We start from the raw sequence: 144179 nt of genomic DNA, 5'->3' as shown, positions 1-144179 counted from the left end.
TTTGACCATTGAGTATGATGTTGGCTTTAGGTTAGTCATATATGGCCTTTATTATGTTCAGGTATGATCCTTCTATCCCCACCTTGCTGAGAGTTTTTATCAAAAATGAGTGTTGAATTTTGTTGAATGCTTTTTCTGTGTCTATTGGTAGAATCGTATGATTTTTGTCTTTCGATTTGTTTATGTGATGTATCACACTTATTGATTTGCAAATATTGAACCAGTCTTGCATCCCTGGTATAAATTTCACTTGTTCAGGATGTATGATCTTTTTAATGTATTGCTGAATCCGATTTGCTACTATTTTGTTGAGGATTTTAGGATCTATTTTCATCAAGTATTTTGGCCTCTAATTCTCTCTCTAGTGTCATTATCTGGGTTTGGAATTAGGCTAATGCTGGCCTCATAAAAAAGCTTGTAAGTGTTCCTTCCTCTTGGATTTTTTGGAATAGTTTGAGGAGGATAGGTGTTAGTTCTTCTTTGAATAATTGTTATAACTCCCCTGTGAAGCTGTCTGGTCTGGCCCAGGGCATTTGTTTGTCTGGTTTTTTTCTGTTACTACTTTAATTTTATTAGCTGTTATTGTGCCATTCAGGTTCTCTGATTCTTCCCAACTCAACTTTGGAAGATTATATTTTCCTAAGAATTTGTCATTTTTATTCAGGCTGTCCAGGTGTTTGCAAATAATTGTTCACGGCATTTTCCTACAATTTTTGTATTTCTGTTTTATCAGTTACTGCACCTCTTTTGTTTCTGACTTTATTTATTTGTGTCCTCTCTGTTTCTTAATGAGTCTGGCTAAAGTTGCATCAATCTTGTTTATCTTTTCAAAGTACCAGCTCTTGGTTTCATTGATCTTTTGTATTTTATTGAATCTCTATGTCATTTATTTCCACTCTAATCTTTATTTTATTCTTCCTTCTACTTATCTGGGTTTTTATTGTTCTCTTTCTAAGTCTTAAGATGTAGGGTTAGATAGTTTATTAAAAGTTTTTCTTGTTTTTTCATATAGGCCTGTAGTGTTATAAACTTCCCTCTCAGGATTGCTTTCTCTGTATATCATAGATTTGGGGTTGTTATGTGTTTATTTTCATTTGTTTCCAGGACTTTTTAATTTCTTCTTTGATCTCATTGGTAACCAATTCATTGTTTAGTGTCAATAGTGAAAAAAAATGGACATCAGTAACATTTTGAACAATAAAAAATAAATAAATAAATAATAAATAAATAAAAACATGCTATTTAATTACCATGTGTTTGAATGATTTGGGGTGTTTTTATTGTAGTTGATTTCTAGTTTCATGCCATTATGATCTGAGAAGATGCTTGATATGATTTCAATCTTCTTGAATGTGTAGTCACTTAGTTTGTATCCTAACATGTGGTCTAGCTTTGAGAATCTCTCATGTGCATTTGAGAAGAATGTATATTCTGCAGCTTTGATGTGAAAAGTTCTGTAAATGTCAATTAAATACATCTGAACTACTGTGTCATTTAGGGTCGCTGTTTCCATGTTGATTTTTTTTTTTAAATCTAAAAGCTCTATCTTGTGATGTCAGTGGGTGTTAAAGTCCCCTACTATGATTATATTGCTGCCAATCTCTCCCTTAAAGTCCTCCAGATGTATTTTTATATACTTGGGTGCTCCTATATTGGGTTCATATATGTTTACCAGGGTTATACACTCTTGTTGGATTGATCCTTTTAGTATTCTGTAGTTACCTTTATTGTCTCTTGCTATGGCCTTCAGTGTGAAGTCTACTTTGTCAGATATGAGTATTGCTACCATAGCTTTTTTTTTTCATTTCCATTTTCATGAAAAATTATTTTCCATCCCTTCAGTCTCATGCTGTGTGAGTCTTCTGAGATAGGTCTCTTGGAGACAGTCTACATTTGCGCCATGCTTTCTTATCCATTTAGCTACCCCCCATGCCTTTTGATTGGAGCATTTGATCCATTTAAGGTTATTATTGACAGCTGCTTTATGTATTGCCGTTTTAATTCTTTATGCCTATGTTTCTCTCTCTATATATATATTTCTACTTCTTATTACTGCAGCCCCTTTAACATTTTTTGCCAAGCTGGTTCTGTGGTGATAAACTCCTTTAGCCTTTCGTTGTCTGGAAACCTCTTTATTTCACCATCTGTTTTGAATGATAGCCTTGCTGGATTGAGTAGTCTTGGTTTCAGATAGTTGTTTTGCATTACCTTGAATACTTCATGCCATTCCCTTCTGGCCTGTAGAGTTTCTGATGAGCAATCAGCTGACAGCCTTATGGGAGCTCCTTTGTAGGTAACAGATTGCTTTTCTCTTGCTGCCTTTAAAATTTTCTGTCTCGAATTTTTGGCATTTTAATTATGATGTGTCTGAGCATGGGCCTCTTTGGATTCTTCTTGGGAATCTCTGTGTCTCCTGAGTTTGTGTGAATTTTTTCTTCACCAGGTTAGGGAAGTTTTCTGCCATTATTTCTTCAAACATGTTCTCTATCCTTTGCTTACTTTCTACAACTTCTGGGACTCCTATATGGTGAATACTGTTACATTTCATGTTGTCCCACAGCTCCCTTAGACTGTCCTCATGTTTTTAAATTGGTTTTTCTTTTTGTATTTCTGATTGATTTTTTTCTACCCTGTCTTCTAATTCACTGATCTGATCCTCAGCTTCCATTAATCTGCTGTTTATCCTTTCCAATGTATTATTTCTGCTATGTAATTCTTTTAAATATATATATATGTATATATGTGTGTGTATATATATATATATGCACACATATATATATATATATATATATTGATTTCAGAGAGAGAGAGAGAAATATCAATGACTAGAGAGTTGTCATTGATTGGCTGCCTCCTGCACATCCCACTGGGGATTGAGACCTCAACCCAGGCATGTACCCTGACCAGGAATCGAACCACAATCTCCTGGATCCTAGGTTGATGCTCACCTGCTGATCCCTGCCCTGCCAGGGGTGCTATGTCATTCTTAATTTCCTTCATAGTTTCCACATCTTTTTTCATACACTGGAGCAACCTTACAGTCAGTATTCAGAACTATAGATCTGAGAGAATGCTCATCTCCATTTCATTTAGCTCTTCTTTTGGGTAATTCTTTTTATTTATTTACTTGGGGCTTGTTTTTTTCTTTTCCTATTTTGGCTGCCTATTTGGGCTTGTTTCTATATAGTAAATGGATCTGCTGGGACTCTCAGTCTTTTTGGAGGATCTCTGGTGCAGGCCAATATCAGATGCTCTGTCTGACTGGCCTTGAGTACTCTGTTTGGACCTTCTGACAATCCACATCTTGTGGCTCCCTCTGCTGAGGTTGGTTGTGTTTGGAAAGGACCAAGATGCACACCAAAGTCTGCTTTTCCATGCCCCAGTTCCAGGAGCAGATTAGGCAAAGACTCAAAGCACACAGTTATCCACCTATGCTTGCAGGCTAGTTAATCTGAGTCTCTTAATGAGCCTCAGGCTGTAGACCACAGCAAGCCACAAACTCCACAGGGTGGGGTGAGAGGTTTTCCAAAGGATGGGCAACTGCTTTCACCGAAGGCAAAAGCTGCCTGACTGACAAAGGTCTGCCTGAGAAAGATGTTCTTTGTAGTATGGGGGAATGATTCAGCACAGGAATCCAGTTGCTGCCCTCTGAGCTCTAATCTGAAAGCCAGCACACCCTTGCATTCTCCTCATACAGCTCTAGTCCCCTTTGCCTCCCTCTGCTGGAGCCCAATGTGAGTGGCTACACATGAAAATTTCTGCCTAGGCTCTTTAAGAGTTTGCCTTCATTTCCAGTCACCTCTTCCTGGCTGACAGAAACCCTGCTGCTTTTCACAGCCAGACATTAATGTGGGCATCTTTCTCAGTTCTGATGCTCTGGGCTGGGGAGCTCAGATTGGGGTTTAGACCCCAGAGTTCTCAGTGGAAACCCCCACAGCTGAGATATCCCTCAGGAACTTCAGCCGCTGCCTGTTGGAGACCAGCCAGACTTCTTGTGTCTCTGTACTTCCTACCAGTCTCTATGAGGTCTCCACTTTTTGTCCTTGGTTATGAGGGTGCTTTCCAACTAGTCTTCAGTTGATATTCAGTATGGTTTTTCTATATTATAGTTATAATTCCAGTTGTTCCTGAGTGTCAGTATAGCTTCCACTTAATCTGCCATCATATCACAGTAATTATTTAATGAGTTGAAATGTTATTACTAGAAAGTTTCCCAAAACATTAGAAAATATTGGCACTAACTGAACATTAAGAACAGTTCTCTCCCAGCCGGGTGTGGCTCAGCAGTTGAGCATCGACTTAGGATCCAGATCACGGTTCGATTCCCGGTCAGGGCATATGCCCGGGCTGCAGGCAGACGATCAGTGACGACTCTCTCATCATTGATGTTTCTATCTCTCTATCCCTCTCCTTTCGTCTCTCTGAAATCAATAAAGATATATTAAAAAAACAAAAGAACAGTTCTCTTGTTAGATCTCCGAATGTGAAAGCAAAGACAAAACCACATAATGAGGGATAAACTTGTCTAGCAAGCACTGATGCTCTTACATAAAGCTCCTAAGGTTTTGTTCCAGTTTCAGAATTCCAAATTGGATCCATTTCTGAAGATGGCATTATTCTGATTGATTAAGTCTTAGAGATAATGTATTTTTCAGAAGAGGATGTGCAAGTTATTGACAGCAAGGCTAGAACCTAGCTACCTTCTGCTCTATCTGTCAGCAGAGAGGTGAAGGGCAGATTAGGGATAGAGAGGGAAAAGATTCATGTAACAGTAGACACAAACTTCAAACTGAAAATAAGATAATTAAAGTGTTAGAAAGATTCCAAGAAGGAAGAAAATTCATGGAAACAATTATGAAAGATCAGTTGAGAATAAAATGGTGAATAATACTGTCTTATTGAGATAAGTCCAGAGATGGTGTGTCTCCTGAAAATGTCCTTATTTTATTTACTCCTGCCAAAAAATGTTATACAGTAATAAAAATGTTCATTTTGTTTAGAATTTTCATATGATTATATAACCTTACAGGTAGAGAAATATAATAGAGCATTGCTCAAATGTTTTAGAATTAGTGTTTCTAATAACTAACAAATGTGTCATATAAATCCAGTATAATATTTTTATTGGCACTTGAAATAAATGCATTACTCACTAGTAGATGTGCCAAAAGGAAAATCCCCACCCTATTTCCACCCCATAAAGCTACAAATGATTATTTATTAAGTAGTGACAGAATGACTTGTACTGCAAAACAGAAGTCATCATGGTTATCTGTGTTCTAAATTATTAACTTTTGCTGTGTTAAGATTAAAAAAAGGTTGGCAATATAAAATAATACCATAAAAAAACCTCAGTTTTGATCTGGTGCTTAAAATTGTAGCTGGGTTAATTTTTGAATGATATCTTTTTATACTTATAAATATCCTATTTTCCATATTTAATAAATAGAAATAATTAAAATTAAGTGTCAGCTGAAACACCTTCCACATAAAAGCTTTCAAAATTAAGGGTGTAGCCTTGCTTTACCCATCATTTATTTAGTCCTAATATATCCTGGTCTAACCTAGGTGGTTTTTGCCTTTTGTTTCTAATAGACATTAGTTAATCTTAGAATTTCAACATCCTATGATATTAAGCTTGAGCTAGGTAATGCTTACATGAAAAGTATTTACCTAATGATTCTAGTTTTAAAAAAGTCTTGCACTGTTCTGGACCAAGCACTACACTAAGCACATAGCATCTACCCTAGACATATTGGTTAAGGAGTTTCACTGCCAGAATGAAAGTGTGAGGAACTCCATGAATTACTATCTAGAGAAACAAGCAAAGTTAGAGACTCCTATAAAAATAAAACTTTTGAGGAGTGATGTCAGAAGAATGGCAGTGGGAGAGATCCCCTTGGCCTCTCCTCCCGAAATTTCAACAACTTAACCAACTATAATTCAATAAAGAATTCCATGGTGAGAGACAAGAGCACTGAAACATCTAAAGGTTAATAAGCAGGAAGACAAGAAGGAAAGAAAGCTCGGACAGCCCTCAGACTCAGCCCTGAAGCTGAGAGCTTGGGAAGCAGCTGGAAGGGGGGGGGGGGCACTTCCTTCAGCCAGTCAGAAGGAACAGAGAGATGCAGGGGGCAGTTCACCAGGGTGAACAGAGCCAGCAGTGACTGAGCCAGCAGACACCTAACTGAGTGCAGGATTCAGCCATATGAATATCCACTGTCAGGCAGTGATGTTTCTGACAAAGAAATGGAACCACAGAGCCCTGTTCTTACCCCTGGACTCCCAAACTCACCTCTCATTGCCCTCAGTGTTGGGACAAGGAGCATATTATCTGTAAACCAAGAGCTACTGCAGTAGAACCACTGCTACCCTCTGTGACTGATCCCTAGGATTAGTGCTTGAGGTGGGACCCCATGGAGCTCAGGGTTACCATTACAGTGAGGGCAAGACAAACCCCACCCACAAGCCTCGAGGTTATACAGTCTTTCAGAAGCCATGGAGGTCAAGTCTGGGAGATCAAACAGGTAAAAAAATCCTGTGATTCAGTGCCATCTACTGGAAAATAGTAGAAAGATCTCTTCAGAGAATGCTGCTATAGAACTATTAATGCCTAGACAAAGAAGAGTAGCAAATACCATAAACAACCATGATAATGAGGATGATCAAAAAGAAAATGAAAAATTCCCAGAAAGCAAGCTGGAACATATGGAAATATGTGATATAAATGAGAGAGATTTCAAGATTGCAGTTCTGAAAATACTCAATGAGATGCGAGGAAATAAAGAAGTCAATTCAGTGCACACTGAAAACAAATCAATGAACAAAACAAGTACGTTACCAAAGAGATTGAAATTTTAAAAAAGAGGCAGTCAGAAATTCTGGAAATGAAGCATGCAATTAAGGAAATTAGGAATGAGCTACTGAGCATAGAAAACAAACCCAACCAGATGGAGGAAAGAATTAGTGATATCAAAGATAGGAATCCAGAAATGACACAGAGAGAAAAGGACACCTAAGCATAAAGAAAAGTGAAAGAGCTCTACAAGAAATATCTTACTCCATCAGAAAAAGCAATATTAAAATAATAGTATTTCTGGAAGAAGAAGAGAGGGAGAATGGAACAGAGAGTTTATTCAAACAAATAGTGGATGGGAACTTCCCAACCTTATAGAAAGAACTAGATCCTCAAATACAAGAAGCAAACAGAACACCTAGTTACCTCAATCCAAAGAGGCCTTCTCCAGGGCACATTGTATTAAAATTGTCAAAAATTAATGACAAAGAAAAAAATTCTCAAAGCAGCCAAGGAAAAGAAAGAAGTGACCTACAAAGGAAAACCCATCAGAATTTTATCTGACTTCTCAGCAGAAACTCTACAAGCCAGAAGAGAGTGGAACCAAATATTCAAATGAATGAAAGAGAGAAACTACCAGCCATGAATAATATATCCAGAAAAATTATCCTTTAAATATGAAGAAGAAATAAAGATGTTCCAAGACATACAGAAGCTGAGATATTTTATCACCAGAAAACCTTCACTGCAGAAAATATTCAAGGGAGTTATTCTACCTGAAACAAGGAACAAAAGGTAACAACATTCAAGGAAAGTCACCAAAAAATGTATAGCATAAGTGGATAATTTGTGACAGCAAAAACATAAAGGGGAGGGGGTAAAGTTCTGAACTGGCAAAGGAGGATGAACATCAGGTGCATGCAAAAGAAAAACAACTATTGTATATATACAACTTTATTTTTAAAAAATCTAGTGGTAACCATACACAAAAATCCCCAAACTGGACACATAGCTTAAAAAAGAGGGCACAGAGGAGAGAAGTGTGGGATACCACCAAACAAAAATAGCAGGCAGAAGGTCAAAGGAAAATAATCACAGAGCCACCAGAAAGCAGAAGATAAAATGCCTATAGGAAATCCTCATACATCAATAATTATCCTAAATGTAAGTGGTCTGAATTCACCAATAAAGAAGCACAGCATAGCAGAGTGGATCAAAAAACAAAATCCAACCATATGCTACAGTACTACAAGAGACACATCTAAGTTGCAAAGACAAAGTAAAAGGATGGAAAATTATTCTCCAAGCAAATAACATCCACTGAAAACCAGGTGTAGCCATACTTATATCTGAAAAAATAGATTTCAAGATAACAAAGATAACAAGAAACAAAGATAGACACTTTATAATGATAAAAGGGACACTACATCAAGAAAACATAACACTTCTCAATATATATGCATCCAACCAGGGAGCACCAAAATATATAAAGCAATTACAGAACTAAAGGGAGAAACAGATCAAAACACAATCATAGTTGGAGACCTGAATACTCTATTGACAGCTCTGGACAGATCAACCAAACAGAAAATCAATAAAGAAATATCAGCTTAAATGAAATGCTAGACCAAATGGACATAATTGACATTTACAGAGCCTTTCATCCCAGAACATCAAATTATACATTCTTCTCTAGTGCACATGGAACATTCTCAAGGATAGACCATATGTTGAGGCACAGAACTAGCATCAACAAATTAAAAAATATTGAAATTACACCGAGCATGTTCTCTGACAACGATGCCTTGAAATTAGAAATCAACTGCAAAAAGGAAGTGAAGAAACCCACAAACATGGAGATTAAACAATATACTACTAAAAAATGACTGGGTCAAAAAAGAAATACATAAAAGATGTGATCAAAAGATATATAGAAACATGACATGAGAATGACACTAAAACATGTTAAAACTTTGGGGATGCAGCAAAAGCAATAATAAGAGGGAAGTTTATATCATTATAGATATATCTCAAGAAGTATGAGAAATCCCAAGTAAATAACCTAACATCACATCTTAAAGAATTAGAAAAAGAAGAACAAAAGCAACCTAAAATCAGCAGAAGAAAGGAAATCATGAAAATTAGAGCAGAATTGAAGGAAATAGAGAACAAAAAGACTATACAAAATTTTAATAAAATAGCAGGTTCTTTGAAAAGATTAATAAAATTGACAAACCCCTGGCTAGACTCAATAGGGATAAAGGGAAAAGACCCATATAAACAAAATCAGGAATGAGAGAGAAGAAGTCACCACAGACATCACAGATATACAAAGGATCATATTAGAACATTATGAAAGTCCATATGCCACCAAATTCAATAATTAAGAAGAAATGGATAAGTTTCTAGAAATATATAACCTTCCCTAGACTAAATCATTAAGAATTAGAAAACCTAAATAGACTGATCAGCTGCGAGGAAATTGAAACAACCATCAAAAATAAAAGTCCAGGACCAGATGGCTTCACCAGTGAATTTTACCAAATGTTCAAAGAAATTTAAAATCTATTCTTCTCTAACTCTTCCAAAAAACTGAAGAAGAGGCAATACTTCCTAACACATTTTATGAGGTCAATATAACACTGTATCAAATCCTGTCAGGGACAACACAAAAAAAGAAAACTACAGACCAGTATCTCTGATGAATGCAGATGCAAAAATCCTAAACAAAATACTAGCAAATCGAATACAGCATTATATCAAGAAAACAATACATTATGACCAAGTGGGGTTCATTCCAGGGGCACAAAGATGGTTCAATGTATGTAAATCAATCAATGTAATACACCACATTAACAAAAGAAATGATAAAAATAGTATGATCTTATCAATAGATGCAGAAAAAGCATTTGATAAAATACCCATTTATGATTAAGACATTCAATAAAATAGGAATGGAAGGAAAGTATCTCAACATAATAAAGGTCATATATGATAAACCCTGAGGTAATATTATACTCAATGGTAAAAAACTGAAACATTTTCCTTTAAGGAACAAGACAAAGATGTCCACTCTCACCGCTCTTATTCAACATAGTTCTGGAAGTCCTAGTAAGACACTAAGGCATGAGAAAGAAATAAAAGGCATCAAAATAAGAAAACTTGGTGGCAGACTAAGTGGAAGCTACATTGACACTCTCCCAGTACCAAACTGGAATTACAACTAAAATACAGAAAAACCATCCTGAATAATCAGCTGCAACTGAAGACGAGCTGGAGAGCACCCTCATAGCCAAGGAGGAAAAGTGGAGACCACATAGAGACTGGTAGGAAGTGTGGAGGCATGAGAGGGCTGGCTGGGGTTCCACAGGCAGCAGCTGAAGGTCTGGAGGGATATCTCAGCTGTGGGAGGTTCCCAAAGAGAACTCTGGGGCCTAACCCTCAAGCTGGGCTTCCCAGCCAAGAGCACCAGAACTGAGAAAGTTATCCACATAACATCTGGCTGTGAAAAGCAGCAGGGTTTCTGTCTGCCATGAAGAGATGGCTGGAAATACAGACACCCTCTTAAAGAGCCAACACACAAAGTTTCATGTGCAGCTAATCGCCTTGGGCTCCAGCAGTGGGGGGGCATGGTGCACTGGAGCTGTGTGAGGAGAATCAAGTGTGGTAGGCTCTGGAGATAGAGCTCAGAGGGCACCCCTCTGGATTCCTGTGCTGAGTCTTCCTCCATACTGCAGAAACAGACAATTACCTTCCAAGCAGCTTTTGCCTGAGGGGGAAGCAAATGTCCTACCCTGCTGGAAAACATCTAACCTTACCCTGTGGAGTTTCTATAGCCTGAGGCTCATTAAGAGAATCAGATTAATCTGCCTGTAGGCAGAGGCAGACTTCAGAGTGCTTTGAGTCTTTGCCTGAACTGCTTCTGACCTCGGAAAATCATGCTTTAGTGTGCATCTTGGTCCTGTCCAAGTGCACCCAGCCCCAACAGAGGGGACCTCAAGCCATGGGTTGTTGGTAGCTCCAAACAGGGTACTCAAGGGCAATTACAAAAAGTGTCTGATATTGGCCTGCACCAGAGACCATCCAAAAAGACTGGGAGTTCTAGCAAGCCTACCTTATACATAGAAACAAACCCAAACAGGCAGCCAAAATGAGGAGACAAAAAATAAGCCCCAAATGAAAGAACAAGGGAAGTTTCTAGAAAAAGAGCTAAATGAAATGGAGATAATCTATCAGATATAGCATTCAGAATACTGATTGTAAGGGTGCTCAACAGCATGAAAAAAGATATGGAAACTATGAAGGATGACATAGCAGAAATAAAGAATACATTGGAAGGAACAAACAGCAGATTAGAGGAATCTGAGGATTGGATCAGTGAATTAGAAGACAGAGTAGAAAAAAATCACTCAATCATAGATCCAAAGAGAAAAAACAATTAAAAAACATGAGAACAGTCTAAGGGAACTGTGAGACAACATGAAATGTAACAATATTCACATCACAGGAGTGCCAGAGGAGGTTGAAAGTACACAAAGGTTAGAGAACCTGTTTGAAAAAATAATGGCAGAAAATCTCCTTAACCTAGTGAAGGAAAAAGTCACACAAGGTCAGGAGGCACAGAGAGTCCAAAACAAGAAGAATCCAAAGAAGCCCACGCCTAGACACATCATAATTAAAATCCCAAAAATTCAAGACAGAGAATTTTAAAGGCAGCAAGAGAAAAGCAATCTGTTACCAACAAAGGAGCTCTCATAAGGCTGTCATTCTACTGCACATTAGAAACTCTACAGGCCACTCGAGAATGGCATTAAGTATTCAAGGTAATGCAAAACAACTATCTGAAACCAAGACTACTCTATCCAGCAAGGCTATCATTCAAAATAGACAGTGAAATAAAAAGGTTTCCAGACAACAAAAGGCTAAAGGAATTTATCACCACCAAACCAGTATTGCATAAAATGTTAAAGGGACAGCTGTAATAATAAGAAGAAATAGAGAGAGAAACATAGGAATGAAGAATTAAAATGGCAATAAATAAAGACCTATCAATAATAACCTTAAAGACTTTAAAGGAGAGATCAACAGCTATGCAGTTGTTGTCGTGGAACTGAACAGCCCACTGAATTCACTGGACAGATTTTCCACACAAAAAGTCAACACAGAAACAGTGACTCTAAATGGCACAGTAGGTCAGATGGATTTAACTGATATTTATAGAACATTTTATCCCAAAGCTGCAGAGTATATGTTCCTCTCACGTGCACATGGGTCATTCTCAAAGATAGACAACATGTTAGGACACAAAACAAGTCCCTACAGGTTCAAGAAGATTGAAATCATATCAAGCATCTCAGATCACAAGGATATGAAATCAGAAATCAACTACAGTAAAAACACTCAAGAACATTCAAACACATGGAGGCTAAATACCATGTTATTAACCAATGAATGGGTTACCAATAAGATCAAGAAATAAATAAAAAGCTTCCTGGAAATAAATGAAAATGAACATACAACAACCCAAAATCTATGGAACACAGTGAAAGTAGTCCTAAGAGAGAAGTTCATAGCACTGCAGGCCTATCTCAAAAACCAAGAAAAATTTTTAGCAAACTATCTCACCCGACAACCTAAAGAATTAAAAAGCTCCCCAGTGAAGCTGTCCAGATCAGGGTTTTTGTTTGCTGGGAGTTTTTTATTACTCCTTCAATTCCATCAGTTGTTATTAGCCTATTCAGGTTTTCTGATTCTTCCTGGTTCAGTTATACATGATCTCACTCATATGTGGAATCTAGTAAACAAAATAAAATGATAAACAAATAGATCCAGAGACATAGAAGCATGGAACAAACTGATGAATCTCAGTGGGAAGGTGGGGGTGGGGAATGGGTAGGGAGAAATTAAGCAAAGAAATTATATACATATATACATAACCCATGGACACAGTAGTGTGGTGAAGGTCTTGGGTGGGGGAGGGTTGGATGTGGGGTGGAGGGGATATCTGTAATACTTTCAGCAATAAAGATAAATTAGAAATAAAATAAGATAAAATAATAAAATAAAATAAAAGGCATCCAAATAAGGAACCAAGAAATAAAACTGTCACTTTTTGCAGATGACATGATTCTGTATATAGAAAACTCTGAATACTCCAAAATCCACTAGAAACAATAAAAAAAAAATACATTAAATTTGTAGGATACAAAAATCTATTGACTTTCTGTATACTAACAACAAAACTTAAGAAAAAGAAATGAAAAAATAATTCCTTTTGCAATTGCAACCAAAAGAATAAAATACTTAGGAATAAATTTAACAAAGACTGAAAGATCTACAATTCTAAAAATTGTAAAGCATTATTAAAGAGATTGAAAAAAAACCACAACAAGATGAAATAATGTCCTGTGTTCATGGATTGGAAGAATCAACATAGTTAAAATATTACCCAAAGCAATGTACAATTTAATGCAATCCCCATCAAAATCCCAATATCATTTTTAAAAGAAATAGTACAAGAAATCTTCAGATTTGTATAGAATCACAAAAAAAACTCAAACAGCCAAAGCAATCCTGAGAAAAAGAATAAAGCTAGTGGTATTATGCTCTCTGACTCCAAATTATACTACAAAGCTACTACAATCAAAACAGCATGGTACTGACACAGAATCAGAGACACAGATCAGTGGAACAGAATAGAAAACCCAGCTATAAAACCACAAGTATATGGGAAGATAATTTTCGATAAAGTAGCCAGAAACACACAATGGAGTAAAAACAGTCTCTTCAATAAATGGTGCTGGGAAAACTGTAAAGTAACATGCAAAAGAATGAAACTGGATTACAGTTTGTCCCCAGGTACAAAAATTAACTCAAAATGGATCAAAGATCTTAACATAAAACCTGAAACAATAAGTTACATTGAGGAAAACATGGGTACCACACTTGTGGATCTTGTTCTAGAGAGCATTTTATTAACTTGACCCCAAAGTCAAGGGAAGTAAAGGTACAAATAAATGAATGGGACCATGTCAAACTAAAAAGCTTCTACACAGTAAAAGAAACTGGCAACAAAGCAAAGAGGAAGCCAACCAGATGGGAGATGATATTTTCAAACAGTAACTTCAACAAATGTTTAATTTCCAAAATTTATAAAGAACTCATAAAACTCAACACCAAACAAAAAACCTAATCAAATAGCGGGCAGAGAACCTGAGTAGACGCCTGTCCCAAGAAGACATACTGACAGCCAACAGATATATAAAAAGATGTTCAACCTCACTAACAATTAGGGATATGCAAATCAAAACTACAATGAGGTACAACCTCACAGCTGTTAAAGTGGCTAATATCAACAAGACAGGCAATAACAAGTGTTGGAGAGGTTGTGGTGAAAAGGGAACCCTCATTCACTGCTGATGGGAATGTAGACTAGTACAACCACTATGGTAAACAGTCTGGTGATTTCTCAAAAAATTAAGAACAGATCTACCATACGACCCAGAAATTCCTCTCCTGGCTATATCCCCAAAAACATGTATTTGCAAAGATATATGCACCCCTATGTTCACTGAAGCATTATTTATGGTGGCCAAGACATGGAAACAACCAAAGTGTCCTGTGACAGAGGACTGGATAAAGAAGATGTGGTATATGTACACAATGGAATACTACTCAGCCATAAGAAAGGATGAAACACTAGCATTTGAACAACATGGACAGACCTTGAAAATATTTTGCTAAGTGAAATAACTCAGTCAGAAAAAGCTAAGGACCATATTATTTCACTCATGTGTGGGATATAAAACTGAAACTTGTGGACACAAACAGCAGTGTGATGGTTGCCAGAGGGAAGGGGGTGGTGGGTGAAGGGGGTCTTAATATATGGTGATGGGAGAAGATATGACTTTGGGTGGTGGGTACACAGTACAATATACAGATCTTGTAACATAGAAACCCACACCTGAAATCTATATATTCATATTAGCCATTGTTACTCCAATAAATTTAATAATTAAAAAAAAAATTAAAGGCAAAACCAAAAAAAAATACAACTTTCACTTAAAGTGTCTGGAAAGACTCCTAATGGCTCAGAAACACACACACACACACACACACACACACACACACACACACACACACAGTTATTCAAGAACATTTACTAATACTGAGCCATGATCCATTTCCTCCCTCACTGCCAGACAGCCCTCCACCTCCAATCCAAACCTGGCTCAGCTTCGCAGAAGCTCCATTCTGGACATAATATGGTCAATAATATGGTGTTCCCTCTCCCCTCAAGTCCCAAACAAGGGTTATCATAGCTCATCTGAAGGGCAAGCAGAGAGCACTTCATATCTCTTCCAAGCTTACATGGCTGAATTTTGGTGACTGTGTCTGAGAGGTAGAGGTCTCCTTCCACTGAGCCCATTAGGATGAGGGCTACCCAGGAATGGCAGGCCAGGATACTGGACCCTGACCTCCTTCATCCCAGTCCACTCAGTGAGAAGCAAACCCAGGGCACAGCAGTGACAAACAAATGCAGAAGATCAGAGGCTACTGCCCTACCTAGAACCCAGAGTAGTGGTTCAGAGATTTTTCCCATAGTGAGAAGCAGCTCATGAAAAAGGAGAGCATGTAAGTTCTCCCCAAAGGAACTGACTGTTTTTGAAAAAGAATGTGAAGAAAATTAAACCTAAGGGCTCACTTGGAGACAAATCTTTTAATTAGGAGCAACAAGCTAAACTATAGGTCAACTAGTTTGCCAGAGAAAATCAGGAAAAGAGACAGCTAAGAAGGATCCTCCCCTGGTCAGAATAAACCTCAAAAAGTAGCCTCACACAGCCAGTATAGTATAGTATTTGAGAGTCAACCCATGCATCAAGAGGCCGCTGGTTGGGTGGTTGGATTCTCAGTCAGGGCACATGCCAGGGTTATTGGCTCAATCCCCAGCAGGGGATGTGCTAGACAGCCAATCGATGTTTCTCTCTCATTGATGTTTCTCTCTCTTTCTCTCTCTCTCTCTAAAATCAATAAAACATTTTTTTAAAGGTCACCTTAAAAATAACCCCTACCAAAATTTAATTCTATCAGACTGCTGAGCAATTCATGCCAAAAACAATGTCAAAAACAATAAAGCAAGTAATCAGTAATTAGTGGAACTAGAGGGTGGGGTGTAATACCAAATGAGGCAAACAGCCTTCCAAAGAGATCAGGGAAAATATAGTTTAAAATAGTCCTATTAAAATCACTATCACCCAGCCCAGTGTGGCTCAGTGGTTAAGCATCGACCTAGGATCCAGTAGATCACAGTTTGATTCCTGGTCAGGGCACATGCCTGGGTTGCAGGCTCCTCGATCCCTGGTCCAGGGCTGTGCGGGAGGCAGCTAATCAATGGCTCTCTCATCAATGACTCTCTCCTCCTTTCCTTTTTGAAACCAATAAAGATATATTTAATAAATAAATAAATAATAAAAAATAAAATCACTATCATCCCAGTATGACTGTGTGCTTACCCAAGAGTACACCCTCTGAGAAATGACATCAGGCTCTTTATATTTTAGGGGAAACAGACTTTACTATAATAGTCCAGCCACGTCATTCAACAAATAAATGTGCAAACAACAATAAACATGCCTTGGGGGGAGGGACAGAGAAGTCACTTTCCTATCCCTTTGACTAGAAGTCACTTTGCTATATTATCTAAAATATCTAGTTTTTAACAAAAAGTTATAAGATATGCAAAGAAACAGGAAAGTGTGATCCATACAAAAGGAAAAGAGCAGGTAACAGAAACTAACTGTAAGAACACCAGATATCATATTTAATGAATTCTTCAAAGAAGCCATAATAAATATGTTCAAAGGCCAGAAGTAAACCATGCTTAAAGAAGGAGGTACGAAGAAAATGTCTCATCATAGAGAATATCTATAGATAGAAATTATGAAAAAAGAACTAAAAGGAAATTCTGTAGTTGAAAATTACAATAACTAAAATTTAAAAATCCATTACAGTGGCTCAGTAGGTTTGCATTGGCAGAAAAAAGAGTCAATGAATTTGAAGGTTTTTTTAAAAAAAGGAATAGAAAACACATGCAAAGAAATAATGGCTGAAAATTTCCCACATTTGATGAAAAATCTTAATGTACATATATCTAAGAAGTTATATGAAATTCAAGTAAGATAAGGACAGAGATCCACATCCAGACAGAGGATGGTAAGAATGCTGAGAGACAAAAGACAAAGAGGAGATCTTTAGAGCAGCAAAATAACTTGTCATGTACAAGGGAACCCCAATGAAGTCAGCAGCTGAATTCTCATAAAAACATGGAGACTAGAAAGCAGTAGGATGGCATATTTAAAGTACTGAGAGAATAAAAAACTGTTAACTTAGTATTTTATATTTAACAAAATTTTCTTTAAAAACGAAGGCTAAATGAAAAAGAAATTTTCAGATAAAAATATACAAAACTGCTAGCAGATGCACCTTACAAGAAATACAAAATAAAGTTCTTTAGACAGAAAGGAAGTAAACCTAGATGGAAATCTAAATACACACATACACACAGCAGTGATAAATGTAATTAGGTAATTATGAAAGAATATGAATGTATCATCTCCTGCTTATATATATGATTGTATTGTAGGGCTTATGACTGATAGAAATGTATTATATTTTAGAATAACAGCAGGGGATTCCAAGATGACAGAAGTTTAGGTGGAAGCTACACTGACCTACTCCCAGGACCAAAGCTTTACCATCCAGGCAGCATTAGCCTGGGGGGAAGCAATAGCTCCAGACATTGGAATCCCTTTCACTCCCCATTATGGAGCTTATACCCTGCTGAGGACTACAGCTGGAGGCTTATTAAGTGACTGAGACTAACAGGCAGCCTGCAGGTAAAGGCAGATTTCTGGGTGCTTTCAGTCTTTGTCTGACCAGCTCCTGGGCTCAGGTCTAGTAAAAGCAAACCTTGGTGCACAGGTTGGTCATTTCTATACAAACCCAGGCCCAGCAGAGGAAGCCACAGCTGTGGATTGCTGATAGCTCCAAACACGTTGCTCAGGACCAGTCACAGACAGTGTCTGACACTGGCCACACCAGAGTCCCTATGAAGAGGCACAGCATCAATACATCTAGTGGCCAGCTTCAAACAACAATAAAGAAGGAGCTATGAAGCTTTACAAGTAGCATATCCACCGGGAGATATTGGCAGGCACCAAATCCTGCTGAGTCAAATTCTACTATGTGTGATCAATACCAACAAGCAGCCTGCATGCTGTGTCGGGGGTTAAGTCTCACTGTCAGCCAGTCTGAGGATCGATCCCACTTATGACTGGGCCAATAGCAATCAAGAATCAATTACAAGAGGCCCACACAATGCCCACAGGGTACATTCTCAGAGAACCCAGTTCTAGTGATTAGGGAGATTGCACCACTGGGTCCCACAGGCCACCTACTACATAAGGCCACCCTACCAAGTCTGAGAGCCATAGCAGATCTACCTAATATGTAGAATCAAACAAAAACAGGCAGCCAAAATGTGGAGACAAAGAAACAGGCCCCAAACAAAGGAACGAGAATTCTCCAGAAAAAGAGTGAAATGAAATGGAAGTAAGCAATTTATCTGGTATTGAGTTCAGAGTAACAATTATAAGGATGCTCAACAGCATTAAAAATATATAGAAATCATTAAAAAGGACCAGTCAAAAATGAAGAATGCAGTATCTTCATTGCAATATCACTGAAAGGAATAAACAGCAGGCTCAAAGAAGCAGTGATTTCAAGACAAGATAGATAAAAACACCCAATCAGAAAAAGATGAAAGACTTTAAAAAATGAGGATAGTTTAAGGGACCTTTGGGGCAACATGAAGCATAACAACATCTCTGTGATAGAGGTATCAGAAGGAGAAGAGAGAGAGCAAGGGGCTAGAACTTTTTTCAAGGCATAATGTCTGAAAACTTCATAACCAGGTAAAGAAAAAAAGACAATCAAGTCCAGGAATCACAGAGAGTCCCAAAGAAGATGGACCCAAAGAGGCCCACACCAAGATACATCATAAAAAAAAAAAAAAAAAAGCAAAAAACAGTTAAAGACAAAGAGAGAATCTTACAAGCAACAAGAAAAAAAGCAGTTAGTTCCAAGGGAGTTCCCATAAGACTATCAGCTGATTTCTTAACAAAAACATTTCATGCCAGAAGGCATTGGCATGAAATATTCAAAATGATGAAAAACAAAGATCTACAACCAACATTATTGTAACCAGCAAGGAGGCTATCATTTAAAATTGAAGGAGAAATAAAGAGCTTCCCAGAAAGAAAAAGCTAAAGGTGTTTCTGACCACCAAACCAATATTACAAAACCAGCTGAAGGGCTTGCTTTAAGAAATGGAAGAAGAAAAAGAAAAAAAACAAAACAAATGAACATAGTTTAAAAAATAAAATGGCGCCTAGCCGGGCGTGGCTCGGCAGGTGAGCGTCGACCTAGGATCCAGGCGATTGGGACTCAATTCCTAGTCAGGACACATGCCCAGTTGTGGGTTTGATCCGTGACTTTCTCATCATTGATGTTTCTCTCTCTTTCCCTCTTCTTTCCTCTCTCTGAAATCAATAAAGATATATTTTAAAAAATTAAAATAAAAAAATAAAATAAAATGGCAATAAATATGTACCTATCAATAATCACTTTAAATGTAAATGGTTTAAATGCTCCAATCAAAAGACATAAGATAGCTGAATGGATAAGAAAATAAGACCCATGTATATGCTGTCTTCAATAGACCCATCTCATAATGAAAGATACACACAGACTAAAAGTCCAAGGATGAAAAAAGATATTTCATGCAAATGCAAAGGAAAAAAAGCTGGGTAGCAATACTTATACCTGACAAAAAGACTTTAAAACCAATGCTATTGTAAGAAGGGTACTACGTAATGATAAAGGGATCAATCCAACAAAATGGTATAACCCCTGTAAATATTGATGCACCCAACATAGGAGCACCTAAATATGTAAAGCAAACTTAGACATACAGGGAGATATGAACAGTAATACATTTAAAGTAGGGGATTTGGACACTCCATTGACATCAATGGATAGATATTCTGGACAGAAAATCCAAAAGGAGACAGTGGCCATAAATGACATACTGGATCAAATGGATTTAATTGATATCTTCAGAGCATTCCACCCAAAAGCAGCAGAATACATATTCTTTGTAAATGCACTTGGAACGTTTTTCAGGAAAGATCACATGGTAGAACACAAAAGAGTCCCAATAAATTTAAGAATATTGAAATCATACCAAGCATCTTCTCTGACTATAATGCAATAAAACTTGAAATCAATCAAAAGAAAAAACTGAAAAATACACAAAGACATAGACATTAAATAACATGATATCAAACAATGAATGGATTAACAATGAGATCAAGGAAGAAATCAAAAGATACCTTGAAATGAATAAAAATGAGGACACAACAACCCCAAATCTGTAGGACACAGGGAAAGCAGTCCTAAGATGGAAACTTATACCATTACAGGCATATGTCAAGAAGCAAAAAACAGTTCTTTAAACAATCAAATTTTACACTTAAAGAAACTTGAAAAACAACAACAGAGCCCAGAGTGAGTAGAAGGAAGGAAATAATAAAGATCAGACCAGAAATAAATGAAATAGAGTTGAAAAATTTATATAAAAGATTAATGAAACCAGGAGCTGGTTGTTTGAAAAGTTAAACAAGACTGACAAAATTTTAACCAGATTCATCAAGAAAAAAGAGAGATGACCCAAATAAATAAAATCAAAAAGAAGAGAAGTAACAACAGACACCAAAGAAACACAAAGGATTGTAAGAAAATATTATGAACAACTATAAGCCAACAAATTGGACAATTTGAAAGAAATGGATAAATTCCTATAAACATACAACCTTACAAAATTAAATCCAAAAAAATCAGAAAATCTGAATAGACAGATTACAACTAGTGAAATTGAAGCAATAATAAAAAACACACAACTCTTAACAAACAAAAGCCCTGTATGGGATGGCTTTTCAGGTGAATTTAACCAAACATTCAAACAAGAACAAACACCTATCCTTCTAAAACTATTACAACAAATTTAAGAGGGAGACAGACTCCCAAGCTCATTTCAGGAGACCAGCATTGTCCAAATTCCAAAACCAGAAAAAGACACGACAAAGAAAGAAAATTGTAGACCAATATCTTTGATGAACATACATGCTAAAATCCTAAACAAAATATTAGCAAACCATACCCAGCAATACATTAAAAAGATCATACACCATGATCAAGTGGGATTTATTCCAGGGATTCAAAGTTGGTACCATATTCACAGAATAATAAATGAGATACACCACATAAACAAATTGAAGGATAAGAACCACATGATCATATCAGTAGATGCAGAAAAAGCATTTGATAAAATTTACCACCCATTTATGATAAAAACTCTCAGCAAAGTGGGAATAGAGGGAACATATCTCAATGTAATAAAGGCCATATATGACAAATCTACAGCCAACATCACACTCAATGAGCAAACACTACAAGCATCTCCCTTTTCATGGGAAACAAGACAGGTATGTCCACTTTCTCTGCTCTTATTCAACACAGTAATGGAAGGCCTAGCCACAGCAATCAGACAAGAAGAATAAATAAAAGGCATCCAAATTGGAAATGAGGAAGTAAAACTCATTATTTGGAGAACACATAATATTGTATATATAGAACCATAGAGATTCTACCAAAAAATTACTCGAAATGATAAATTCAGTATATTAGGATACAAAATAAATATCCAGAAATAAGTTGCATAGAGAGTCCCAAACACGGGGAACCCAAAGAGGCCCACACCAAAACCCATCATAATTAAAATGCCAAAGGTTAAAGACAAAGAGAGAATCTTAAAAGCAGCAAGAGAAAAGCAATTAGTTACCTACAAGGGAGCACCCATACGACTGTCAGATGATTTACTAACAGAAACTTTGCAGGCCAGAAGGGAGTGGCAAGAAATATTCAAAGTGATGAAAAACAATAATCTACAACCAAGACTGCTCTACCCAGCAAAGCTATCATTTAGAATTGAAGGTCAGATAAAGAGTTTCACAGATACAAAAAAGCTAAAGAAGTTCATCACCACTAGACCAGTACTACATGAAATGTGGAAGGGTCTTCTATAAGAAGCTGCTAATGAACAAAAGAATCTGATGAACTAAACAGATCCGGAAACATTGATGCATGCAACAGACGGTAATATTTCAGAGGGAAGAGGAAAGGAGGGTGGAGGGTGGGAAAAAATTAACCAAAGAAGTTATATGCATATATGCATAACCCATGGACACAGTCAATAATGGGGTGAAGGCCTGGGGAGGAGGTGGGAGGGAGTCTCAAGTTATACTACAAAGCCACTGTAATCAAAACAGCCTGATACTGGAACAAGAACAGGCTTATAGATCAATGGAACAGAACAGAGAACCCAGAATCTGACCCAAGCCATCTTTTTTACAACCATGTAGTATTCCACTGTATAAGTGCATTAACAGTTTTTTACCCACTCATCTACTGATGGGCACTTGGGCTGTTTCCAGATCTTAGTTATTGTAAATAATGCTGCTATGAACATAGGGGTGCATATCTTCTTTCTGATTGGTGTTTCAGGATTATTAGGATATATTCCCAGGAGTGGGATTGTTGAGTCAAAAGGCAGTTCAACATAGTACTGGAAGTTCTAGCCACAGGGATAAGACAAGAAGAAAAAATAAAAGGCATCCAAATTGGAAAGGAGGAAGTAAAACTGTCATTATTTGCAGAAGAGATGGAATTGTATACAGAAAATTCTAAAGACACCACAAAAAACTACTAGATCTAATACATGAATTTAGAAAAGTTGCAGGATACAAAATCAACATCCAGAAATTGATGGCATTTTTATACACCAATAATGAACTATGAAAAATAGAAACTAAGAAAACAACCGCATTTATTATTATAACAAACAATAAGTTACCTAGTAATAATTTTAACCACGGAGGTAAAAGACCTATAAGCAGAAAACTCTATGACACTGAAGAAAGAAACTGAGGAAAATATAAATTAGTGGAAGAGTATACCATCTTGATGGTTCGGAAGAGTTAATATCATTAAATGTCCATATTACCCAAAGGCAACTATAAATTCAATGCAATTTCTATTAAAATACCAATGGCATCTCTCACAGATCTAGCAAAAATATTCCAAAACTTTATATGGAACCAAAATATACCACTAACAGCCACACTGTGCAGGGGTTGCCCACTGAGTTGGGGTTGTTCTAACAGGGTCTGGAGCCTTCCAGGGCCCACCTTTAGATTGTGCCTTTTGTGTATCTAGTTGAGTTGAGCTCTCGTGTGGTCTGAAGCTCTCTCTCCTGGCTATATATCCTAATTACTTTATGTTGTTTTTTAGCCTTGTGATTCCTGTTAGCAATTACTCTGTACTGGTTCTGTGTACTTTGAGGTGGGTTTCAGATGCAGATTGCTATTAGATATTGTGTGTAACTGGCCTTGGGCTACCTGTGTGTAGCTACCACCCTGTTCATTGTTTATTTCTGCATCTACTAGACCTGTATGCATGTGGGAAGGACCAATGTGTGTACATGGGTTGTCTTTATTCACTTAGAGTAGGGGGCAGATCTGTGGTCAGACCAGTCTCCCTGAGGTCCACCTCCACCTGTCAGCTATTCTACTTCCTCCATGAGGTTGCCTGGTCTTTCAGAGCCTTCCAAAGAGAGTCAGTAGCATGGACCAAGGTTAGCCTAGGTTGGGATAGTTAGCCTGCTTGGACATTACAGAGTTAGGCACTCAATGAGGGAAAATTAGTCTCTGCTTCAAAGCCAAACTCCTCAGTCTCTACCAGTGACTCCAAATCTAGTTTCCCCTAGGGGGACTTGCTATAGGATCAGGTTAGGTACAGTTGAAGTCTTCTCTGCAGAAGCAGTTTCAGTAGCCCTGGGCTCAGGGGGATTATCTCAAGAGTTTCTAGTTGGGATGCTGCCAGCCCAGCTCACAGGAGGGGGCTAAACACTTCTTCCTGGTCCCAGACAGTAGCCACTGAGGGTCTCACACTTTGAATGTCCTGCTCTGAGCTGCTCTCCTGTCCCCCAAAGAAGCCTCTCCAGGGGATGCAGTCCAACAATCCCAGCTCCGTGTGGCACTGGCACCCTTGCACCACCAGACCAAGCAGGAATGGGTAGAAAACTCAGTCCCGTGTAGGACTCTGGCCTCTCTTCATGGTCGGTCTCAGCAAAGCAGGGGCAAAATTTCCCAGCTTCGATTGGGCTCCCAAAGCTGTAGTGCGGGCCAAAAATCCCAGACCTGTGCCACTGCCCATGCTGCCAATTCAGCAGTACGGAGCAACCCAGGAGGCTCCCTGGGCAGGGGAAAGGGTTCTATTTGCTTGAGGTGGGAGAGAGCTTTCCCATTTCCCCAAGCCAAACAATTTAGTCACTGATGGGACTCCCCGTGATGCCTTTCAAGAAAGTAGAGGGTCCCTCAAAGTTACTTTTGGGTACAGCCCATAACACTGGACCCAAACACAGCAGCATAGACTCTCCAACAGTTAGAGCCAGAAGCAAGCTTCTCAGGTGGAACTGCTAACAATAGAAGCACTTACTCACTGGGAAGGTGCATCCAAGTCTCCCAGGTAGAGTCCACCTTGCTATGCAGGCTCTTCTTCCTGTCTTTGCTGCTCTGGTTTGGAATCCCTGCATGGAGTTGAAACCTCACACTCCCATGGGGAGAGAGTTTTGCATCCAATATCCCTTGGGTCTCTCAGCCACCACACCTGCTTGAGGGGGGCTCCCATCTGCGACACCTCTCCTCTTACCAGTCTCTACGCGACTTCTTTAGTGCTTCTTAGATATATTTCCCATCAGCTATATTTCATTTGGTTTTTCAAGTTGACTGCACAATATTTTAGCTTTAAATCCAGTCTCTGGCTGGGAGCAAGGGCACACAACTTTCAGCTACTCTGCAGCCATCTTGATTCCTCTCGATTTCTTTTGACATCGTATTGATATGTATTAAGAAACCTTGAGAAAGTAAATGGAAACTCAGACTATTAGACTTGCCCCTTCAATTGTCCCCTTACCTTCAGTAGCATTTAAATACCTGCTAACCTACAATTTCTGGAATTCCCATACATGGTTAGTTCCTTTCTAAACAACAATTAAGAAGCTCCTAATTGTGAGAACCTATCAAATTTTGATGCCTCCCTCTCTTAATTTCATAGTGCTGTAAGAATTTTTTCTCTAGTTTTCTCTTCATTGGGTGTTCACAGATTCAGTCCAGCCTCCTGGCTATATGTCCTAATTACTTTGGGTTGTCTTTTAGCCTTGTGATTCCCACTGAGCAATTATTCTCTTCACTAAACTCAGAAATTCTCCTGGTATTTCCTCCTAATGAGAATACTGTCAAGTCATAAAAAATTTCTTGCAAAATTTTCTATATAATAAAGAAAAGTGGCAAGTAAGTATGCTTCTCTTTCAAAGATACCTGCATCCCAACAGGGGCTTATAATGGATTGAGTTCCCAAGTTCATTCCAAAGCTATAAGAACACTTCTGACCCCAAGTAATTAAAATTAAATACCAATTAAAAAAAATGTTTTACTACCTTCAAGTGCATAGAATTAAAACTTCGTTTACAGTATTTTTGTCTGTGGTTTTAGAGAGATCTCCATGGAACTTGTTTTAAGACAAGAATAAAAATAATTCACATTGAACTATCTTGTAAAAGAATGAATATTCCAGGAGTGATAACCCCCTCTTAAGTAAAGCATTGTAACCAAGTCAAATAATCAAAATAGAAAGAGACTTATATGCTAGATAAAATAACCAATACCAAACCATTTGGATAGTCTTATTTATTCTATTGATACTTTGCCAATGAAGATACAATTTAATCACAGTAAATGTTGCCCTACTTATTCTCAGTCTATAATCTGAAAATTATACTGTGTGTCAAGGGAATAAAAATATACACAGAATACGCAGATGCAATGGACTTTACAGTATTTCTTTCCCCCTGAGTAACTAATTATAGTTGAAGTTCATTATTTTAAGGAATTCAATGATAAATCCTTTCAGAAAGCAAATACTTTGTTGATTTGCATTTTAACAGTTTGTCCTAGTATTTGAGAGATGCATATGTTTACTTTGGCTAGAGAAAAAAAATAGTGACCCACCAGACAATAGAAGAAAAATGATCACCTTTAAGAAGAACTGAGGTGAAAGAATATTGTAAGCAGACAATCAGTAGTATGTCACTTTCCTACAGTTTTTAAAAATCAGTCATCCTATCCTTTCCTAGTTTTTTTTTTAAGGAACCTAAAATTAACATTTATTAAACACCTTCTATTTATTTAAGTACTGTGCTAGTAGTGAAATGTGTTAAAAGAAGTAACTATTCTATTCATATTCCAGTTTAGTTTTAAATCTTGACCCTATTTAAATGAGGGATATCAGAAAAAAATATGTCTTGCTATGACACTTAGGTTAAAATTTCAGACACTGGTTCTTTATAACGATATATGATTGAGTATATTCTTAGAAAAAGATTGATGATTCAAGTCTTATTGCTTTGGTATAACTAAAGCAGAAATTGCTACTAATTATTGTTCCTTACACTGTTTGTTCTTCCTTTCCACAATTTTTTCCCTTTGCTCGATGTCTACCTTTCAAAAGTTGTAGATCAAGTGCAACTTTTCTAAATCAAACAAGATTTAACTACTATATTCCCTGTTAATTTTGGCCTGCCCTTTGATTAACATCACTACTAATATCTGAATATGCCCTGGCCAGTGTTGCTCAGTTGGTTGAGCATAGTATGATGCACCAAGAGGCCACCAGTTCAGTTCCTCATCAGGGCACATGCCTGGGTTGTGGGCTTGATCCCCAGTATGGGACATGCCAGAGTCAGCAATCTATGTTTCTCTTTCCCTCTCTCTCTAAAAATCAATAAAAACATTTAAAAAAAATCTGAATGTTTTTGAAAAAAGGAAAACTGTATTACTTATTTAAATTGATACGAGAAATTATATGCCAAATGCGTTAACATCCTCAAGAATGTTACACGCAGTACATGTCACATGTTCCCATTAAGTACATTACATAAATTTTTTTTTTTACTTTACATTTAAAATATTTTCCCTAAATTTTTAATCTATAATTCAAAACTATTACATTTTCTTTTATCCTTTAAGTTCTCTGGAATACTTTCAAAATTAATAATTTCCTAATAATGTTACATAACTACAAAATTAAATATGAAATTCGTTATTACATAATAAGGTGAAAAATAAGGACTAAAAGAAAGCTACTGATTAATGTACACTACAGATTTTTTAAGATTCACTGTGACAAATAAACACACTTTTTAAATGTCAAAGAATATAAGACAAAACTTTTATTTTGAATGTGATTTAGAGTCACAGGATCAAACTTAAGAATCACTTATAACTTACTGCTTGATCAAAATTAACATAAAATGTAACAAATTATATTTTAACTCAAACTGACAAACCACTTCCTAAAGAAAAACTTCCTGTTCTATGCTATCATAATTTTTCCTGTGGAATACTGGCAAAGAATATAGTTATATTGGGCCACAAATGGTTATAAATAACATTTTAAGGTAACTTAAATAAAATATACATACATTACTCAAAATAAATATTTGGATTATTTTCTTTGGAAAGTTAGCTTGCAAATGAAAAGAAGCAATCCAAATCCGCATACTGTAATAGCTGTCCTCTTCAAAATTCTACTATTCCATGTAGATTCTTCTTCTATTAATGGAATATGAGTTGGATCATTTTCTCTTTCATTTTGCAACTAATATTTGGCATGGGAAAAAAAGAGTTAATGTACATACAGTACTTTGAAAATAGAAATATATTTGATTTAAAAAATATTAAAATTATATCCATGTCAGTACATAATTTAGATGTAGCCAGTACAAGATTCTTATGTAAGATTTAAAGTGACCACATGTCTTTCAACAGTCTTTCTTTCACCAGGATTCCATTACAGTAAATCATTAGTTTCACATTAAAAATAAACGCTCTTATAGTTATTATATTTTAACATCATGTTTTTATGTCACAAGATAAAGTTCCTTTAATGTTAAAGTTCCTATTTCTACCTAAGAAATGACAATTATAACTTTTTTCCTTCTGTATTAAATATCAATTGACTTCTTACAAAAAAGTTAACCATTCTTATACCTACAATATGTAAAATTTAACAAAAGCTGTAAGATCTTATGCTAATGCTAGAAGTTTAATTCTTTACTTAAATACAATTAAGGAATAAATGTCAATAAAACCTAAGTGGTTCTCCCAGTACTTTTCTGCAAGAAACTACACTACATGACCCAGTCAGTTTCTCAGGTACTATACACAGAACTTTCTAGCTAAAGGTCCCTCAAATCGTGTGTGTGCACGCGCGCGCGTGCGTGTGCGTGTGTGTGTGTGTGTGTGTGTGTGTGTGAGAGGAGGTGGGAGAGGGGAAAAGGGAGGGGGAGTGAGAGGGGGACTAAAAAGGGGAGAGAGAAAGGGAGGGAGAGGGGGAGAAAGACGGACAGTTGTTGGGCAAGGAGTAGGAGAGAGAGAATGACCAGAAACCGAAAGACCTTTGAAAGATAAAAACAATCAGGCACGTTTATAGTGAGTGACATTTACTAGAAGCATCCTGTGCTGGAGTGGTGACAAATACTTTCATCATTAGCAAGAGTAACTACTTCTAAAATCTACAATGTAAATATTTAATTTAAAGAGCCTGCAAAAGTAATTTTAAATTTATAGTAGAAATGGACTTTAGTGTCAATCTCATTAATACTGTATTCTTGGTCTAACTTCCAAATGGCTTCATTCAGCAACAGATTCCTTTTTGACACTGATGCTCCATTTACTGAATCCTGAGACAGTCATTCCTTTTATTAACCAATTATTTAGAATGACCCTTTCTGACAAGAGCCTGTCAGTGTGTTGGTTTGAGAGAGAGTGATGTGGTGCTAAAGTCCAGCCTTGACCTCTCCTACCCTCTCTCTTTATCTCCATACACTTATGATAACTCATACGGTTCTTTAAAAAAATTCCCTTCACTTATTATTGGTAAACTTTGAAATATCATCAAACAGGCATGATAGCATATTTCCAAATTTGGAACCCCTTAAGTTCTTAAAATAAAATTTCACTATGGTGATTGCTACTTGTTTAAGACTAATCCAGAAAAACCAATGCACTAGCTTGGTCTAAAACTAATACTTTCCTGTCCAAAGAACTGTATCTGCAATTATTATAAATCAATAAATGTGTTTTCAAGACTAGTCCTCATATAGAAATGTAAAGACTTAAGGTAAAGAGGGTCACAGAAAAAAGGTCTTTCATTTAGCTAAAGAAAGTTGAAATTTCTGTTTATAGTACACATTATTAAAATAAATATAATATCTGATTTGATTATTTATGTTTTAGAGTCAGAGTCAACCCTAGAGCAGTGTTGCTTAATTTTATTCCTTTAAGAAAAATCTGGTCTCTCTCTAATTTCATCTCAATCCTCCATCCCCACATTCAAAATGTTTTTATTTTAAAGAAACCAAATAATTATCAATCTGAGGCAATAATATCTTAGGGAATTTCCCACACTAAACAGTAAAGGTTGATGCTTTATAGGACTATTTTTACATAAATCCTTCCCAATGTCCCTTGGATTCCCAAGAGATACACCATACTAGGTAAAATCAATACCATTTTCCTTCAATTTTCCTAGATGATGCAGGTAGTGAAGATAAATAGTGCTATAATTTTCATGTTTTTAGCAAGTCAGTCTCTCTCCAGCCTGTGTAGCACAATTTGCCTGACATACAGAAGGCATTCTTATGTTTGTTGAATGAATAAATGTGAGCAATAATACAACTTCTATGGTGCGTCTTTCCCTGGTGACTTAGCTTCTTCAAGAATTTTGAAATAAATTGCTTATTCGCACCATTTTGAAATATCTTTATTTTCCTACTTTTTTGTAGAATTTGCTTCTCAATTTTCTGCTCACTTTTTAAAAAGACTCCTTTTCACTGAACATATATATGTTAATAGCTAGATTGACAAATTACTTGGAACATGTATAAAATTTATTTTGAGGATAAAATTATTTTTTTCATTTAAAAAACTTTTAAAAAACTTTAAAAATGAAAATATTAAATAATTTATGACTTGATGCTATAAAAATTTAATGCATAATCTAATGTTCACATCATATATTTAAAAAAACTTTATAGATATAAAATGTATTTATTATACAGACATGAAGAACTCAGAAGTAAGTTCTTTAGTCAGATAAAAGTGTTTTCCTTTATTAACTAGCTTCAAAGGAGTTCCCAATTTTAGCAGCTTAGGTTTTGTCACAGACTATTTTCTGAAAGGGGGAAAATCACCTGTCTTTGAATCCAGATATATACTTCTATGTGAGTACAGAAACAAGGACAACAACACAAAAGCCCACACTTTTTTAAAAAAATAGTTAAATTATAAAAGATATTATAGAAAGTCTAAAAAACAGAATGAATATTTTATCCACAATCCTACTTCATTATCACAGCTAATAAACTTTCATTTTAGTAATTTTTTATCTGCATATTTACATATAAGTAAAACTTACAAATACTAACTTCATATCTTTAATAAGTTGATATTTGATTTTCATTAATTTTTCAACTGGCTGCATATTATTATAATAAATAAGTGTACCATAATTTATTTAATCATCCTGCTAGTATAGGACAGTCACAGTACATACAATTTTGGAATCTTTAAACTATTATTGAAAGATACAAATATTTTTATGATTCTTAGCACATCTTGCCAAACTATTTCTGAAAAAGGTTATGATACTTGTATCACATGAGACTATCAGTTTGGTAAACTCTAACCAGAAATGGGTAGAGCAATACACTTATCCATGCTAATTTAAAAGATGAAAATGATGTATCATTTTTCTTTTAGTATGCATTTCTTTAATGAGTGACAAAGTTTCCTATGTATACTTCTTTCTTTGGAAACTGTTCTCTTTCCAATTGTTTAGTGGGAGCTTATGTAGCTCTTGTCAGAATTACTTCACTGTCTAACATACTATGCTGCAAATTATTTCCTCCATTTTTATGTTAAATATATACCTTCTGAATTAAGTCTTTTAGTTTGCAGACCTCTTCATTCAAGTCTTCGACATTGCTAACCAGTTCTTCACAAACTGAAGTAAAATTCCGAGGAGAAGCCCATTCAAGTACTATCTGTTAATGTTTTCAAAAGTTGCATGTTAAAGAACAGAAAACAACTTTCACAACTTCATATCCACAAAAATTATACAACATTAAATTAACTGAAAAGCATTTTTGTACAGGATAAATCCTCACACCAAAAAAAAGTCAGTAATATTATACAGTCAAATCAAGTTTCTTGAATGAATTTACTAAATATATACAGTATATATAACTTTATGGAGACTAATATTAGTAATAATATTTATGGTACAAAATAAATTCATAAAAGTTTAAAGAATGACGATTCCCATATTAGTGTTATAAAAAAATCACATGAAAACAATCAGGTTAAAATTATAAACAAACAGCTAAAGCCAAATCACATGAAAAACAAAATGAGTTTGCTTTTATAGATCACTTAAATTTCCTCTAAAATTTCCAGCCTCCTTTTGCAACCATATCAAAATTACAACTAAACTATAGAACCACCAACATTTAGAACTCCCTGATATCTGGCTGAATGGAATCTCTACAACTAGGGAATTAAAGAAGCCACATGGAGACTGGTACGAGAGGGGGAGACGTGGAATGGAATGGTCCCACACTCATGTGTAGCAGACAAAAATCAGGAGTGATATCTTGGCTGCAGAGGTCCCCTGAGGAGCGAGGGGTCTTAGCCCCACACCAGGGCCCCCAGCCCAGGGTTCCAGTGTCAGGAAGAGAAGTCTCCATAACTTCTGACTGTAAAAACCAGCAGGGGCCCTGTTGGGGTAGCTGAGTTGGTCAGAGCATCATCCCGACATGCCAAAGTTGCAGATTCAATCCCCGGTCAGGGCACATACACGGATCAACCAGTGACTGCATAAAATAAGTAGAACAATAAATTGATTTTTTTTTCTCTCTCTCTTCTCAAATCAACAAGTAAAAAATAAAAAATAAAAATTTAAAAGCTGGGTTGAGGCTGAGGGAGACAGAGGTTTGCTGCAGTCCCAGGTAGTTTCTCTTAAAGGGCCCACACACAGACTTACTCAGACTCACTCTGAGCTCCAGCACTGGGGCAGCAGTTCAGAGGGCACCAGAGACATACAAGAAGGAACTGAATTGTCCAACATCAGGGTGAGAGCTAGTGGGGCAGCTTTATCTCAAAGAGAAGTGCTGGCAGAGGCCATTGTTCCATTGATGAGCCCACCCTTTTCAGAGCTGGTAGGTAGGTGCCATATTTGAGACTCTATCAACCTGCCTTACCAGTTTACCCAACCCTCGTGATTCTGAGACCCCGCCCCACTCAACTTTGGGGCTCACCCAGTCTGTTTCCAGTGGCTTTTCCAAATGAATGACCTATTCTGGCTAATGCTTTAGATTTTCCTAAAATCTCTCAAACAAGCAGCATCTGATCTCAGCAAGCCCCTAACCTCTCGATAAGTGGCCCTAGGCCCAACACTAGCCACAGCTTGCCTTGGCTCACAGTTTGGCCTCCCCTGGGCACCTCTAAGCTCAGCAGAAGCAGCAGCCATCTGTAGATTGTTTTGTAGCTTGTGCTGGTTGGAACCAGGCAGAAAAGAGGCAGTGGCTAACCTTGGCCTGCACCTCCAGGAAGGCCTCAGAGCCACCACCCAGTGGACAGCTTCAGACAGCATTGAAGCACCTCCACTCAAACACCCCAAGTGACACACTCAAGGGGTAGACTCAGCAGGCACCAGAGCCAGGCTGAAGTCAGTCCTGGTGGGTGGGGTGGGCCCCTGCACAGCTGACCCTCCATGGTGGGGTGATCGGAGGTCAGTGGCTAGAGTTCGTGGTTAGTTCATGCAGCTGACTGGCCTGGGGGTACATCCCTCCCACTGATGTGTCAACAGCAATCAAGGTTCAACTACAAAAGGAGGCTATATACAGCCCACACAGGAGATGCACCTCGAGTGTCCTACTTGGGTGATTGGGAGGCTGTGTGCCATTGGGCCCTACAGAATACCTACTACATTAGGCCACTCTACCAAGCCTGGGAGACATAGCAGCTCTGCCTAATAAGTAAAAACAAACACAGGGAGGCTGCCACAATGAGGAGACAAAGAAACATGTCCCAAATGAAAGAACAAAACAAAATTACAGAAAAACAAGTAAACAGAATGGAGACAAGCAATCTATATAAATGCTGAGTTCAAAACACTGGTTATAAGGATGCTTAATGAACTTAGTGAGAGCTTCAACAGTATAAAAATGGACTAGTCAGAAATAAATGCTACACTAAATGAAATGAAGAATAATTTATAGGGAATCAACAATACAGTAATAGATGAAGCCAAGAATCAAATGAGCAATTTGGAATATTAGGAAACAAAAAACACCCAATCAGAAGAGAGAAAAAAAAGAATCCAAAAATATGAAGATAGTGTAAGGAGCCTCTGAGACAACTTTAAGCATACAGTAAAACCTTGATATAAGCGACTAATTCAAACAAGGAGGTGCCCGTTAAAGCTGAAAGTCTGTTGTATAATAAAGTAGGTTTTCCAAATGTGTATCTTAAAAAATTGATAAATTAGTTTACCTGTTTTTACTTACGTAGACACATATGTGTAATTAAAATTATGTATGAAAAGTTTAATTTCACAGAAAAGCTTTCTATATGTATTATGATTATTTTACATTTATACTGAATAGGCCTAGTAAATGTATGCATTCACCAAGCACCCTAAGTAAACACATGCACACGGCTGGGGTGTAGCTTAGCACACATCAGAACATTAGCCAGCACATGTTAAAACTGCTGCAGAAAGTTGACACACACAACAACAGCATCAATTACGTTCTGCAAGCGATGTGGTGTGATCACGTGCTAATCATTCACCAAACATTGTTTATGAGTGGTGACTCTTGGATTTAAAGACTGTAATTGTAGACATGTAATATTTATGTTGGCAAAATTACTACAGTGTTTTTCTAACATATGGTGTATTCACTAAAATTTGTTAAAAATAACAGTGAATTAACAAAAAATTAACTGCTGTTTTAATTATAAGCAAATTTTGGTTAAAAGGATTTTAAAATTAACAAGGTGTTAATTTTCACATGACATATGGACTGGAAATTTTGTCCATTAAATAAGAAGTCCATTAAATTGAGGTCCACAAAATTGAGGGTTTATTGTACTAACATTTGCATCATGAAGTTGCTGGAAGGAGAAGGAGAGCAAGAAATTGAAAATCTATTTCAAAAAATGACTAAAAACTTCCCTTACCAGGTGAAGGATATAAACACACAAGTCCAGAAAGCACAGAGTGCCAAACAAGATGAACCCAAAGAGGTCCACAACAAGATACATCATAATTAAAATGCAAAAGATTAAAGAAAAAGAGACACTCTTAAAAGTAGCAAGAGAAAGACAGTTAGTTACCTACAAGGGAGCTCCCATAAGGATGTCAGCTGCTTTCTCAACAGAAACTTTGCAGGCCAGAAGGGAGTGGCAAGAAATATTAAAAATGATGAAAAGCAAGAACCTATAACCAAGATTACTCTACCCAGCAAGGCTACCATTTAAAATCAAAGGATAGATAAAGAGCTTCCCAGACCAAAAAAAAAAACACACAAGGAATTCATCACCACCAAACCAGTATTACACGAAATGTTAAAGGGTCTTCTTTAAGAAGAAGAAAAGATGAAAAACATGAACAATAGGCACTAAGAGAAGATTGGAAGATTGGGGCAGAGTAGGTGGATCTTCCTCTTACCTCCTCCCAGAATCTAACTGGAATTAAAACTAAATTGGGGACTAGTCACCCTGAAATACCAGCTGACGACTGGCTGAAGCAGAGACATTTAAACAAGGAAGCACAGAAACCACCTTAGATTGGCAGGAAGGGCAGGGATGCAAGAGGCACTGGCCCAGATCCCTGGAGTGGTGGGCCAAGGATGAGAAAGGTTCCCCCAGAGAGGAGAGAGGCCTGGACCCCAGGCAGGGCTCCCCAGCCCAAATGGCGAGAGCCAGGAACAGCCATCCATGCAGCAACCAGCAAAGGGGCTTCTATCAGCCAGGGAGTTGAGCTGCCCAGAGACAAAGCTGATATGGGCTGGCGAACAGAACTTTCATACTGCAGGTTTAAGTGGAGGGAGGAAAATGCAGAATAGAGTCACCTAAGAAGAGACAGGGTTGGGAAGAGTTGCGGGGATGGAGGATGCTAAGATACCTGTGTTGAGTCATCCCTCCCACCGATATAGCAGTAGCCATTTTTCTCCAGAGGCACAAGCTCCTCCCAACAGCAAAAACCAGGGAAAAGGCAAACAGCCTGACCCCTGGTATACAGCTCACTCCACCCTAAGGAATTCCATTCTCCCAACCCTGTGGAATCCAGCATGCCCCGCCCTGCATCTTGACCCCTGTAGAGGAGGCAGTAGTCTTAGGGAACAGGAGTCTCAGGGAACATCAGTGGCTGGCTTTGGGGTGGGGAAATTCTCCCCATATTCTAGGGAACCTGGCTGGTACTTCCCTCTCAGGGGAGAGTTGACAGAAACCTCTGGCTTCCAGCACACCCCAAGGCCTGACTAAGAGGGACTCCACCCAGTCAAGGATGGGAAATAGTCTGGGTACACACCCACCATCTTTCCCAGAAGTCTGAACGTTTTCTGGCACACCAATGGGCCCTCTGCTGCAAAGAAAACAGCCTAGGAGCTCAGCTTGGCCCCTCCCATGGGCAGCCAAGCCCAGTGGAGGTAGCTACAAGCTGTGGTTGCTTTGAAGCTTTGAACAGGGCACTGAAATCCAAACTTGGACAACTTCTGACATTGTTTAGCAAAAAAGTACCTCCAGGGAGGCCCAAAATCAGCATACAAAAAGTTAGCCCCAGACAACATAACAGCAGGATCCAAAGGAAAATCCTCGCAGACATTAAAATCTCCCAAGATGAACTTCCAACTACCCCTAACTGTTTTTTTTGGTGTTTTTTCTCCATTATTTTCTTTTTTATTGCTTTAGTATTATTACTGTTATTTTTCTCTTTTCTCTCGTTTCTTTTATATCTCTTATTTGCTTCTTTCCTTTTCTTACTCTTTTTTTTCTTTCTTTCATCTTTCTCTTCTTTTTACCTTTTCATACATTTTTTTCTTCCTACTTTTTTTACCTTTTTCCTTTTCCCATTCTATTTTCTCTCCTTTCTTTCCTTTCAGAATCTTTTTTCTTCCTCTTTCCTCTTCTAGTATTCTTTTTACTTTTATTATTATTTTCTTTCCTTCTTTTTCATTTATTCTTCTTACTCTCTTCTCTCTTTACTAATTCTCTTTTCTCCTGTGTTTGTGTGTTTTTTAAAAATATGTTTTCCTGACTGTCGAGATAGAGGAAGGGAGGGGGAGAGAAACAAAGATATGAGAGAGAAATACAGATCACCTGCCTGCTGCACACTCCCTACTAGGGACTGAGCCCACCACCGGGGCATGTGCCCTGACCAAGAATCAAACCGGCAATAACCAAGAATCAAATGGTGAACGGAATTATGCTTAACCAATTGAGCCATACTAGGCAAGGGCTCTTTTGTAGTTCTATTTGTTATTATTGCTGGGTTCTTTTATATGTTTTTGGTTGTTTGCAGTTTTGTTATGTCCTGTAAGCACATGTACAACAGCTTGCACAAGTTGGTTGGGGATGACCCTCAGAGTTAGCCAGCCTGAAAGGAAATTCCACCCATGCACAGGACAACAATCAAGACCCAATTACAACAGGAGAGTCCAAATAACCCACAAAAGGGTCACTCCTAGAGCATCCAGCTCAGGAGTTAAAGGAGACGGCCCCACTGTGTCCCACAAGACATTTACTACATAAGGCCATCCCACAAATACTGGGACTAATAGCAGGTATATCTAATATACAGAAACAAATAAAAAGAAAACTAAAATGAGGAGACAATGAAATAACCCCCAAATGAACAAAAAGGAGGAATCTCCAGGGAAAACCCCCAAAATGACATGGAGGTTAGCCATGTATCAGACACAGAGCTGAGAATCATGGTTATAAGGGTACTCAAGAAACTTAGTGAGAACTACAAGGAAAGTAATGGGGTCTTACAAGGAACTTAGAGCTAACTACATTGGCATGAAAAAGGGCATAGAAACCATAAATAAGAAACAGTCAGAAATGAATATTACATCTGAAATCAAGAATACACTGGAAGGAATTAAAAGCAGGCTTGACGAAGCAGAGGACTGAATCAGCGATTTGGAAGACAAGGGACAAAAAACAATTACAGATGAAAAAGAAAAAACACTTAAAAACCATAAGGAGAATTTGTTCAGGGCAGTGAGAGGGAGACAGTAACCTACAAGGGAGCTACAATAAGACTTTCAGCTGATTTCTCAAGAGAACCACTACAGGCCAGAAGGAATGAAGTATTCAAAGTTATAAAAAGCAAGAATCTAATATCAAGACCACTCTATCCAGCAAGGATATAATTCAAAATTGAAGGTTAAATAAAGAGCTTCATGTTCGAAAACTGAAGCATTTACTTCTGGGTTTACAGCATTTGTAAACTGAAATGTTCGTCAACAGAGACGTTCAAACCGAGATACCACTGTAAATAAGTACCTACCAATGTACTTAATTAAATGCTCTAATAGGGTATTTGAATAGATAGGGTAGTTCAATGGATACAAAACATGATCCACATATATGCTGTCTACAATAGACCAACCTCAGAACAGAATACTCACACAGGATGAATGTGAAGGGGTGAAAAAAAGTATTTCATGCAAATAGAAATGAAAAATAAGCTAGGGTAGCAATGTTTATATCTGACAAAACAGACTTCAAAACAAAGTCCATAAAATGAGACAAAGGTCACTATGTAATAATAAAGGGATTGTTCAAAAAGGTGATATAACCGTGGTATAAATATATGCACCCAATATGGGAGCACCTAAGTATATAAAAAAAAAAATCTCTTTAAGGATTTTAAGAGAGAGATACAGTCATAGTAGGGGACTTAAACTCCCAACTGATATCACTGGATAGGTCTTCCAGACAAAAAACAAACAAGGAAACAGTGACCAAAACAACACATGTGATCAGATGGATTTAACTCATATTTATAGAACATTTCACTCCAAAACTGCAGAATATACATTATTCTTAAGTACACATGGGACATTCTCAAAGACAGACCACATGTTAGGACACAAATATCTCTATAAGTTTATAAACTTAAAAATCGTAACAAGCATCTTCTTGAATCAGAGCACATGAAATGAGAAATCAACTACAAAAAAAAAAACCATTGCAAAAACATTCAAACACATGAATGCCAAATAGTATGTCATTAAAAAATAAGTGGGTTATTGTCCAGCCAGTGTGACTCAGTAGATGAGCATTGGTATATGAACCAGGAGGTCATGGTTTGATTCCTAGTTGGGGCACATGCCTGGGCTCAATCCCCAGTAGGGGCATGCAGGAGGCAGCCAATCGATGACTCTCTCTCATCACTGATGTTCTATTTCTCCCTCTCCCTTCTTCTCTCTAAAATCAATTAAAAAAAAACAAATTAAAAAAAAAAAAGGGTTATAAATGAGGTTAAGAAAGGAATAAAAAACATCCTGGAAAAAAATGAATATGAACACACAACAACCCCCAAATCTATGGTATACAGCAAAACCAGTTCTAAGAGGGAAGTTCATTGCATTACAGATCTACCTCAAGAAACAAGAAAAATCTCAAATAAATGATCTAAACCTACAACTAAAAGAAATAAAAAGAGAACAAGAAAAGCTCACTGGAAGCAGAAGGAAGGAAATAATAAAGATCAGAGCAGAATTAACTGACGGAGAGACTAATAAAACAGTACAAAATATCAATGAAACCAAGACTAGTTCTTTGAAAAGATAAACAAGATTGATAAACCTTTAGCCACACTCACCTAAAAACAAAGAGAGAGGACCCAAATAAACAAAAGCAGAAATGACGTGGTGAAGTACCAACTGACCCCACAGAAATAAAAGGATTTTAAGAAAATACTATGAACATCTATATGCCAACAAACTAGACAACTTGGGCGAAATGGACAAATTCCTAGAAATACACAATCATCCAAAACCCAATCAAGGAGGAATCAGAAAACAGGAATAGGCCAATAAAAACTAATGAAATTGAAGCAGTATTAAAAAAAAAAAAGGCCCAGAAAACAAAAGTCCTGGACCAGACAGATTTACAGGTGAGTTTTACCAAATATTCAAAGAAGAACGGGAACCAACATTGCAGAGGGCAAGTCCTGAGTAAGGGTGAGAGTGTGAGTGGGTCAGTGTGTGTGAGACAGAATCTAGGTGAGTGTGAGTGTCGGTGGGCATCTGTCTGTTGTGCAGGAAATCCCAGCGGGCAGTTCACGCTCTCCTAGTAGAGGAGCTGTCAGCCTCCACCATGCGCTGCTCGGCTGGGCACTTCTCTTTGCTCCATTTTGGAGGATCTGCAGGGTCCTCCTTATGAGGAGGCGGCATGGTGCAGCTGTGTTCCAGCCCGCCTAGGACATGTGTGCATGGCCCCAGTACTGAGACCCAATGCCCTAGGACACATGAACCTGATGGGGTGACCCGGCACACCTGAACTGTGGCCCCTGGAAGACAGGGCCCACCACTTTGACGTGCGCACCTCTTCTATACCACGGCTTTGATGCACAGTGTGCCCTGATGCACAGACCAGCAACCTTGACCCAGAGCATCCAACCTGGCACCCCTGGATGACTGGCCCCACCACCTGATTTAGCACCCCTGGCCCTGACACCGTGACCCACTACCCCCAGACTCGTAGATCTGCTTCTGCAACCAGGCGCCTGACCCACTGCCCATGGAAGACGGGACCCCACTCTGCTGTGATGTTCCAGTATGCATGGACCTTTCATCATGACCGAGAGTACCTAACCCCAAGCCACAAGAAGATCAGACCCACTGCTGCAAACCAGCAGGACCTACTGCTCTGGACGTACAGACCTACCCTTGCAACCAGGCAATACTAGCCTGGTGCCCAGACTACAGAAACACTAGAATGGGGAGACAGAGAAACAACCCCCAAATGAACAAATAGGAGGATGAGCCCCAAAAAGAACTAAGTGAAACGGAGGCAAGCAATATGTCAGATAAAGAATTCAAAGTAATGACTATAGGGGTACTCAAAAACTTAGTGGAACTACAAGCAGCTTAACAACAACTGTAAGAAACTTAATGAGAACTACAGCGGCATGAAAAAAAAGGTAGAAACCATGAATAAGAACCCATTGGAAATGAATAATGACATAATTGAAATAAAGAATACCCTGGAAGGAATCACAAATAGACTTAAAGAAGCTGAGTACCAAATCAGTGAATAAGTACACACGGTAGGAAAAAACACCCAATCAGAGCAGCAATTGGAAAAAAATTAAAGAGCACGAGGAGAGTTTAAGGTAGTTTGGGACAACATGAAATGTAACAACATCCACATCACAGGGATGCCAGAAGGAGAAGAATCTGAGCAAGAAATACAGGACCTGTTTGAAGAAATAAAGACAGATAACTTCCCTGACCTGGTGAATGATAAAGTCACATAAGTCCAGGAAACACGGAGTCCCAATCAAGATGATCCGGAAAAGACCCACATCAATACATATCATAATTAAATGGCAAATGTTAAAGACAAAGGAAGAATCTTAAAGGCAGCGAGAGAGAGAGAGAAAATTACCCGCAAGAAAGCTTCCATTAGACTGTCAGCTTATTTCATAATAGAATCACTTCAGGCCAGAAGGGAGTGGCATGAAGTATCCAAGGTAATGAAAAGCAAGGATCTAAAACCAAAACTACTATATCCATCAAGGCTACCATTCAAAATTGAAGACTAAATAAAGAGCTTCCCTGATCAACAAACAAGAACTGCAAGAAATGCTAAAGGGACTGTTATAAGAAGAAGAAAGAGAGAGGAGAACACAGATACAAAGAATAAAAATGACAAGTAAATACCTATGAATAACCTTAGATGTAAATAGATTAAACACTCCAATCAAAAGACATAGGGTGCAAAATGGATAAGAAAACATGACCCAAATATATGCTTTCACCAAGGGACCCAGCTCAGAACAAGACGCACACAGGATGAAAGTGAAGGGATAGAATATACTTTCCATGCAAATGGAAAAAAAAAAAAGCTGGGGTAGCAATACTGATATCTGACAAAGTAGACTTCAAAATGAAGGCCATAATGAGAGACAATGAAGGCTAATTCATAATACTAAAGAGATCGACACTACAAGAGGATATGATCCTGGTAAACATGCACCCAATACAGGAGTACCCAAATATATAAAAATACATCTGGAGGACTTTAAGGGAGAGACTGTCAGCAATACAATCATAGTAGGGGACCTTAACACCCACTGACATCACAAGATAGATCTTTAAGATAAAAAAAAATCAACATGGAAACAGTGACCCTAACCAACACACTAGTTCAAATGTATTTAATTGACATTTACAGAACATTTCCCAACAAAGTTGCAGAATATACATTCTTCTAAAGGACACATGAGACATTCTCAAAGACAGACCACATGTTAGGACACAAACTAAGTGTCTATAAATTCAAGAAGATTGAAATCATATCAAGCATCTACTCAGATCACAATGGCATGAAACTAGAAATCACCTACAATAAAAACACCCCAAATCATTCAAACACATGGGAGCTAAATAGCATGTTATTAAACAATGAATTGGTTACTAATGAGATCAAGGAAGAAATAAAAAATTCCTGGAAACAAATGAAAATGAACACATAATGACCCCCAATCTATGATACACAGAGAAAGCAGTCCTGAGGGGGAAGTTCACAGCACTACAGGCCTACCTCAAGAAGTAAGAAAAACTTCTGATAAACTATCTAAATCTTCAACTTAAAGAATTAGAAAGGGAACAAGAAAAGAACAGAGTAAGTAGAAGGAACAAAATAATAAAGATCAGAGCAGAAATAAATGACATAGAGACTAAAATAAATAAATAAATAAATAAAAAAGATCAATGAAACCAATAGCTGGTTCTCTGAAAAGATAAACAAGATTGATGAACTTTTAGCCAGACTCATCAAGAAACAAAGGGAGAGGAATCAAATAAATGAAATTAGAAATGAAAGAGGTGAATTAACAACTGACACCACAGAAATACAAAGAACTATAAGAAAATACTATGAACAACTATATGCCAACAAGCTAACAATGTGGATGAAATGGAAAAATTCCTAGAAAAATAAAATCTTCAAAAACTGAATCAGGAAGAGTCAGAAACAAGTGATGAAATTGAAGCAGTAATCAAAAAACTCCCAGCCAACAAAAACCCTGGCCTGGATGGCTTCACACGGGAGTTTTAACAAATATTCAAAGAAGAACTAACACCTGTCCTCCTCAAACTATTCCAAAAAATCCAAGAGGAAGGAACACTTCCAAGCTCTTTTTATGAGGCCAGTATTATACTAATTCCAAAATGTGATAAAGACACTACAAAGAAAGAGAATTACAAGCCAATATCTCTGATGAACAGGGATGCTAAAATCCTCAATAAAACAAAGGCAAACTGGATCCAGCAATATATTAAAAAGATCATGTACCATGACCAAGTGGGAGTTATTACAGGGATGCAAGGCTGGTATAACATTCACAAATCAATAAATGTGATACTACACATAAACAAACTGAAAGACAAAACTCACATGATCATATCAATAGATGCAGAAAACGCATGAGATAAAATTCAACACTCAGCTTTGATAAATTCACACTCAAAGCAAAGTGTGAATAGAGACATCATACCTCAAGATAATAAAGCCATATATGACAAAACTACAGCCAAAATCATATGCAATGGACAAAACTAACAGCTTTACCCCTAAGAACTGGAACAAGAGAGGGGTGTCCGCTTTCACCACTCTTATTCAACATAGTACTGGAAGTCCTAGCCGCAGCGACCAGACAAGAAGAAAACATAAAAGGCATTCAAGTTGGAAAGGAGAAAGTAAAACTGTTATTTTTCTCAGATGACAACATATTGTACATAGATAACCCTAAAGACTCCATTAAAAAACTAGATTTACTAAATCAATTTGGCAAAGTAGCAGGATACAAAATTAGTTCCCAGAAATTGATGGCATTTTTATACAGCATTAATGAACTCTCACAAAGAGAAAGTAAAAAAACAATCCCATTTACCATTGCAACAACAAAATTAAGATACTTAGGAATAAACTTAAACAAAGATGTAAAAACTGGTACTCAGAAAACTACAGGATGTTGAAAAAAGAGAGGAAGATAGAAATAAGTGGAAGAATATACCTTGTTCATGGATTGGTAGACTTAACATAATTAAAGTGTTCATACTATTCAAAGCAATCTACAGATCCAACTCAATCCCTATTAAAATACCAATGGCATATTTCACAGATCTAGAACAAATACTCCAAAACTTTATATGGAACCTAAAAACACCCCAAATAGCCTCAGCAATCTTGAGAAAGAAGAACAAAGTTGGAAGGGTCACAATACCAGATATCAAGTTATACTATAAAGCCACTGTAATTAAAACAGTATGATACTGGCACAAGAACAGGCATATAAATCAATGGAACAGAACAGAGAATCCAGAGATTGACCCATGCCATTATCGTCAGATAATATTTGACAAAGGAGGCAAGAACATACAATATAGTAAACACAGTCTCTTTAATAAATGGTGTTGTGAAAATTGGACAGGTACATGCAAAAAAATGAAACTAGACCACCAACTTACACCATACACAAGATTAAACTCAAAATGGATAAAAGACATAAATGTAAGTCATGAAACCATAAAAATCCTCGAAGAAAACTTAGGTAGCAAAATATCAGACATTTTAAGGAACAGAATTTTAACTGAAACATCTCCTAGGGTAAGAGAAACAAAGGAAAAAATAAACAAATGGGACTATATCAAACTAAAAAGATTCTACACACAGGAAAAGAAACCTTCCTCAAATGAAAAGAGAACCCATTGTATCCAATAAGGCGGTATTTTCTAAAATATATAACGAACTTATACAACTCAACAAATGGAAAGCAAACAATCCAATGAAAAAATGGGCAAAGGACCTGAATAGACATTCTCTAAAGAGGACATACAGATGGCCAAAAGACATGAAAAAATGCTCAAAGTCACACCAATCATCAGGGAGATGCAAATTAAAACTACAATGAGGTATCACCTCACACCTGCCAAAATTACTACCACCAATAAATCAACAGACAAGTGGTAGTGAGGATGTGGAGAAAAGGGAACCGTAGTGCACTGCTGGTGGAAAAACAGTATGGAGTTTCCTCAAAAAGTTAAAAATGTAAGTGATGTTTGACCCAGCAATCCTACTTAGGAGAATATATTCTGAGAATGTCAAAACACCAATGAGAAAGAACATATGCACCCCTATGTTCATAGCAGAATTATTTACAATAGCTAGGATCTCAAAACAGCCCAAGTCCTCATCAGTAGATGAGTGGATAAAAAAGCTGTGATACATTTACACATTGGAATACTATGCAGCTGTAAAAAATAATATCTTACCCTTTGAGACAGTGTGGATAGACCTGGAGATTACTATGATAGGCAAAATAAGTCAGCCAGAGAAAGACAAGATCGCATGATATCACTTATATGTAGAACCTAATGAACAAAATAAACTGAGGAACAAAATAGATTCAGAAATATGGAAGCATGGAACAGAGTGACAGATCTCACAGGGAATACGGGCAGGGGTTGGGGGGAGGGACAAGATTAAACAAAGAACTTATATGCATACATGAATGGCATACAGACACAGACAACAGTGCAGTGAAGGTCTGGATTAGGGAGGGAGCTGGATGGAGGGTGGCAAAGGGGAGAAGATGGTGGAGATCTGTAATACTCTCAACAACAAAAATAGATTTTAAAAAATAAGACTGCACTAAAAATAAAATAAATAAGAACAATAAAATGGCAATAAATACATATCTATCAACAATTGAATCTAAAAATCAGAATAAACGAACAAGCAGAAGAGAAACAGACACACAGATATAGAGAACATTTTGATGGTTGCCAGATGGGAGTGGGGCTTGGGGGGGCTGGGTGAAAAAGGTGAAGGTATTAAGGAGTATGAATTGGTTGTTACAGAATAGTGATGGGGATGTAAATTACAGCATAAAGAATATAGTCAATAATATTCTAGTAACTTTGCATGGTGTCAGATGGGTGCAAGATTTATCAGGATGGTCACTTAGTAAGTTATATAATTCCTAATCACTGGGGTAGTACACCTGAAACCAATATAATAATATATGTCTTTCTTTGAGAAATAAAAAATGATTTAAAAAATAAAATTTCCTTCATTAAAAAACCTTAAATTGATATGGTTTTTAATAACACTCAACACACTGTTTTGTTTCAACTTCCACTTTGGTCTCCTATCACTTTATATTTTAAACAATTAAATTTCCTTAAGAACAAATGGTAAGTTCAGACTCATTTTCCTTTTCTTGAGAGCTAGAAGACAAAGTTTTCCAATTAATTAGTATGTAAAGGAGTAATATTAAACATATTTACTTATTTAGATCTGATATGATTTTGTAGAATAAAAATACAATTTTACCATAGCACCACTGTTTACTGAATTATCATTGACTTATCTGAAATGTTCTTCAGCATTCATACTTTTTTTCACTTGACAACTTTTGTAGAATACCTTGTGAGAATGTACAGGCAACTCAGTGATGATATTCTGTACAGCTGTTATTAAATGGCCACATTGTTTGTTTAATTTCAGAAGAAAGTTGAGGAACTCATCACCACTAAAGAGAGGAAACAAACAGGAATCACTCATATAAGCCATTTACTTCATTCTACTGGGCTACTTAGTGTCTAGTCATAACATTTATTAGATTCTCTAATATGTATTTATAGAATAGCCAATATGTATCAGCAACTGAAATAGACATTGAGTATACAAAGTAAACCAAATCTCTAATCTTGAGGATTTCCAAGCTCAGAATGAGAGGCAAATATACAATTATAACATCATTACTCACAGTCATATGAAGAAGGAATAAAAAAGTACTTACTTGGGGTATCTACTATCTAAAGGCACCACACTAATTATTTTACAGTTATTCTTTTAATTGCTCCTAACTACTCCTTTAAGGTAGATGCTGTTAAGCTAAGTTTATAGTTGAGACATCTAAAACACAGAAACAATGAATTTAGTATAATGGGAATAGGGAATTAATAGTGCTTCATAGAAATGGTAACTTGAACTGAGTCTGGAGCTTTAGAATAAATTTGTAAGGAAGGAAGAGAAGGCAATGAAGATAAGAAGGAATTAACGGATAGAGAGAATAGCAGGTGCATAAGTACAAAAGTAGGTCACCAAGATATAACTGAAGCATAATTATGGTATAGTAAGAAAAGAGGATCGACATAATCATTTATTTAAGGAACTTTTGTGATATGCTAAGGAACTCAATTTTATCTTTTTTACAAGGTAGAGTTATTAAAGGAATTTAAACAGGAAACTAGAAAAATCGTATTTTTGTATAAGAAAGTTTATGTGAGGAGTGGTGTAGATTAAAGGAACACGAAAGTGAAAGTAGAGAGAATAATTAGGAGACTAATAGAAACATCCATATAAGATAGCGATTTTCAAGAGGCACACGGGTGTGCATTTTAAAACATGCAAAACCTGACTATTCAGTCAAGGGGCACTGACCTCTTTTCCCTTAGATTGTCAAAAAAATGACAACAGCCAACACATCAGTAGCCATTGGTGTGAATGAATCAAAATTATACCTATATTTTTTGTCAGATCAGAATTTTAGTAATTCGTTTATGCGTACCATGAGATGAAAAAGGTTGAAAATCGCTGATCTAAGAGATGATGAAGAAAAGCTTAATCTAAGGATCTGGCAGTGGCAGTCTGATTGGGGGAAGGGGTAGAATTGTGTTTTAAGAAACATTTTGGAGAATAAACTGAAAAACTTGGTGAAATGTTGCATATAAAAGAAAAAGAAAGTCTAGGGTGATTCTGTTGTTTGGTTTCAATGGAAGGTGGTGAAACCAAGTAGGGAACTAAATCTAGGGGTGGGTGGTAGAGAAGAGAGTGGGGTGGAGATAAAACATTATGATGTAATAATTAAGGACAGGGACTCTAGAGTCAGAAAGACCTGAGTTTGAATTCAGTTTCCACATTTATGATCTTGGGTAAGCTTAATCTTCAGCCAAATATTTCCATATCTCTGGAATTGAGATAATAGAACTGTAAGGATGGCTGAAGGAGATAATGTATGAAAAAGCACCTAGCATTTTATCTAGCATATATATGGCATTGAAATAAACTTAATTATAATAATGATATCAATGATATGAGATATGTAGGTGAAAATGACCAGTAAGCAATAGAAAATGTTAATCTTGCAGGGGTAATTATCCTGGCGACCACAAACTCATGAGACTAAACAGAATTCAGGGAGCTGGTGAACTTAGATAGGAAAAAAATTACATGCTTATTTTTACTAACTCTAACAGAAGTTCAGTCTTTCCTTCAATTATGAATGGAGACACAAACTATAGTACTATCAGTATATACTGTGAAGAGGGGTGAGCTTACAGAGGTAGGAAAAAAAAGCTATGAAAGGAAAAGTAGCCTGAGAAGAAGGAAATCAGGAGTTAAGGCGTGTTATGAAAAGCAATGAAGGGAATGGATTTAAGAATGAGGAAAATGTCAAGCATGTTACATAATTAAGATAAATCCACTGATTATGGAAATGAAGAGACACTGGTGACTAGATTAGTTTCAGTGACAGAAGCCAATTTACAGTAAAAGCTACACAATCCAATACAAAAGTAGAGCAAGGGTATGAATAGGTAATTCAAAGAAAAATAAAAAATAAAATTTTAATGGATAATATACAAAGGATTACAATAACATAAGATGTTACCTTCTTGTGGAATGACAAAAATTAGGATTATTAATATCAAGAGTTGACAAGTGTGTGAAATAACCTTCTGCAATCATTTAGAAGTATGTCCTATAATAAAAATGCACACAACTACTACTATGGGCCCAAAGGTACTTCTGAGTGCAACTAAAATTCTTATAAGGTAGAAGTTTTGATTATACACTATACAAAGTTTCCTTCATATTATTTCTGGGAGAAAAGGTTATAAACAGCAAGCAAGGTCTGCCTCCAATGAAACTTAACAGCAAACTTTTCTCTAAGACACACTGCTAGAACTTATATAGTATTTTAATTTAAAACAAGTCTTTTTTCTTAACTATTAGGTTGAAAAATAAACAGTTTATATAAAATACTTTAAACTTTATGAACAAAATGACACACTAGATCAGATGGATTTAACTGATATCTTCTGAGCATTTCAACTCCAAAGCTGCAGAATATACATTCTTTCCAAGAGCACATGGAGAATTTTCTAGGATAGACAACATGTTAGCACATAAAACAAGTCTCAATAAATTTAAGAAGATTGAAATCATATCAAGCATCTTCTCTGACCACAATGATACAAAACTAGAAATCAATTACATGTTACTAAACAATGTATGGGTTAACAATGAACTAAAGCAGGTGTGGGGAATGTTTGACCTGTGGGCCATATATGGCCAGCAAAATCATTTGGCCTGGCCCTGCCAAGGCAACCACCACAGGAGGGACTCGAAATTTAATAAATCTAGGAGTTTTTTTCATATCTAATTTTTAAGTTTACAATTTTGTATGGCCCGCAAATGATGTTATAAATATCCAAATGGCCCTTGGCAGAAAAAATGTTCCCCACCTCGGAACTAAAGGAATGAAAAATTAGCTTGAGACAGGAAAATGAAAACACAACCCAAAATGTACAGAGCACAGCAAAAGCAGTCCTAAGAGGGAAATTCATACCGCCACAGGCCTACTTCAAGAACAAAAAAATAAAAAAGTTCAAATAGCCCTAGCCGGTTTGGTTCAGTGCTTAGACCCCAAGGACTGAAGGGTGCTGGGTTCAATTCCAGCCAAGGGCACATACCTCAGTTGCAGGCTCAATCCCTGGCCCTGATTGGCACTTGAGAGGGAGGTAACCAATTGATGTATCTCTCACATAGATGTTTCTCTCTCTTTCCCCCTTCCACTCTCTGTGAAAAGCAATGGAAAAAATATCCTCAGGTGAGGATAAAAAAAAAAAGAAAAGCTCAAATAAACAACCTAACCTTACACTTAAAGGAACTAGGAAAAAACAACAAAGCTCAAAGTGAGTAGAAGAAAGGAAATAATAAAAATCAAAGCAGGAAATATATAAAATAGACTACTAAAAAACAATACAAAAGATCAATGAAACCAAATGCTGTTTTATTGAGAGACAAACCCTTAAGCAGACTCATCAAGAAAAAAAAGAGAGAGGACCCAAGTAAAATCAGAAATGAGAGGGAAGCGTAACATCTGACACCACAGAAATACAAAAGATTATAAGAAAATATTATGAACAACAATATGCCAACAAATTAAACAATCTTAAAGATATGGATAAATTCCTAGTAACATAAAATCTCCCTAAATTGAATCAAGAAGAAACAGACTATCTGAACAGGCTGATTACAACTAATGAAATCAAAGCAATAACAAAAAAACTTCCAAAAATCAAAAGTCCTGGACTGCATGGCTTCACAGGTGACTTTCACCAAACATTCAAAGAACTAACACCTATCCTTCTCAAACTATTACAAAAAATTCAAGAAGAGGGAAGACTCCTAAGATCATTTCATGAGGCCAGCATTATCCTAATTCCAAAACCAGATAAAGACACTACAACGGAAAAAAGTATAGGTCAGTATCCCTACTACACAGAGCTGCAAAAATCCTCAGCAAAATATTAGCAACCCAAATCCAGCAGTACATTTAAAAAAATCATACACCATGATCAAGTGAGATTTATTCTGGGGATGCAAGGTTGGTACAAAATCTGCAAATTTCGGTGATATATAAACAAAATGAAGGATAAAAATCACATCATCATATCAATAGATGCAGAAAAAGCATTTGACAAAACCCAGCACCCATATATGATAAAAGCTCTCAGCAAAGTGGGAATAGAGGGGATATACCTCAACACAGTAAAGGCCATATATGACAAATGCATGGCCAACATCAGGCTCAGTGGGGGAAAATTAAAAGCACTTCCTTTAAGATCAGGAACAAGACAAGGATGTCCACTTTCATTACTCTTATTCATCATAGTGCTCAAAGTCCTTGCCACAGTAATCAGACAAGAAGAAATAAAAGGCATCCAAATTGGAACAAAAGAAGTAAAACTGTCATTATTTGCAGATGACATGATACTGTATGTACAGAACCCTAAAGATTCTACAAAAGTTTACTAGAACTGGTAAATAAATTCAGCAAATTAGGAGGATACAAAATAAATATCTAGAAATCAGTTGCTTTTTCTATATACCAATAATGAACTATCAGAAAGGGAAACTAAGGAAACAATCTCATTTACAAGTGCATCAAATAAATAAATATAGTGGAACCTTGGTTCTCAAACTTAATTCATTCCAGAAGGCTATTAGAGAAGCTATTTGTTGGAAAACCAAATCATTTTTTCCCCTTAGAAATTATGTAAATTGAATTAATTCGTTCCAGACTCCCAAATAATTCTGTTTTAACCTTTCTTATATACAGTACATGTCTAATCTACTGTTTAATCTATAAAAATACATGTTTTTTCTTAAATTTATTGAGCCACTCCCTACTAGCCTTAAACGAATCACTTTCAGCACTCATTCCAGGGGTGTGTTCAGGTCAGCATGTAGCATCTTCTCTTTTTCACATATAGTGAAATGTTGTCACTGGCTAACTGCTTTTCATTTATCCAAATCAACAACAGTTTTTCTACCACTTCAATTGCCTGTGGTCATTGTTTCTTTCACACCTTTAACAACATTAGCACTGTTGATGGCCTCTTTATGTTTTAAAATAGTACTAATTGTCCATTTTGCCAGTAACAAAAGCAAAAACCCCCCAAAACCCATAAAAATATTCACAACACAATTTCTAGAGATGTTAACAACACAAGGTTTAGCAGTAAATTGACTTGCATTCTCTCCTTTGTTTGTAGCTTTGAGACATGCTTTTTGTCTTGCTGATATATCAGCATGAAAAGGGTGCCAGGCAGAGAACTGAGGTTTGGCTAAACAACCAAGACATTTTTTCTGTTAACAACTTGATGGAGAACTGAGTTGTTTGAGATGGGACATACTTGAGAATAACAACTTGATGGAGAACTGAATTGTTTGAGATGGGACATATTTGAGAATCGAGGTTTGGGTGTAAATAAAATACCTAGGAATAAATTTAACCAAGGATGTAAAAAACCTGTACTGGGAAAATTATAACACACTGAAAAAAGAAACTGAAGAAGATTCAAATAAGTGGAAGCTTATACTGTGTTCATGGGTAGGAAGAATTAATATAATTAAAGTGTCCATACTACCCAAAGCAATCTATAGATTCAATGCAATTCCTATCAAGATACCTAGCTGTGGAATATTTCCTACAACTAGAACAAATAATCCTAAAACTTATATGGAACCACAAAAGACCCCAAAGAGCCTCATCAATATTGAGAAAGTTGGAGGTATCATGCTACCTGACATGAAACTATACTACAAGGCCACAGTAATCAAACAGCATGGTACTGGCATAAAAACAGACATAGAGATCAATGGAACAGAATAGAGAACTCAGAAATAAGCCCACACCTATATGGTCAATTAATATTTGACAAAGGAGGCAAGAACACATAATGGGGTAAAGGCAGTCCATCCAACAAACAGTATTGGGAAAATTGGACAGATATATGTGTGGATGAAAAGGGGCCACATGCTAAACCTGACAAGCTCAGGGAAGGTCTGCATGGTAGCCTTGCAAACTCAGAGACCTAAAATAACCACAAAGGATGGTTTGAAATTAAAGCTTTTTAACTAAAAGCAGTCTATGGTGGATTGTCACGCCCTAAGGCAGTATTTTTCCTTCACAAAGGTTAATCTTCACCTTAACTAAGCCTGTCAGTTGTCTTTTGTATCTGAGATAACATATCTGATTAACGCATGCCTTTGCAAAACAAAGTAATTTTTCCTCAATGCACCAGAGTAGAGACCAGGAATCTTCTCATTGTTATTGATATCTTGTTAATGGTTGACTGTTAACAATGCTCTACCCACACCTATATAAAAGCAGTATGCACCTACCCTTTGATTTTTTTATCCAATCCCAGAGGTTTCCCTGCTTTGCTTTCTCCCAACTCCCTAATCTATCACCAATGGATAACCCACTTACCTCTCCCCCTTTGATTGTAATCTATAAAGCAAGGTGCAAAACTGCCACTCTCGGGAGCATTATCTCAATCTGTTGAGGTTTTGGCTTCCCAGCAATTGTCGACAATTTGGCTCAAATAAACTCAAAAATTCTTCACAGGTTTGACTGATTTCTTACGTTAACACATGGAAAAAATAAAACTACACCGACTTCTTACCCCATATACAAGGACAAACTCAAAATAGAGTTAAGACTTCAATGTAAGATTCAAAACCATAAAAGTCCTAGAGGAAAACACAGTCAGTAAAATCTTGAACATTTCTCTTTTAATATCTTTCTGACTTACTTCCTTGGGAAAAGGAAACAACAGAAAAAATAAACAGTACTACATTAAACTAAAATGTTTTTACACAGCAAAGGAAACCATCAACAAAATGTTTAGACAACCAACTGAATGGAAGAGGATATTTGCAAATAATACATCTGATAACGGGTTAATGTACTAAATTTATGAAGAACTCATACAACTCAACCTCAAGAAAATCTACAATCCAATTAAAAAAGGGGCAAAGGACCTGAATGAACACTTCTCCAAAAAGGACATATAGATGGCCAATAGACATATGAAAAGATGCTCAATGTCACTAATCATCAGCGAGATGCAAATTAAAACCACAAGATATCACCTCACACCAGTCACAATGGCACCATCAATAAATCAACAAATAACTGTTGCCAAGGTTGTGGAGAAAAGGGAACCCTCATGCACTGTTGGTGGAAATGCAGATTAGTACAGTCCCTTCAGAAAACAGTATGGAATTACCTCAACAAGTTAAAAATGGAACTGCCTTATGACCCAGCAATTCCACTTTTAGGAACTTATCTGAAGAAACCCAAATACTAATTCGAAAGAATAAATGCACCCCTATGTTCACTGCAGCAGTATTTATAATAGCTAAGCTATGGAAGGAACACAAGTGCCCATCGATGGACGAGTGGATAAAAAAACCTGTGGTACATATATACGATAGAATATTACTCTGCCATAAAAAAACCACCTTATTTCTAACATGGTTGGACATAGAGTATATTATGTTAAGTGAAATAAGTCAGTCAGAGAAACACACATACCATATGATTTAACTTATATGTGGACTCTAAAGAATACAAATGAACAAGCAAAAGAGAAACAGTCCCATAGATAGAACAGATTGATGGTTGCCGGACAGGAGGTAGGTAGGGGAAATGGGTGAAAACGTGAAGTGATTGAGAAGTACAGATTAGCAGTTACAAAACAGTCACAGGGATGTAAAGTACAGCATAGAAAATATAGTCAACAATACTGTAATAACTACATATAGTGCCAGGTGGGTACTGGAAATATCAGGGGAAATTCTTTGTAAAGTAAATGACTGTCTAACCAACTATGCTTGCTGTACACCTGAAACTAATATAAAATAATATTGAATGTACTCTGTAATTTAAAAAATTAAATTAAATTTAAAACCTTAATGAAAAGAATATATATAACCAAGTCACCAACAATCAAAAGTGTCTGATGGCTACTTTATAAAAGCAAATTAAAATAAAAAATTTAGATAAGCTCTTTTTATATTTAGCAAAAGTGGTATTTATAAAGGCATTTTCAAAACAAATATAATTCTTCTTCATTCCATTTTCTTTCTGGTCTTTACTCAAAACTAACAGCAGTCATTACTTCTATCAATTTTGTTTCCATGTAATATTTATATAAGGTACACTTAGTGCTCTTTAAATAGTTAAATTTATTTGTTACCAATGAAAATAATTACTGGAAAAGTAATACATTAATGCCCTGTATATTTTTTATTTAATGAGCTCAAGGAAATGAAGATCCATTGAGAACTGTCATTCAAAATATCAACCGAAAGCAGGTATACTTCTACATAGGCACTTCACACACATATATGTGTAATATAAACTTATAAGTGCTTATTCAGGTGAATGACAAGAACTCAGTTCAAATAAGGAAGTTAAACAATGAACAAAATTACAGTCTTAATGAGTAAAAGAAAAATATATACCATTCTTGTGATGTATAATGTTCAGAGCTACTGAATATAGATAGGTAAGCTGTAAAAAACACCACTTTATGGGCATTCATCATACACTATGTGAATGGATGCCCCCCCCCTCCCCACCACAGAGCTCTACAGGATGCCACCTATATATCTTTACATGTCAACCCTGATAATTCTGTGCCTATTTAAAGAATTATAAATAAGCAGATACCGCTTAGGCATGGTAGACTGTATTACTTGATAAAATTATCATGTATTTTCTACTGTGCCAAACACTACCCTGCCTCTCTCTGCCACAGGATTATACTTCATGTCGCAGTGACATAAGGCTGGTCATGTGGCTTGCATTGCCAAATAAAATGTGACTGAAAGTGACTGTTCTGAACAGAAATTTTAAGCTCCTCCTGGTTCTGTCAACTCTCTTTCCCCTTTGCCACAAGAGCAGCATGTCTTGGTTGGAGCTGTTTCCCTAGTCTGTTCTCAGAATAACAACAAGGAGGAGAGCCACTGGCAGGGGACCCATTATATAGGTGATCAAGCTGCTGGTGGGAATGCAGACTGGTACAGCCACTATGGAAACCAGTATGGTGGTTGCTCGAAAAATTAAAAATGGAACTACCTTTTGACCCAGAGATCCCACTTCTAGGAATATATCCTAAGAATCCTGAAACGCTAATCAGAAAGAATATCTTTACCCCTACATTTGTAGCATCACAATTTACAATAGCTAAGATCTGGAAACAGCCCAAGTGCCCATGAGTAGATGGGTGGATAAAAAAGCTGTGGGACATTTATACCATAGAATATTATGCAGCTATAAAAAAGAAGAATCTCTTACCCTTTGGGACAGTATGGATGGACCTGGAGAATATTATGCTAAGCGAAATGAGCCAGGCAGAGAAAGACAAATATCACGTGATCTCACTTATATGTGGAATCTAAATATAAGAAACTGATGAACAAAATAGATTCAGTGACATAGACCATGAAACAGACTGATGAATCTCAGAGGGAAAGTGGGAGTGAGTGGGTAGGTGGGGAGAGATTAACCCACAGACACATACAGTAGTGTGGTGAAGGCCTGGGGCGGGGAGTGGGTGCAAGGTAGAAGAGGTTAATGGTGGGGGGGAGAAAGGGGACATCTAATACTTTCAACAATAAAGATAGATTAAAAAAAAAAATAGCTGCATAGTATTCCATGGTGTAAATGTACCACAGCTTTTTCATCCACTCATCTACTGATGGGCACTTGGGCTGTTTCCAGATCTTAGCCATTTTAAATTGTGCTGCTATGAAGACAGGGGTGCATAAGTTCTTTCTGACTGGTGTTTCAGGTTTCTCAGGATACATTCCTAGAAGTGGGATCACTGGGTCAAAAGGCAGTTCCTTTTTTAATTTTTTGAGGAACCTCCATACTGTGGTACATTTGCACCATGGAATACTACGCAGCTGTAAAAAGAAGGATCTCTTACCATTTGGGACAGCATGGAAAGAACTGGAGAGTTTTATGCTAGGTCAAATAAGCCAGTCAGAGAAAGACAAGTACCACATGATCTCACTCATATGTGGAATATAATAAACAAAATAAACTGATGAATAAAATAGATCCAGAGACATAGAAGCATGGAACAAACTGAGGGATCTCAGAGGGAAGGCGGGAGTAGGGGAGTGGGTGGGGAGAGATTAATCAAAGAACTTATATGTTTATATACATAACCCATGGATACAGATATTGATATGGGGAAGGCCTGGGGGTGGGATGGATGCCAGCTGGAGGGGATCAATGGGGGAAAAAGGGAAACATCTGTAATACTTTCACAATAAAGATAAAATAAAGTAAAAATAAAGCCATTTACTAAAAAAAAAAAAGAAATAAACTTTGTTACTATAATTCAGTTTAGAAGTTGATACTGCAGCATAACACAGTGTTAAGCTGAGTAAAACAAAGGGCTGTATTTTTAAAATGTGAAGTCAAATTTTAGGATAAAATTTATACTTTCAATAAAGATACTCCAAATGAATGTAATGTTGTGCTCACTGTCAAATATCTAAAAAAGTTAAAATTACCAATGCTCTTATCATCCAAAGATAATGACTGATACTATTTTCTTATAGTACACATTTTCTTCCAGTATTTTTCTTATGCATATATACAACTAGCATTATACCTCACACTCCATTTTACATTGTGCTTTTTATACTTAGTGTATTTTCTCATGACATTAAGTCTCAAAGTAATATTAATGACACAATAATTATATTGATGAAATATAATTAAACAATTCCCCTGATGTTAAATATGTAGTTTCTGATTTGAGAACATTTATAAATAATACATGTGAACAATACATATTTACATAAAATTTTGTATCTACACAGATTTTTCCTTTTGGAGGAGAAATAGTTCTTTCTTTCTCCTTCTCCCCTCCCTCCCTCCCTCCCTCCCTCCCTCCCTCCCTCCCTCCCTCCCTCCCTCCCTCCCTCCCTCCCTCCCTCCATTTATCTTTACTGTTGAAAGTATTACAGATGTCCCCCTTTCCCCCCATTGATCCCCTCTGTATCACTTCACACCTGTCAGAATGGCTACCATCAACAAATCAACAAACAACAAGTGCTGGTGAGGATGTGAAGAAAGGGGAACCCTAGTACACTGCTGGGGGGAATGCAGACTGGTACAGCCACTATGGAAAATAGTATGGAGTTTGCTCAAAGAGTAAAAAACTGAACTGCCATTTGACCCAGTGATCCCACTTCTAGGAATATATCCTAAGAAACCCAAAACACCAATCAGAAAGAACTTATGCACCCCTATGTTCAAAGCAGCACAATTGACAATAGCTAAGATCTGGAAACAGCCCAAGTGCCCAGTCGATGAGTGGATAAAAAGCTGTGGTACATTGATAACATAGAATACTGTGCAGCTGTAAAAATAAAGGATCTCCTACCCTTTGGGACAGGATGGACGGAACTGGAGAGTATAGTATTATGGTGGGCGAAATAAGCCAGTCAGAGAAAGACAAGTATAAATGGACATAATTTTGAGATTCCTTTGATATATTCAAGTAGATGTCAAATAGGCTCAGAGAAAAGGTCCAGACGGGAAGTAACTGTTGAAAATGTCAAGACACAAATGAACACAACTATTGCTGTTCAAAATATCTCAAAGTAGTGATAGAATGCGTATTAATACTAGTAAATTATATTTTATAAATCTGCAAACATACTAAGGCTAAGTGTAGAAAAAGGTAAATGTACTGTGCATTTGTTCCTAGAGGAGACTATTTTAGAAAAGTTAACACAGAAAGTATCTTAAAATACATCAGTAGCTAAATTGTTAAAATCACATTACCAGAAGATTATAATCAATCAGTTCAACTTTTCTTGCTGTTAGTTTTCTTATGACTTAATGACTAATTTCTTCTTTAAAGAATGATTGTGAACAAATGAGAAGTAAAACCTTTTCCTTAACAGCATGTAAACAAAGTCTGTGATTTAATAACAAGGTCAAATTCCTGAAATATATGTCTGCCAGTTTTATTTTTTAAAAAGTTCAACAGCTTTAATAAGTAAACCATTCAGGATTCTGCACATTCTTTAAGTGTATTAAATCCACAAAATAAATTCACCCAGGCAATTCTGCCATCATACAAATAAGTTATATTAAAACATTTAATTTGCAAGTAAGCATGTAAAACTTAGAATATTCCTTCATAGAAGCAATAAATTAAACAAGAAAATGAACAAAGTAATTCAAGGTTTGCTGATTTTAAGCCCTCACAACTGAAATCCTTCACAATGTGTTTAAATATTTAAGAGCTATAATGTTATTTTGAAACAGTTATGAGGCATTATTTTGAAAATATATCTTCTTGTTATAAGGAGATATAGTAAGAGAAAGGAAAATAATTTAACTTTGCAATAAAGGTTTTTTAAAAAACCTCGATCATCTAAATAATCCCCTGGAAGATGTTTCTAAATTTTAAAATAGTGTGGAAATCTATTATTCAATGTGTTTAATGTTTATCATAGTTGCAATGTTAGTTTTAGGTAGACTAACTAGTGATACTACTACTGCATTTGTAAGTATTATATTCTATAGGATATAACTTGGATTATATCCAAGGAAATTAGGCTGACTGAAAAAAGCCAGTTGGAAAAGGATACCTTCTGTATGATTCCATTTATATAACATTCATAAAATAACATCATTATAAAAATAGATAACAAATTTTTGGTTGCTAGGGGTTAGGGATGAGGGGAGGGAGAGGTGTGGCTATAAAGGGGTACTATGAGGAAGCCTTGTGGTAATGGTATGTTGGGTGTATTGATTATGACAGTAGTTACATGAAGCTACTACGTAATAAAATTGCATAGAGCTATATACATACATACAAATGAGTACGTGTATAACTGGTGAAATATGAATGAGCTATGTGGATTTTACCAATATCAGTTTTCTGGTTCTGATATTTTGATATTGTAATATCTTGTTAAGCAAGATATTAACACTGGGTGAGACTGGATGACGAGTACATGGGGCCTCCTAGTATATCCTCCTGTAAAATTTCCTGTGAATCTATAATTATTTCAAATAAAAAGTTAAAAGCCTTTATTGCTCCATAATATATTAATAAAAATAAAATGTTCTTTTCAAAATAGCTTTTAGATTACTGTTATTAATAATCAGTGCTTAACAAGTTTGTAATATTGAAAATGAACTTTATATACTGATAACACAATTTCTTACAGAATAAAGCTGAAGATAGAGCTGAGCTACATGAGAAACAGTTTCTTATTGTCCTCAGTGAAAATATCACTCTTTGCATTTTTAATTTGATACTTATAATGATTTAAAGAGAGTAGGAGCTATACTATGAAAAGCATGAGATCTCTTACATAGTTCTTTTAACAAAATGCAATAAAGAAATAATAAATGTTTTTATATAAGTTACCAAGAAGATGAATTGCCTTGCTTCTTGGTAAAATAACTTTTTCAAAACTGACTTTATAAAGTATCTCCCATTTTAGAACACGGTATTGCAAAATGAACTACCTGTTTCCTTGGGGAAATGATGGCATCAAGTAAAATGACTGAGACATTATCAAAATTAAACTAAAAAAGAACAGTTGGTTCTAAACGATATTAATGTAAACCAGTAAGTTAATTTTACCTGATTTCCAACTTTGCTACTTCAGGTAATTCTCCAAATTTTATCTCTTCTACTTCTAGTTCTTTAAGAGCAGCCAGAATTTTCTGCTGATCTCTATTGGTAATTCCATTCTAAATAGATATAATTTTAAAGTGCAATAAGATAGTCATATTGAATAATATTCAAAATTACTACAGAAGTTTTCTACTTGATTCACATCTTGAGAAAAGACACACACTGAAAAAATACCACTGAAAAATATATGATTTGCTTGTAACTGTGGCTAAGAAGCTTACATCATTAAAATATTTAGATATGTAGTAATTTTAGTAAGCTTTTTATAATACATAATAGTTGTGATGGATTCTAAAAATATATTGCTAAAATAAATGACTAAATTTCTAAAAAAAACCCAACAGTAATACAATTCCTTCAAAATATTATTGAAAGTATCAGTGATTAAGTAAGAACTCTCTTATGTTTGTATTCTACCCTTAGTACTAAATTTTCTATCCTGAATTTAGCTAATTAGTATGTTTATTTTGATTTTCAGTGATAATAAAAGTTTCAAGTTTCTAGAGTGTTTATGTCAATGTGTTCCAATTTGTTCAGAAAGATCATTACTCTTTAGGTGTCCTATTTATTAAAGTAACTCTCATATTTCCCATAGTATTTCTGCTTAATAATACTAGATGATAAAATAACAGGTCTTGATCACTGTGAGAATCCAGCAAAAGGCAGTATTTGGATGACACATGTTCATACTCACACACAAAAACACCTCTTATTTCTAAGTATCTTGTTTTAAAATTTTAATTGATATTTAGAAATGAAGCACAAGTTTTAATTGAAATGTCATGACTAATCGATAGGAAAAAAAAACAACTCTTAAGATTTTAAATGTTCTTAAAGCAACTTAATACTGTAACAGAAGATGTTGGTTATCTATATTCCTAAGTAATCAAGAGCCTAGCAAAAGGTCACTCATAGTCTATAGACCTAGGATTTTTAAAATAGAAACTAAAAGGCTACATCCACAATTTTAGAAATATGAAAGACAATGTCTGCAGTTTTTGAAATTGATACTACCTTTGTAAACTCATCTTTCCTCATGGTCAAAAGATGTCTTAAAGTTATATCCCTTTCCTGTAGAAAAGGAAAAAAATGTCACCTTCCAATATAAATAAAAGAGTAGAAGAGGAAATGGCCACATGTACGTAAGTTAGTCAGTTACACGTTACCCTCCCAAACAACTTCCAACTTTCTAGAGGGGATAGGATATGCAGGTATAAAATTATACTGCTGGGTAGATAGTAATGAATGTCATGTACAATTACCTTAAAAAGTATAAACATAGTTTTCCAGATTCAAAGAAAATGATCACAACTTATATTTGCTCTATAAAATTGGATAGAAATTATGTTTTAAAAATATTTAAAATTCCTATTTGTATCATATTAAACCACCAATAACATTTAGTTTTACTCAATATAACTCAAATAAGAAGTTTCAAGATTGTACAATGCAGTCCAATTCTGAACTACCTAAACAGAATGGGCATATTCCTAAGGACAGCCTATCTTAAATAGCGCTTTAATGGTTCAGTATCAGCTAATTGGCTGATAACTGTCATCTATTCAAATCCCATAATGCATGCCAAAAATAGCTATAACAGTACATATGTGAATTTAATCTTTTTTAAAAAAATACGATTTTATTGATATCAGAGAGAGGAAGGGAGAAGGGGAAAGAGAAAGAAACATCAATGATGAGAGAGAGTCATTGATCGGCTGCCTCATACATACCCTCTGCTGGGGATCGAGCCCGCAACCTGGGCATGTGCCCTGACAGGGAATTGAACTGTGACCTCCTGGTTCACAGGTCGATGTTCAACCACTGAGCCAAGCCAGCAGGGCTGAATTTAATCTTTATGACAACCCTACACTAGGCAGTGTCATCCTCGTGAAAAAAAGAGATTTAAGTAACATATTTCAGTTAATAATGATTAAAGCAAGAATCTGATACCAGGTTTGTTTGGTATAAAATCATTTTTCTTCCAATATTCTATGCAGGAAGATTAGCAACTGCAAAAACAAAATAAGGGCTTAGATGTACAAGCAGAAGTTCTGTGAAGCTTTAGGAAGTGGGTAAAAGCTGTTTAATCTAGCCAGATTCTAATTTACAAAAATTTCTAGAATAACATTTTCTAAATGTTTATACGTAAAAATTTTTGAAACTCTTATAAATATAAATTTTTTGAAATGCTTGTAAGTACAAAATACAGAGAAAAGTGCATTTGGGACTCTTTCATAAGCATGCTTATGAGTATTTAATGTATATTAATCAACAAATATACATACGAAACTCGTTGTTTATACAATATCTTACCTTTAATAAATCTGTCATATGTTCAAGTCCAAGACCATGTAAAAATACTTCCAGGTCTCCAAATGCTGTATATGAACTATATATATTTATAGCAATGTCAATTTCAGAAAAAGACTATAAATGCACAAACAACAAATAAGTATTTATAATGCAGAGAAAGAATGAGAAAGAGTAAAAATGAATATGTGTAAAATATATTTGCATATTTACACAACAGATCTATGTTACATCAGGAATAAGAAAGGTTTCTTGAGTGAAGATATAAGTAAACATGTGATAGTAAATGCTAACAATAAAATGTAGATCGTTCTTTCCTAAGAATAAAAATACCTGCTGATGTGTATATGCCTTGTGAGATCTCATAGATGAAAAACTCTAACTGCAGAAAGTAAGAATTTAATAATAATTTTAAATGTGGGTAAACAGATAAAAATTTTGTGGCCTGTTCAGGAAAGAACAATGAATAACGGTGTTCAGGAAAAATATGTATTTTTAATTTTAGCTTATAAAATCAGAAATCTGCTAAAAAAATTATTGTTCAAAAAAATTGAACACTAACAAAAATATAATCTTAGAAACTTTTAGAAATAAATTTTACTGTGGATATTTTATTTAAAGTGAAAAATTATTCTCATTATTGTTGGTACACATATATAAAATTTTTCTAAAATTCTGGAGAACAAAAGCACTTAAAAAACCAGACATTTCTAAGTGATATTTTAAAATGCTCATAAGTTTAAAATCGTGTATTTTAAGTGACATTACATTTACTAGAAGTACCAAAAACAAGCACAATTTTTAAATTATAGGTATTCTGTTGAACAAAAAAAGCTTTTACCTAAATATGTTATCTTTTTCTTTATCAGAATCCGCTGTCAATAGTTTACAAATAGTCTCTTCTTTAGTTAGCTGTTGAAGCTTTCCTTTCAACGGATTTAGAGTCAAAGAAAGAAAGCTGAATATCTGAAAAAAGTTGAGCCAATCAAATATAATTAACAATATTATACACTATTACTTACACTTAAAAGAAACTGAACATGTGATTATTTTATATCTAGAAAGAAATTTTTTCCAAGGTTTGAGAGGGACAGAACTTTCACAACTTACTATCCTGAGAATAATTTTTAAAAAATCAAGTAAATATTTCCTTGATTAAAATAATAATCAGAAAAGAAAAGTACATCTAATTAAAAATAGTAAAAACTAAAGGAATATAGTAATTAAAATTTTCCATATGCTTTAAAACAAAACTAAAAATTCCATTTTAGTAAGTGACTCAGACTGAGTACTAAGGTAGCACTTTAAATACATGGTTAAGTAGGGAGGAAGTAATAAGAATGGCTAAATGTATATAAATCCCAACTCTACACCTCAAAGAGATATGGTGAAATTCTTTAGTTTTAAAGTCTTACTTTTTAGTAAGTCAAGGTTATGCTACATAATCAGCCAAAATAAAAAATTAAATCTCACTTTAAGAAGCAATTTAAAACTCAAAATAATCTTTGATGTTCATATTGTTATTTTCTTAAAAATCTTTACTCAAGGATAGTTTTTCCATTGATTTTTAGAGAGAGTGGAAGAGAAGGAGGATGAGGAGGTAAGGGGGGAGAGAGAGAGAGAGAAAGAGAAAAAGAAAAACACTGATGTAAGAGAGACAAAGTGACTGGTTGCCTCCCACAAGTGCCCTGACCAGGTCGGAACCCAAAACCGAGGTACAAACCCAAACCGGGTTTGATCGGGAATCAAACCCATGACCCTTCAGTTCAAGGGCCAATGCTCTAACCGCTGAGCCAAACCAGGGCTCATATTGTTCTTTGATGTTCTTTAATGTTCTAATTCATTGTCATGTACCCTAGATTTAAAAATGCAGTAAACTAATAAAAGGTCTTCAAATTTTCAAAGCTTAGAAGAAAAACTACAAATTTCTTCTTGAAGTTTCACAGAGTTCTAGTGATCGGCATTTACGCTAGAATAATTTTGGAAATGTACATTTGAGTTAGAAAATGATAGGCATGTTTATCAGATTGCTTTAAAAATAGAGAAAGTTATGTTACATGTAGTAAGAGTGGCATGGTCTGGTTATTATATGATGGAACCTTTGAAATGTCACAAGCTTTCAAATTTAGAAACTCAGTTTTAGAAGCTTTTGAATGACATAACAGTTTTACAGTTGTACTGTGTTTGATCTTTGCTTACAAATGACAGACCTTTGGCCAAAAGTTTTCATATTGAGAACAAAAGTTTATATCAATAAAGTAATTTAATGTATGGCAAATATTTATTATTGAATTTAACATGTGAACAACAGTAGATCATATACCCAAGTATGCTATCACTTTATTATATACCTTGTTACATGTATAGGAGTAAAGGTAGCTTAAAGAATTTAATTTTTAAATTTCCCAATACCTGTTAGTTAAAATTTAAAAATATTTTCATTACATGTTCAAATTTTTAAAATTTTACTAGCTTTCTCAGTACACTAATTTTTAAAAATCTAGACCAGTTTGAAATGTTTAAATAGTCTATTATAGTTTTTTAAGAAGTTTATTGATTTTTAGAAAGAGAGGAAGGGAGAGGGAGAGAGAGGGAAACACTGATGTGAAATAACAACGTTAATGGGCTGCCTCCTGCATGCCCCCTATCGGGGATTGAACCTGCAACCCAGGCATGTGTCCTTGACAGGGAATCGAACCATCAACCTCCTGGTGCAGGAACGACGCACAACCAACTGAGCCACATCACCAGAGCTATTATAATTTTATTTCTAGGGATAGAATACAACTTTATTATGCCTTTATACGGCTTTTAAATTACCACATTATAAACACCTTATATTTAGTAAAAGATGAATACTCTAGTAAAATAAAGTTTTCCTTACCTGATCGAAGGAAAATTGCATATTTAAATACTTAATAGCCAGATACACTATTTTTACAGTTGTGAATTCTTAAAAAATAATATAAAATTCCTACAAATGACAACATAACATGTCATAGAAAAATTAGTTTAATATATAGAAGAATACCTCTAGATGTTTATTTCTTTTTGCAATTTCGCTTGGTGTATTTCCATGTTTGGTTTGTAGCATTTTATTAGCTCCAAGTTCAAGCAACTTCAAAACTACATTTTTATGACCCTGACGTGCTGCCCACGTTAAAGCCTGTAAAAGTGTGTGGGAAGGAGATTGTTTAAAAAAGAGGGACTGTATATGAGAAAGAACAGTATTTATGACACAATAAAAAAGTGAATGTGGTTAATTAATGAAACAATGCAATCTCTTCATTTCACAATTTAATGTAAACATATTTCTAAAGTTGTAATTGGAAAGCAGACTTCCAGTACTCAGTGATTTTATAAAACCAAATGTTTTACACACTCAAATGATGTTACATAATAAAATTATTTATCTGACAATTACTGAACTGTTTTCTATAAAAAAGAATTCTAAGTGTATTAATGGAGCCCAGGCTTTGTTGTGTGTTATAGCTTCTGTGTCAATGGTGAAGATCAAGAGAATCAGATAATTCGTTTTTTATATTTCAGCTGTTGCTTTTCTTCACCAAACAGCAATTATATCCTAGCCCTTCCATAACTTTTATTTCTTAAAAACCTTTTTGTGGTCGACTACTCATAGTAACAAGATATCAATGTCTTAGACATAAAAAGGAACATTGTACAATCGATTCTCACAGTATAGCCATTCTCATCCTGGGTATTAACTTCTGCTCCATGAGCAACAAGGAGAGCAACAACCTGAGGGTGACCATCTCTTGCAGCATACATGATTGGAGTCATAAGTCTCCTAAAGAGGAGGAAGAAAAGAAACATTTGTGTTAATGCTGCCATTAACAGTTACTCAAGTTCATGAATTTTACCATGCACGATACCATCAGTATTGTTTTGAAAGCAAAAAAAAGAAAGAAATGAAGGCTCTTAATAAATCAGGTTATTTAAAAATCCAATCTCATGGCAAATAAAAAAATGAACACTTTAAAGCATCGCATGCTTACACAGCACCCTCTAGTGAAGAAACATGTTTAAGAAAAAAATCACTAAATAAACCACACTTTCTAATTTGAAGTTTCATTAATTTACATCTTCATGTAGGAAAATATCAGAGTACCCACACTATGCTTATGCTGGGAATATAGTGATGAATAACACAAAAAAGGTTCCTATCCTCTGAGGATTGCTCAAACTAAATGCTTATTATATTTTATTTAGCAGTGTGCTGAAATAAAAATGTAAATTTAAAACTTCCTCTATTTCTTAAAGTATTCTATTACAATTCCACTTTAGTTTACAACTGAAAGAATTTTACCCTGACTTGGGGGCTTACTCTAATCAAGAAAGAGATCAATCTAATAGTTTAGGCCAAATTCTCTGAGGCTATTTTCTCGGAGAGCACAGTGTATCATTTTCCAAAATTAGAGATTCAATCCCTCTACTTTTGGAAGATGGTCATCTTCTGAACCTATTATAAAGGACACCAAAAAGATTCTATCAGTTCTACTAAGGCTGAACTTAGTATCGAGGTCTGTTTTAAAGGAGGTCCGGGATTCTGTGCCTCATCTTCCTGAGTCACCTCAAATATCTGATTTATATACAAAGAACTTCACAAAAGAACAAAAAATTTCAGAATTCTCTATTTTGATCTCCTTAAGGAAGTTCATCTTGGTTACTCACATTACATACACTACCTATGAACACACTAAGCAGAATATTTTTTATTAGGTTTGTAAATATAAGGTACATACTAACTGATCGCTTCATACCAATGTCTTTAGCACAAAAAGATTCACACATTTATCTGTTTCTATTTCCTAGTATCTTACAATTTCAATGTTTTACTGGAAATTATATGCTAAGGTAGTTGTCAAACATTGCTTCTTTTCCCTTGAATATCTCCTATAGAATGGCTTCATTAGATAGACAATCTTTACAAGATGAAGAGTTAATTTCCTGGATAACTTAAGCAAACAGAAAATACATACAATATAAAAAATCATTTGAGTCAACTAATCATTCAAAATCTCCAATAAGTATAAATCAGATCTCTTTATGCCTTTCCTCCACCCTACTTTCCCCACAGTAGCCCAAATCTGCTCCTTCCAATCTTCCGTTTCACAAAGCTATCATTAACCACATAACTCGGGCTTAAGACTAAGCATTATTCATGACTATTTTCCATGACACCATATACAAGTCATCAGCAGGTCCTCTTGGCTTTACCTCATAATATATTATGAATCTAACCACTTCTCACTACCTTATTAGCTATTATAAGCAATTCAAGCTATCATTATCTTTCTCTGATCTATATTATTGCAAAAGTCTCATAACTGTTCTCCATGCTTCCTCTTTTGGTCACTTCCAGTTTATTCTCTATGAAAGTGCCAAGCTATTCCCCTTTCAGAGGCCGTGCAAGTGCTGTTCCCTCTGCCTTTCCCTAAATCTTCATATTGTACATTTCTTTATCTTTAATCAGATTCTTATTAAGAGGAAAAGATCAATAAAATTAAGAAACTTATAGCCAAACTGATCACAATAAAAAAGAGAGACAATACAAATTACCAATATCAGGAATAAGAGAGGTGATATCACTACAGTCTCTCCAGATTTTAAAAGTATAAGGGGATATTTTGAACAAATTTATGCCAATAAATTTAAAAAATTATTTATTTTTAATTGAATTATTAGTATATTAGTATTCTGTTGCCACATAACAAATGATCACAAAGTTGGTGGTTTAAAACACCCATATATTAATTCAGAATTCCGTAGGTCAAATTTTCAAGCATGGCACATGACTGGGTTCAGTGCTCAGGGTATCTCAGAAGAGATTATCATCTCTAGGAAAGAAACTCATTACAGACTCATTCAGGATATTAGCAAATTTTAATTCCTTGCAGTTGTGGGACTAAGGTCACCATATTCTTTTTAGCTATCATCTGGGAGCTGCTCTAAGCTCATAGAGGCTGCCTATTCTCTGTGCCATGTGGTAGAGAATATCCCTCATATTAAATTTAGCCAATAGTAGAGAATATCCCTCATATTAAATGTCTCTTACGATGCAATTTCTAAATTACACAATTTAGGTGAAATGGACAAATTGCTCAAGGCTCCAAAGGTTAAAAGACATGCAAAATAAGTAACTTGAATAGTCCTATATTTATTTTTAAAATTAGTAATTAAAAACCTTCCACAAAGAAAACAAAAGGCCCAGATAGTTTCCCATGTAAATTCTATCAAACAGTTAATAAAAAAAAAATACTGATTCTATACAAACTCTTCCAGCAAGTTGAAAAGGAGAGAGTGCTTCCCAATTCATTCTTTGAAGCAAGGGCTAATCTAATGACATAAGCAGAGAGCAACATTATGAGGTAAGAAATCTACATGTAAATAATCTTCACTGAACATATATGCAAAAATTCTAAAAAATGTTCGGTAAATAAAATCCAAAAATACGTAACAAGGATATATATCATAACCAAGTGCAGTTATCCTAGAAATGCATGGTTAGTTTGACATTTAAACTAAAAAAACAACAACACCTGATTATCTCAATGAATGCAGAACAAGTGTTTTACAAAATCCAACATCTATTTCTAATTTTAAAAAAACCTCTCATCAGTGTAAGAATAGAAGAGAAATTTCTCAACCTGATAAGGACATCTATGAAAAATTTACAGCGAATATCATAATGCTGAAAGAGTGAATGCTTTTCCCCTAAGATCAGGAACAAGACAAAGATGTCTGCTCTCATCACTTGTATCTAACATTGTACTGGAAGTTCTAGCCAATGCAATAAAACAAGAGAAAAAAAGGCATCTAGATTCAAAAAGAAGTAAAACTGTCTTTATTCACAGCCAGCATGATCTGTCTATGTAGAGAGCCCAATGGAATCTACAAAAAAAGTACTAGAACTAATCAATGAATTTAGCAAGATTGCAGGATATAAGATAAACATAAAAATACCAACTGTATTTTTATATACTAGAAATAAACAACCTGAGATTGGAATTAATAAAATAATATCAATTATAATAGCAAAAATGTGAAAACAGGGAAATCTATTTATTAAAACCACACCCAATATTAGCATAAATCAGTGATTTTTCAATCTTTTTCATTTCATGCCACATGTAAACTAATTACTAAAATTCTGTGGAACACCAAGAATTATATTTTGTGTTGATCTGACAAAAAAATAGGTATAAGCCCTGGCCGGTGTGGCTCAGGGGTTAGAGCACCAGCCCATTCACCAAAGGGTTACGGTCACATGTTCGGTTCCTGGTAAAGGACACGCACCTTGGTTGCAGGTTTGAACCTTGGCCCCAGTCTGGGCCCGTGCAGAGGCAACCGAACAGTGTCTCTCTCTCATATTGATGTTTCTCTCTTTCCCTCTCTCCCCCTCCCTGCCTCTCCTTCCCTCCACTCTCTCTAAAAGTCAATGAAGCCCAGCTGGTGTAGATCAACAGGTGAGCATTGACCTATGACCCAGAAGATCATGGTTCGATTCCAGGTCAGGGCACATACATGCGTTGCGGGCTCAATCTCCAGTGGGAGGTGTGCAGGAGGCAGCTGACCAATGATTCTCTTATCAATGATGTTTCTCTCTCTCTCCCTCTCCCTTCCTCTTTCTGAAATCAATAAAGATAAATTTAAAAAAAAGTCAACGGAAAAAATATTCTTTGGTGAGGATTAACAACAACAAAAGATATAATTTTGATTCATTCACACTGAATGGCTACTGTTGTGTTGGCTGTTTTCATTTTTTTAATTTAACAATCTAAGGGAGAAGAGGTCAGTGCCCCTGACTAACTAGTCAGGTACTGCATGTTTTAAAAATTCTTGCAACACACCAGTGTGCCACGGCACACGGGTTGAAAATCACTGGCATATATACATAAACACAGTAACATATTTGTATGTATCTGACTTATAATTTGGATTTAGAAGTCTCTAGCCTAAACAAAGGACTTCAGATCTTGATTACAAGAGGAAATATAGTATAGAGGTTAAAAGCATGAGTTCTGGACTCAGAATACCTGACTTCAAATTTTAGATCTAATATTAGCTGTGACACTGAGCAAATTACTATCTGTGCTTCAGTTTCTCCATCTATAATTTGGAGATAACAGTACATACTTTAAGAAGTTGTTATGAGGATTAAATAATTTAATACATATGAAGTGCCTAACACATAAGTGTTTATCTTTCATTCATTTAAAACACATACATTAAGCACTTATACAAGCCATATATTAATTTTAAGTGGTGGAGGTACAGCAATACACAAAACCAAGTCACTGCCCATTTGGAGCTTCCATTCAGGAAAGCTGCTGCTACTGCTGTTTTTGCTGATTCAACTACAGAAAAATATAGACCAAAGACGGATAATAAACATGAACATCTTTTACATAAACTGTAAATTTTATGAATATGAATTCTGTTGTAATGCTAGCATATATCAATGAGGTGTATGGAGATATGACAAGTTAGAAGACTGCCAAAGTCCTGTTTTCATGTAATAAAATATTTTCTGAATATATGACTCAGTAATATGGCACAATCTCTCATTTCTAAGAAGTCAGAATAATATACTTTTTTCATCCTGAGTAGAATGCCATCTCACTGAAATGGAATTAGAGTGTTTGAAACAAGTTTACCAAAGCTTATCAAGTCTTTCCAAATAATTATATATTTATTTAGTTCTAGATTACTTTAACCTTGTCATTTATCTAGAGTAACAGGTATTTTATTTATAACTAAGTAAAATCGTTTTGAGTGACCTTTCAATATTTTAACATGCCTACTGCTGTTGAAATTTTTAAACTTATTAAGTACAATATAATAATTTATGCAGTAGTTCTTTTCTATCAAAAGCTGGTATTATCTAGGGAAGTGATTTTCAATCAATGTGCCCCAAGAATTTTTAAAACATGCAATATCTGACTTTTCCCTTAGATTGTCAAATAAGAAAATGACACATCCAACACAACGACAGCCAGCTAGTGTAAATGAATAAAAATTATACCTATCTTTTTTGTCAGATGAACAAAAAATATGTTTTTTGGTATGTGCAGAATTTTAGTAATTAGTTTATGTGTGCCAGATGAAAAAGGTTGAAAATTGCTGATCTAGGATATTTATTACGGAATACATACAATATTATTTACAATTATTTCAACTTCCCAAACACATGATTAGCCATAACTGCATAGATTTTAAAAAATCAAAAGGGCAGAATCTTTTCTTCATGATTTATGCAAGTCTTGTTCATATTAGTTCAACTCATATAAAAACCAGCTACATGAAAAGACCAATTGAGAACACAGAATCATCAAAATTTTGTAACCATAGCATTCAAAGCCCATTAATTTGAAGAAACAAAAAACTGTACTGTGCTAGGTAGTTATTTATTGCTCACAACAACCTTTGAAAATAGATATTCTTGCTTTAGAGTTGAGAAAACATATGTTCAGCAATAAGTAATTTTTGCCGAAGGATTACTGTTGGTATGTGATTAAAGTAAGATTTTTCTGAGCATCTATCCTCCAAAAGAATCTCCTAGGAATTCTTTTTTTTTTTTTTTTTTTTTTTTTAGTAATCTATCCTGATATGGGGGAATTTAAAGTTCTCTTTCTCTAATTTTTTATGTATTTGATCATGAAACACAGGATAAATTTCATAAAGTGATATCACAATATGGCAAAATTGGGAGCCTAAATAAAGTAAGCTGGCTGAAGTATAATCTCAAGGAGGTGACACTCTTTGGCAGAGTATCCGAATAAGGTGACATTAAAGTGTAAGTGTCCCATTTGATTGAAAGTTACTACTGAAAATTATAACCAAAATTCTCTGAATTTGAACTGAAATTTGTTCTGAAATTGTACTGAAAATTGATGTTCTTCTAAATATCAATTTCTCTTAAGAATCTCAGAAGCCAGCAGGGATACATTTTCCTCTCTGTAAATTCAAATGGACATAAATGGCTTGTTGTAGATGCTTATTTCCTTTTAGAGAAGAAAACTACTAGACTTGTACAGTTTGCTTACTAAAAGCTTAGTGTTCTGAAGCTTTTTAGTAAGCAAACTATACAAGTCTAGTAGTTTTCTTCCAGGAAAAGTTGAATTTACTGGATGGAACAGCAAACTCTCAATAATAGGATCTAGATTATATAAAAGGTATATTACTCAACTTCTAAATAGTTATTTTTTCCTTTTTATTGAATTTATTGGGGTAACATTGGTTAACAAAATTATACAGGTTTCAGGTGCACAATTCAACAGCACATCATCTAAATACTGTATTGTGTGTTCACCACCCCAAGTCTCTGTCCATTACCACTTATCCACCCCAACACCCTCCTCAACCACCCCCTGCCCCCTCTCCCCCTGCAATCACCACACTGTTATCCATGAGTTTTTTCATTTTTTTCATTTTTGTTCAATCCTTCTACTCCTCAACTAGCCCCGCCCCAAGAGCTGTCAGCCTGCTCTCTTATCTATTTTGCTTGTTCATTAGATTCCACATATGAGTGAAATTATATGGTACTTGTCTTTCTCCAACTGACTAATTTCACTTAGCATAATGCTCTCCAAGTCCACCCATGCTGTGGGCAAAGGGTAAGATTTCATTCTCCTTTAACTGCTGAGTAGTATTCCACTGTGTAAATGTACCATTACTTTTTTATCCACTCATTTACTGATGGACACTTGGGCTGCTTCCAAATCCTGGATATTATAAATAACACTCCAATGAACATAGGGTTACATATATTATTTTGAATTACTGTTTTCGGTTTCTTTGGATAAATTCCCAGAAGTAGAATCAATGGATCATCATAAGGCAGTTCCATTTTTAATTTGTTGAGGGAACTCCATACTGTTTTCCATAGTGGCTGTACCAAACTGCATTTCCACCAACAGTGCACAAAGGTTACCCTTCCTCCACATCTGCAGGAATAGTTGTTTGTTGATTTACAGATGATAGACATCCTGACAGGTGTGAGATGATAACTCCCTGTGGTTTTAATTTGCATTCCTCTGACGATTAGTGACACTGAGCATCTTTTCATATGTCTATTGGTCATCTGTATGCCCTCTTTGGAGCAGTGTCTATTCAGGACATTCGTCTGTTTTTTAATTGGAATGTTTGGTTTTTTGATGTTGTTTTATACGTTCTTTATATATTTTGGATACTAACCCATCAGATGTACAATGGCAAATGCTCTCTCATTCAGTAGGATGTCTTTTCATTTTGTTGATGGTTTCCTTTGCTGTGAAAAAGCTTTTTAGTTTGATATAGTCCTATTTGTTTATTTTAGTTTTCCTTTGCCAAGGCAGATATATCAGAAAATATATTGCTACAAATAATGCCCAAGACTGTACTGCCTATGTTTTCTTCTAGGATTTTTATGGTTTAGAATCTAATATTTAAGTACTTAATCTATTTTGAGTTTATTCTTGTGTATGGTGTAAGAAGGTGGTCTAGTTTCAGTTTTTCCATGTATCTGTCCAATTTTCCCAACACCATTTATTGAATAGACTATTTTTACCCCATTGTATGTTTTTGTCTTCTTTGTCAAAAATCAATTGCCTGTAAAAGAGTGGGTTTATTTCTGGGCTCCCTATTCTGTTCCTTTGATCTATATGTCTGTTTTTATGACATATCATGCTATTTTGATTACTATGGCCTTGTAGTATACTTTTATTATCAGGTAGCATGATTCCTTCTAATTTAATCTTCTTTTCTCAATACTGCTGTTACTATTCAGGGTCTTCTGTGGTGCCATATAAATTTTTGGAATATTTGTTCTAGTTCTGTGAAATATGCCTTTTTAAAAAAATCCTCACCCAAGGACATGTGAGAGAGACAGAGAGACAGATAGAGAGACAGATAGAGATGAGAAAGAAAGAGAGAGAGGTGAGAGAAACATCAATCAGTTGCCTTCCATACACAATCTTGTTATGTACCCTGACTAGGAAGTGAACCGGCAACCTTTCAGTGTGCAGGATGACAACCAACCAACAGGGCCACTTAGGCTGGGACACCATTGGTATCTTGATAAAAACTGTGTAGAATCTATAGATTGCTTTAAGTAGTACGGACATTTCAATGATATTATTTCTTCTTATCCATGAACACAGTATATGCTTCCACTTATTTGAGTCTTCTTCAATTTCTTTCTTCGATGTCATAATTTTCTGAGTGCATATCTTTTATATTCTTAAATGTAAATCATTTAAATAAATTTAAATCTTTCACATTTTTTCCTTGGTATTTTATTTTTTTTTGAAGCACTGGGAATAGGATTGTTTTCTTAGTTTCCCTTTCTGATAGTTCATTATCGGTGTATAAAAATATTACTGATTTCTGGATATTAATTTTGTATCTTGCTACTTTACTGAATTAATTTATTAAATTTAGTAGTTTTTTGGTGGTCTTTAGGGTTTTATATGTACAATATCATGTCATTTGTGAATGACAGTTTTACTTCTTCCTTTCCAATTTGGATGCCTTTTACTTCTGTCTGTCTGATAGCTATAGCTAGGTCTCAATACTATGTTGAATAAGAGTGGTGAAAGTGGACACCCCTATCTTGTTCCAGATCTTAAGGGAAATGCTTGTAGTTTTTCTCCATTGAATATGATGTTGGCTGTGGGCTTATTACATTGAAGTATGTTCCCTTTCTTCCCACTTTGCTGAGAGTTTTTACTGTAAATGGATGATGGACTTTATCAAACATTTTTTTCTGTGTCTTGATATGACCATGTGGTTTTTATCCTTCATTTTCTTTATGTGGTGTATCATGCTTATTGATCTGCAGATACTGTAACAATCTTGCATCACCAGAATAAATCCCAGTTGATCATGATGTACGATCTTTTCAATGTATTGCTGGATCCGATTTGCTAATATTTTGTTGAGGACTTTAGCATCTTTGTTCATCAGGGATATTGGTCTATAATTTCCTTTCTTTGTGATGTCTTTATCTGGTTTTGGAATTAGGATAATGCTGGCCTTGTAAAATGAGCTTTGGAGTCTCCCTTCCTCTTGAATTTTCTGGAATAGTTTGAGAAGGATAGGTATTACTTCTTTGAAGTTTCGTAAAATTCACCCATGAAGCCATCAGTACAGGGCTTTTGTTTCCTGTGTTTTTTTGTTTGTTTGTTTTTTTACTGCTTCAATTTTACTAATTGTAATCTATTCAGATTTTCTGATATTTATTTAGTTTTGGAAGGTTGTATGTTTCTAGGAATTTTTCCATTTCACCCAGGTTGTTCAAATTGTTGGCATATAGTTTGTCTGTAATATTTTCTTACAATCTTCTGTATTTCTGTGGTTCAGTTGTTATTTCTTCTCTTTCATTTTTTATTTTATTTGGGTCCTCTCTTTTTTTTGATGAGTCTGTTTAAAGGTTTGTCAATCTTGTTTATCTTTTCAAAGAACCAGATCTTGGTTTCATTGATCTTTTTCACTCTTGATTTTTTTACTCTTTCCTTTATTTCTGCTCTGATCTTTATTATTTCCTTCCTTCTACTCACTTTGGGCTTTGTTTGTTGTTCCTTTTCAAGTTCCTTTAAGTGTAAAACTGGATTGTGTATTTGAAATTTTTCTTGTTCTCATTTCCATTTTTTTCAGTGCATCTTTTGATTTCTTCCTTGTGCAAACTGTTAATCCATTCATTGTTTAATAACATGTTATCTAGCCTCCATGTGTTTGTTTTTCAGGGTTTTTTCTTGTAATTCACTTCTATTTTCATATGGTTAAGGTCAGAGAAGATGTTTGATATGATTTCAATCTTCTTAAATTTACTGAGACTTGTTTTGTGTAGTAATGTGGTCTATCCTAGAAAATGTTCCATGTGCACCTGTAAGGAATGTATATCTGCTGCTTTGGGGTGAAGTGATCTGAAAATATCAATTAATCCATCTGATACAGTATGTCATTTAAGGCTGCCATTTCCTTGCTGATTTTCATTCTGGAAGACCTATCCATTGATGGCAATGATGTGTTAAAATCTTTTTTGGGACCCTGTGCTTCCTGAACTCACTAGGCAAGGGAAGTTTTTGGTCATTATTTCTTCAAATAGGTTCTTGATCCCTTGCTCTCTCTTCTCCTTCTGGTACCCCTAAGACACAGATGTTGTTACACTTCATGTTTTCCCAAAGGTCCCTTAAACTATTCTCATTTTTCAAAAGGTTTTTTATTGATTTTTAAAGACAGAGGAAGGGAAGGGGAGAGAAAGAAACACTGATGTGAGTGCAAAACACTGATTGGCTGCCTCCTGCCTGCCCCCTACGGAGGACAGAGCCCACAACCCAAGCAAGTGCCATGACCAGAAATTGAACCGTCAACCTTTCAGTGCATGGGATGATGCCCACTCTACTGATTGACACCAGCCAGGGCATATCCTCATTTTTTTAAATTTCTTTTTTGTTTTTGCTGCCCTGATTGGGTGTTTTTTCCCCCCTACCTTGCCTTCCAAATTGGTGATTCGATCCTCTGCTTTATCCAACCTATTGTTTATTCTTTCCAGTGTATTCTTCATTTCAGATATGGTAGTCTTCATTTCTGAGTGGTCATTTTTCACACTGTTGATCTTCTTTATAACCATTACTCTGAAATCTATGTCGGATAAGTTGCTTGCCTCCATTTCATTTAGCTCTTTTTCTGGGGATTTCTCCTGTTCTTTGATTTGGGGCCTGTTTCTTCATTTCCCCATTCTGACTGCCTCTTTATGTTTGTTTCTACGTATTAGATAGATCTGCTATGACTGCTAGTCTTCACTGGGTGGCCTTATGCAGTAGGTGTTCTGTGGGGTCCAGCAGTGCAGTCTCCTTGATCACCTGAGCTGGTGCTCCAGGAATGTCCCTTGTGTGCATTATATGGCCCTCCTGTTGTAACGGTGTCTTGACTGCTACGGGCCAATTTGTGTGTGGGATCAACTCTCAGGCTGGCTGACTATGAGGCTCAACTGTGACCATAGCATGCGAGCTGTTGACCACACAAAGTGGAATTCTCCTCAGCAGGATTTGGTGCCTACTGAGATTTCCCTTTGGATATGCTGCTTGTAAAGCCTATAGGATCCTTCTCTGATGTTGTCTGAAGCTGGCCACTGGGTATGTTGGCTCTGGGCCTCTTGGGAGGGAGTCAGGTGCAGGCCAATGTAAGACGCTACCTGTGACTGGTCCTTGCCAGCCTGTTTGGAGCTACAAGTGATCCACAATTTGTGGCTGCCTCTGCTGGGCCTGGGTGCATGTGGGAAGGACCAAGCTGTGCACAAAGGCCAGCTTTTACCAGCACCACGCCTGGAGGCATGTCATCAAAAGTCCCAAGGCACCCCGAGTTCTACCTCTGCCTGCCTCTGCCTGCCAGCTGCGTGTTAGGCTCAGTCTCCTGGCTGAACTCCTCAGCAGGGCATAAGCTCTACAGGGTGGAGCGAGAGGGAGTCCAGATGGTAAGGCTACTGCTTTCTCCAATGCTGATGTAACACAAGGGGAGTGCTCTACCCAAGAAATATGGCATCTGCAGTATAGGAGAATGACTCAGCACAGATATCCTGGCAGCTGTCTCTTAAGTTCCCTCCCCAGAGCCACAAACCCCAGTTTCTCTTTACACAACTCCAGTCCACTCTCCCCTCCCTTCACCGGATCCCAGGGTGAGTGGCTGTGAATGAAATTCTGTGTGTTGGCCTGTTAACAGGTGGCCCATGTCTCTAGCAGAGTACCGTTTCTCTGTGGTGGACAGAAACTCTGCTGCTTTTCAAAGTAAGATGTTATGTAGGCACCTTTTCAAGGCCCTGGTGCTCTACGCTGGGGAGCCTAGCTTAGGGTTTAGACCCCACACTTCTCAGGGGGAATCTCAGCTGCCCCTTATGGGTACAAGGACAGCCCTTTTCAAATCTCTACCCTTCCTACCAGTCTCTCAATGTGGCTTCTTCTCTAAATCCATGGTTATAAGAATTCTCTTCAGCTAGTTTTCAATTGGTTATTCAGGATTTTTGTTCTATAATTTAGCTGTAATTCCAGTTTGGTCCTGGGAAGAGGTGAGTGTCACCTCTACCTACTCCTCTGCCATCTTGCTAACAGTTATTAAAGTTACTGATACCATCAATAATGTTGCATGACAGTTTTGAAAGGGGAGATAATAATCCTTCCAGTGATTTTGCATCTATAGAAACTTGTAACTTCTGTAATTTTCTGCCTGTTATAGATTAATGAAAACTAAATAAATTCTTCGATCTTACAAATGCTTCTCCATTTATGACAATCTTATGAACTCTCAAGGGAACATATAAAACTTTGTAATAACTGATCTACTCAAGTCACATGGTAACTATTTGTGGTACTGATTACTTCCAATATTAATTTCCATATTATTTATTTCCTGAGATTGAAAGTAAAGAATTCTCTACTTCCGATTTCTCTTTAACTTATTGCAATTTTCTTTGCCTGCTACTTCTAACACAAGATTGCTTCGGCAAAGGTCAGTTACTTGGACTCCTTTTATTTTTCTAGCACTTAAAACTATGTATTTCAGAGGTTTCTGTCCTCAATACTATTCCCTTTTCACTACATGAACACCATGCCTGAAGGATTTCACCTACTCTTATGACTTTATTCTCAACATACAGTTGACTGCTGAATCTTTATCTCTATCCCAGGCTCTGCTCCTGAGCTACAGATCTTATCTGTCATTATTACCTGGGTACTCCGAGATACTCAAAATCAATATATATCCAAATCTGAAGTCACCATCTTTGTTCCCTTAAGTAACTGACTACCCCAGAGGATTGGTTTTTTGGTTTTTTTTGGTCTTGGTATCTACCTGGTATAAATATTTGCCAAATGAGTAACATAATTTCGCTAATTTTATTTTCAGCCATTATGTTTATTTTTGGTTATGACTTCAATGGACTTGGTTTTAGCTAATATGAGTTACTATGTTTTAATCAGTGAGCTTTACCAATTATATTACTTTCCTTTTTTATTATCATGGTTAGACATATTTCTGACATTATTTTTGTTTTTATATACCATGTTCTCATGGTAATCACATGCTCCTATGTCTCATTTTCTGCCTTGTCAGAATGATCAAGTTCTATTTGTTCTAGCAAATCCCTACCCCTACCCTGGCCCTTTGATCTTAAAGTTTATAATGTCCTTATTTTCTTTTAGTATTTACTTTTCAATCCTTCTCACCTTCTTCTCAACATTGCTAACCTTGCCATTTAACAAGACTAAAGTTAATAACAATGGTCTTATCTGAAGAGAGTTGTTTCCTTTTATTTTGCTTCATTCTCCTCTAGCCACCCAAATTCTAAAACTGTTACCATGGAAATTTGGTGTAATTATCATGTTATCATAAATAACATTTTAACAACCAGGAGTAATTTAAATTTACCAATATATTTATTAATTTGTTTGTTCAATATTTCTTGCATCCCATTATTTCTATGTTTATTTTTCTTTTTGTAGCAACCTTTTAAAATGTGTGGGTTGTTGTGCTCTCCTGTTATAGTTGGACTTTGATTTCTGTTGGCATGTCAGTGGGTGGGATTGACCTTCAGGCTGGCTGGCTGTGAAGAATGGCCACAACTACAGCAGGCTAGCTGTTATGCTGGCCCCACAGAGCATGATTCACTTTAGCAGGGCACTGGTGTCTGCCAAATCTACTTTTTGGGTGTTGTTTGTGGCACTAACTGGGTGGTGCTCTGGTGTGGTCTGAAGCCATCCACTGGGTATGTTGGTTCTGGGGCCTGTTGGGAGGGGCTCTGGTATAGCTGACAATTGCTGACTGTGCCCAGCCCAGAGCCAACCACATGGTAGGAGGTACAAAGTGATCTGCAGTTGGTAGCTGCCTATGCTGGGCTTGAAGGTACCTGGGAGTTGTGAGGCTGTGAACTGAGGCTGGCTGCCACTAGTGCTGGGCTTGTAGCTCCTTAGTTCAGAAGTACAGGACATACCAAGGCTAACCACTGCCTTTTTAGGGTTTATGGACCTTTGACAGACTTTAGTAAAGTCCAGACTGGCAGCTTATGTGGATTAACACCTGAAAGAGGTTCGGGCAAGAGGTGTGAATTGGGTGAGGCTGAGTCTTAGACAATCACCAGGGTGGGGCAAGAGCTGTGCTAGCAAGGTTAAGGAGATTCAGATTTGGTACCTACCTGTGCTTGCAGGCTGGGAGGGGGGGGGTGCTCAAGAAAGGAATAATGGTGCCTGCAGGCACTTAAATTCCTGAAAGATTTGCCCCCCAGCCCTTGCCTTGAAGCCAGACAATTCAGTTCTTCCCTATATGTCCTTGGTGCTTTTCAAGCTGCTGTCCCTTCTCTGGAGCTTAGGGTGCTGTACGAATGAGTGAATCTGTGCACAGGTCCTTTAAGAGGACACCTGGGTCTACAGAAGCCCTCTTTCTCACCTGGACTGAGTCCCCAATGATTTTCACAGCCAGCTGTTGTGTGGACTCCTCTTCCTGGAATTGATGCTCTGGGCTGGGGAGCCCAGTGTGGAGCTGGGACTCCTACTCAATGGGGACTCCACAGCTGAGATTCCCCTCCCAATTCTTACTGTAGGTGGGTATGGGACCAACCTGTTTCAAGTCTCCACCCATCCTACCAGTCTTGATGTGGCATCTTCTTTATATCCTTAGTTACATTAACTTCTGTTCAGCTAGTTTCAGGTAGTTCTCAGGGTAGCTGTTCCATAATTTAATTGCAATTTTGATGTGGTTGTGGGAGGAACTGAGCATAAAGTTTACCTACTCTCCTATCTTGACCAGAAGTCTCAGTGTCCTCTTCTACACTCACACATTTTGGGGGGCTGGCAGAACTCTTGGAATTCTTCTTAGGCAGGTGTTAGAACTTCTGGTAAGGTTTTCCATGCTTCTTACTTTTTTCCTTTATAATATCTTATGTTGTATTTGGAGATTTCCTCACATCTATCTTCCAGTCCACTAATCAGCTCTTTAGTGGAGTCCCATATGCCATTCTTCATATATACTTAGCTTTAATATTCAACAATATTTTTTTATAATTCACTGTACTTGTTTTATAATTTCCATTTGTAACTTTGTGGAGACACATCCCTCTTTAATTGGTCAGAGAAATAACATCGTGTTTAGATATTTCTGTTGTTTTCCAATTTCTCTAGTCTGTTATTCTTTTGTTAAATTTGTTGTTCCTGTTTTATAATGTTTACATTCTCTAGATTTTGGTGATTTGTGGCTGTGCACTCATCTTCATCTTTTGGCCCTCCAGGCATGGAAGGTTCAAGACAGTAACTTTGGCCTGGCCTATCAGTAATGCAGTTCTTACAGATTGCCAGAGAGGGTTCCTGTGTTTCTTTCTATAGAGAGTTATTTTTTTTCCATTCCAGAGATAATTCCCTTTCTGTTTCAAATAGAATTTTATTAAAACTTTATGGATGTCTGAAATTTGCTGTGAAATGGCAAGACTTTAGCATACGTTCAATTTAACATCTTGAAATCATAAACCTATTTTTCAGAAAATTCCTGGCTTTTTTTGGTCACATTTTTTCTCTCAGAAGTTTGAGAATCATTTCAAGTTAAAACAATCCCCTTGGTACTCTGAATAAGAAGTCTAATTTCACGAACTAATTTGGATAAAAAAACAAATGCCTTTTTAAATGCCGAGTGCTCCTAGCCAAGATCTTTAATGTGTCTAGTTATTCAATCTCTTTATCAACTCATTGCAGTTTTAAACTTTTCTTGACTTGGACCCTTCACATTTCTTGTATACTTACTTTCAGATATGTATGTTTTTTGCTCTTGAGACTGGGATCTATTATCTCATTGTGTTTTCAAGCTGTTTATTATTTCTAAATTGGAAACCAACTGAATTTTGCATATTAGTATTTTTAAAAACTATCATACTTTATGATTACTATTTCTAACAGTTTCTGAGTTGATTATCTTAGGTTTACCAAGAATTTTTTCACCTAATTTTGCTCCCCATTTCTCAATAAAAAACACTACTAGTTTGATCAAAGGTAACATAGCTCAATGGTTTAGAAGAGGGGTCAGTAAACTTTTTCTGTAAAGTTTTTTTTCTCTAAGGTAAATATTTTAGGATTTATGGGAATACAGTGCTGTGTCATAACCACTCAACTCTGCTATTATAACACAAAAATACCCATAACAATATATAAACAAATGAGCATAACCCTGTTCTAATCACATTTGGGAGGTTTAAAAACTCCTAGTTTAGAGTATAAGTGGTATACTTGTAAGTATAGTCAGTCTGCCTAAATTAAATCTAGTCCTCAGCACTTAGTGGCTGTGCAACCTTAGGCAAGTTTCTTAAAGTCTTATTGTCTCAATTTCTACAACTTTATATAGTCATAATAATAGTTTCTACATTAGTGGCATCTATTTGTGATATTATCATAATTTGTGGTAATGAGATAACAATGTTCAATAATTAGAAAAGTACTAGACACAAAGTAAATGCTCTGGTATTATTACCTACTTGTATTATTTTGTATCTCGTTTTCTTCTTTTACTTAACTGAACTGCCTTACAGATACCAAAAAACACACACGTAAAGACAAAAAAAAGAGCATATAATAAGCATCGTCTGGTTCTTGGATTAATGCAAATGCTGCTAGTGTTTCTCCTAAGCATATGACTTGTTTTGGCTTCAGATATACACTTATGAAATTAAAGAACAATTCAGGTTACAAAAATTGGACTTGGACTTTAACTTTTATTAAAACACCCTTCTGGCATCTATTATATGATAACTCACTTTTAAAAAAAATCTCAACATATTTTTATAAAATTTATTTCCCTAATATTGAACCATTTCTTTTTTAATCCTCACCCAAGGATATGTTTATTGATTTTGGAGAGAGAGGAAGGGAGGGGAGGAAAGGGTGGAGAAAGGGGGAGAGGGGGAGGGGGGAAGAGAGAGAAAGAAAGAGAGAGAGAGTCATCAATCGGTTGCCTCCCATACATGCCCTGACCAGGGACAGAACCTGCAGTCTTTCTGGTGTACAGGATGACACTCCAACCACCTTACCCACCAGGCGGGAGTGTTTCATTTTTTCATAGTTAACACGCATTCCATTTGGAAAACTGGATATTATTCATTTAATTTGCTGGTAACAATCATTTTGCTGATTTATTCATTATGCTCTGATCATTCATTATGCTCTGCAACTATCTAAATTATATTAGTGTAATCTATTCCTTGGAAGTTTAAAAGAAGTAACCTGTTAAACTCTCTGACACCAGGACTTTATAGGAAATTAGCTTCTGACAATTTTTCTCAAAAGACAGATGGAAATCGCACCATAAAAATTAAAAAACAACAAACTAGAAATAATAATTTGACACATATAACAAACTAGAAATAATAATTTGACACATAACAGAAGCTAAAAGATCCATATATACAAAAAGGTCTTATAAATTACTAAGAAACATGCAGACCACAAAATAGTAAAATGGCAAAGGCCACAGAGAATTAATATACAAAGAAATATAAACAACTAACAAAAACATAGAAGACATCAATTAAGTACTACTGAAAACTATGCAAATTAAAATGAAGTATCATTATTTATAAATCATATTGGAAAATTTAGAGCATCAAAAATATCCAGTGATAGCACTGTGTGGGTCCTCTCAAATACTTTGGAGGTAGTATAAAGTGATTCAACTTTTTCAGAAGGCAATTTGGCAGCACATATCACAATTCTAAATATACATATATTAGTGAGTCAGCAACCCTACTTTAGGAATGTGTTCTATAGAAAACCTACACAAGTTGGCAGAAATGCTCACTGTAACATTTTTTGTAATAATCAAAACCTAAAAACAATCCAAATGTTCTTCAGTAAAATATGAGGTTAAGCAATGATTTCACATCAATACAGTGGAATATTATGCACCCATTATAAACAGAGAACTATATCTATACATACTAGGAAGTATGGCGCCCATGAAACACTGATCAGTTGAAAAAGCCAACTGCAATACAGTATACAGGGTGGGACAAAAGTAGGTTTACAGTTGTTCGTATGGAAAATAATAATAAATAATACAAAAATAAACTCTGTTTCTCCAACTCACAACTGTAAAACTACTTTTGCCCCATCCTATATACTGTATAATACCATTTAAAAGCAAAAGAAAAATGCTAACACATGGAAGAAGTTCTGCAAGAATATATAACAACCTGCCATAAGATCTAAAGAGTAGGGAAAAAAGACTTTTCACTTTCTAAGACACAAATTTTTCAAAAATTTTAACAAAAACCTTGTATGGTTAGAATTTAAAATAAAAATCAATTTTGAAAACCATCTTGAGGTACATTAGAACTAATGTTCTTCAAATTCAGGCAAAATTACTTGCTATTTTCAATTCTGAATACGTAGTCCATGGCTTTGGCTAGAATAATAGCCTTTTAACTGGACCTCTTGGCTCCAATTTATCCTCAACCTGGTGTCAGAATAACCCTTACAAAATAATATGTTTATTCTTCTTAAAATTGTTCAATAGTTTTCAGGATGAAATTCCTTTTTTTAAGCAATAGATTATACAGGTTATTATCTAGCCACTGCTAAAGTCTGCTCATTTTCTGCTATCATTTCATATGATCTGTTTACATAATTTATAATTGCTTGAATGAAATGGGCTCTTTCTCTGCCTGAATATGCACTTTCATTGAATATTCTTTTTTCTTTTTTAATTTTTTTTTTTTTTTTTTTAAGTTTAGAGGGAGAGAAAAGGAGAAAGAGAGAAATATCGATGAGAGAGAAATGTCGTTCAGCTGCCTTTTGCATGCCCCTACTGGGGATCATGCCCACAACCCCGGCATGTGCCCTGACCAGGAATTGAACCAATGACCTCTTGGTGCATGAGGAGATGCTCAACCAACTAAGCCACCTGGCTAGGGCATGAATTTTTTCTAGTATATTTAGTTGGCTAACTTCTATTCATTCTTTAAATCTCAGTTCAAAGGATAAACCTCTAGGAAGCTTCTTCCATTTGTCATCCTCATCTCAGTAAAATTCTCAGAATTTCTATTCCTAGAGACACCCTATACCACCTTTAATCTTACTATGTTGTAAATGCCTTAATGTTTTGTAATCTGCCATACCATCAAATTCTTCAGGCAGGGACTGGATCTTTAATCTTGTATCCTCAAGTGTTTAGCATACATTGTTTAACAAAACCCAGTTGAATTTAGTAGTGATACTAAGTTGGGTTTTTTTTGACATCAACCAAACTTCCTCAAAATTATTAATGGCTAACAATGGGTTAAAAAGAATAAGGTTAATACATATTACCATAATTTTTAACATTATTTTTGGATGATACAGAGCCTTTCATTCATCTTGCTTTCTTGTTATTTCATTTCAATAAAACCTCCACTAGATGGCATGCATGAAAAAGTAGAAAAAAAAATTTCAACCTGACAGGGAAAACAATGTATCTTCATAATGATGTATTTATCACTGTTCTGTACCAACGGTAAAATAGTTGTTTTGTCTTCATGTCACATTTTTACCGTATAGTTCAGTATTATCTACTGTTTTTAGTCTACTAATCAGCTTTTAGCTGGGAGATTTACAAAAACTACGATAAAGAAGATTTTGACAATGATAAAATGCTATAAATAGGATATCTATTTCCAACTATCAGAGTAGTTTTATTAGAGCAACCCTTCCACTAACAAAGGTTATAAAAGCTGATAAAATACAAACTATGTTTGAGGGCACTGTAGAAAAACTAAGGCAGGCAAAACATGAGAAGCCAAGATCCTGGGTAGAAAGGAAGCATTTGTTGAGTCCTACATTCTCTGCCACTTGTACCCTTTAGGTTGACATTTGCCAATTTCTGGGTAGCATAAACAGAAAGCTAGGGCCTATACCACAGGCCTTCTTACAGGGCTGTAGATACAAAACTTGGAATTCAGGGTTACCAACCAAGAACTCCAAGAATTAAGTCTAGAAAAAAGGAATAGCAGAAAAGTGACCTAAGATACACAAATATGTGTGGGAAGGGAGGGAGGAAGACTACAAGCCAGTTGTTAAGAGGCTGAAAAGCTAAGAAGGGCTTTATTTCCATAATGGTGAGGAAACAAATTTTGGCATTCATAACCCTGAGGAAAGAGTGAAGACAGAGAATACAGAAAATGGAGTTGCTTTATCCAAGCTGCTAAAATTAACATTATGAAGGTTGAGGCATGAGGAAAGGTTCTATTCTTATTCTAACTAGCCTGGGAATTTAGTTTTTTGAACTTTCCAGTTTTGTATCAATGCCTGGATATACGGCTGGACCTCCATGTAACCCTCTAATTGTCCCCGAAGGACTCATGTATCCAAACCACCTGACTTCCACCTCACATCCATTACTCAGACCACTCATTTACCTGAGTGGTTCAGGTAAAATGCCCCAAGTTTGAGTTGAGAACACTGAAGGGCTATTGGGAAAATAACACTAATCCCAAAACACAGCCTTAAAGCATTATAATCCTTAACTAGGTCAAGAGTCTAACTGACACTCAGAAGAAAATTAAATATTTTCTGGAGGCAAACAGATCTATACAAATGTTTATACATAATTTCCAGCATTTCATAAAAACTTACTGAGCATTCTAGGAGATAAAGTCAGTTGACCAAAACAAAAAAGAAAGGCAATAAGAACAGATCTATTTATGTTATCATAAACACACTTTAAAATAAGTGTGAAAGAAAAAATTTAGAAACTGGAATTTTGGGGAAAAAAGAGGTTCTACAACTGAAAAATAGGATTATTGAAATTAAGATGTTAATGACTGGGTTTAATAGCAGATTAGCTATAATGAAAACAATTAATAATCTGGAAGATAGGCCATGAGAAAACACCCAGGTGAAATATGAAGAGGAAAAAGGATGGAAAATAAAGAAGAATGTGAAGAAACATGTGATAGGGATGTAATGGTCTAAATCCTAGTTGGAGAGAAGACGGAGAATGAGGCAAAAGAAATATATGAAAATATACTAGCTGAAATATTTCCCAGACTCCTGAAATATATCAAAGGAATTCTATGAACTCAAAGATGAACAAATTCAAAGAAAATTATATCTAGGGATATCACAGCAAAGTTACCCAAAACAAGATAAATAGAAAATCTTAAAAACAACCACAGGATAAAATACAGTATCTTCAAAGAGTCAAAAATAAGACTTAAAAGCTGGTTTTTCAATAGAAACAATGTAGGCTAGGAGACAACAAAATGACAGTTTACCAAAAGGAAGTAACTTCTAACCCAGAAGTCTGTACTCAATGAAAATAAATTCCAAATTATAGTGAAATAAAAAGGTTTTCAGACAAAAACAGACTTTGTCACCCTAACAAAGGTTTTCAGAAGAAAAATAATCCCTAACTGAAACATGAAAATGTAGGATGGACTGAAGAGTACCAAGTAAGATGAATATGTGAGTAAACCTAAGTAAAAGTTGATAATAAAAACATAATAGATAATAATAAAATGATTTTAATAATGTATTTTGAGGTTTAAAATACATATAGATTTAAAAGTTATGGACAATAGCACCAAGGCAGGGGTGGGATGGGAAAATGGAATGAAAATATTCTAAGGTTCCTGCCACTGCTCAGGAATTGATAAAAGTACTAATTTATAATAGACTCTAATAAGTAAAGAATACATGTTAAAAGCTCTAGAATAGCCACTCAAAGAATAATAGAAGAATGAAAAACTAGAAAGACAGGAAACTGAAAAAAGGGATGAATCCAAAAACAATCTTGGAAAAAAGAGCCCTAAATAAATGAAACAGATATATCAGTATGCACCCTAAGTACAAATAGACTAAATATTACAATGAAAAGAAACTACTGTTAATTTCAACTTAAAAAGGGGATCCATATGTTGCTTACTTTAAATAAAAGCACACAGAAACTTGAACAAAAGGATGAAAAAAGATATACCATAGAAACAAACAAAAAAAATGAACTAAAAGACAGCTGATATAGTCATTCTAATATTAGACAAAGTGTATTACAGAAAAGAAGTATTACCGGGCACTGGAAACAAGATGGCAGTATAGGTAACCGGGGTTTCTGCTGCCTACCACCACCACATCAAAATTACAACTAAAATATAGAACCATTATCACTCAGAACCACCTGAAATCTAGCTGCACAGCAGCCCTACAACCAGGGAACTGAAGAAGCATCGAGTCCGATAAGAGGGGTGGAGATGCAGGTGGATCAGGGCTGAATCCCAGAGACTCTGCTGTGGGCCCACATGTGGTGCTACGGGGTAAAACTGGGAGGGATATCTCGGCAGTGGATGTTTCCCGGAGGAGTGAGGGTCCCAGGCCCATATCAGGCCCCCAGCCCAGGGTTCCAGGGCCGGGGAGAGAAGTCCCACAACTTTGGGCTGTGAAAACCAGTGGGGACTGTCTCTGAGTGAGCAAAGGCTGCGGGAGTCCCAGGCAGCTCCTCTTAAAGGGCCTGCACAGGAACTCGCTCAGATGGGTTCCCTTTGAGCCTATGCACCAGGCAGCAGCTGGAAAAGAACCTGGGACATTCAGGGAGGAAATAACTTGCCTGAAATTGGGGTGAGAGGTGGAGGGGCAGCTTTCTCCCAGACAGAAGAGCTGGCAGAGGCCACAGCTCCTTTGGCGAGCCCTCCCCCAACAGAGCCAGCAGGCAGGTGCCATATTTGAATATCCAGCACCTGACTCACACCTTTGGCCCTGCCTTGGTGATTCCCAGAGACCCAGCCCCTTCCTACTTGCAGGCTCATCCAAGCCATCTCCAGTGGCTTTTCTGTGCAAGTGGCCTCTGGAGCCTCATGCTTTGGACTTTCCTAAAATCTCTCAAACAAGCAGCAGTGTGCCCCATACAGCTTGATAAGGGGCCCTAGGCCAGGCACTAGTGGCAGCCTGCATTGGTTCATAGCTTGGCCTCTCCTGGACGTCTCCAAGCCCAGCACAAGGAGCAGCCAACTACGGTTTGCTGTGTAGCTCACGCTGAGTGGTCTTGGGCAAGGCACTAGCAGAGGCTGACCTTGTACCTACTGGGAGGCCCCAAAGACAGTGCACCTGGTGGTCAGACTCAACCACACTAGATTACAACCCTACCACATCCATGAGTGACGCACTCAAGGGGTGCACTTGATGAAAGCTCCAATGAAGTAAATCCTGCTCCATAGGGGTGTCTCCAGTACAGCAGCTCTTTGGCTGTAGTTGCAGCTGGTCCTCACAGCCAACTGGCCTGGGGATCATTTCCTCCCAGTGATGCAAACAGCAACCAAGGCTCAACTACAACAGGACAGTCCACACAGTCCACACAGGGGAGCACCTAGAAGGCCAAGCTCAGGTGACTGGGGAGGCTGAGACACTGGACCCTACAGGACACCTACTACACAAAGGCACTTTACAAATTCCAGGAGGCATAGCAGCTCTACCTAATACATAGAAACAAATATCTGGAAGCAGCCAAAATGTGGAGGCAAAGAAATATGTCACAAAGGAAAGAACAAGAAATCTCCAGAAAAGAAACTAAATGAAATAGGATCGAGCAAGCTACTAGATACAGAGTTCAGAATTATGGTTATAAGGATGCTCAAGCATATTAGGAAGAGTATTACAAAAACAAGTGAGACCACTGATGACATAATAAAGTACCAATCAGAAATGAAGGCTACATGAACTGAAATGAAGAATAATTTACAGGGAATCAACAGTAGAGTAGAGGACACTGAGAATCAAATCAGCAATTTGGAATATGAGAAAACAAGAAACACCCAACCAGAATATCAAAAAGAAAAAAGAATCCAGAAATATGAAGATCGTGTAAGGAGTCTCTGGGACAACTTCAAGTGACACAACATTCGTACTTTTGGGATGCCAGAAGCAGAAAAAAGAGAGCATGATATTGAAAACCTATTTGAAAAATAATGACAGAAAACTTCCACTACCTAGGGAAAGAAATAGGCTTACAAGTCCAGGAAGCATAGAGAGTCCCAAACAAAAGGAACCCAAAGAGGCCCATACCAAAACACATCATAATTAAAATTTCAAAGGTGAAAGACAGAGAATCTTAAAAGCAGCAAGAGAAAAGCAATTTGTTACCTACAAGGGAGCACCCATACGACTGTCAGATGATTTCTCAAAAGAAACCTTGCAGGTCAGAAGGGAGTGGCAAGAAATATTCAAAGTGATGAAAAACAAGAACCTACAACCAAGATTACTCTACGCAGCAAAGCTATCATTTAGAACTGAAGGTCAGATAAAGAGCTTCTCAGACAAGGAAAAGCTAAAGGAGCTCATCACTACCAGACCAGTACTACATGAAATGTTGAAGGGTCTTCTTTAAGAAGCTAATGAACAAAAGAATCTGACAAACTAAATGGATCCAGAGACACTGAAGCATGCAATAGAAGATCATATTTCAGAGGGAAGAGGGAAGGGGGTGGAGGGTGGGAAGAGATTAACCAAAGAAGTTATATGAATATATGCATAACCCATGGACACAGACAGTAACGGGGTGAAGGACTGGGGAGAGGGTGGAAGGTGGAGGGGGTCAATTGGGGGGTAAAATGGGACACCTGTAATACTTTCAACAAAAAAGATAAATTTAAAAAAAAAGGAAAAAGAAAAGAAGTTTTACCACATCTACAGAGAATCACACTGCATAAGAATAGAAAGTCATTGTATCAGGAATATGGTAGCCTTAAAACATATAAGCAAAGGTTGACCAAAATATGTATTACAGTAACTAACAGGAAAAGCAAGCAAAAAAATTATTAGGCATCTAGAAGATTTGAACAACAGAACTAATAAATGTGGCTTAATTAATACACATAGACCATTACACACGACTATTGCCAGATTACATTCTTTTCTTGTGTAAAAACTGACCATAGGCTGGGCCATAAAGAAAGTCTCGACAAATTTCAAAGATCTGAAATATATAGAACATGTTCTCACACCTCAGTGAAATTAAGCTAGAAATCAGTAACAAAAAGAAAGCTAGAATTAAGAAAAATTATAATATATTCAAATGTTAGAAAATTTTCAGCAATAAAAAGAAATGAAGTACTGATAGAAAAATATGAATTTATCTCAAAAATATTAGGCTGAATGAAATAATTCACACACTAAGCATATAAGTATATAATGTACTAAATAAAACAGTAATCCAGGGTAAAAAATAAAAACAAGAGTTGTTGCCTCTAGGGGATTGTCTTAGAAGGGACCTAAGGAAACTTCCTAGGGTACTGAAAGAAAGAATGTGAGCTACATGGGTGTATTTACTTGTCATACTTCAAACTGTACACTTAAGATCTACACATTTTAGTTTGTAAATCACATCTCAATAAAAACATAGAATAAAAAATATGCCAAGTGATATTATATAATGTTTACAGATAGATGTATGACGATACATATGAATATGCAGATGGATGATGTCATATATACATACATATATATATGGCTAATGGTATCATTAAAATAATAAATGTTTAAAGAAAAAGAAAACATATACTTATTAGTTTAGTTTCATACATCAATCAGAAATGTGCATTTTAGAAATTGTAACCCTCAACACAACACAAAACATATTATCAGTTTAAGTAAATGTAAGATTTGGTAAACAGCTACTATGAAATGGCAGCATGTTAAGTATCTTCATATTCATTATGTTGCTTTAATTCTCATAGACACTCTGCTTGTTAGCTAGGTATCATATCTGTTAATCACTGAAAAACTAAGCCTCAAGGTTTATGAAAAGATAGTGTATTAGCTTGGACAAGTTATTAAGACAAGTACTTGGACAGAGATCTTCAGGCTCTAAGTCATGCTTCATACTTTCCATGGTATAAATGGATTAAAAAATTAATTCACAAATTATATGTTTCAGTTAAGTTATGCAAATAAAATAGACAAATAATCATTCTACTTCAAATCTATTAAATTCAATAAGAACTTGAGAAATTTCCCATGAAAGAATTGTGAAGGAGTAAAAAAATATGTACGGTACCATGGTAATCAAGTGGCTCACAGTGAAATCAAGACATTTTCATACATAAAAACAATGAGAGAACAACACAGAAGATGTATAAAAATGTGCTAAACAAGCTAATCGCCCACCCCAAATACTTACAAACAAATAGGGCTCTTATGGAAAGCTTAATGGACCATTAATTTGGCCCTGGAAGGAATAATTTAAATACATAGTGAGGGGAAAACAAAAACACAGAGGCAGAAATGACCATGTATTTGAGGAATGATTATATAAATGAAATAAAAGTTAGATATTAGGAAATAATAAGTCAAAGGAGGTGATGTCAGAGGAATGGTGGCATGATATATCCCTTTGGTCACCCTCCTTGCAGTTTCAACAATTTGAACAGTTATAACTCAACAAAGGATTCCCTGCTCAACACACAAATACACCTGAGAGAGCCACACATTGAAACATCTAAAGGTGGGCACGGGGAGCAAAAGAGGGAAGTGAAAAGGAGTGGGGCTGATAAGAGACAGGGATGCAGCTGGGAGCTCATGGTGGAGCTCTGCTGGGGAGAGGAGGAATTCAGTTGTGGCTGACACACCCTTCAGCCAAGAACAGAGACTTGGCAGGCACTCCTGCAGGAGTGAGCAGCACTAGCTGTAGCTGAACTAGGAAACCTGGGCAAGAATACAGCACAGGAGTGCAACTGAGGTTGTCAGGCAGTCAGCAATTCAGACAGAGAAACAAAGCCACAAAACCTGCCCACCTCCCCTTAACCTTCCAGAGATTGCCCTTTTGCCTTTGGTGTTGGGTTGTGGAGCACATTAATGCAAGCCTGAGAACTAATATTGCAGGATCACATTTCTCCCCTGAGTAAAGGGTATACTCTGTGACCAGTCCCAGGGTTGGCACACAAGGGGAACCCTGGCAGAGGACTGAGATTACCATTATCAGGAGGGCAAAACAACAAAGAAGCTGGGGGATTCCCACAGCCTACCCCTACCACACTTATCATGGCTCCCCTGACTGCAGATCCTGTAGGAGACAGCACAGGGATTTGAGAGTTAAATAGAGAAACAGACCAAAGCACAATGATAGTTGGGGACCTTAATACTCCACTGACAGCTCTAGACAGATCATCCAAACAGAAAATCAACAAAGAAACATCAGCCTTAAATAATACATTAGACCAAGTAGAAATAATTGACATCTACAGAGCCGTTCGCCTCAGAACATCAGATTATACATTCTTCTCCAGTGCACATGGAACATTCTCAACGACAGATCATATATCAGGTCACAAAACTAGCCTCAACAAATTTAAGACTGAAATTATACAAAGCATATTCTCTGACCACAATGCTTTGAAATTAGAAATCAACTGCAGAAAGGAAGCTAAAAACCCCTCACATATATGTGGAGATTAAACAACATACTACTAAAAAATGACTGTGTCAAAGAAGAAATAAAAGGTGAGATAAAAAGATATATAGAGACAAGATCCTTCATGGCTACAGAGTGGGCAGAACCTCCGACCACTTGCTCCCAACACCACACAGATTTGTGGCTTAACTGCAGGGCAACTGGCATGAAAAACCAGTTAAAGTGAAGCTGATAAAAATACTGTGAACAGGGAACACAGAGAAAAGACAGGAGGAGATGTGGAGAGGGTAAGTCAACTCACACAGGTACACAGGTGGGAAGTTGGAGAGATACTGTGGCAGTGGAGCCCAAACCCCTTGGGAGAACAGGGTCTAGGCACCACTCAGGGATCTACAACTCAGAAAAAGAGAAAAGGGAAGGGGAACTTGTGTAGCACCAGGTGGTATTAAGCAGTGGAGATTCTTTCTACCTTGGAAGAGCACATCAAAACACCCCAGGCAAAGAGTGATCTCTTTGTTTCAGCACCAGGGACAATCACTCTAATCTGGGACTGGAGGAGGGGCCAAGTGGCAAAACTCCATACCACAGAGCTGGGCTGCAGAAGAAGCTGACTGGTATGCCCAGCAGTGACTCTGAGAGAGCCTCCATTCCCTAGCAGAACACTGGGCAGAGCTGGCCAGGGACTGGTCTGTGTGCCTAAGGGAAAAAAATAAGAGATGGGACTTTCCTACTTCCTACTCAAACACACTGGAGATGCACTGCCCCCAAACTGCAAATCTGCTAGATTCACCCCATTCTGCTGGGTTCCAAGCCAAAGGAAAACAGCACAGGCATAGAAATCTGCACCCATAAGGCTTGATCTGACTACGTGGGGACCACCAACAGCTGGCCAGTTGCAGCCTGGGCAGAAGCCATGCTCAAGGGCGGCCAGCTCTGCAGAAAGATTGAAGTGCCAAGAGGGATTGAATTTTATATTTGCTTTTTGTTTGTTTTGTGTTTTGATATCCTCCTACTCTGAGTGGCAGCAAGGGACTTCCAGGGAGCCAGATGGAGCTTAGGTGTTGCAACAGTGTCTCCTGGGTGAGATTCTGCCTGGGTGGGTTTCTGTACGGGTGGATTTCTGTCCAGGAGGCAAAGGGGTGTGAGCTGGGCCCTTCAGCAGCATTACAGGGTAGCAAATCCGAGCTTCCCAATGAGTAGAGCCAGCCAGCCAGTTCATCCAAGGGAAAAAGAGGAAGCACCCCCCCACACACACTCTTACAGATTACAAGCACTACCCCCAAGAGGAGTCTACCTGAATCACCTCGGTCAAGTTCCCTGATATCCCCGCAAAGTGAAGATCCATGGGGGAAGTGGGAACAACACAGATCAGGGATATTTAGGGTCAAGTCCCGAGGCAGGCCCAGTCTCTAGGATTCAGGGGACCCACCTACTGGGCTACTTGGGGCTCTTACCTGCCAGACTAGTGGCCGAAAGCCAGGGTGGGATAGCAACTGATGTTGATAGCACCAGAGAACCTACTATGGGCCTATGGACGGCACATCAAGGGGCTGGTCTTAGACAACATCTGAGCAACATCCAGCGAGAACCACAAATAGCAGATCCAAAGGGTCTGAAATCTGTGGAGCCAACTTCATTTGATTTTCTTACTCTTCTTTATATTTCTCAAATATTATTTTGCATATAATCTTCTCTTTATTTACTTTAGATTTCACTACATTTCTTCTCTTTTTTTCTCTCTGTCCCTTACTCTCTGTTTCCTTTCCTCCAATTATTTTTTCTTTCTCTTTGTTTAGAAGTTTTTTTCCCCATTTTTCTTTTCCTATTCCATATACTATTTTACTCAGTAATTACCTTTTTATATTAGTATTATTTCACATATGCACATACATACTTTTCTTCTTCTATTCTTATTTTTTCTCTCTTTTATCCACTTTCTTTTCCTTCACATTCTCATCTTTCATTTCCTTCTTTCTGCTCTAATTCCCTTGGTCTCTTGTATTATAGTATTCCTTTTTATTTCCCTTTTTCATCTGGGAAATAAAGGGTTGTTTTGGTTCTTGCTATTAGTTATGATTGTGTTCTCAGTTTGGTCCTGTTTTAACTTGTCTTTTTCTGTCAGTACCAGTATAAGAGCTACCACAATGCGGTTGGGGTGGAGCTTCATAGACAGCAGCCAGAGGACCAAGCTGATCCTTGAAAGGGACAACAGCAATTAGGAGCCAATAACAATAAAAGGGCCCACATAACTCATGTTAAGGGACATTTCTAGAGCATCCAGCTCAGAAGATCAAGGAGGTGACACCACTGGGTCCCACAAGACACCTACTACAGAAGGCCAGCCCACCAGAACTGGGAGCCATAGCAGATCTACCTAATAAAGAGATATAAGCATGCAGAGGCAGCCAAAATGGAGAGACAAAGAAAAAAGCCCCAAATGAAAGAACAAGATAATTCTCCCAAAGAGGAGCTAAATGAAATAGAGGTAAACAATTTAACAGATAAAGAGTTCAGAGTACTGATTACAAAGATGCTCGACAGCATGAAAAAAAGGCATAGAAACTATGAAAACAACCAGCAGGAAATGGAGAATGACATAGCAGAAATAAAGATTACATTTGAAGAATTAAACAGCACATAAGAGAAAGTCAAGGAAAGAATTAGCGAATTAGGAGACAGGGCAGAAAAAATCAATGAGAACAAAAAAGAAAAAACAATTAAAAATCAGGAAGACAAACAGATTAAGAGAGCTGTGGGACAACATGAAACATAACAATATGTGATTCATAGGAATGCCAGAAGGAGAAGAAAGCAAGAGATAGAGAACCTGTTTAAAGAAATAATGGCAAAAACTTCCCTAATCTGGTGAAGGAAAAAGTCACACAAGTTCAGGAAACACAGAGTCCCAACCAAGAAGAACCCAAAGAGGTACATGCCAAGATATATCATAATTAAACTGCCGAAAATTCAAGACAAAGAGGGAATCTTAAAGGCAGCAAGAGAAAAGCAATTTGTTACCAATTTGTTACAAAGGAGCTCCCAAAAGGCTGTAGGTTGATTTCTCAATAGAAACTCTACTGGACAGAAGGGAATGGCATGAAGTATTCAAGGTAATGAAAAGCAAGGATCTGAAACCAATACTACTATATTCAGCAAGGTTATCATTCAAACTTGAAGGTGAAATAAACAGATTCCCAGACAACAACAACAAAAAAGGTCTGAAAGAGTTTATTACCACCAAATTAGCATTGCAAGAAATGTTAAACAGGCTGCTGTAAGAAGAAATAGAGAGAGAGAGGAACATAGGCATAAAGAATAAAAATGGTAATAAATCCCTGTCAACTTTAAATATAAATGTATTAAATGCTCCAATCAAAAGACATAGGGTAGCTGAATAGATAAGAAAACAAGACCTATATATATGCTGTCTACAAAAGAACCACCTCAGAACAAAAGACTAACAGGATGAAAGTGATGTGATGGAAAAAAAGTTCACATGCATATGAAAATGAAGAAAAAGATGGGGTAGCAATACTTATACCTGACAAAATAGATTACAAAGCAACGGCCATAAAAGAGTAAAAGAGGGTCACAACATAATAAAGGGATCAATCCAACAAAAGGATGTAACTTGGGTAAACATATATGCACCCAATACAGAAGCACCTAAATATATAAAAAAGACTCTTAAGGGAGGGATCAACAATAATACAGTCATAGCAGGGGAATTTAACACCCCACTAATTTCACTGGATAAATTTTCCAGACAAAACCATCAACAAGGAAAGAGTGACCCTAAATGACATACTAGATTAGATTAATTTAATTGACATATACAAACATTTCACCCCAAAGCAGCAGAAGATACACTCTTCTCAAGTGCACACAGGATGTGTTAGGACAAAAAATAAGTCTCTGTAAGTTCAAGAAGGTTGCAATCATATCAAGCGTCTTCTCAGATCACAATGATATGAAACTAGAGACCAACTACAATAAAAACACTCAAAAACATTCAAACATGGAGGCTAAATAGCATGTTATTAAACAATGAATGGGTTACTGAAGGGATCAAGGAAGAAATAAAAAACTTCCTGGAAGCATTTAAAATGAACATTAAAAAAACTCAAATCTATGGGATGCAGTGAAAGCAGTCCTGAAAGGGAAGTAAGCTACAGGCCTACCTCAAGAAACAAGAAAAAATTCTAAGAAACTATCTAACCCTAAAACTAAAAAAACTCAAAAAAGAACAAGAAAAGCCCCAAGTAAATAGAAGGAAGGAAATAATAAGATCAGATTGGAAATAAATTACATAGAGACTGAAAAAACAATACAAAAGACCAATGAAATTAAGAGCTGGTTCTTTGAAAAGATAAACTCATCAAGGAAAAAAGAGAGGACGCAAATAAAACTCAGAAAAGAAAGGGGTGAAGTAATAACCAATACCACAGAAATACATAGGATTTTAAGAAAATAATATGAACAACTATTTGTCAACAAATTGGACAACCTGGGCAAGATGGACAAATTCCCAGAAAAATACAATCTTCCAAAACTGAATCAGGAAGAATCAGGAAACCTGAATAGACCAATAACAACTAATGAAACTAAAGCAGTAATAATAATTAAAAAACTCCCAGCAAACAAAAGTCCTGGACTGAACAGCTTCACAGAGGAGTTTTAACAAACATTCAAAGAAATAATACCTATCCTCTGCAAACTATTCCAAAAAATTCAAGAAGAAAGACTTCCAAGCTCTTTTTATGAATAGAGGTCAACATTATCCTTATTCAAAACCAGATAAGGACACAACAAAGAAAGATATTAAAGGCCAATATCCCTTGCGAACATAGATACTAAAATCCTCAACAGAATAGTAGCAAATGGAATCCAACAACATATTAAAAAGATCATACAAAATCACCAAGTGGATGCAAGGCTGGTAAAATATTTGCAAAACAATATATGTAATGTAATACATCACATAAACAAATTGAAAGATAAAAAATCACATGAGCATATCAGTAGACGCAAAAAAAGTAGTTAACACAATCCCACACTCACTTATGATAAAAACTCTAGGTAAGGTGGGAAAAGAGTGATCATACCTCAACATAATAAGTGCCATATATGACAAACCTACATCCAACACCATAATTAATGGGCAATAGTACAAGACAGGGATGTCCTCTTTTATCACTCTTATTCAACATAGTACTGGAGGTCCTAGCCACAGCTATCAGACAAGAAGAAAAAATAAAAGGCATCCACTTTGGAAAAGAGAAGTAAAACTGTCATTATTCACAGATGACATGATATTGTACATATAAAATCCTAAAGGTGCCACAAAAAAACTACTAGGTTTAATAAATGAATCTGAGAAAGTGGCAGGATACAAAATTAACATCCATTTTTATAAACAAATAATAAAATCTCAGAAAGAGAAACTAAAAAAACAATACCATTACCATTGCAGCAATAAAAGAAATAAGATAATTAGAATAAATTTAACCAAGGAGGTAAAAGACCTGTATTCAGAAAACTATTAAGACACTGAAAAGAAAATAGAGGAAGATACAAACAAGTGGAAGAATATATCATGCTCATGGATTGGAAGAATTAACATCATTAAAATGTCCATACTACCCAAAGCAATTTATAGATTGAATGCAATCCCTATTAAAATATACCAATGGCATATTTCACAGATCTAGAACAAATACTCCCAAAATTTATGTGGGACCGAAAAAGACCATGAATGGCCACAGCAATCTGGAGAAAGAAGAACAAAGTTGGAGAGATCACAATAACAGATATCATATAATACAAAGCCACTGTAATCAAAACAGCCTGGTACTGGCACAAGAACAGGTTTATAGATCAGTGGAACAGAACAGAGAACCCAGAAATCAACCCAAGCCCTTATGCTAAATTAATATTTGACAGACAAGGCAAGAGCATTCAATGGAGTAATGACAATCTCGTCAATAAATTGGGAAAACTGAACAGGTGCATGGAAAAAAATAAAACTAGACCACCAACTTACACCATACACAAGAATAAACTCAAAATTTATAAAACACTTAAATGTAAGTTGTGAAATCATAAAAATCCTAGAAAAAAATACAGGCAGCAAAAATCTCAGACCTCTCACATAGCATAATTTTAACTGAAGCATCTCCTAGGGCAAGAGAAACAAAGGAAAAAATAAACATATGGGACTACATCAAACCAAAAAGCACAGCAAAAAAAAATCCTCAAAATGAAAAGGGAACCCACTATATGGGAGAACAATTTGCCAATAACACATCTGATAAGGTTTAATCTCCAAAATATATAAAGAACTCATACAACTCAACGAAAGGAAGACAAACAATCAAACTTAAATATGGGCATAGGACCTTAGCAGACACTTCTCAAAATAGGTCATACAGATAGATGGCCAAGAGACGTATGAAAAAGTGCTCAAAGTCACCAATCATCAGAGATGCAAATAAGGCGACAATGAGGTATCACCTCACACCTGTCAGAATGGCTACCACCAATAAGACAACAATCAACAAGTGCTGGCAAGGATGTGGAGAAAAGGGAACCCTGAGTACACTGCTGGTGGGAATGCAGACTGGTGCAGTCACTGTGGAAAAACAGTATTGAGTTTCTTCAAAAAATTAAAAATGGAACTGCCCTTTGACCCAGTAACCCCACTTGTGAGAATGTATCCTAAGAATGCCAAAACACTAATCAGAAAGAATATATGCACCCCTATGTTCATAGTAGCGTTATTTACAATAGCTTAGATCTGGAAACAGCTCAAGTGCCCATCAATAAATGAATGGATAAAAAAATACCTGTGGTACACTTACACAATGGAAAACTATTCAGATGTAAAAAAAAAAAAAAAAAGGATGTCTTACTCTTTGAGACAGCATGGAGGGATCTGGAGATTATTATGGTAAGTGAACTAAGCCAGACAGAAAAAGTCAAATATCACATTATCTCACTTATATGTGGAATCTAATGAAAAAAATAAAACTTAAGAACAAAATACATCCAACAGCATAGAAGTATGGGACAGACTGATGAATCTCAGAGGGAAGAGGGGGAGGAGTGGTGGGAAGAGATTAACCAAAGAACTTATATTCACATATGCATTGCCCATGGACACAGACAATAATGCAGTGAAGGCCTGGGCTGGGCAGGAGCTGGTTGAAGGAGGGACAATGGGGGAAGAATAAGTGGAGGACATCTGAAATACTCTCTACAATAAAGAATTTTTTTAAAAGATATATAAAGACAAATGAGAATGATAATGCAACATATCAAAATTCCTGGGATGTCCTAGCTGGGGTGGCTCAGAGGTTGAGCATCGACCCATGAACCCAGAGGGTACCAGTTCGATTCCCAGTCAGGGCATATGCCTGGGTTGCTGGCTTGATCCCCAGGAGGGAGCATGCAGGAGGCAGCCAATCGATGTCTCTCTCTCTCATCAATATTTCTATTTCTCCCTCTTCCTTCCTCTCTCTAAATCAATTAAAAAATACACACACACACACACACCTGGGATGAAGCAGAAAGAGTAGTAAGAGGGAAGTTTATAACACTGCTGGCATATCTCAAGAAATAAGAAATCCCAAGTAAAAAACCTAATCTTACACTTTAAAGAACTAGAAAAAGATTAACAAAAGCAACCCAAAGTAAGCAGAAGAAAGGAAATAATAGAAATTAGGGCAGAACTGAATGAAATATAGAACAAAAAGACTATACAAAAATTAATACAACAAATAGCTGGTTCTTTGAAAAGATAAATAAAATTGACAAACCCTTGGCTGGACTCACTAATGAAAAAAGAGAAAAGAATCACATAAACAAAATTAGAAATGAAAGAGGAAAAGACACCACAGACATCACAGATATAAAAACATTCATACTAGGATACTGTGAAAGACTGTATGTGACCAAATTCAATAATCTAGAAGAAATAAATAAGTTCCTAGAAATATATAACCTTCCTAGACTGAATCATGAAGAAATGGAAAATATAAATAGACCGATATACACTGAGGTAATTGAAACCACCATCAAAAACTTCCCGAAAATGAAAGTCCAGGACCAGACGGCTTCACTAGTGAATTCTACCAAACATTCATGGAAATTGGATACCTATCCTCAAACGCTTTCAAAAAACTGATGAAGAGGCAATACCCCCTATGGCATTTTATGAGGCAAACATAACCCAGATACCAAAATCTCTCAAGGATAACACTAAAAAAGTAAACTAGAGACAAGTATCTCTGATGAATATAGATGCAACAATCCTAAACAAAATAATAGCAAATCGAATACAGTACATTAAAAAAATAATACCTCACAATCAAGTGGGGTTCATTCCAGGGGCACAAGGATGTTTCAACATATAAAAATCAGTCAGTGTAATACACCACATTAACAAAAGCAAAGGATAAAAATCATATGATCTAATCAACAGATGCAGAAAAAGCATCTGATAAGATATAACTTTCATTTATTATTAAAACGTTCGATAAAATGGGTATAGAAGGAAAGTATCTCAACATAATAAAGGCCATATATGACAAACTTTCAGCCAGTATCATAATTAATGGTGAAAAACTGAAATCTTTTTCTCTAAAATCAGAACCAAGACAAGGATACCCACTCTCACCACTCTTATCAACATAGTAGGTCCTAGCCAGAGCAGTCAGGCAAGAGAATTAAATAAAAGGCATACAAACTGGAAAGAAAGAAATAAAAGTGTCACTGTTTGCAAGTGGCATAATTCTGTATAGAGAAAACCCTAAGGACTCCACCAAAACATTCTTAGATAGAATAAACAAATACAGTATAGTTGCAGGATACAAAATCAATGTACAAAAATCCACTGCTTTCCTATATACTAACAATGAAACTTCAGAAAAAGAAATGAAACAAAAATTCCCTTTGCAATTGCAACCAAAACAATAAAATACCTAGGAATAAACTTAACAAAGTATGTGAAGGACCTATATATTTTATTGTATCTTTTTCAATCTCGTTTATTAAACGAGATTGAAAAAGATACAATAAAATGGAAAAATATTCCATGTTCATGGATTGGAAGAATCAACACAGTTAAAATGGCCATATTACCCAAAGTACTATACAGATTTAATGCAATCTCTATCAAAATCCCAATGTCATTTTTTAAAGAAATAGAACAAAAAATCGCCAGATTTTTATGAAACCACAAATGACCCCAGATAGTCAAAGCAATCCTGAGAAAAAAGAATGAGGCCAGAGGCGCCACACCACCTGACTTCAAATTATATTACAAAGCTACAATAATCAAAACAGCATGGCATTAGCAGAAGAACAAATATCCAGGTCAATGGAACAGAACCGAAAGCCTAGATATAAAATCATAGGTATACAGCCACATAATTTTTGACAAAGGAGCCAAAAACACACTATAAAGAAAAGAAAGCCTCTTCAATAAATGGTGCTGGGAGAATTGGAAAGCCACATGCAAAAGAATGAAACTAGATTATAGTTTGTCCCCATGTACAAAAGTTAATTAAAAATGGATCAAAGAGACTTAAATATGAGATCTGAAACAATAAAATACACTGAAGTAAACACAGGTCCTAAACTAAAGCACGTTTTATGACTTTGACCCCAAATGCAAGGGAAGTAAAGGCAAAAATAAATGAATGGAACTATATCAAACAAAAGCTTTTGCACAACAAAAGAAACCAACAACAAAACATAAAGGCAACCAATCAAAAATGGGTGATGTTATTTACAAACAACAGCTCCAAGAAGGAGTTAATATCCAAAATATTAAACTAACTCATACAACTCAACACCAAACAAATAAACAATCCTATTAAAAAATGGGCAGAGGACCTGTACAGATACCTATTCCAAGAAGACATACAAACAGCCATCAGATATATAAAAAGATGTTCAACTTCACTGGCAATTAAGGAAATGAAAATCAAAACTACAATGAGATACCACCTCACACATGTTAAAATGGTTATTATCCACAAGACAAGTATTAACAAGTGTTACAGAGGTTGTGGAGAAAAGGGAACCCTCATTAACTGCTGTTTGGAATGTAGACTGGTTACAGCCAGTATGGAAAACAGTATGGTGGTTCCTCAAAAAACTAAAAATAGGGTTACCATATGACCCAGCAATCCCTCATCTACCCAAAAAACTCTAAAACGTTTATTCACAAATATATATGCACCCCTATGCACATTTCAGCATTATTCATGGTGTCCACAATATGGAGACAACCAAATTTCCTTTGATAGAGGACTGTGTAAAGATATGGTACATATATACTACAGAATACTACTCAGCCATAAGAAAAGACGAAGTACTGCCACTTGCTACATCATGGATGGAATTTGAGAATATTATGCTAAGCGAAATAAGTCAGTCAGAAAAAGCTAAGAACCATATGATTTTACTCATATGTGAAATATAAAACTGAAACTCAGAGACAGACAACAGTATGGTGGTTACCAGAGGGAAGGGTGTGAAGAGTGGTAGAGGGTAAATGGGGCCAAACATATGGTGATGGAAGATGATGTGACTTTGGGTGGTGGGCTCACAATGCAATATACAGATCATGTATCACAGTAATGTACACTTGAAACCTATTTGACCCTGTTTACTAAAGTCACCCCAATAAATTTAACTTTAAAATATATCAAAGGGAAACAAAGGAAATTAGGGAGTATATAAGAAGTAAATAAGATGGAATCAAATTATGGAGAGTTTTAGACTTCACCTAATAAACAAAAAGAAGTGTGTTCTACAGGTAGGAGCATACAGGACTGACTAAAATACATGAGTGCAGTCAAAATTGTCAATTAGAAGGCTATAAAATTTTCCCCTAAAGGATTAAAATATCAAAATTGCAATGAATCTAAGAGACATTACAAAGAAAGAACTAATTAGGGACAAATTATATATAAGAATTAATGAAACATTTTGAGATAAATAACAATTTTTCTTGGTGAAAATTTTATGTTCAAAATTCAAAATTAGTTATTGCTTTAAGTATACAGTAAAAACGAAGTACAATTATTGTGGCCATGAAGAAAATATATTTCGGTGGTAAATAATCAGGCTGTCCACCATTATTGCTGATTCTACCACTGTGAAAACAGTAAGATTATACTTCCTCACTCCCTTGAAGCTATATATGCCCATGTGACCACAATTAAGTAGAAGAAATACCAGCACACAACTTACCACTGGTGCCAGACACCAATAAGACAAAAAGTCAAGTCAGAATCTGGAAGGTAGTTTTGTTCCTTTTTTAAAATTTTAAGTCTTTGCTTCTGTGCCTGTATCAAGGACTTCCTTTACGTTCATTCTGTGCTTTCAAAAGGACCAACTAGATTTCCAGGTATATAAATACCAATATTAATGCTACCTCCTATTCATGCAAAGTAACACTAAAATTATTTGTAATTGTCTGCATACATGTAAAACTGCTAACAAAGATACGATCAGCTTCTAAAGGTACATAAAGAAAACTCAGATAAATTAAAAAGCAGGAAAAATACACAAAACAACAATTTCTAGCAATGTTTTCTAAATAAGCTATGAACAAACTCTTTCTGAAAATATTTTTGTGACTTCAGTAAAGATCTATCACTTATTTCCCCATAACTAAAAAACATGTCAATATTGTAATACAAAATTAGATCTCAATCTATCAAACTGCTTCAGTTACATTTACAACTCAATTTATATTCTGAGAAAGAAAGCAACATTCTTCCCAGAGTACGTTCTACCTATTAAAACAGGCAATAGCATTCAACAAGTTAATGATCACACAATGATTACGTCAAAACAGTGGACATTAGTTAATGTGTGCTATCTTATCAACAGTAATAAAACACCTATTGAAATTAAAGTGTCACATCATTTTACAAAACCTTTACCTCATGACTGAGCAACTGCAATAGAACACCTTCTTCTGCCAGAAAAATTGCCTTCTAAATGTAATACTTTTAAATTTTATTTAAGAAAATATTTCAGCAAACTGGCAAGAAAACCCACATAATTCCAAAATACAGAAATGTTTATTATATATACTTTTTAAGACAATCTAACAATAAAAATGTCAACTCTAAATTTAAGGCAAGACAGAAGAAGGTTTTAAATTTTATCATGTATTTAATAATCTAATATAAATCTTTTAGAGTTTCATAATTTATAATATATTTTGTTACTATATTATCAATACAAATAAAAAAGGAAGGTTGTTAAGTCCATACTTTGGCACAATTGCCAAGTTCCAATTAAGTTGATTGTAGGCCATCTTGTTTTCAGGGCTAAATATATCAAGCTGAATTAAAGTAATAATATTTTTCTGTTCATATAGTACACTTCCCTTTGCAATCTGTGGACTTTTAAAATACAAATATTCAACTATCTACAATAATTTAGGGAAAGAGAGAAAAAACCCCAAAGATATAAGGCAATTTAACACAAACGTGTTTTGCAAGTTAGAAAAGACATAATATAATCCCAAACATACACAAAAAGTGGAACATAAATGCATTCCAATGGTAGATCCTGTTCAGATTAAACCTCTCCTATGTTCAAAGACAAACATTTTGGGGCCAATTTTCTGTCCTGTACAAATAACATAGCATCTACCTCTAGTTGTAAGGAATATATTAAATAACACATTTAAGAGCAATTAACACAGTAACTGGTACACAAGAAACATTTGACAAATGTTTCCCTTAAAAACAAAATAAAAAACCTCACCCCAGGAACAAATTCTAAGGCCCAAATAAATAAACTAGTATTAAATTCCCATATTTGCTAGACAAAGTACAGTAGCAAGATCCAAGAGAAACATGTGATTTGTATTAATTTTAAAATGGCTTTCAAACTGTCATGTTTTGACTATTTGTCCCATAGGAAGGACAATAAAAAAGAATTTTTAAAAATAAGAAAAAAAGAGAACACGATAGATCTTTATGTACTAATATAGAAAGCTAATCATTAAATATTAAGTTAATGCTATTTTCCACAAGATTAAAAAAGTCTACATGGAGTAGGAAAAATTAAAGAGCTAACAGAACATATATAAATAAAAAACAATTCAAAAATTCAGACAATACTAAGATATACACAAGAAACCATGACTAGATACGTAGGAGGAGCAGAGACGCAGAAGAGGCTAGTCCCACACCCATGTGTGGTGTTTAAAATTCAGGAGAAATCTCACATGCAGACGTCCCCCTTGAGGAGCGAGGGGTCTCAAGCCCACACCAGGTCCCCCAGCCCAGGGTTTCAGTGTCAAGCAGTCATAACTTCTGACTGTGAAAACCAGCAGAGATTGTGACTGAGACAGTGGGCTGCTCTAGTCCCAAATGCTCCTCTTCAAAGGCTCATGCACTTACTAACAGATTCACTAACTCTGAGCTCCAGCACTGGGGCAGCAGTTCAAGGTGCCAGGGACATACATGGAGGAACTGAATTGTCTGGATTCAGGGCAAGTGCTGTAGGGATCCTTTCTCTGAGACAGAAGTGCTGGGAGAAGCCATTGTTCCTTTGCTGAGCCCTTGCCCAACCCAACCTGCACACACAGGTGGGTGTCATATCCATTAGAGTCTCCATCAACCTGGCTGACAATATTCGTCTCATCCTGATGATTCCCTGAGACCACATCCCACCCAGCTTTTGGGCCCACCCAAGCAAATTCCAGTGGCTTTTCTATACAAACATCCTGTCTTGGCTCATGCTCCAGCCTTTCAGAAAATCTCTCAAAGGTTTACAACCCCCAAACAGCAGCATCTGGTCTCAGTGTGTCATACCTCTTAACAGAACTCAGTCGACGGCAGAGTAATATTCTGGGACACTCTCAGAGAAGTAGCTCTGGGAGGGGTCAAAACACTCACCACTTTCCCTGAAAACTGAACAGCATTGCCTCCTTACAGGACACCCAGAAGTCTATACTCTTGCTTCTGCATAAAGCCCTTTGAGGAACAGACTTTTGAGTGATTAAAACTGACAGCTGGCTGGCAATGCAAGGCGGGTGGAGGCAGACCTCTGGGAACCTGAGGAAGTTTGCTGACTCAACCCCGTGCCCCATGCTGCTAACAAACTGGCCTTAGAATGCAGCTTAACCCCTCTCTCATGCAGCCAAGTCCTGTAGAGACAGACACAAACTGTGGATTACCTGGAGCTCCAAAAAGGTTTCTGAAAGCCAAAGGATGACAGTTTCTAACAGTGGTTAGGGCCTAAGTAACTCTCTGGAAGCCCAAAATTGGCAGACAGATGATTGTCAGCCACAATCATCAGAAGAGCAGGATCCAATGGGAGCTTACAAGAGGCACTAAATTATGCTGAGACAAACATCACTTCACTTTTTTAAAATTTACTGTCTTTATCTGCTTTACTGATTTGTTATTATTTTAGTCTCTATTGTTTCTTGAATACATAGGATTTTTCTCTTCTCTTTTCCTACTCTATTTTTTTTCTCCTGCTTTCTCATCTTTTGTCCTTTTCATATTTTGGGTCTATCTGCTTTCTCCTTGTTTTCCTTTTCAAACTTCTTATTCCTCTTTTATTTTATATCATTTTCCTTCCCCTATTCTTTATTCTTATTCTTTATTTCATCTCTGCTCCTTCATATTCCTTTTACTGCCCTCCTTTTTTCCCCCTTCATATTTTTTCTTTCTTTCTTTTCTTCTATCATTCTTGCTCTCTTTTCTCTTTTGTAATTCTCTCTTCTTTTGTGGTTGCTGTTGTTGTTTTGGGGGTCTTGTGTATGTTTTGTTTGGTTTCTCATTTTATTTTGCTGTATTTTGTTCTGTTCTGTTAGCATCTCCACACAGCTCACACAACATGGTTGGGGGTAAGCCTCATAGCCAGCCGGCCTGAGAGGAGATTCCTTTCATGAATGGAACAACAACATTAAAACCCAATTACAAGAGGAGAACCCAATTACAACAAAATAACTCAAAACAAGGAGCATTCCTAGAGCACCCAGCTCAGGAGATCTAAGAGACTGCACCACTGGGTCCCACAAAACATCTACTACATAAGACCACCCCAGGAAGTCTGGATGGCGTAGAAGTTTGATCTAATACATAGAAACAAATAAAAAAGGACAGCAAAAATGGGGAGACAAAGAAACAACCCCGAAATGAACAAGCAGGAGGAATCACCAGAAAAGGAACTAAATGAAAATGTAGGCAAGCAACTTGTCAGATAAAGAATTCAAAGTAATGGTTATAAGGGTGCTCAAACAACTTAGTGAGAACTACAAGCAACTTAATGAGAACTACACCAGCATAAAAAAAGAGGTAGAAATCATGAATTTGAATTAAGAAGAAACAAAGAGTGACATAGATGAAATAAAAAATTCCCTGGAAAGATCAATGGTAGACTAGAATAAGCTGAGGACCAAATCAGCGAACTAGAATACAAGGTAGAAAAAAATTCGTTCAGAACAACTAGAAAAAAAAATTAAAAAGCAAGAGGAGAGTTTAAGGTAGCTTTGGGACAACATTCACATCATAGGGATTCCAGAAGGAGAAGAATCTGAGCAAGGAATAGAGAACCTCTTTGAAGAAATAATGGTAATTTTCCTAAACTGGTGAAGGAAAAAGTCACTCAAGTTCAGGAAACACAGGCTGTTTCAATCAAGATGAACCCAAAAAGACCCACACCTAGATACATCATAATTAAAATGGCAAGCATTAAAGACAAAGGAAGACTCTTAAAAGATGGAAGAGAGAGACAAAAAGTTACCTACAAGGGAGCTCCCATTAGACTGACAGCTGATTTCTCAATATAAACACTTCAGGTCAGAAGAGAGTGGCATGAAGCATGAAAAGTAATGAAAAGTAAGGGACTGAATCCAAGACTATTCTATCCAGCAAGGCTATCATTCAAAACTGAAGGTGAAATAAAAAGCTTTGCAGACAAAAAAAGGCTAAAGAAGTTTATTACTACCAAACCAGCATTGCAAGAAATGCTAAAAGGGCTGGTGTAAGAAGAAGAAGAAGAAATATAAGATAGAGAGGAACAGAGACATAAAAAGAGAAAGGCAATAAATAAGTACCTATCAATAATAACCTTAAATGTAACTGGATTAAATACTACAATCCCTAAGATGAATGGATAAGAAAACATCACCCAAATATATGGTGTCTACAAGAGACCCGCCTCAGAACAAAAGACTCACACAGTATGAGTGAAGGGATGGAAAAAAATTTCCAAGCAAATGGAAATGAAAAAAAGCTGGGTTAACAATATTCATATCTGACAAACTAGACTTCAAAATGAAGGCCATAACAAGAAAAAATGAAGGCCACTTCATAATACTAAAAGGATCGGTACAACAAGAGGATATAACCCTGGTAAAAATATATGCACCTAATACAGGAGCACCCAAATATATTAAAAAAAAAACTTCTGGAGGATTATAAGGGAGAGATCAACAGCAATACAATCATAGTAGTGTACTTTAACAGCCCACTGACATCACTAGATCTTCTAGACAAATAATCAATAAGGAAACAGCAACACTAAACAACACACTAAATCAGATGGTAATAGCTGACATTTACAGAACATTTCACCCCAAAACTGCATAATATACATTCTTCTCAAGTATACATGGGACATTCTTAAAGATAGAACACGTCAGCACACAAACTAAGTCTCTACAAATTCAATAAGACTGAAATCATATCAAGCATCTTCTCAGATCACAATGACATGAAACTAGAAATCAACAATAAAAACACACAAATCATCAAACACATGGAGGCCAAATAGCATGTTATTAAACAATAAAGGGGTTACCAATGAGATCAAGAAGAAATAAAAAACCTCCCTGAAAACAGATAAAAAAGAACACACAACACCCAAAATCTATGGGACAGGGCAAAAGCAGTCCTGAGAGGGAAGTTCATAGCACTATATGCCTATGTCGAGAAACAAGAAAAACTTTTAATAAACTACCTAACCCTGCAACTTAAAAAATTAGAAAGAGAACAATAGAAGTCAACAGTAAATAGAAGGAAGGAAATAAAAAAGATCACCATGAAAATAAATGACATAAAGAATCAAAACAACAGCAACAAAAGATCAATAAAACCAAGAGCTGGTTCTCTGAAAAGATAAACAAGATTGATAAACCCTTCCCCAAACTAATCAAGAAACAAAGAGAGAGGACTCAAATAAACAAAATCAGAAATTAAAGAGGTGAAAAAAATGACTCAACAGAAATACAAAGGATTGTAAGAAAATACTATGAACAGCTATAGACCAACAAGCTGGACGATGTGGATGAAATGGACAAATTCCTAGAAAAATACAATCTTCAAATATTGAATCAGGAAGAAGCAAAAAACATAAACAGGGCAATAACAACTGATGAAACTGAGGCAGTAACAGAAAAAACTCCCAGCAAACAAAAGCCCTGGTCCAGACAGCTTCACAGGGGAGTTTTACCAAATATCCAAAGAAGAACAAATACCTATCCTCCTCAAACTATTCCAAAAAGTCCAAGAGGAAGAAACACTTCCAAACTCTTTTTACAAGTCCAGCATTATCCTGATTCTAAACTACATAAAGACAATACTAAGAAATCATAGGCCAATATCCCTGATAGACATACATGCTAAAATCCTTAATAAAATAGCAAATCAGATCCAGCAATATATTAAAAAGATCATACCCCATGATAATGTATTTATTCTGGGGATGAAAGGCTGGTACAATATTCACAAATCAATAAATGTGATATATCACTTTCACAAATTGAAAGACAAAAAAACACATGATCATACCAACAGACACAGAAAAAGCATTTGACAAAATCCAACACCCATTTTTGATAAAAATTAGCAAAATGGGAATAGAGGGAGGATCATACCTCAACATATAAAGGCCATATGTGACAAATCTGCAGCCAACATCCTCCTCAATGGGCAAAAACTAACAGTATTTCCCCTGAGAACAGACACAAGACAGGGATGTTCGCTTTCACCATTCTTATTCAACAGGGTACTGAAAGTCCTAGCCACAGCGATCAGACAAGAAGAAAACAAAAGGAATTCAAATTGGAAAGGAGAAAGTAAAACTGTCATTATTTGCAGATGACATGATATTGTACATAGAAAACCCTAAAGACTCCACCAATAGACTACTAGGTTTAATAAATGAATTCAGCAATGTAGAAGGATACAAAATTAACACCCAGAAATTGATGGCATATTTATACACCAATAATGAACTCTCAGAAAGAGAAAACTAAAAAAAAATCCCATTTACCACTGTAACAAAAAAATTAAGATACACAGGAATAAACTTAACCAAGGAGTTAAAAGAACCTGTACTCAGACAACTATAGAACGCTGAAAAAAGAGACTGAGGAAGATGTAAACAAGTGGAAGAATACACTTTGTTCATGGATTGGTAGAATTAACATCATTAAAATGTCCATACTATCTAAAGCAATCTATAAATTCAATGCAATTCCTTTTAAAATACCAACGGCCTATTTCACAGATCTAAAACAAATACTTCAAACTTTATATGGAGCCAAAAATGACCATGAATAGCTGCACAATCTCAAGTTATACTACAAAGCCACTGTAATCAAAACAGCCTGGTAGTGGCACAAGAACAGGCACATAGATCAATGGAACAAAACAGAGAACCAAAAACTGACCCAAGCCATTACACTCAATATTTGACAAAGGAGACAAGAGCATACAATGGAGTATAAAGACAGTCTCTTCAATAAATGGTGTTAGAAAAATTGGACAGGTACATGAAAAAAAATGAAACTAGACCACCAACTTTCACCATACACAATAAACTCAAAATTTATGAAATACTTAAATGTCAGTTGTGAAATCATAAAAATCCTAGAAGAAAATGTAGGCAGCAAAATATCAGACATCTCTGCCCGGCCAGGAGTGGCTCAGCGGTTGAGCGTTGACCTGGAATCCAGGTGATCGGGGTTCGATACCCGGTCAGGGCACGTGCCTGGGTTGCGGGCTGCAGCTGATCAATGACTCTCTCATCATTGATGTTTCTATCTCTCTCTCTCCCTCTCCTTTCCTCTCTCTGAAATCAATAAAGATATATTTAAAATATATATATATCAGACATCTCACACAGCAGGATTTTCACCAATACATTGCCTAGAGCAAGAGAAACAATAAAAAAATAAAAAAATCGGACTGTATCAAAATAAGGAGCTTCTACACAGCAAAAGAAACCATCAGCAAAATGAAAAGGGAACCCACTGTATGGGAGAACATATTTGCCAAGGACACATCTGATAAAGGGTTAATTTCCAAAATATATAAAGTACTCATATAACTCAACAAAGAAAAACAATCAAATGAAAAAATGGGCAGAAGACTGGTATAGACACTTCTCCAAAGAGGACATTCAAATGGCCAAGAGACATATGAAAAAATGCTCAACATCACTAATCATCAGACAGGTGCAAATTAAATCAACAATGAGGTACAACCTCACACCTGCCAGAATGGCCATCATCAATAAATCAACAAACAACAAGTGCTGGCAAGGATGTGGAGAAAAAGGAACACCAGTACACTGTTGGTGGGAAGGCAGACTGGTACAATCAGTATGGAAAACAGTATGAAGTTTCCTCAAAAAATTAAAAATGGAAAAGCCACTTGACCCAGTGATCCCACTTCTAGGAATATATCCTAAGAATCTTGAAACACTAATCAGAAAGAATATATGCACCCTTGTGGAGCAGCATTATTTACAATATCTAAGGTCTTGAAACAGTCCAAGTGCACATTAGCAGATGAGTGGATTAAAAACATGTGATACATTTACACAATGGAATACTATGCAGCTGTAAAAAAGAATGATCTCTTACTCTTTGAGATAACATGGTGCTACCTGGAGAGTATTGTGCTAAGTGAAATAAGCCAGTCAGAGAAAGACAAATGTCACATGATTTCCCTTATATGTGGAATCTAATGAACAAAATAAACTGAAGAACAAAAAAGATCCAGAGACACTGAAGCATTCAACAGACTGATGTATTTCAGAGGGAAGGGGTTGGGGAAGACATTAACCAATGAATTTATATGCACATATGCATAGTCTGTGGACAGACAATAGTACAGGGAAGGCCTGGAGAAGGTGTGGGACCGGGTGGACGGGGTCAAAAAAAATGAAACTACACCAACTTCTTACACCGTATACAAGAATAAACTCAAAATGGATTAAAGACTTAAATGTAAGATTCAAAATCATCAAATCATAGAAGAGAACATAGGCTGTAAAATCTCTAACATTTCTCTCAGGAATATTTTTTTCTGATGTATCTCCCTGGGTAAGGGAAACAAAAGAAAAAATAAACAAATGGGACTACATCAAACTAAAAAGGTTTGCACAGCAAAGGAAGCCATCAAGAAAACGAAAAGACAACCTACTGAATGAAAGAATATTTTCGTCAATCACACACCTGATAAGGGATTAATATCTAAAATTTATAAAACACTCATACAACTCAACACCAAAACAAACAATTACCCTGGCCAGTGTGGCTCAGTTGGTTAGAGCATTGTCCAGTGCACCAAAAGGTCATGGGTTTGATTCTCACTCATGGCACAACCCAGGTTGTGGGTTCAATCACCTGCCAGGGCATGCATGGGAGGCAACAGATCAATGTTTCTTTCTCACACTGATGTTTCTCTCTTTCTCTCTCTCTTTCCTCCTTTTTTTCTCTGGATCAATGAAAAACATATCCTCGGGTGAGGGTTAAAAGAAAAATACAAAAGAAACAAGCAATCCTATTAAAAATTGGGCAAAGGACCTGAAGAGACACTTCTCTAAAGAGGACATATAGATGGCCAATAGACATATGAAAAGGTGCTCAGCATCACTAGTCATCAGAGAAATGCAAATTAAAACCACAAGAAGATATCACCTCACACCTGTCACAATGGCTATCATCAATAATTCAAATAAAGAAGTGTTGGCAAGGATGTGGAGGAAAGAGAACTCTCCTGCACTGTTGGTAGGAATGTAGATTGGTATAGCCACAAATTAAAAATGGAGCTGCCTTATGACCCAGCAAATCCACTTCTGGGTTCATATTTGAAGTAACCCAAAACACTAATTAGAAAGAATAATGTTTCCTTATGTTCTCTGCAGCATTAATTAAAACAGCTAAGATATGGAAGAAACCCAAGTGCTCATCAGTAGACAAGTGGATAAAGAAGAGTATTTATTTTAGTTGGGCACATACTAATCTAAATCTTATGCTCTCTAAAATTCAAAAGCTTTCCTTGGTTTTCAGTTCTGAAATTGTGTGGTTGCCTTATAGTTTTAGCTTGAGATATTAACCTTGTATTATTTTAATTCAAGTGGAGTATGTTTTTTTCCACTTATACCCTATGCATTTAAAAGATGCCTTCTAGTTCTTAAGGAAGCAGAATAATCTAGAACCTCTGACACTGGCTTGCTTGACTTCTCATCCAGTGTGTTCACAAGGTAGTAAGTGATCTGGAGGGTAAAGACTTTGTTATCTATACCACTTTATAGAAGTAATAAAAATAAATCTTTTTTTAAAAAAATATATCTTTATTGATTTCAGAGAGAGGAAAGGAGGGGAGAGAGAGAGAGAGAAACATCAATGATGAATCATTGATTGGCTGCCTCCTGCACGCCCTTGACTCGGGATCGAGCCCAAAACCCGGGCATGTGCCCTGACTGGGAATCGAACCCCGATTGCCTCAACTGCTGAGCCACGCCAGGCTAAATCTTTTTTTGAAGAGGAACAGCAAAAAACAATTTTCCATTGAATCCAAAGAGGCAAATTTTATCATAAGCCACTTCTAAAGGTACAAATGAAAATCACAGCACCCATCAAAGTTTACTTCAGGTAGGTGTCCTGGAGCTCCCAATTCCAAGGTACAATCAAATCCTAACTAGGGAGTATACCATATATGACATAAAAAAGTTCCTGTGCATTGGTGTGCTAAAAATTTGCAGAAAGTTCCTTTCCTACAATAAATCTTTTTTTAAAATAGTGATTATCCACTCTATGAGCCTTGACTTTTCTCACATCAATTTCTCAACTTTGGCACTACTGACATTTTGAGATGGTTCATTCTTTGTTTGAGGCAGTGTTCTATGTATTGTAGGATGTTTAGCAGCATTCCCAGCGTTGATCCATTAGATTCCATTAGCTTCTCCCAGGTGTGAGAATCAAAAATGTCTCCAGGCATTGCCAAATGTCCACTGGGAGCAAAATAGACCTTGCTTCAGAACCACTTTACTAAATCAAAGTCTTTGCATCTCAGAAAATATCTTGGGATTATCTAAAGCTGTACGGTACCTTCCAAAGTTGCTGTCCTAAACTAAATGTTGCAGTACCTAAACTAAATTAGAAAAAAAAAAAAACTTCTAGCCTGGCAGGTGTGGCTCAGCGGTTGAGCATTGACCTATGATCCAGGAGATCACGTTTTGATTCCCGGTCAGGGCACATGTCCGGGTTGTGGGCTCCATCCTCAACAGGGAGCATGCAGGAGGCAGCCAGTCAAGGACTCTCATCATTGATGTTTCTCTCTCTCCCCCCCTCTCCCTTCCTCTCTCTGAAATCAATAAAAATATATATATTTTAAAACATTTCTAGAGTCAAGCATAATTCCTATATATTAGGCACTAGATTACCATTATTTGAATTAATGAATTATGAATAATTATTCTATTCATTCTAGACATATTTCTGTTGGATGGGCTACTTCCTACTCTCTTCATTTTGATGATTAAAACAGAAAGAGATTTAACAGGAAAATGGAGTCAGAGAAGAAGGAAGTCAATGACAGAAATTTTAAGCAATGTGGTTCATTTTTTAAAAATTACTGACATTTCAAAAGATGGAAGATACATTTTACCATTTGTTTTCTACGCATCTAGGCAGTTACATATAGATATAACATAATTAATTGGAAAGTCTTAGGAAAATGGTAACAGTTTGATATATTATTTTGGATATCTATCTTAGCATTTATATAAAATTGTTTAGTGGATTTAAGTGTTAGAGAGAATACTAAGTTAAGAGGCTTACTATTATACCTCAATCATATTCTTTTGAGTATATAATCCACAGGAAATAATACAGTTTACTGTCCTTTTGTTTTCATTTCAAATTCTTAGGACATCGTTCTAAAAATTAAAAACTAAAAGACAACCTTCATGATATGCCCTTCCTTTGACAATCTTATATAATCGGAACCACAACCTCAGAACCTGTTCTCATTCATCAACTATATAACCAAGTAGATACACAGTTTATGATTTTTAAAACGTAATGCTATGAGCCCTTGTGGGGTGGCTCAGTTGGTTGGAGCATTGTCCCATACACCAAGGGCACAGGTTTGATTCCCAATCAGGGCACGTCCCTAGGTTGTGAGTTTGATCCTCAGTCGAGGCTTGAACAGGAGACAACTGATCTATGTTTCTCTCTTTCTCTCCCTGTCTCTCCCATCTTCTCTCAATAAACATAACTTCGGGTGAGGATTTAAAAAAACCATGTTATAAAATTTTTAAGTCTGATAATCAAAAGTATCCATCATTTCTGAACAGAGAGTAAGGCTCTTACCTACAAGCAACATTTGGATCAGCATTTCTTGAAAGTAGCAGCTCTACACACTTCAGGATCTGTTCCTCTGGGCCACGAGCAGAACATGCAGTTATCAAAATAGTCTGCTTATCTATGGTGAATAGAAAAATGAGAACCACCCTGAACATCAATAAGTATATATAACTGACTTATTTTACCATTCAAAAGATAATAAAAAGTACTGCACTCTTAAAATTCTACAACTTATTCCCAAATCTCTTTCTCTTAGTAGGTAACTTTATGTCTTCCTTCATCAACAAATAACATTAGGGCTGAATTGCCTTAATCTCCAAATTATATCTATAATTCATTTCTTCATTTCCTTTCCCTACTCCTATTTCTTCAAGAGAATAGGAAAGTAGGGAAGAGCATAGATTCTGTGTAGAGATACTGCCCAGAGTTGAACTTTTTGGTTGATTAAAATTTGCCTTGCTGAAATCATGGTTGAAAAACAATGATTGCTATTCTCTGATTTCACATCTTCTCATTCACTTGACAATTCACTGAAATCTGGCTTATGCCCAAACCATCCTATTGAAAATGATCTTCTTAATCCTTTTCTACTTGATTTCTCTGTTCTCACCCTACTTACTAAAACTCTTCTTCCCTTGGGTCCTATGGTATCAGCACAGATCAGGGTAGATTAAAAAAACAAAAACACTTCTTAAGTAAAAATTGAGAAATCAAAATAGGTCATGGCAGTCATGGTTTACATTAGTGGCTCAATATTGGATGAATATAAAGATATATAGTCCCAGTTCTGCCATTAATAAGCTGTGTCTACAGTGATATCTTAGTATCTCAGTAGACCTAATTTGTAGATAGGAAACTAATATCTGTCCAGTTTACCTGATGAGGTTGTTGTTGACTATATAAAAGAATTTATGTGAACATTTTATGAAAAATATCAATATAAAATGCTAGATTCTAACTGTAAGGTATTCCTCTGATTACAAAAAGCAAAGAAAGAAAGCTATTACTTTTTTTGAGAATATTTTATGGACTTTCAAAAATCTCATTCCTGAATTTACCTTTCACTGGGTGATATTTTAAAATGACACAATAAAAAGAAAAACTCATCACAGCAACTGATTAAACATAAAACTGTTAAGGTGGGAATTCATATAAAATGAGGAAACAAAATATAAATGGTATTACAAATACCTAATGTAGGTACAAACTTAATGAAAATTTAAAAAAACTTAAAGTGAAAATTAATTCTAAAATAAAATCTATACCTGAATTATGAAATGAATATAATTGCCCATTTGAAACATGTTAAAGACAAGTAATCAGTAATTCAATATAGTAATTAAACTAGACTTGCACATATACTCTTATTTTTCAAAAGCACTCAACAAAGTATTGAGTGGAAATTATTTAATAAAAAAGAGAAAAATATGGATTTAATAAACTATCTTTGAAACAACTTTAGTATAATTCAGAGTTAAGTTTTAAATTCCAAGGACTGATTTTCAAGTAATTTTCCACAAAATTACAAGCTTTCTGACGTTTTCTTTCAATGCATTTTCCATTATAAAAATAACCCAAACCCTTTAGCATAGAAGCTAAAGATATATAATAACACAATCAGTTATAAAAATAATATAAATGGAATTTACCTCTTTGGAAAGAGAGTTTTTCAAAATTTCTATGGTTTCTAATTTGATTTTGTATATCATTCACCTAATATAAGTTTAAAAAGAGGTTTTTTAAATTGCTTTAATTTTTTCACTTTGCTTAATAGCTGCAAACAGTAAACATAATCAGTTACATGATCTCAAACACCTTACCCTTATTTTTTTTCAAGGATAAACGTTTATTTTAAAGTGAATATATAAAAACAGAGCATGGTAAGTGTATATTATCACCCCTAAACACAATATAATAAGGCATCTAAACTGAGAAATATACAAAGTAAATTTTCACATATGTTAGATATTTAAAACATCTTACCCTTATCAAAACTTGCATTAGCACCTCTGTCCAAAAGGACCCGAACCAGCTCTACATTGGAAACACTAGCAGCATACATAAGGGGAGTCCATCCATACTGAAAGCTGGAATCTACACTAATGCCTGTCAAAATAAAAACAAGCTTTTAAAAAACACCACCACCACACATTCCAAAAAAAAATTCACTGTCACCTTAACATGCTTCAAGTACTGGGCATGTGGCATCACCATGTATACTTTATAATAAGAAGGAATTTCTTGGTAATAATGTCTTCAGAAAAACAGAAAATGGTTATATCTAAACTTTAATAAAATTAGCTAATTTCATTTTCACTGTGGGTGCTATGTTTCAGGACACCTGATCTGACAAGTTTTTTTTTTATCATAAAACTGCTATGTTATAACAGGTTTTACATACTATAATTTTCTGTGTAGGAGAGTTGGAAAAGGTTTCACAGAGGTAAACTGTTTTTTGTTTTTTTAAATTAGAATAGTATACATTTCTATAGTGGTGAACACCACATATATTCTTCAGATTCCCTTAATTTCCTTCCTAAAACAAAATTTATCCATGGGTGCTTGGTCAAACCTGAGGCAACAAAGATAGAGGTTAGGGTTAAATTATGAAAGCTTGATTAAGAAATGTTGACGGTACTTTGTGATCCAAGAATGGACACCATTATTTCTGTATTATAAAGACAACAAAGGTACCACTGTTGAGAGTAGAACAGAAAGGCAGGGAGGCCAGTTATGAGACTAGAAGCCTATGTAAAAGTTACAGCAAGGGAAGTGGGGAGAAAGAGGATGGAATATAAAAGAACATTTCAAGCACAGATTCATCAGAATTTAAAATTACTTTGAAGAGAAGAAGTGATAGAAAAGAACAAGTCAAAATGACCATCAGGTTCTGCCTTGGACAAATTAATGACAAACAATGTGCTAGAATTAGAAGCAGCATAGATCAGATATCAGGCCTGAGGAACAGGATCAAGTTTTAAAGCCATTATCCAGAATTCGACAAGAAAGGACAGATAATAACTATTTAGCAAATATGAGAGCCAGCTGAGCCAGCTGACCTTAAAATTCTCAAGTCATTAATGGTAAAAATCCTTGGAGTCACCTGATTTTATCCAATAGCACTGACTAATTTGATCATATAAAAATGGGAGAAAAATGGTTGAACTGATCTAGGTTTGGATCTAGAACTGGGGAAGAACATAGAAGATGTGATACAAGAACAAGGATACAATGAGGTAGTGAACATAGCCTATTCAATGTATGTAAAGCCTTTTCTATAAAAAGATCAAGATTTAACTGGCAGTCTCTTTCTTCAATCTAAGAAATATTTGTTAATGTTAAGAAAAGAAAGAAAACAGAATGTTTTTCTCTTTCGAAGAAGGAAAACCTGTATGCAAAAACCACTGACTATAGGCCTGTCTTTAACATCTTTTTATAGATTTACAGTCTCTGGCTATAAAGGGTTCCATCCCCAAAGAGGAAGATCATATACACACTAAGCTGCTGTCTAACTTTAATTGATATAAGGTGCATGATAATTACTGAGAGAAAACAACATAAAACGTTCTTAGTACATATATAGACCGTTGGCACAACCTGTCTTCTCTAACAATTTTTTTCCTTTAAACAGCTGCAACTGAAAGCATATGAATAAGATCAGAGAAAAAAATTACTTTTTGTCATTATTGTTTCCCTACTGACATTACTGCTCAAACCTGACTGCATATATAAAAAGGAAACAATGTGAAGAAAAAGATAAGCAAATGTGGCATGTTAGTATGAAAATTCTTAATCATCACCTCTAATACTTAAATAATCACCTCTAATATTCAAAAAAGCATCTATTATGCTCTAGATATAGTATAAAACCAGTAAGTTTAAGAAGATTGAGACAATATATTTATGTAACTCAAAGGCATTCAAAGTAACAGTATGTTGTTTTGGGATATACACATATAGAGTAAAAGTCTAAAGATTTGCATAGGAAAGATAAATACCAACTATAGTAGAGTGGTAATCTCCAGGGGGAAGGAGACAAGTCTCCATACCTTTCTGAATGTCTGAAATATTTAATTACTTAAAGAGAAATGAAAATAGTACATAGTAGAATAATAAAAACAGATATCTTTGAACTGTTAAAAGTGGCAGACTCAAAGGAAGCTTTCATTTTTATTAAGTTTTTCAACTGGTGCAGAAATATGTATAAAGACAAGAATGACTTTGAAAGGCAAAAAAATAAAAAATATTTTAAGAAGTGTTAAGTAATAACATCTGGAAAGAAACAAGGAAACACTAAAATAGGAATTACCTGTGAAAGTGAGAATTCAGAGGTAATGGGGGTGAAAGGTATCTTTCTATTCGTAACTATATACTATTATTGGTTGTTTTAAATGAACTTTAAAAATTTTTGCCATTAAACAACTTTAAAAGGTTGACTAAATTCGTATTTTACTGGTAGGCTCTTTTCAAGTCCTCAGCCTTCAGGAGCTTCTATCACTTCATTGCACCTAGTTCCACTACTCCTAAGGCAAACTCTTCTTTTCTAAAACAAGTTTCTGCCTATTACATCACTTCCAACACTCCTGCATGTGTTTATTAGGTATTAGGCATCACTTAATTATTCAAATTTTATCCAACTTCATTTGTCAATTACAACTCAAGTTCCATTGTCCACAAAGTCACACAGTTTCTTTTTTTGTTATAACAGCTAATATTTACATGCCTATATGTTCTAAGAACTTTATTAATGTATTCTCTCATTTTAATTCCTCTAAAATTACCTTTGATATAGTGCATCCCATTTAAAAAGGGGGGAAATTGAAGCTTAGGAAGGTTTGGTAACTTGGTCAAGAGTACTAGCAGGACTAGTATTCAAACCCAGAACTGTAATGTTTCCAAAAGGATTTACTTTCCACTAAACCATGAGGCATCACTAGCACAGAAGACAAACATTTTTCTATATACAATATCATTTAGCTATTTTGTGTGTGAGTTTTTTTTTCATTTTTTATTTTTTTCCATTACCATTTATGCCCTCTATGCCCTCTTCCGCCTCCTCTCCTTCCTCCCCAATCACCACACTGTCGTCCATGTCCATGGTTCTCTCTTTGCTTTCTTTTTTTTGCTCAATCCCTCTACCCCTCCAACACCTCCTCCCTCCAATGGTAAATTCCTGTTATTTATTTGGATAATTTCAATCATTATTATCAACAACTCACATTTCTATGTCAAGGTAATATTTTAAAATAATATAATATTTAATTTGATCTACAAAAAAAACTAATCATGGGACCCAGGCCAGAATTTACATAAAGAAAGTGATGCTCTGGAAGTTTAAATGTCATTTCCAGACAACCACAATGAGTAGGCAATAAAGCTGAAATAGATACCCAGATATTCTGATTCCTACCTCCCACATCATTTTACACGCACACACAAATGCGTGGAAGAACAAAACTGAGATGTACATAACAGAATCAACTCTTGAGAAACATAGTAATATATCACGGAAATGCTGAGAAAAGTAAGAGTTACCATAGTGGGGTAGGATTAGTCAGAATAAGCCTCTTGAAGGAAGTGGAAGAACTAACGGAAGGTAATAGGGTGGCATTCCAAATTAGAGGAAGAAAAGGCAGAGAACTCTGAGTCAAGAAAGATACGTAGGACACTTGATATATTAACATTCACTGTGATTCCATTAGAAAAGTAATTCAAACTTTTTAAAATAAGAAACAGTTGTGAACTTAGACAATTGCGTTGGGTTGAAACTATCCCTTATTTCTCACCAGAATTTAGGAGCTCTTGGACCAATGAAATATCTCCCGTGGTCAATGCTTTCTTAAATATTTCATTCTTTTCTTCGGTGGGTAACGGCCCTTTTAATTTCTAAAAAGGCAGAGTTTAAAGAAAATAGTTATACATATTTTCATTTCCACTGCAGCAGGAAACAATGCTTGGTTTTAGGTAACTTTTTTTTTTGAACAGGGGTGGGGGTGGGGCACAGGTAATGGCGGCCCAAACCCAAGTGAAGAGCTACCACATCAACAACCTAAACAAGTGCAGTCAATGAAAAATACAATAAGGAAAGACGATTTGTTTGTTTCAAATCCAAAAACCTGTCTTTCCACTGGAAAAACAAGCTAGGGAAACAGGTGAGGAAGTAAAAGGTTGCACGAGGTCGGGTCTTCGAGGACCAAGGGAGGCCGACCTAGGCGCAATGAAGAAAAAGCCTCCTCTGCTACCTGAGATGCCCGATCGAGATACCCAATCTCCCAGCCGTCATCCTCGCTCTCGCTACTCTCGCCTCCACCGGCCACTGCCAAGCTGCGAAACATGCCTGCTGCCATACCCGCCGCCATGCCCTAAGGCCCCTCCCTACCCGCACAGCCGCGCGGCCCGCGTGCGTGTGCGCCCCCCCTGCGCCTGCGCCTGCGCCTGCGCCTGCGCCTGCGCCTGCGCCTGCGCCTGCGCCTGCGCCTGCGCCTGCGCCTGCGCAAGCCCGGGCTGCGAGGGAAGGCGCGAGGTGCGCGACCGCTGGGGCCTTGCGCCCTCAGGCACGGGTGGCGCGGCGCCGCTCGTCCCTCTAGGCAGCCCCACGGCTGTAAGAGATGAAAACCTGCGCCTTGCGGAGCTGATGGGTTTGGCAGGGTACTTGTTTGACGAAGTTCTTGCTGTTTAAGGATTGCCCCACTTGTAGCAGGAGCAGAATTGTGATTTCTATGCCAAGTACGGCTATGCTTTCACCCCCATCCCGTTCAATCGCCGCCTCCTACCCCGTCCAGAGCCACTGTCAAACGTGTACCCTGGGAGAGGGACTGCTCTTAGCCAGAATATATCCCTAAGGAGCACCACCCATGCATTCAAGAAGCCATCAAACAAATGGGAGCTCACGAAGGAGCCAGAAGAATCCTTCCTTTAAATTTCATGTGATCTGAGGTCTCTGCGTAGATTCAGAAACTTCAGAGCATCATAACACTTGCCCACCTAGATGGTGTAGACGCAGTAAAAGAAATAATCGTCAGGAAAGGAAGGGGGGACAGTGGATCAAAAAAGTTGGGAAGAAGAAATGAGTTAAATTTTCAGAGAGCAAGTAAATAATTCAAGCAACTCCAGGTGAAAGCAGTCAGACTCACTTTTCTGCATCTAACTTCTACGTGAAATACCACAAAAAACCAGATCCAGCAAGAATCGCGCATATTTATGTATCTCAAGCTGATTTAAAAGGAATGTAACCATGCACTATTCTTTGAAAGTTTTGCAATTTTTTTTCTTAAGAAATCTTTGATGTAAGAGTTTGAAGTTATTTACTTCAGAGATTTTCACAGATAACTATTTTTAGGTAGTTTGGTTATTTTGGGGCCATGCCTGTCCTTCTAAATGCTGTCCTTCAGTAAATGTTATGGATAATTGGCCACAGCCAGGCACAACTAGGTTTGGGGAGACAACATTGAAGACAAACCAAGCTGTCTCTTGGAGCTCACTTCTTTTTTTAACCCTCAGCCGAGGATATGTTTTTACTGATTTGAGAGAGAAAGAGAAACATTGATCCATTGCTTCCCATACCTCCTGAATGGGGATCAAACCCTCAACCTAGGCATGTGCCCTGACAAGAGTCAAAGCCCCAACCTTTGGTATACTGGATGCTGCGCCAGCCGACTGAGCGACACCGGCCAGGATGGAGCTCATATTTTAACGAAGAAAGACAATAAGCAAGTGAATAAGCAAGACTACTGCACATCGTAGGTTACCCAAAGGAAATCAACAAGTGCTCAGTTTCTGGGGATCAAACCCTTTAGGTGGTTTCCAGGCCAGATCACTTACTATCAGTAGTTGTATGCCCTTGGGCAATTTACTTAGCCTCTTCTGCATAAGTTCCCTTATCTGTCAAATGAAGATAATGATAGGACCCAACATACAGAATTGTTTCCAGGATTAAATAAAGGAACGGTCTTGTAATAGGGCCAGTCCCGATGTAAAGGGTAAATAAATATTAGCTAATAGTATTATCATTGTGTTAGAGTAGTTGGACTTGAGTAGAGTCATGAACAACAAGAAGGAGCCAGCCATAAACAGTGGGAGAGCAGAGCTTTCCTGGCAGAGGAGATGGCTAGTGCCAAGGCCTTAAATCAGGAAAAAAGCCTGGGGCAGGTGAGGCCCCAAGGGAGCAAAATATAAGAGGCACTCCGTTTCGGGGTTCTGTAGGCTCTTACATTTTGCACCACAGGCACCTCACTTGTTTTACTTTGTCCTTGTTCTGCTTGGACCAGAAAGGAGGCCTGGAACTGGAGCCTCATGAAGGAAAGGATATGTGATGAGAGGACCTCGAAAGCCTTAAGTAAGGAGTTTGTATTTTATTTCAAGAGCGATTAAACATTGAAATATCATTTTGCATTTCTTAATAATTTTTATTTTTCAGTTACAGTTGACATACAATGTTATATTACTTTCAGGTATATAACCCAGTAATTAGGCATTTATATAACTTATGAAGTGATCACCCCAACACATCTAGTACCCATCTGACACCATACATAGTCATTAAAGTATTATTGACTATATTGCCTATGCTATACTTTACAACCTCATAACTATTCTTTAACTATCAAATTGTACTTCTTAATCTCTTCAACCTTTGCACCCAGACCCCCAACCCCTCTCCCATCTGTCAACTGTCAAAATAGTCTCTGCATCTCAGTCTGTTTCTGGTCTTCTTGTTCATTTATTTTGCTTTTGAGATTCCACATAGAAGTGAAATCCTATGGCCTTTATCTTTCTCTGTCTGACCTACTTCACTCAGCACAGTACCCACTATGCCCATCCATGCTGTTGCAGATGCAAGAATTCATTCTTTTCTTTTAAGGATGAGCCATATTTCATTGTATATATGCACCATTCTTCTTTACCCATTCCTGTATTGATGAACACCTCGGTTGCTTCCATATCTTGGCTATTGTAAATAATGCTGCAGTGAACATACGGATGCATATGTCTTTTCGATTTAGTGTTTTGGGTTTCTGTGGATAAATACCCAGAAGTGGAATTGCTGCATCCTCCATTGTCTCTTGTTATAGACTTTATTTTAAAGTCAATTTTGTCTGGTACAAGAATTGCTACCCCACTTTTTTTGTTTGTTCCCACTTTCATGAAATATCTTTTTTCCATCTCTTTACCTTCGGTCTGTGTGTGCCTTTTGATCTGAAGTGAGTCTCTTGTAGGCAGCACAAATAAAGGTCTTGTTTTGTTATTCACTTAACCACAGTATGTCTTTTGATTGATGCATTTAATTCATTTGCATTTAATGTAGTTATTAATAGATATGCATTTACTGCCATTTTATTATTAATATTTTTTATCTTTTTTCTTCTTCCTAAAGAAGATCCTTTAACATTTCTTGTAAGACTGGTTTGGTGGTGGTGAACCTCTTTAGCTTTTTCTTGTCTGGAAAGCTCTTTATCTCTCCTTTGATTCAAAATGAAAGATTTGCAAGGTACAGTAATATTGGTTGTAGGTCCTTGCTTTATATCACCTTGAATATTTAGTCAATCCCTTCTGGCCTGCAAAGTTTCTGTTGAGAAATAAGTTTATAGTCTCATGGGAGCTCCCTTATAGATAACTAAGTGCTCTTCTCTTGCTGCTTGTAAGATTCTCTCTTTGTCTTTAACCTTTGGCATTTTAATTATGATGTGTCTTGCTGTGGGCCTCTTTGGGTTCCTCTTGTTTGGGACTCTCTGTGCTTCCTGGACTTGTATGTCTATTTCCCTCACCAGGTTAGGGAAGTTTTCAGTCATTATTTTTTCAAATAGGTTTTCACGTTCCTTATGCTCAGTCTTCTCTCTCCCTCATCCCCATGATGCAAATGTTGGTATGCTTGAAGTTGCCCCAGAGGCTCCTTATAATCTCCTCATTTTGGGGGATTCCTTTTTCTTTTTGCTGTTCTGATTGAGTGTCTTTTGCTCCCTTATTTTCCAAACCCCTCGTTTGATCCCCTTCTCATGCACTGTCCTGTTGATGCCCTGTAAGGTATTCTTCATTTCAGAGAGTGTGTCTTCATTTACTACTAGTTCTTTAAGTTTCCAACCTCCATTTTTGTGTTTCCTATCTCTTTGTTGAAGCTCTCACTAAATTCATATACTCTTCTCCTGAGTTCACTGCACATCCTTAGAACCAGTGTTTTGAACTCTGTCTGGTAGATTGCTTGTCCTCGTTTTGTTTAGTTCTTTTTCTGGAGTTTTGTTCTGTTCTTTCATTTGAGACGTTTCTTTGTCTCCTCATTTTGGCTGCCTGCCTATACATATTTCTGTTTGGGTAGAGTTGCTTTGTCTCCTAACCTTGGTAGAGTGGCCTTATGCAGTAAGTGTCCTGTAGGCCCCGTGGCACACCCAGCCTCCTCTGTCACCCAGACTGGCTGCTTCAGGTGCGTACCTTGTGTAGGCTGTGTCCACCCACCTGTTGTAGTTGAGCCTTGATTGCCATGTCAATGGGACAGATTTACCCTCAGGTCAATTGGCTTTGGGGACTGGCCAGGACTGCAGCAGAGGAGCTGCTGTGCAGGGGCCAACCCCATGGAGAAGGATTTACTTCAGAGGGGCTCTTGTGCCTGTTGAGTTCACCCTTTGAGTGGATCACTTGTAGAGGTGCTTGGGTGGTGCTCTGGTGTCACCTGAAGCTGTCTACCAGGTGCACTGGCTCTGGAACTTTTGGTAGGTGCAGACCAAGATCAGTCTCCACCTGTGCCCTTTTTGGCATGAGCTACAGAGTGATCTGTGGATGACTGCTACCTGTGCTGGGCTTGGAGGTGCTTAGGAGAGGCCAAGCTGAAAACCAAGACCAGCTGCTACTGGTGCTGGGCCTGGGGCCACTTAGCAAGAGGTATGGAACATGCTTAGGCCAGATACTACTTGTTTGGGGTTTGTGAACCTTTGAGAAATTTTAGGAAACTTTTCAGCATGATCCAAGACAGGCCATTGTATGGAGAAACCACTGGAAACAGCTTGGGTGTGCTGGGTTGCTTGGGGCAGGGTCTCAGGAAATCTCCAAGGTTGGTCAAACAGTGTTAGCTATTTGATGGAGTTGCTCTGTGGGGTGAAGGCTCAACAAAGGAACAATGGTCTCTACCATCACTTCTGCCTTGTAGAAAGTTGCATCTCCAACCCTTGCCCCAGAGCCTTTTGAGCTGTTACACCCCCCCAACCCCCGCCAGACACACACACAGTGGAGCTCAGAATAAGTGAGTTCAAGTAAATCTGGACATGGGCTGTTTAAGAGGAATACCTGGGACTCCAAAAGCCCTCCATTTCACTCAGCTACAATTCTCGCTGGTTTTCAAAAAGCAGGAGTTATGGACCCTTTTCTTCCTGGCACTGGAACCCTGGGCTGGGAACCCTTGCTCCTCGGTTCCTCAGAAGAGACCTCCAATGATGATATCTGTCCCAATTTTTACTACCATGCATGGGTGTGGGACCAGCAAGTTTTAGTTTTGCTTCTGTGCCCCTCCTACTAGTCTTGACGTGCCTTCTTCTGTGTGACCTGTTTTAGGACTTCTGTTCATCTATATTTCACGTGCTTTTGAATTATGGCTGTTTCTGTAGTTTAGTCGATATTTTGATGTGGTTGTGGGAGATTGTGAGTACTGCCTTTACTTACTCCACCCATTTGACCAGAATCCATTTAAATGTTTTTAAACTGATGAAAGACATGTTCTGCTGTGCTTGTGTGTGTGTGTGTGTGTATTTAAAGACACTCAAACTCTTTTATTTATTTTTTTAATCTTTGCCTGAGGATATGTTTTTTGCTTTTTTTTAATTGATTTTAGAGAGAGGAAAGGAGGGAGAAAGAGAAACATCAATGTGAGACAGAAACATCTATCGGTTACCTTCCACACATACCCTGACCAGGGATCAAACCCGCAACCTAGGTATGTGCTCTGGGAGTCTAACTGGCAACCTTTTGGTGCACAGGAGGAGGAGGATCCAACCCACTGAGCCACGCGGCCAGAGTGAAAAGGATTTGGGTTTTTTTTCGTGTTTTTGTTTTGTTTTGTTTTTAGCATCTGGCTAAGTAGTGGTACCACTTACTAAAATGGTGAAACATTAGAGGATAAACTTGAAGATAAAATGAGCATCTCAAAATTAACATATTCGAAACAAAATACTCAAGTGTAGCTGTCAAGTGGTTAGTTGGATATTCAAGTATGGATCTCAGGAGAAAGGCTGGTCTTAGAGATATAACTATAGGAGTTATTCATATATAGTTGATTTTTAAAACTTTGGGATTTACCCAGCGAGATATTTTTGTAAATACAGATGCTATAAACTGAATGTTTCTGTCCTCACCCCCTAAAAATATTTCATATGCTGAAACTTAGTCCCCAAATTGGTGGGTTTTGGAGGTGGAAACTTTGGAAGCTGCGTAAATCATAAGGGCATGGCCCTCATGAATGGGATTAGTGCCCTCATGAAAGAAACTCTAGAGAGCTCCCTTTCCCTTCCACCATGTTAGGACACAACAAGAAGATGCTCTATGAACCAGGAAATGGGCTCTCACCAGACACCAAATCTGCCAGCACCTTGATCTTGGACTTCCCAGCCTCCAGAACACTGAGAAATAAATATATGTTATTTATAAACCACCCTACCTATTGTATTCTCTTATAGCAGCCCAAGCAGACTATGACAATAGATAAGATTACTCTAAAATTTATGTGGAAAGGCAAAGAACCTAGATATCTAAAATAATGTTGAGATAGAAGAATTAAGTAAGAGAAATTCCTCTACATGATTTTAAGACTTATTGTGCAACTATAGTAATCAGAACTGGGGTGTATTAGAGAAGGGATAGATACATAGATCAGTGGAACAGAACAGAGAGCCTAGAAATAGACCCACATAAGTAAGGTCAAATGATTTTGACAACGATGAAAGAGCAATTCAAAGGAGGAAGGATAATCTTTAACAAATGATGCTGGACCAGCTGAATATTCATAGATTTAAAAAAGAACCTATCTAACCTTGATGTCTTTTCAAAAATTAACTCAAAATGTATCACAGGTGAACACAATGTTTGCAGCAGCACTATTTCTATTAGCCAAAAAGTTTAAAACAACCCCAATCCATCAACTGATGAATGGATAAACAAAAACATCTATACCATTTATATTAGTTTCCTAAGACTACCAGAAAAAATTACTACAAACTGGGTGGCTTTTAACCATAGAAATTTATTCTCTCACCATTCTGGAGGCCAGAAGTCTGAAATCAGAATGTAAACAGCACCATGCAACCTTTTGAAACCTCTAGGGGATACTTGCTTGCCTTTTCATAGCTTCTGGGAGTTGCCACCAATCCTTGGCATTTCTTGGCATCACTTTAATCTCTGACACTTTATTTAGGGCTCATTCTAATTCAGTAGGACCTCATCTAAATTTGATTACATCTGCAAAACCCCTGTTCCCAAACAAGGTTACATTCACAGGTTCTGGGTAGACAAACATTTTGTGGGGACACTGTTCAACCCAGTATATCATATATGTCTCTTAGCATAATGTTTTCAAAATCCACATTGTAGCATATATCTGTATTCCATTTCTTTTTATGCTGAATAATGTATGGTATTGATTTTAGAAGGTGATTTCAGGAGGTGGCAAGACCCATTGAAAGACTAATGTAATTGTGAATGTAGAAGTGGCAGGAAAAATGAAGAGAGCATGCATTCAATTTCTCATGAATTAGAATCAATAGGATTTGGTGACTGTATATGAAGGATAAGGTAGGAGGAGTCAAAGCTAATGTGACAAGAACACAAGAAAAAGAAAATATTTTGAGGAAACAGAGCTAAGCTTTGTTCTGTGCAGAGATAGTCTGAAGTGCCTGAGGAACATCCAAGGTCTGGAGCTCCCAGAGAGACCTGGGCTATCAGTTCAGCTTTAGAAAGCATCTTCCTAAGAGGTAACTGTGGATGTATTAAAGCAATGATATTGCCAAAGGAGAAGGGATAGGATGAGGGAATCAGAAGGCCAGGAACATATCCTTAGAGAATGACCATTCTTTTAGAAAGCCAGCAAAGGAAAGGAAGCAACAAAAGGGCCTGAGAAATAGTGATTAAAGAAGCAGGAGACCTGGAAGACATCAATGTCTCAAAAATCTTGCACTGAATTGTAACCTAAGATAATAATAATAGCAATAATAATGATGGTAAATTCATTTTATAGTACTTCTTACGTTCCAGTCACTGTCCTAGGCTTAACCTATATTAAGTCATATGTATACTCACACAACCTATTGAGGTAAATACTATCTCAATTTCACAGAAGGGGAAATGAAGACACAGAAAGGTACAGTCACCTGCCCTTGGCAGCTGGGATTCAAAGTCAGGAAACAGCACTGTAGTCCATGCTATTAGTCTTTATTATCTAACACTTATGTAGCACTTCCTTAATCACCTTATATCCATTAATTCACAAAATCTTCACTATAACTTTTTGAGGTGTTAAAATTATTATCTTCATTTTACGGATGAGGAAACTGAAGTACAGAAAGGTTGTGTAAAACCACCCAAGATAATATAACTGCTAAGTGGGACGATTAAAAATCACTACAGGCTCTCTGGAGTGGGGCTCAGGTTTAACTCAGAAACTGTGATGCCCACAAAAGCATGCTTTCTCTTAGGGGGATACTTGTTTCTCCCGTGTGTTTCACTCACTCTGTAGCACTGTCTCTGAAGCACTCCTTTACAAAGCAGATATCATCTTCTGACTTTTAAGTAAACCAGACTCAGAATAAAGCTTGATTCACTTACAGATTTATCAAAAGCTTTATTCCTGGCCAGATAAGAAATTTGGATTTCTCTGAAGAGATTTGGGAATTCCCCCAGGGTGACTTCCTGGAGTAGGTCAGAAAGCCACCTACCCATTTTGTTAATAATGATAACGTTCTGCTTGGTTCACTGATTATAGGAGACTGGTAAAACAAAGAGGGCAAGAAACCAGGTGGATCTGAGAAATAAATATTACTCAAATTTAGGCAGCCTCTGGTCCTGAGTATTTAAAAAAAAAACTTTTAAGCTTTGATGCAGGCATTAGTTATGCCTATCTAATACAGTTCATTTTACTATTACACATGATGATGCTTTATTTTATTTGGAACTTGTTTTAAATTTAATGTTATCACATTTTTATAATTCTTGCTTATTTTCTCATAATATGTGTGGTAGTACTTTGAATAACTTGAAAAAATTCTGTTTATATTCTTAATTCTTAATTCTGTCTGGGATCCAGTTGGGTTAACTGCCTCTTTAAAGATAATTTTGGAGGCATAAAAATGGTAAACAGTTTTTTTTTTTTCAATAATTAACATGTTTACAAGATAGTCAAGGAAAGAAATAAGCAATTTATTATCTAGCATTAATTGATTCCACAAATATTGTGCTCCTATTATATTTTCTAGGCATGAAGAATGAAGTTTTAAAGAAGACAGATAAGATCCTTGACCTCAGAATGTTTATTGTCTAGCCTGAGAAACAAACAAATAAATATATAATTAAATATAAGGTAACGACAAGTTCTACAGTGAGAAATTAACCAAGTGAAGTGCATAGAGAGTAATGGGAGGAAAATGGGAATTTTAAATAAGGGTTTCAGAGAAAGCTGCTCTAAGTGTTATTAGTGTTATGGAAAGTTAAAAGAATTTGATTTCCCACTTTAAAATGTCATTCTGGCTACAAGGAGAAAAAAACTGTAGGAGAACAAGAGTATAATTAGGAATACCTATTAAGAATCCTAATATTACAATAGTCTGGATCCTCAAACTTGCCTTAATATTAGAATCCTCTGGAGATGATTCTAGCTAGTCCCAATCTAAACCAATTATACCAAAATCTCAAGGAGTGGGGTCTAGGTGTTGATATTTCTCTAGGCTCCTCTGGTGATTTTAATAGGTATCCAGAGTTGTGGAAGAAAGATGTTAGGGCTATGTCTAGGGCAGTTACCTATATCCAGTAGAAAAATGTAAAGAACCAGAATGTTGAGATGAAGCTATGAAAACAAAAATAGATTCTTGCCTATTCTTCTTTAAGGAATGTGGTTGGGTCAGAGAACAAAAATCCTTAAGCAAAAAAACCCCCAAAAAACCCATCAGGAAATGAGGAAAATGGGTATCAGTTAAGAAGCATTAACCAATAAAATACCAGGAAGTAATGGTTAATGACATGTTTTTGTGTGTCATGTTTATTTCTTCAAATATTCTAATATGTAGCCCACATTTGAAAATCAGTGTAGAAGAAGGATCTGGGAAGCCAGGTCTAGAGCAGTTATCTTTGGAGGTGGCTAGGTGCCAGATTCAGGATATGTATCCATATGTACATGTGTATATATATGCTCATGGAGACAGCAGATAAATGGGAGGTGGGATAAAAAGGTCTCAGGGATAACAACCAAATTTTATGTTTGAAAAATTGGATGAATGGTGATTGATTTACTCCTGCAGGGGTGGGAATGGGTAGAAGAGCAGAGGTATATGTGTAGGTGTGTGGGGGTATTGAAATCTCAAGTATCCATTAACAGATACTCCTTCCTTGGGGCACACCTACTTGAATCTCATTTTTGAGTGAATTTTTATTTATTTATTTTAGTTTAAAATATTACAGATGTCCCTGTTTTCTCCCCAATGACCCGTTCCACCCTGTCCCATCCCTCTCCTCAGACCCTCTCCCCACCATCGTCCGTGTCCTTGGGTTGTGCATATATGCATATAAATTCTTTGGTTACTTTCTCCCCTTCCACCCACCCACCCTCCTCCATCCCTCTGATACTCGTCAGTCTCATCTATGCTTCCATGTCATTGAATCTATTCTGTTCATCAGTTTCTTAATTTCCTTAGATTCCACGTATAAGCGAGATCATGAGATGTTTGTCTTTCGTTGCCTGGCTTATTTCACTTAGCATAATTTTCTCCGGGTCCATCCATACTGTCCCAAAGGGTACAAGATTCTTCTTCTTTACAGCTGCGTAGTATTCCATGGTGTAAATGTCCCACAGCTTTTTTATCCACTCATCTATTGATGGGCACTTGGGCTGTTTCCAGATCTTAGCTATTATAAACTGTCCTGCTATGAACATTGGGGTACATATATTCTTTCTGATTAATGTTTCAGGATTCTTAGGATATATTCCTAGGAGTAGGATCACTGGGGCAAAAGGCAGCTCCATTTCTAATTTTTTAAGGAACCTCCATACTGTTTTCCATAGTGGTTGCACCAGTCTGCATTCCCACCAGCAGTGTACTAGGGTTCCCCTTTCTCCACACCCTCGCCAGCACATGTCATTTGTTGATTTGTTGATTTGTTGATGGTGGCCATTCTGACAGGTGTGAAGTGGTTTTAATTTGCATCCTTGTGGTTTTAATTTGCAGCTCTCTGATGATTAGCTGAGCATTTTCTCATGTGTCTCCTGGCCATCCGTATGTCCTCTTTAAAGAAGTGTCTATTCAAGTCCTTTGCCCATTTCTTAATTGGGTTGTTTGTCTTCTGCTTGCTGAGTAATATGAGTTTTTTGTACACGTTGGAAATTAGCCCCCTAATCAGATACATCCTTGGCAAATATGTTTTCCCAGACCGTGGGGTTCCTTTGTATTTTGAGGCTGTTTTCTTTTGCTGTGCAGAAGCTCTTTAGTTTGATGTAGTCCCATATATTTATTTTTTCTTTTGTTTTTCTTGCCCTAGGAGATGTATCAGTGAAAAGTCCACTAGTGGGATATCTGTGACTTTACGGCCTGTGTTTTCTTCCAGGATTTTTATGGTTTTGTGACTTACATTTAAGTCTTTTATCCATTTTGAGTTTATTTTTGTGTATGGTGAAAGTTGGTGGTCTAGTTTCATTTTTTTGCATATATCTGTCCAATTTTCCCTGCACCACTTATTGAAGAGACTGTCTTTACTCCATTGGATACTCTTGCATCCTTTGTCAAATATTAACTGACCATAATGGCATGGGTCTATTTCCAGGGTCTCTGGACTGCTCCATTGATCTATATGCCGGTTGTTGTACCAGTGCCAGGCCATTTTGATTACAGTGGCTTTGAAACACAGTTTGAAGTCCACTAATGTGATCCCTCCCACTTTGTTCTTTTTTCTCAAGATTGCTGCAGCTATTTGGGGTCTTTTTTGGTTCCATACAAATTTTCGAAATGTTTCTTCTAGGTCTGTGAAATATGCTGTTGGTATTTTAATAGGAATTGCATTGAATTTCTAAATTTCTTTGGATAGTATGGACATTTTCATGATATTAATTCTTCCAATCCATGAGCATTCTTCCACTTGTTTAAATCTTCCTCTATTTCTTTTTCCAGTGTCATGTAGTTTTCCAAGTACAGGTCTTTTACAACCTTGGTTAAGTTTATTCCTAGGTATCTTATTTTTTCAGTTGCAGTGGTAAATGGTATTGCTTTTTTTGTTTGTCTCTGAAAGTTCACTATCGATGTATAAGAATGCCATTGATTTCCGGATGTTGATTTTGTATCCAGCACCTTGCCAAATTCGTTTATCAAATCTACTAGTACTTTGATGGAGTCTTTAGGCTTTTCTATGTACAATATCATGTCATCTGCAAATAATGACAGTTTTACTTCCTCCTTTCCAATTTGGATACCTTTTATGTTTTCTTCCTGTCTGATGGCTATGACGAGGACTTCCAGTACTATGTTGAATAAGAGTGGTGAAAGTGGACATCCCTATCTTGTTCCTGTTTTTAATGGAAATGGTTTTAGTTTTTGCCCATTGAGTATGATGTTGGCTGTAGGTCTGTCATATATGGCTTTTATTATGTTGAAGTATGATCCCTCTATTCCCACTTTGCTGAGAGTTTTTATCAGAAATGGGTGCTGGATTTTGTTGAATGCTTTTTCTGCGTCTATTGATAAGATGATATAATTTTTGTCCTTCATTTTGTTTATGTGATGTATCACATTTATTGATTTGCAGATGTTGTACCAGCCTTGCATCCCTGGAATAAATCCCACTTGGTCATGATGTATGATCTTTTTAATGTATTGCTGGATCCGGTTTGCTAGTATTTTAGTGAGGATTTTAGCATCTATGTTCATCAGGGATATTGGCCTGTAATTTTCTTTCTTTGTAGCATCTTTATCTGGTTTTGGGATTAGGATGATGCTAGCTTCATAAAAAGAGTCTGGGAGTTTTCCCTCCTCTTGAATTTTCTGGAATAGTTTGAATAGAATAGGTGTTAATTCTTCTTTGAATGTTTGGTAAGACTCGTCTATAAATCCATCTGGTCCAGGACTTTTGTTTGCTGGGAGTTTTTTGATTACTTCTTCAATTTCATTAGTTGTTATAGGCCTATTCAGGTTTTCTGCCTCCTCTTGATTCAGCTTTGGAAGGTTGTATGCTTCTAGGAATTTGTCCATTTTCCCATGTTGTCCAATTTGTTCGCATATAGTTGCTCATAATATTTTCTTACAATCCTTTGTATTTCTGTTGGGTCAGTTCTTATATCGCCTCTTTCATTTCTGATTTTACTTATTTGGGTCCTCTCTCTTTGTTTCTTAGTGAATCTGGCTAAAGGTACATCAATCTTATTTATCTTTTCCAAGAACCAGCTCTTGGTTTCATTAATTTTTTGTATTTTTTTTTTTAGTCTCTATGTCATTCATTTCTGTTCTGATCTTTATTATTTCCTTCATTCTACTTCCTTGGGGCCTTTGTTGCTTTCTTGTTCTAGTTCTTTTGGTTGTTGTGTTAGATGGTTTATTAGACGTTTTTCTTGTTTCTTGAGGTAGGCCTGTAATGCTATGAATTTTCCTCTCAGGACTGCTTTCGCTTTGTCCCATAGGTTTTGGGTTGTTGTCCGTTCATTTTCTTTACTTTCCATGAAGTTTTTGATTTCTTCCTTGATCTCCTTGGTAACCCATTCATTGTTTAATAATTTGCTATTTAGCCTCCATGTGTTTGAATATTTTTGAGTTTTTTTGTAGTGGTTGATTTCTAGTTTCATGGCATTGTGATCCGAGAAGATGCTTGATATGATTTCAGTCTTCTTATATTTGAGGAGACTTGCCTTGTGCCCTAACATGTGGTCTATTTTTGAGAATGTTCCATGTGCACTTGAGAAGAATGTGTATTCTCCTGCTTTGGGGTGAAATGTTCTATAAATGTCCATTAAATCCATTAGGTCTAGTGATTCATTTAAGGTCTGCGTTTCCCTGTTGATTTTTTGTCCTCATGACCTGCCAGTGCTGACAGTGGGGTGTTAAAGACCCCACTATGATTGTGTTGCTGTCAATCTCCCCTTCAAAATCCCCCAAGAAAATTTTTATATATTTAGGTGCTCCTATGTTGGGTGTATAAATGTTTATAAGGGTTATTAACTCCTGTTGGATTGATCCCTTTAGTAATATGTAGTGACCATGTTTGTCTCTTGTTATGGTCTTTATTTTGAAGTCTGTTTTGTCAGAAATAAGAAATACTACTCGAGCTTTCTTTTCTTTTCCATTTGCATGGAATATTTTACTCCATCCCTTCACTTTTAGCCTGTGTGAGTCTTTTGCTCTCAGGTGGGTCTCTTGTAGATAGCATATATTTGGGCCCTGTTTTCTTATCCATTCAGCTACCCTTTGTCTCTTGATTCGACCATTTATGCTGTTTACATTTAAGGTTACTATTGATATCAACTTATTTAATTCCATTTTCCCCCTTTATGCTGATGTACCTTTCTCTCACTATTCCTTCTTTTTCTTAAAGCAGTCCTTTTAGCATTTCTTGCAATGCTAGTTTAGTGGTACTGAACTCCTTTAGCCTTTTTTTGTCTGGGAAGCTCCTTATTTCACCTTCAGTTTTAAATGATAGCCTTGCTGGATAAAGCAATCTTGGTTGCATGTTCTTCCTTTTAATTACTCAGAGAACTTTATGCCATTCCTTTCTGTCCTGAAGAGTCTCTGTTGAAAAATCAGCTGTCAGCCTTTTGGGGGTTCCCTTGTAGGTCACTGCTTGTCTCTCTCTTGCAGCCCTTAATATTTTCTCTTTGTCCTTTGTAGGAAAAGGCCAGCAAACAACAAACAGACTCTGAAGGAGTTGGGTAGCAAGCTTCCCCAGAATCGCAGAAATCCTCTTGAAAATGAGGGAGACATTTCTGATAGGAACTGAAAACAGATCCTTATCGATCTGGGAAGCTTGCCCCCAGGAGGGTTATGGCCTTAAGAACAAATGTGAAGCATTAGCATAAAACAAAGCCATTTGTTTATGCGCATTTTATAGTTTCTACTGATCACTATCTTTCACACCTTCCTTTCTGTAACTCACAATAAAAATCACTGGATGGTGAGGAGGGTTGTTGCAGTGCCTCCAGAGCCTCAACCCTCTGCATCTCCACCTAAATTCTACATTCTCCGTGTCTCGAGTTTTCTTCGCGTCCCGCAAGCACAACAATTGGCGCAGCGAGCAGGGTCCATAGCGAAGGTCTCGGCAAGTAAGTCACGGGGAACCAGAGAGGGAAACATGTGCTAGAGGAAAAGCGAGACTCCCGGGAAAGAGGAGGCAGAGTCATGGGGAACCCCCATCCGCCGAGACACAGTACACGAGATTGTTACAGAGCTTGCTGGCGAGCTCTGGGGTAAAAGTGAAAGAGAAACAGTTTAAAGAGTTATTCATGGCGGTAAAAAGACATTGTTATTGGTTTCAACCAAAAGGTAAAGCACAATTAAATCTGAAAGTATGGAGATAAGTTATGCAGGCTCTTAGAAGAGCACAGCAGTTAGGGGACCCTATTCCTATGGGGGTATGGTCATTATGCAATTTCATCTCCACAGCAATTGCCCGGATTCAGTCGGACTCTGAACACAATACAGATTATGAGAGACCTGTTTTTGAAAGGGATAAACAAGGGAATGTTCTGTCAGGAAATTATAGATCGGGCCCAAAGGCCCGGGGCCCTGAGGAAAACAATATGAGCTTTCAACAATGCCAATCTCCAGGGGAAGTCAATTACCCCTCCATGCCCGCACCAATGTTTCAGAACTAATGCATGCTACACAGGGGAGTGCTGCACTGGACCTTCCTAGTGCGCACAGTGTTACACTAGTCCCGGGTGAAGGAGTTCGGAAGTTGCAGACTAATGTGTTTGGGCCTATTCCTAAAAATACTGTAGGACTATTGTTAGTTAGAAGTAGTTTGACAACACAGGGAATTTTAGTGCATACTGGAATTATTGATTCAGACTTTTTAGGTGAAATCTTGGTCATGATTAGTGTATCTAAAACTACCAATATTGATGCAGGGCAAAGGATTGCACAATTGCTTATATTGCCATATATTAAAGGGAAAACTGCACCACTCCAAAGACAAGGAGGGTTTGGAAGCACAGGCAAACAGATCTTCTGGCATACTGTAATTAATGATATACGTCCCAAAATGAAATTGAGGATAAATAATAGGGAATTTGAAGGATTGTTGGACACAGGAGCAGATGTGTCTATTATAGCTTATCAGAATTGGCCAAAAGAATGGCCTTTGCAAACAGTTAGGGCTCAATTTACTGGAATCGTCACACTAACCAATGTATATCAAAGTACTAAAGAATTACAGTGTGTCGGGACAGATAGGACATTGTCAATTTTATGTGGCTGAGATTCCTTTAAATTTGTGGGGAGGAGATTTGTTGGCTCAACGGGGAGCCACTTTAGAGATTCCTACTATATGTAAATCTGAAAGACAGTTCATGCTCAATTGTCATAGTTCTGCAGCCGGAATAGCATTTCCAAATTTAGAGTAGGGGCCCCTGTACAGCGCTTCACTTTACAACTCACCTGGAAAATGGAAAAACCTGTCTGGGTGGAACAGTGGCCCCTCCGTCAAGAGAAATTAGAAGCACTGCATGACTTAGTACAAGAACAATTACAAGCTGAACATATCGAACCTTCCTCTAGTCCTTGGAATTCTCCTGTGTTTGTGATAAAAAAGAAATCTGGAAAATGGAGAATGCTGACTGATCTTAGAAAAGTTAATGAGTGTATTCAACCCATGGGTCCTTTACAGCTAGGAATGCCTTCACCAGCTTTAATTCCACAAAAATGGAGTATCATTATTGTAGATCTAAAAGATTGTTTCTTTACAATTCCCTTGCTTCCCAAAGATAGAGAAAAATTTGCCTTTACTGTCCCTACATATGCGTTGACTCATCTCTTTCGAACTTTAGAAGGCCCTCCAGAACTAGATCGTCCACGGGAATTAACCCATGAAGCAGAAATGGAATTAAACTGGATCAAACAGCATGTTCAAAGGGCTCAGATACATCGTATAGAGTCAATGAAAAATATCCAGTTGCTAATATTTCACACCCCACATTCTCCTACAGGATTGCTAGTACAAGCTATGAATATTATTGAATGGGTATTTCTGCCACATCGTAGTCAGAAGAAAATGGAAGAGTATATTTCAAAAATATGTTCTATAATTATCCAGGGTCGCAATCGTTTTAAGAAATTTAACTGGGAGGGACCCTGACGTAATTATTGTGCCATTCAATAACGCACAAATTCTAACATTGTGGCAATTAAATGAAGATTACCTTGTCTGATTTTCTTGGGAAAATTTCTAATCAATATCCCAAAAATAAATTATTTCAATTTCTAAAGAAGACACAATGGATATTATCTACTATAGTTCAAAAGGAACCCTTTAAGGGACCTACATTTTATACTGATGCTAATAAGGCTGGAATGATTGGGTATTCTGGGGAAAATATTTCCAGAGTAGTAAAAACCTCTCTAACCTCTGTCCAGCAGGCGGAAATATCAGCCATTATCCTATTACTGCAAGAGCAAGAACAAACACTTAATATAGTTACTGACTCTCAGTATGCTGAACTCATAGTTAAACATATAGAAACAGTCACTGTTATTGAGGATTCCTCACCAATTAATTTATTATTTTTGCAACTACCCTTTTCCTTGCCATGCTTGCTGTTATTTCCACACAGGTAATGCCTATCCAAGCAGAAAACCACACTTATTGGGCATACATCCTTAATCAACCCCTAAACAGGGGAGTAGGGTGGTGGGATTCTACTCTATTTATACTAATGAAACATCGTGGATGCCAGGACCTTTTGATACTCGAGGCTCAATAGCTCCTCATGAAGAGGGGATGATTATTCCCTTTTATGAAGTAGGAGTAGAGGGTCTACCCATATGCATAGGAGTTTCTGAGCATTGCTTAAAAGTACGGACTGCTGCCTGGGTGTCTATAGTCCAAAATTCTACTTGGAAAGATGAAAAATCAAGAAAATTATTTTTACTCCAGGGAAAAACCTTTAGTGGCAACAGCAGCAGCAGCAGCCTGCCCTCTCCTGAATGGCCACCATGCCGTACTACTACGGCAGCATCTTTGAGTGATTGGGTACATTGGGAACAATGTGGAGGTGAAGTAGCTCGGGTTCTTTTTAATACTTCCTACGGGAGTGTCATTGATTGGAGCCTCATGGTTCTGCCCGAGCAAAGGGTCAAAGTTCAGATTTACAGTGGCATTCTGATGGTCAGGGTAATATATCTACACATGCTAATGGCGCCATCCAATGGCATGGGGGAGGCATGTCTGCAAGTGCTCCACATCTAATTGGTGGGCCCTTTCAGTCCCACCTATGGAAACTAATGAATGCATTTAACCCTATGTATGCTTGGAATGGGAACATATGGCAAAACATTATGACTAATCAAACTCAGTTACAATTTACAAGGAACTTGACGAGTTGGACACAGGCTTGTGTCCAATTGCCATATCTTATAATGATTGGGCAGGTACTATGGAATTCTACTAATTATACTCTAACTTGTCATAATTGTTCTTTTTATACTTGTGTGAATTTCTCCACCCCTTTTAATAGTTCTTTACAGGGCATTTATCTGCTGAAAGCGCGTTCTGGGATATGGATACCAACCCAACTGTCCCGTCCTTGGCAAGATTCTCCAACCATGATGTTGTTTCAACAATTGGTAGAATATATGAAAAGAGGCAAAAGAATGATTGGCATGGTCATTGCCCTTATCATGGGGCTTGTAGCTGTCACTGCCACAGCGGCTACGGCTGGAGTAGCCTTGCACCAAAGCGTGCGAACTGTACATTATACACAACAATGGCATGCTAACTCTGAGCAGTTATGGACGTCTCAGAGGCGGATTGACTCAGAAATTAATGCTAGACTGGGGGATTTAGAACAAGCTGTAGTTATGTTAGGAGATCAAATAGTTAGTTTACAATGTCAGATGCACCTTAAATGTGATTAGAACACGTCTACCTTTTGTGTCACTCTTATTCCTTGGATTCAAACACACCTTCCTTGGTCTATAGTACAAAAACATTTGATGTACCACTCACATAACATGACTGAAGAAATTGGGGAATTACAAAAACATATTTATACTACTTTTCAAAATCAACAACTAGTTTCTGGGACATTTAATACAAGGGCTGCAGGAAGGCTTACAAAAGTTGAATCCTCTTAATAGTCTTAAAGCACTGGGAGGAGGTGTGGCTGGAATTTCCATTCGCTGTAGTGTTGCTTTTTGTCTCCTATACAGAGTCCGGAGAGGAGCTCGCAGATCGCTAACTTAATCACCAAAGGACAGCAGAAAACAGCCACCTTCTCTATCCTGCTTCATCAAATTCAGCAAAAACAAAAAGGGGGAAATGTAGGAAAAGGCCAGCAAACAACAAACAGACTCTGAAGGAGTTGGGTAGCAAGCTTCCCCAGAATCGCAGAAATCCCCTTGAACACGAGGGAGACATTTCTGACAGGAACTGAAAACAGATCCTTATTGATCTGGGAAGCTTGTCCCCAAGAGAGTTATGGCCTTAAGAACAAATGTGAAGCATTAGCATAAAACAAAGCCATTTGTTTATGCACATTTTATAGTTTCTACTGATCACTGTCTTTCACACTTTCCTTTCTGTAACTCACAATAAAAATCACTGGATGGTGAGGAGGGTTGTTGCAGCGCCTCCAGAGCCTCAACCCTCTTCATCTCCACCTAAATTCTACATTTTCCATGTCTCGAGTTTTCTTCGCGTCCCGCGAGCACAACAGTCCTTGACATTTGCCATTTTAATTGTGATGTGTCTTGGAGTGTGTCTCTTTGGGTCCCTCTTGTTTGGAACCCTCTGTGCTTCCTGAACTTGTGTGGCTTTCTCCCTCGCCAGCCTAGAGAAGTTTTCTGTCATTATGTCTTCCACCAGGCTCTCTACCCCTTGCTCTCTTTCCTCCCCCCACTCAGCACTCTTATAATGTGAATGTTGTTTCACTTCATGTTGCCCCAAAGCTCCCTTAGACTTCCCTCATGCTTTTTAAGTGTTTTTTCTTTTTGCTGCTCTGATTGTGTGATTTTTTTCTACCTTATCTTCTAAGTCACTTATTCTATCCTCTGCTACATTGCGCCTGCTTTTAATTCCTTCGAGTGCATTCTTGATATCAGATACAGCATTCTTTATCTCTGAGTTTTGTTTATGGTATGTATCTCTTTTTTCATGTTTTCACTAAGGTCCTCGATCTTATCATCTAGTGTCTTCTTAAGTTCCTTGAACATCTTCATCATTCATACTCTGAACTCCATTTCTGATAACTTGCTTAACTGCATCTCATCAAAATCTTTTTCTGGTGATTTTTACTTTAATTTGTGGGTTGTTTCCTTGTCTCCCCATTTTGGTAGGTCTTAGTGTTTGTATCTACATATTAGATATATTTGCTGTCTCCCAGTCTTGTGGGATGGGATTTTTGTCTTGTGGGTCCAGTGGAGCCCAGAGGTGTGTTTTCCTTATACTTCTGAGCTCTTTGCTCTAGGCATGTCCCTCTAGGGGTGTCCCTCTTGTGGTTTCTTTATGTTCTCCTATTGTTGTTGGGTCTAGATTGTCGTTGATAAGTCCTTGGGAGGACCCTCCTCTCAGGTTGGCTAACTGTGTCCCAGCCCCAACCTCGTCATGTAAGCTATTGTACAGGTATTGGGAAAGCAGGACAATACACAACTAAACTTCCAGGAAACAAGAGGTATCTTACAAAGTATCTTGACAGTCACAGTGAATACAACCCATGTGAAAAAAGAACTGGG

The 144179-nt window shown here is 36.7% G+C and overlaps 2 protein-coding genes across 2 annotated transcripts; one reads left to right on the top strand and one right to left on the bottom strand.

Annotated features, from left to right (window-relative positions):
* Nucleotides 1–27535: 27535 nt before the first annotated feature.
* ASZ1 (ankyrin repeat, SAM and basic leucine zipper domain containing 1) lies at nt 27536–123443 on the bottom strand. Its single transcript, XM_016196930.2, has 13 exons — nt 123327–123443; nt 122871–122970; nt 119068–119190; nt 117091–117202; nt 65736–65847; nt 65071–65205; nt 62881–63005; nt 62043–62118; nt 60744–60800; nt 59676–59785; nt 45826–45931; nt 31023–31136; nt 27536–27688 (listed from the first exon to the last, which is right to left on the bottom strand). Exons 1-13 carry the CDS (start codon nt 123441–123443, stop codon nt 27536–27538), a joined length of 1440 nt encoding a protein of 479 aa, XP_016052416.2.
* A 17734-nt stretch (nt 123444–141177) lies between these two features.
* Nucleotides 141178–141696, top strand: LOC148092220 (endogenous retrovirus group K member 5 Env polyprotein-like). Its single transcript, XM_087821338.1, has one exon. The coding sequence runs from the start codon at nt 141178–141180 to the stop codon at nt 141694–141696; it is 519 nt and encodes a 172-aa protein (XP_087677464.1).
* The last annotated feature ends 2483 nt before the right edge of the window (nt 141697–144179 follow it).

This window comes from Miniopterus natalensis, chromosome 10 (genome assembly GCF_054644295.1).
Source record: "Miniopterus natalensis isolate mMinNat1 chromosome 10, mMinNat1.hap1, whole genome shotgun sequence".
Taxonomy (NCBI): Eukaryota; Metazoa; Chordata; class Mammalia; order Chiroptera; family Miniopteridae; genus Miniopterus; species Miniopterus natalensis.
The sequence above is the reverse complement of the archived record's forward strand: the minus strand, read 5'-3'. Positions and strand labels throughout refer to the sequence as shown.

What these genes read in the sequence shown, in the direction of transcription:
- LOC148092220 (XM_087821338.1), top strand. Translation starts at nt 141,178, where the DNA reads ATGCCAGGACCTTTTGATACTCGAGGCTCAATAGCTCCTCATGAAGAG.
- ASZ1 (XM_016196930.2), bottom strand. Translation starts at nt 123,443, where the DNA reads ATGGCGGCGGGTATGGCAGCAGGCATGTTTCGCAGCTTGGCAGTGGCC. An exon ending in CCAAGAGCTCCTAAATTCTG is followed by an intron (nt 119,191 to 122,870) that starts GTGAGAAATAAG and finishes TTATTTTGACAG; the next exon opens with GCATTAGTGTAGATTCCAGC. An exon ending in ATATGACAGATTTATTAAAG is followed by an intron (nt 60,801 to 62,042) that starts GTAAGATATTGT and finishes CCTTTTCTACAG; the next exon opens with GAAAGGGATATAACTTTAAG.